General features: G+C 37.7%; 2 protein-coding genes across 2 annotated transcripts in view; one reads left to right on the plus strand and one right to left on the minus strand.

Moving 5' to 3' along the window:
* The first annotated feature begins 530 nt into the window (after positions 1–530).
* On the plus strand, positions 531–89,549 carry pth2ra (parathyroid hormone 2 receptor a). Its single transcript, XM_036139587.1, has 13 exons — positions 531–1,084; positions 15,366–15,471; positions 17,460–17,570; positions 21,867–21,991; positions 25,172–25,269; positions 36,762–36,945; positions 43,505–43,658; positions 50,231–50,291; positions 56,676–56,742; positions 62,513–62,607; positions 73,220–73,358; positions 82,700–82,741; positions 86,260–89,549. The coding sequence occupies exons 1-13, from the start codon at positions 1,025–1,027 to the stop codon at positions 86,644–86,646; spliced, it is 1,629 nt and encodes a 542-aa protein (XP_035995480.1). The 5' UTR covers positions 531–1,024; the 3' UTR covers positions 86,647–89,549.
* Positions 89,550–132,678: 43,129 nt separating this feature from the next.
* The window catches only part of LOC118563560 (polycystic kidney disease protein 1-like 2), a 31,373-nt gene continuing 19,872 nt past the window's right edge, over positions 132,679–144,179 (minus strand). The window contains exons 20-22 of the mRNA XM_036138648.1: positions 144,122–144,179; positions 143,632–143,763; positions 132,679–133,213 (exon numbers count right to left, since the gene is read on the minus strand). The exon at positions 144,122–144,179 is cut by the window's right edge and continues 44 nt beyond it. Of these exons, the coding sequence (XP_035994541.1) occupies positions 133,019–133,213; positions 143,632–143,763; positions 144,122–144,179 (385 nt within the window). The 3' untranslated portion in view covers positions 132,679–133,018. The remainder of the gene's footprint in view (positions 133,214–143,631; positions 143,764–144,121) is intronic.

Below are 144,179 nucleotides of genomic sequence, written 5' to 3' on the forward strand. Positions count from 1 at the left end.
TGAACCAGCAATGCCGCACTGATTCACATTGAGTGTGGTATTTTGTATTTTGTTGCCCCTTGTGTAACGAATGATTGGAAGGGCTCAAACATTTGTGTGCAAGTTGTGTTGTTTGAGGGCAAAATGTGCTTTTGGATCATATGTTAAATGTTTTGGCAGAGTTGGAGCCTTTTGCAAACAAAATGTTTAATTTTGACCATTGGTGCCACTGTTTAGACCTCTGCATTAACTGTTTTGAAAAATGTGGGTTTTGAGTTGACTGCTGTGTCAAAGCAACCAATAAAAACTGTATTACATATACAGTAAATCATCCCTGATGCTATTCCAGAAATAGTTTTGGAAGAGACTGAAAAACATTTTACTACTACAACATGTTGAATAGACTCTATAATAGACTATATTATCCGAGGTTTAAGTTCAGTTTTCCTTTGGGGGCACCAGAGATGCTGCCCCCCCCCACCAGATGCGCGTTTCCTCACCGAGGTGAAACCGAGGGAGAGAGAGGACCCTCCACCACCCATCACATGGTGACTTCTTGCGGGAGCAGTCAGGTTGGATGCAGTGGGCGCTCCGTGGGGAAAACGCCCACACCGTGAAGTGATTCATGCCACACGGAAATGTGCTGGCACCCCAAAGTGGAGCTCATTTCTTCCTGCTCAGGACTGCCTGCGCTCGCTGATCGCCGCATCGGCGGGTTGACGGGGATCTCCGGTGCCAGCGCGCGTCCGCCCGCCGGGGTCTCTTCCCCTGCAGAGGCAGCAGTGACGGGGTCCTGAACGCTCCCCGGGGCGGAGGAGTTATTTCTGGGAGCCCCTCTGCGTGCGGAGGAGTGAAGTGGAGCGGTTTGGGGATTTTAGGATTTGATGAATCCACCTGGGTTTTTGGATCGCTACTTCAGGCAAAACTTTGCAATGATGTGAACATTTTATCCAAGGATGCGCCGACATCACAGAGGATGCAGCTGAACACGCGTTTTAACAGCATTTCTACCTAAATATCAGGGTTGAAAGCAGACCGACGAACTATGAACTTTATTTTATGGATCTTAAACTTTTTAATTCATTGGACTTGGATTGACGCACAGGTAAGAAACTTGTGACCTTTATTTTTCTTGAGCGATACTAAACACTTTGTTATCCAAACTGCTTCATGCAATCGTCTATGTACTAAAACAGGCAGTGAGTCATCGGAAGAAACTAGGGTGCCCTCACAACTGCTTCTCTATGGAGGACTGAATATGTCAAAATACAGAAGAAATGCCTACAGAAATAGATATACAGCAAAATAATATTCCTTATAATAAGAAATGCAACAAAGGGATTTAAATAGACACTGTGGCTCACTTTATTCTAGTAAATATTATGATTTACGTTTGTTTTTAAAAATGTTGAAAGTAATGATTTAACTCAGGGTCAGTATTGTTACCTTTTTGAATTATGAGTTATATGTATGCAATCATTTTCTATCATTTTTTTATTTTTATTTTCAAGAGGTCTTTAAGCTTTTTGCTATTAATTAATAAAATTTTTATGTTACAATTGTTTTAATTATTTTAGTCTGTATCATTTCACAATTGCTTTTTCTCCTTTTTTGAACCTCTGTGTGGACTAAAACCACCTATAACAAAAAAACAAACAAAGATATTAACCCCTATGAAAGAAAATACAATAAAGAAATGTTAACACAGCCAATTATTATTCTGTGAAACATGGCATATTTGTTTTTTCTAATCATCTAATTTCTTTGCATTTCTACTCAATTTTCCCTTTCATTTTCCCTTTAAATTGCATTTATTCAATCTATGCTTCTTTGTATGCTGAATGTAGTTTTTTTTTTCAACTTTGATACTTGTCCTCCGTACATTCCAGAAGCAACATGCTGGACAGTAAAAGCAACATGCTGGACTTTTGACAGCCCTTTTGTATGCAAGTTCAGACACTGAACTGTGACACATCTGTCAATCTTTAAAACATTTTTTCATAGAGCAGCTGGCAAGGTGCAACCAAAGCAATGCCCAGAGATAAATTCAGGATCATATTATTTCCCCTGCCATTTGTGATTTGAACAAATACCTCTGAAAATCCAGCTCCAAATTATCTAAAATTCTGTGAATGCAAGGCAAATAAGCAACATATTCCTGATTTTCCTGTTAAAGGTTCTCCAATTGCTTCCCTGAGGCACTGAGATACAGTAGCAGTAACCGTCAGATCAATTTATTTGAACACTGGTTGTAATGAGCCCCGGAGAAGAAAATGACAGGACATTTGATGAATGAAAATTAAATAAAATGGTGACACATGATGACATGTGAATCACTGGATTTGTTGCCGTATTAGTCACTGACAAGGGAGGAATTGAAGAGGATCAGAGTGTATATTTTAGTTTGCAAATTGGTCGTCACTGTTGTCTCCGTGGTTTTGCATAAGCCTCTTGTTTCAAATCCCCTCATAATGAATGAAAACAATGCTCTTAAATATAACAGCAATGTTTTATTAAGGGACTTCTTAACAGACCAACTGTCAAATTGGTTTTCAAGGATCAAATCAACAATGTCTCCCCCTAAAGTCAGATCCTGCATGGGAATATGATGTAAATAAAGAGTGGAGCCTCTATATTAATCCAGTAGATCTTGGACTATAAATCTATATCTCTTGAGAGCTATAAAAGCTAAAAGGAAAAAAATGACAAAGAGGGGAGTCAGTAAGATAATACTTTATAATGATTCAGACACTAATTACATGGATCAGCTTTAGCAGATTTTAAACCTGCAGTTTCTCTGTATATTCTGACTTCTGATATATTTTCGATTAAGATACACATATAAATTTTTGTTTAACAGAGTCATGCTAATAATTATTTTTATTCATTCCAATTTCACTTTAAGAACTAAAATGAAGATAAAAAAAATTATAAGCATTTTTGTATTTTCCAGATTAGTTTAAAATTTATATTTGCCTTAATAAAGCCAATTTTACACTCTACCCATCTACAGATGGAATAAAATCCAATATATTCAAAAAGTTTGTCTTCAAAATTAATTTTAAACTGTTAAAATTTGCGTTCAACTTAATATTGAGACGACAAATATCCTTTTTGCTTTGTGTATTAAAATCTAAAGTTTATTTATTGGAGCCTTGCAGAAGCCTTAAGATGCTTCTTAATTTTTATTACTGTAAATATTTTTACAGCAGGGGTGACGTCACACAGTGTGAGAGAGAGGAGCTGCAGTTACACAGCTTTGTTGTCAAGATATTTTACTAGACACAACATATCAAAGTACATTTTGAACTGTATTTTGCATCTTATAGTAGTGATAAGTATGGTCAGCATTACTAAACAGATACCTCTTTGTGTATCTCCTACAGAAAACACAGACCCTTACCTGAACTCTGAGATTTCCAAAGGGTTGCCAACATGTCCAAATTCAGCATCTCACAAAACAGATAACGGTTGAACGTTCAGAGTAAAAGCAGAAGTAGTTTGTTGATTTAATTATTGTCCTCTCTTACAGTCTCAATGAACTGCAGACATTTTTAAAAATAAATTTTCCCTTTAAATTGCTTTTTATTAGGACTGCTTGATATCAAGGATATATTTAAGGGAATAACCACAACACATTACAGGACACTTTTCTTAATTTACCATTATATCATGCCCCCTCCCCTCCACTAGCTTAAGCATCTAACACTGAACATAAATGTTCAGTGTTAGCATTAAGGGCAGTTAGAGTCCTAATTGCCAAATATATTACTGAAATGCAGAGCAAGAATGTGTGACACTTGAAATATAATACGCCACCAAATATTACATCCAAGGAGTCCTTAGTGAGTGCAACACTTCCACTCCTGATTTAACGATGCGTGTGATTTAACATTGTGCAGCATTACATTTAACCTCTGAGTCCTCTGACTCAATTTTAAACATCTCACACCTCAAAATAGCAAGCTTTGATTATTCTTCTCTCAACAACATCTTCTGCACTGAAGAGTGTTGTTATTCACACAACCTGCTGCCTTGATAAATCAGGAAAAATAGCAGATTTGAACATGAATCTTAAAGCTGCAGACTGAAACCTGGTCACACAACGAGTAATGAAAAGCATTTAGATGGTAATCAACAACAAAACTCAGTTATAACCCCCTGGCTGCACATCTTTTTCACCTGGTGAAGGTATCAGGTGGCGTGCAAACGATTCAAATTGGTGCATCAGAGCATACTGGCATGCGTTTCAACCAAGTAACTGATTTATCCATAATATATATTTTTGGGCTGTCAAGATAAAACAGTCAATTAATGAACCAGCATTTGGTCTTTGGTAGCTTATAATTCATTTTTTCTCATTGACGTGCTCTGTGGTTAATAAGTTAACATACTAAGATTGCTTTGGCAAATCACCTCTGATCTTGTCTGACTCAAAGTAATTCTCCATTTGAGACGGAAACTCCTCCTTTCGCAGCTTCACCTTCACTTCTACCCTGGTCTTCCTCTGGCTGTTTCCCACAGGATGTGCCCACAGATGTCAAAAGAGAAGAGAAAATGGAGGAAACAATAACTGGATATTAAACTGAAACTTAACAGGGTGAAAAAGGAAACACAAATTGAAACACTACACTGATTCTCCCAGGGGTGAAAAAAAAAAAATAAAAAAAAAAAAATCAAGGCTGTAAATAAAAAATGATCCTCTCTACAGAAAACCATGTTGCAGGTTCAGTCACGCCGTGGGTCTGCTTTGCTGCCGCTCCCCCTGGAAGCACTAAATGCATGAAAGGCATGTTGAAATCAGAGGCTTTTATACAGCACAAAAACAAAAAAAGGTTTATGGTTTTTTCTGGAGGCTTCTTTAAGTTGAGTCAGCTTTATAATCTGATTTAAATCACTGAATGTCACCTCAGGTTTAGACAGTTTTCTCATTGTGAATGCTTGGAACTTTGTTGTTCAGACTTTATGTTTCCAATTAGTCAGATGTAAGTCCCAAAGCATTCAGAGAGACATTATTTATGCCCCTGAAACATTTACAAGTTTGGTCACAATGTAACAACAAACTGTGTGGACTGCATACCCAGTTGTTGAGGTTTGTTAGAGAACATTAGAGAAAAAACAGCATCAGGAAGGCCAAGGAACATATCGGACAGGTCAGGGAGAAGGTTGAGGTAAAAGTCAAAGCTGGGAAAGATTTAAACACAGTATCCCAATCTTTGACTACAAAGTAGTATTAAATAATGGGACGAGTATGGCACAACTAAACATACATATTAGTCATGTACTGTACAAATCATGTTTAAAGTTCCACAAAATGCTAACGTTTAATATGTCTGGCAGATGAGTGAATACTTTTGGACTTATACTGTGTTTTGCTAAGAAAAATAAGATAATCTTAGTCTCTAGACGTCCAAAGCCAGTAGAATAATACTTAAAAAAATTGTAGTTGCAGTAAAGAGTGGTCCTCCAAAAATACTGACTCTGAACAGCTAAATATGAAGACATGCCACCCAATTTCAGATTTTCTGTGAAATTCTTACGCTTCACAATTATGAAGCATTTCGTATTTGTCTAATACAAAAAAATCCTATCATGCAGAGGTTTGGTGTTGTAGAATAACAAAATAAGAAAAAGCCAAAGGGAACTGACTGCTTTTGTAGGGACTAAAACATAAACATCAATCTCAGTTAGTGACGGACCGACCGACCATCTTTCGTGTGAATAGTGAACATCTCAGAAAATTTCAGTCACTCACATCATGCTAATCATAGAGTCCTCTTAATAACCTTTTAAACCCATCTGGCCCAATTTCACACCCAGCAGAGCCACACCTATTTTATCACGCTTTAAAAGTTAGTGAGAAACGGTCAAGTTCTTTTCTTTCCTAAATTCTTTCAAGATGGGCACTTTAATGTTTATAAAACAAGTCTCTAATTTTTTTCAGAAATACTTTATGTTTTACAGCATTTTAACACAAAATGCCATTTAACTGTCAATCAAAGACTGCTGACACTCTCAGAAAAAACTTTGCTGCGCAGATATGCTTAGCTCCACCCCCCAGGTCGGTATCATAAAAACTAGAGACTCTTACCTTTTAAACAAGATAACACTTGTTTCTGTAGCAGCTTTGCTTTTTGAGTAATCCCCATGCGTAACGGAGCTGACAAAACTCTCCCTTGCTGCTGCTGTGTGCACAGTGACAAAATGACATGTTCTCACAAGCTGCAGCTGTGACCGATTAACAATGTAACATTCTTCAGCGCTGTTTTTCTCCTCTATCAACGTCTATCACCATAGCTATGCAGAGGAGTGAACAGATCATTCTAAAAGTTTCCGAAACACATATGAGTCATGATTTCTGGCATTTCTCTTAATTTTATTGAGTTTGCTGTGAAATCAGCACTATTATTTGATCTGCTTCCCTTTTATAAGGTGAAAAACACATTTGGAACAGTTTTGGCACGTTTGGATAAACTGTGCCAAAATTGGAGGTCTGCCTGTCACACTGCCTACTGAAACCTTGGTGAAACAAATATGCTTCAGTTCATTTAGTCCAGATTTGCTGCAGTTATAGTCAACATGTGGCCATACAAAGTCTAAGGCTTCTACTATATTTTCATGTAATTTTGCAGTGTTCATTTTGAAAAATATTTAGGCGAGCCTAAGGAAATTGGATTAAACACTTGGTCTAATCACCTATAAATAAGACATGGAGGAATTTGTAATAGTGGTTCCACTTGAAAAATATTCTTTAATGCCTTAGTGTCACACAAAAACTAAACTTTGCATTTACACTTTATAAATTTGGAACTGTACTTTATTTATACCAGATATGCAATTTTAGGCGGAAATTGCTCCTAAAACCCTCTGGGCTGTAACTCCTGGACAGCTTTTAAAAAATGTCTACAGGTGCTGCAAGCTTTTAAGAACAGCAAGTTATTTAAAGAAAAAAATCATTAAAGAAACTCACAGCCATAATGCATGGTAGAGCTTTATGTGCTTGTTATTTTCATCTCTGTTTGAAGCTGCCATGTTTTTTTTGACTCCTGATGTGTTTTTGTACATTTAACTTTCCACTCAGCCTTGATAGGGACCTTCCCAGCTTGATGGTGTAGAACCACGGTGATCAAACAGTTATTAGGCCGTGTGCAGGGCTCTGGTTCCAATCGAGAGCTTTTGTTGGTGGAACCCCTCTGGAAAAGGAATTAAGTTCCCATAAAGTATGTTTGGCTTCCTGAGGATAGCTCGGAGGGTGAGATTTAGCAGTTTTATAGGTGAACATAACCACGGCAGACAAATATAGGTGTTATTGTTAGATTTGAAGAGAGAGCCCTTTGAAAGCTTTTAACATACATTTGCCATTCAATTTGCATTTAACATTCTGGGGGTATTTATACCAATCGCTGCTTATAAGGTTAAATATGAAGCAATAGTTTCCTTACTTATGATCAATGGCGGATTGGGAGAGAAATAGACATGAATACGACAGGGCTTTGTTTCTGATGGATAGATGGACAGAAAGCTGGAGGGATGAACTGATTGTTTGATTAAAGGATGAATTAATTAATCTGGATGGATGGTAGGATGGGGACAAAAATAAACCACTTAAACGAAGTAATTTTAAATATTTAATTAATCAAAACCTCTAGATGAGTTTCAAGTGTTTAGCTTTCTGATCTTGTGACAACATTTGTGAGACATTTTGATTTAAAATAAATGAGATAATTGGACAGCAGCAACATTCCTAAATGATAATGAGCAGTAACTGTGTTAGATGACTGGGGAAAGTTAACAAGCTCCAAACTGCAAATGAGAAGTCTAAGTATAGGAAACTGCTCAAGATTAATTGATCTATCAAGGTTTATAGAAACATAGTTTGTGTCTGCATGGCAGTCAGGTCTCCATGTGTAAATAAGACTTAACATAGATTTACATTACACCCAGTAACTGTGAAGCAAGCCCCAACAACGATAATGAGATCAACGGGAGTGATTTAATGTGTTTAATTTCAAGAGTTTCAAAGTTATATGAGCTGGAAAAACTTTAGCACATTAATCATTGCTTTAAATCAAATGTTTCAAATGACTTTCTGATACTGTAACATACAGAGGCTTGGAAAAGTATTCACACTCTTTGATTTTTTACTCATTTTGTTACATTCAAACATGTAATTTTGATCTTATTTTATGTGATGGATATGCACAAAAATAGTTTTTGAAGTGAAATGAGAAAAGTAAATCTATAAAAGACCAAAAAGAGAGAGAAAGAAATTAAAATTGACACATGACCTGTCATAAACACACCTTTCCTGAAAGGCCCCAGAGGCTGGAGCACAATGAAGACCAAAGAGCTCTTCAAACAAATCAGGGTCAAAGAGACAAACAAGTCTGGGTGTAGTTATAAAAAGATATCCAAATTTTTGATGTTCTACTGGAGCACCATCAAATCCATCATCTCCAAATGGAAAACACACCCTGTGAAGACAGGGCCATCCCCCAAAACTCACAGACCGAGCCAGGAGGGCGTTAATCAGAAAGGGAAAGAGACCAAAAATGACCCTGAAGGAGTTGTAGGACCAACGGACCACAATAAGCTCTACCTTCTATAGAGCTGGGCTTTATGAAGGTAGGTGAAGATGAAGTTTGCCACAAGGCCAAGATGTATAGAAGTAGGTGTTCTGGTCAGAGGAGACTGAAATAGATGAGGAAAAAGCTTTATTTGGTGAAAACCCAACACATCCCATCACTCCAAGAACACCATCCCCACAGTGAAACATGGTGGTGGCAGCATCATGCTGTGGGGAAATTTTTTTCAGCAGCAGGGACTGGGAAACTGGTCCGAGTTGAGGGACGATGGATGGTGCTAAATACAAGGACATTATTGAGCCAAACCCATAATCTGCAATTCCAAAGCAATTTGCAGCAGGAATTGCGGGAAAAGATAGAAAGTATTGACTTTAGAGGCATGTGTGTGTGTTTCTATTATTATTCCCTATTTGCCCTTTTCTTCACAATAAAGAAAATAATCCATTTTCCAAGTTGCAGGCATGTTCTCTAAATGAATTGGTACAAACGCTCAAAGAATCCATTATAACTCCAGGCTGCGAGGCAAAGAATCATTAAACATTCCAAGGGGGTTAAATTCTTTTGCTGGGCACTGTATTACTGAATCATTATTTCAAACAACCTGGACATTTCATTCCAAGTCTTAAACATGTGCTTCAACGCAATGGCGCAGGGAACTGTCAGAAACGTTAAAGCATGCTTGGTCTACCTAATTTTTCACGCCTCTGTAATCTTGACTTGGCTCAATTATGATGTAACTTTCCAAGACAGCCTGAAAGGTGCCGGAGAGTGAATGGATCAATAATGGCTTTGTTAAGATGTGCAGTGTAAAACTGAATACCTACGCAAAAACAGGTCTGGACAGCTCTAACAATGGACAGGCCTGCATATAAACGCAGAAAGTGAAGACTTGGATAAATTAAAACTTCCTCATCTGTTCATGAGCCGGGTAAGGATTGTTTCACACCTGAGAAGAGGAGAAAGAAGAGAAAGACTTGACATTAAACAGAGGTTTATCAGTGAAGTAAGTGCCACTTCTAGGTTTTAAAGTATAAATGAGATCCTAAAATAATTTAAATATAACCGCAAGTGTACAAAGTCACAATATCATCCATCTGTCCATTGTCTTTGGTCACTTGAAAGTGCTGCTGTTATCATAACCTCTGCTGCTGGGAAACCTGTTGGTCCTCCAGTTTTGTGCAAAGCGAAACCTCTTTTCATTTGCTGGAAAGACTGAGGTGACATTTTTGCAGTGACATTTATGGTCCCTGGGAGGGAATATTAAGCCCTTGCATGCATCCTGTTTCTGAAAATTAGATGTCAATTTGACATTTTGGTGTCATGAGTGAAATATCCCTCTCACTTCGACATAAGAGTCAGGACAACAGTTTCATCAGAACGGACCAGTTTATCTTTTCTTATCATATACAGTATGGTATGATGCTATTTTAGTTTAAATTAGCATCAGGCTCTCCCAAAGCAACATAGAAATATGAAATAAATGGAGAAGACTAATGTGTAAATCATTTAAAATGCTTTGGTTGGGTTTTCAGTCCCCTCGGTCCTTATGAGCAGCCCTGGCAAAGGTGGTTAAAAGCCTTTAAACAAGTTATTTTTCAGCGGTAACATAATCTGATGCTGACAGCTTAGAAAAGTGTAACCTTTGATTTGAGATTGTTTTTTTAAGTTGGAAAAAAAGGAAATCGATGAAAAAAAAAAAAATCATACTCACTTTCATCCCTGCTTATCTATTCATGTATTAGTGGAGTAAAAAACAAAAATCCCAAACAGAAACAGACACACTGTACTCATGATCATAATATTTTAACATATAAATACAAAGAAGCGTTTGATATAAAAAATAAAAACATTCCTACCCACTTCACCACTTCCCAGGACCAATTAACAGCAGTGACTCACAATATATTTATTATCCTTTCAGTTTCTGGGCTAACTGCCTCCAGAGTTTAATATTAGTTCCACTCAACCTTTCTAGCAATTGACATTTCTATCTGAAAATGTGCTTGATTTCCTCCTTTTTAGGTACATGTAAAACATTTTTTAGATACAGCAACATATGTGAGAAGATAAGAAACAACGTCACACCAGATATATTAGGGTTATATAAGGGTGAAACATGGAGACCGATTGTAATGGTTAATGCTGATGAAGCCGATATTTAGCCGGACACAGAGTTACGTTTTTTAACAGGTTTATTGAGAGGACGATGAGTAATGGCAGGCAAGCAGAACCAGACTAGGCAGATGATTAATGGCTGATGGTGCAGGCAGGCAGGGATGTGCAGGAGAAAATGCAGGTAGTGACAAACCAGAACAGGCGATTTGGTCCGGGAAACCACCAGAACGGGCAGAACAAAACTTGTGCAACACGCAGATACAGGTAACTTTAACAGAAGAGTCCATCTAGCTGAGCATATAGGAATTGATAGAGGAAGGGCACATCACAAAAGACAAGATGAGACGAGAAGATTTCTCAGGGATGAGTTGGCTGAAGCAGGTATATGTAAACAGGTGAACAGGTGAGCCGAGTTAACTTGTTAGTGGCAACAGGTGGAGCTGATCTGGAGCAGAGTGGTGGCTGGAGGTAGACTGAGCTGATTGGATGATGGCTTTGAGATGAAGGCAGATTAAGAAAAGTCCAGAAAAGTCCAAAACAAAATGAATAAAAACCTAAATCATGACACCAGAGTCCCGGGACTTTGTTTTTGCTGTGTAATGGATAAAGCATGAGAAAACTAAAGCGTGGATTCTCATTTAAACCAAGGGAGGTTGAAGTATTCTGCTTATAGTTTGAAAAAAGTTAATGTTTTAGTTGTAAAAGGTCTACTGACCAAATATAAGATAATATAAGATAGTCTTTATTGATCTCACATTGGAGAAATTCACTTATCAGCTTAATAGTCAGTCAATAGTCAGGAGAAGGTGCCAAAAGTAGGAAAAGGTGTATCAGTTATATACAGTGTATCTTCCTATATACAGTGGATCAAAAAGAAAATGAAAAAAAAAAAATAAGAATAAAAATACAAAAGAAATCGGGGTAGGCAGATATCCAACATGTTCCATTAGTTGTGAGTGATGTGAGTGCTATTCTGAGGGTAGCTCGCGTTACAAAGCCCCATGTCACACATTTAGGGTTTCACCTGATGATTATTCTGGTAGCTGACTAATCATCAATACTTTTCCTGATTAGTTGACTGATTTCTGTTGCCACACCTTCTCTTCTCAGTATCGACGCACGTTTTACTGCACCTTTTCATGTGTGTAGGCCTCCGTGCCATGATGCACAATCACAGAGTAAATTAAAATAAAGGCTTTGGAAAACAGGAATTTAGAAATATATTTATTTTTTCTTTGATCTGCTCTGATTTAAAGCCTAAACTCGTTAAGTGAAGCGATGTCTGCTTTATTGTTCACTGATTGCAGATTCTTTAAAAAACACATAACACCTATCTTTAAAAAAAGAGAGTGACTATTTCAGGGTTTTATCCGGTATGTAGAACGCCTTAGATCGAGTTAACACGAAAGCTGCAAAAACACTGAAACTAACCTGGAATCATATTACGCTGCACATAGAGTCTTTATGTTTTTACCAGCAGAAAACAGGGTTTCACAATAACAAAAGGTTTTTTAAGAATACAAATCTACAGTAGAGTAGTTTTTGTGTCTTAGATTAGAGCTAACCAGAGATACCTCATGGTTGTTAAAAACTGTGAAAAAGACGTTTATTTATGTGCCAAATCAGATGGCCATGTCAAACTCTGACTTCTTCACTTAATTACTGTTGCTCCTAACACATTAGCAACCTAATCTGGGACCGCTTTGCTAAGTGCTGAGCAGCTGTCACTTATTACACCCTTTTAAAATTGAACAACAACAATTTTGTGCACGCAGTAAGATTTACCCAAAGAGTTGTGAATCGGCCATGGAAGATGAATGTCAAATTAAGCAGCTCTAAATTAACAGCCCACACTAAACATCTTCCTCCTATTTTAGGTATTCTTCATCTAAACACAACAGATTCTAAAAAAAATGAACTCATCCTACACCCAACAGAAGTTAATTTATCTCCTTTTCGTGTTCCAGTAGAGCACAACCATTCAAATCCACCTCAGCGACAGGAATAGATGCCCTTAAATTATGCACCGGTGTGTTTTAACTCAATGAAACTTAATTATCCAGTTGCTGCGCAGAACTCCACGTGCATGTATGGGTGCTCATCCATTGCGGGCCAGAAAAAAACTCACCGTGGAGATCAGAGCAGCGAACAGATGCTGCAGTGAGAAGTTAAAACGCAGATTCTCAGCTAAGCACACGGCGACACTTGGTCCTACAGCAGCTACAGGAGCTTGTCGCCCCCAAGCTGTGATGACCCCCCTGTTTGTTGATGACAACACTCATTCACACCCTGCTTCCACACAAAAGGACTGCCCGGAGCCCCCTTTCCTCCACCTTTTCACCCCCTACCTGCACTAAATATCAGTGAGGAAGATGTCAGCAGTCTCTTTTAGCGTCAAAAGACCAGCATTGTCCCAGTATTTAATGGTATTTTCCCTTTCTGCCTGAAAGCTTGTGCTTACCAACCAGCCCCCATCTTCACTCTGACCTTAGCAGCTATCTGGAGCTGTGTGAGGTTCCATCCAGCTTAAAACGCTCCACCAACATCTTAGTCCCGAAGAAAAACTCCACCACAGAGTTAAATAACTACAGGCCTTTAGCCCTGATGCCTTGATGTTATGAAACCCCTTGAGTGACCGTTGTTGAGGCATCTGAAGGGCATCACAGGTGCCCTGCTGGACCCCCTGCACTTTGTTTAGCGGGCTGACGGGTAAGCAGATGATGCAGTCAACTGGGGAATACTTGCACCACCTTGACTCACAGGGATGTACGCCTGGATCATATTTGTAGACTTCAGCTGAGCCTTCAACATGATCGACCCAGACATCTTCCACCAGAAGCTCACCCAGTGCATGCTCTAATGTGTGGAGAGTAAGACTTAGACAACTTTATTTGTCATTTTGCATGTACAGAGTGCATACAGAACGAAATTTCATTGCATACAGCTTGTGAATTACAGTATAAAGTGCAGCAGTGATTAAAAAGTAAACAATTGAAATGTAAACAGTGCGGGACATGGTGACAATAAAAGATTCTTGATTCTTGAGCTCTGAGTGCCGGCCTCCACCTGTCAGTGGATCACCAGCATCCTGATTGACCGCCATCGACAGGTAAGACTAGGGGAGCATCTTCTTCTGTACAAGAACCATCAGCACCAGCATCCCCCCCATGGACGTGTTTTCTCCTCTGCTGCTTGTACACAAATAACTGCACCTCAGCAGAGCTGTCTGTCAAAGTAAAACAGGAAGACCAGAAGTGGGTCGGAGGCTGTTCAGCAGAAGGTCCAGGAAGAACTGTACTCCCTGCAGGAACTCAAGGAGTACAACCTTCCAGATTAGCTGCCAGTCACCTTCCACACTGCCATCATTCAGTCTATTTTGTATCCGTCCATCACTGTCGTTTGGCTAATCCACAAAACAGGTTGAGTCCAAATTATAACAAACAATCAGGTCTACACAGAGGATCATCTCTGACCTTCCCTCCATCCAGGACTTACAGGTTAAAGATCAGGAAAAGGGCCGCTAACATCTCTGCAGACCCCCCTCACATCCTGCACGCAAACTGTTTAGATTTTTACCTTTAGGTCGGTGCTACACAGTGGTATTTAAAAAAAACAGTTGCCATAGAGAGACAGTTTCTTCTCCCAGGCTGTCTCTGTGAACACCTCACAGCTTGAGTAGTCAGCTACACTCCTGCGAAACAAAATAAATATATTCGCCCTATCAAAAACTCACAAGCTCCCTTTTTTCTTTCCTTACTCATCTCCAAAAGAATAAAACACTGTTTCTATACTTATGGCTAATATCTGCATGCTGTAAATGCTGTAACCAATGTCCTATTCCTCGAGTGCGCACAATCGTGACCAAATAAAGCTGATTCTGACTCTGGATGCACATAATGTAGGTCAGATTTGTGGATTTATTGCTTTGTGTGTTTTGAATACTGAGTAGCAATAGAGTAGCAGTGCTGGATAGGCGGGAGAATTATTGCATTTTCTAGAAATGAAAGTTGTAAACATGTTGTTTTCAGAGTGAAATGCCATGATTTTTGTGAGTTAATGGAGCTATAAGTAAGATATTTACTGTAAAATCAACCTAAATAATTCTCATTTCTCACCTGGGATGATCGGTCCTCTCCATCAACAATGTCTTAGTCATGTTTTTCTCTTTTCAACCCAGAGGTACGGTCTGGAACTACTTCGGTTCAGTGTGTAGTCCGTATTTACTTCCTAATTCCTGAACCAATCATATGAGAGTTCCCAGGGTTCCCAACACAGAGCGCAGAATTTGATATTTTATTTTAGCAGTAGCCTGCTAACTTGGAACCCACTAAGAGAATCAGACCAGAAATAGAACTGAATACAACATCATAGATCTGTCCTGTGAAAGTAAAAATTCACAACAGCAACACACCGTTTATAAACGGCATATTAGATTGTTGCGACAGGCAAGCTGTTGTACCGATTTGGGCCACAAGGTGTCAGTATTACTTACAGCTCCTTTAATACTGCACTACTTTCTGATAATATCTCTGTGGTCTTTTCCCAATTTGCCCTGACTAGCATCTGCCCAAGACAGATGCTCAGCTGTCCCAAATGTCATTAAAATTTCATGCAACGCTTCCAGTTCATTTACATATATTATTGACATGGGGTCAGGGGTCTGATCTTTCTCTATGTGCCTTGCAGATGGGGTTCGGCGGTCCTCTCTCTGCACAGGAGCAGATGTTCATCCTGTATGAAGTCAAAATGCAGTGCTATCAGAACCTGTCCAACATGGAATCAACAAACGCAGGTACAAATACTTCTACATAACGTAAAAAACAGAGCTTAAACCCGCACGGTTGGAATAAGGCAACCTGTTTTCATGCTCATGGTTCATTTTAAGAAGATGTGGATAAAGTGAGCTGTGCATCAAATGAAAAATCAATCAGGTTACCTTTCATGCCCCTTACGTGCCCACACATAATCAAACATTGATTCTAGTTTTTTATTTTAAGCTTGCTTAGGTTTCGTTATTCATTAGCTTTATGGACCTTAGACTTCCTGCAACAGCCATCAGTGCATTTTTATTAGGTCTTCAATGATCTTGTTATCTATGTTATTCCTTTATGTTCTTCTCTCTGAAATATGGTGCTAAGAAAATGATTGACTTTTTATCTTGTAGCCTCGCAGTATGAAATTAAATAACTTTTCATTATAATGTTTCAGTATATCAAAATATACACTGTTGGGTTTGCAGCAAACAATGTTAATCAAATAACGAAAGAGCAAAATTTAAAGCAGAAAGCCTTGAAAATGCAAAACAATTTCCTCTTCAACGTCTCTTTGCTTCAGTCACAGCTGAAACTCTGTTATGGTACATCTTTTTCGATCTCTGGCACTCTGGACCCAAACCGTCTCCTCCTCCAGGATGGCTGAGGCAAATTTTTCAGTAGATTAAATACTTCCAGGTCTCTATGACGGAACATTGGGGTCAGTTGGAGGAAAATAAAAGTGGATGGTTGTTGGTGGAAATTTGCTCATTACCACAAAAAGTCAAAATTGCTTTCAAGAATAAATTCAACATGTTGACAGGCAAAGTCACAATGTTAAAAAGAACTTCTAAATTCAGTTTCAATGATGAAAAATGGAAAAGAATAGGTTAAATACTGATTAAAAAGCGGAAATAATAAGAAGAATTGAAATCCTGAGACTGTCGTTTTCTTCCTAAGTCCATGAGATGTTTTCTGCTAAAACAAAAAGATTTTCTTTACTTAATCCTATCCAAAGTTATCTGTTAATTTGTACAAGGCATGGCTGTAACAACTCACTGTCATTACGACTTTATTGTTGATATATTTTTCTACTTCATCCTTTTGTTCTTAGTTTTAAAACAAGTAAGAAAAAAACTCAAATTTTTTTCCCATCCAAGTGACACAAATACTTTGCTATGGGATTTCTATGAAGTTTAGAAATGTATGGAAATTGATTCAAGAACTTGCCAGTTCTGGCAAAGCATGGACTATTTTTTTTTATCCCATAGTGTGAAAAATAGATAAATCCATCTATGCTTTTACAGATCCCACATTTAACTTTGGACATTTCAGTCTGGAAAAGTTTGGGATTTCCACATGAAAAATGTGCAGGAAATCTACAAGGACGTTGAGATGCCTTTAGATCTGTTGTGGTGTATCATTTTGCTAATTTCCTTTTTCCCCAGAATACATATCCCTGAATAAAATGGGATTTCCAGATTTTCTCCATTTAGCACCATCCATTTAATCCCTTGGTTGTGGCCAATTACTCGGTTTACGTCTGACTTTCCCCACAGCAGGATGCCGCTACAATCAGGATTCACGGTGGGGATGGCGAGCTTGATGTGATGGTTTAGTGCAACATGTGGCTCATACCATGCTGGCCACCAACTCATCAAATTATAATTCACTTAATTTAACACCTTTTCCTTTTATCTGAAAAATGTGATTCCAATCAGAACAGTAATTTCATTTTTATTAAACCTATCACCGTGAACAAAAATTAAATTATTTTAATTGCTACTTGGAGTTGAACCTTTTAACAACAAGCATAAACTGTGGAAATCCGCAGCCTTTTCTCTTTTTCTAAATGTATTTAAAAGAAAAAGATAATTTACTATTATTAATCCCCTGAAATAAACCTTAACTCTATTCAGAAGAACACATTTTAGGCTGCAAGAATAAGTGGGTATGTATATATGGATGGATTTCAACGCTCCTTAATGACCAGATAGACGAAAGTGAGATTTCTTTCTTCTCGCTGCAGATGAGGTTTGCCCTCCGGACTGGGACGGTCTCATCTGTTGGCCCCACGGCTCCCCCGGGCAGATTACCAAGGTTCCCTGCCCGTCTTACATCTATGACTTCAATCACAAAGGTTACCAGTCTTCTTCTTTTCTATCATCACCAGCAGAATGTGAAACGCTGCATGCAAAGATAAATTCAGAACCATTTTTGTATTGATATTTGTGACGTCAGCACATTCAAACCCGACACCTTGTGCCGAAGTGCCTCATAAAGGCGGACTTATAAAAGACCCAGGGGTCTTAGGTGAGAGGAATGTTTTGTTCTTTTCATTATCAAATGGGTTGATCTATAAATGGGAAAGAAAACACTCGACAGAAAAAAAGCAACAAAATTGCATTAAGCTCAGAGAATTAGATTCCACAGAAGTCCTTTGGCGGCACTCGCTCAGCCTTTCTGACATGCTGTGTTTGACAACGCAAAGTGTTGGAATGACAAGAGAAAAACAACCACTGAATAAGTCAATTACCTATAGTTCTATGAAAAAAAAGTATTTGCTCCCTTTCAGATTACTCCTCTTTTTGCAATTTGTCACATTTAAATGTTTCAGATCAGTAAAAAGATTAAATTAGACAATGATACCCTCAGTAAATACATTAAAGAACTAACAAACCTGGCTCTATGGGAAAAACTGATCAGTCTCTAAAGTGTGCAAATTCTCATTTATCCGGGTCATGACAACAACAAAGAGATTTAGATCAGAGGCAGCTGGACTATCACTCAGTATCTCTGACAATGTTTTGACACCTTTCCAGGAGTCTTTGTATATTCTGGTGGCTCACACTGAGCAGCCTGTGGTTGGAGCGCTGCTGTTTTTAAGGACATGGAGACCCATCCTCCTGGGAGCATTCTCAGTCAGATGCAACTACATTCAAGGTCTCAGTCGGATTTAATTTGAGTAGGTCACTCCAAAAACATCATTTTTTTATTAGCCATTCATAGGTGGAGATGCTGGTGTGGTTCGGATCACTGTCATGCACTGCGTAACTAAAGTGCACTTCAGTTTAAGGTCATGAACTCTTCATGTTTTTTCATAAAGAGAAGAATTAATGGTTCCTATATGATATGATTTCCTGTTTTTAAATGCTGTGGTAGTTTTTATGCCAGATCGAGCAGGGTGCACAACTTCCAAAAATCTCCACTTTTGTCTCATTACTCCACAGATAAAATTTTTCCAGAAGTCTGGATGATCATTAAGATATGATTTTGGCAAACCTGAGGCGGCACTTTGTGTTATTTTTGATCAGGAGCTTTCCAATGACTAAATAAATTCCTCCAGTGTCTTTCTTCTTGTTAAATCGTGGACACTGACTTTAATTTGGAAAATTGGGTCTGTAATGTTGTAGATGTTGTAGTTTCATTTGTAAGTTCCTGAATTAATGTTCTTGGAGAATTTTGGTCCACCACGGTTCTGTGTTTTTACAATTTGTGAATCATCAATTCTCTTTGGGTTTACTGTACACATACAGCTTTAGAAATGGCTTTTAAAACTTTTCAAGACTGATAGATGTCCATTCCTTTGTTTCTGTAGGACAACAGGACCTTTGTGACGTGAGGAACATTGCGTTACGCTTGACATTATCACCGCTATGATGATTTTAATTTACCACAGATTACATTAATCAATCTCTGCTTTGCCTGTTGGTACAAAACAACGACTTATCACAAGTTTATGAAAAACATTAAACCTTTTGGAAGTTTAATAAAACGGTTAAACTTTTAAAATTCACAAAAAAACAACTTTTTTTAAAAGCTTATTAGAAGCTTTTAAAGCATATTAGAAAATATTTAGCTGAACTTTTGCATAAAGTTTAATATTGTTCAAGTTAAATTTGTCTGTCTGGCAGGTATTTTTTTGGGTTAGAGTAGAAATGTGTCCATAGATCAGCAGGAGGGTTTGACAGCCGTGCGTTTCTTGTGCGACTCACTTTCACAGTGTTGCTTCACATTGTGCTCCCCGCCGTTTAACTTCACAAAAAAGCTCTCTGATAACCGCCTTTCTCTGGCCTCACCCAGGTACAAACCATTCCCCAGTCTTTGTGGCAGCATTTTCTTTTCCTTGATGTACTTCCTTTAATATTCTGTATGCATCAAAATCCTTTTTTATTTATGAGCATCCTGGCGCGCAGCTGCTCCTCAGGTGGGGCGCTGCTGGTTATTTTGAATGACAGGAGACGCAGCTCCTTCATATTTCAGACAAGTGCAGGAGTGAAAAATGCGTCACAGTCCTGCAGAAATCGGGACATCTGGGCTCCCCTAGTGAGGACCACCTCGGGTCCAGAGAAACTGTGGTTCTGGTTCCTGGAGACAATAAGTGACGTTGGTAAGGATGGGGAGAGGAGGCAGTGTGGAGGTTGTCCATCATCTCCAGTGTCTTGAGCAGATTAAACTCCAGGTGGTTCTGATCCACCTGCTTTCCGTATGCAGACTCGTCGCCATCCTGGTTCAGAAAAAGGACAGCAGCGTCATCCACAAACTTCAGGAGTTTCATAGAGGTGCCGTCATTTGTGTATAGAGAGAAGAGGAGCAGGTAGAGAGCACACCCCTGGGGTGCGTTGGTGCTGATGGTTCTGCCAGAAGATGCTTATCACACTGCAAAAAGGGAACTAAAAGTATGTACAATTTTCTTGAAATTAATGTATTTTTCCTTGTTTTGAGCAGGTAAATAAGACTATTTGCCAATGGAATAAGATTTTTGCACTTAAAATAATAACAATTAATATCCATCATCATATTTCATCTAATAATCTTATTTTATGGGTAAAACTACTCATTCCATTGGCAAATAGTCTAATTTAGCTGCTCAAAACAAGGAAAAAATATACTGATTTCAAGAAAATTTTACTTACTTTTAGTTTCCTTTTTGCAGTGCAGTCTCACCTGCTACTTCCGGTCAGACAGGAAGTTGGTTGGAGATCCACTGACAGATGGATCGCCAACCATGAGGCCCTTTGAACCGTGAGAGCTGCTGGTGGAGGATCTCTGTGTTGACTGCGTTGAAGGATGAGCTAAAGTCCACAAACATGTTTCTGGGCGTTACGGTGGGGTAGGATGGCGTTTGGGCCCTGCTTGACTGCATCATCTGCTGACAGCAAGCTGCAGGGGATCCAGCAGATGTTAGATGTGGTAAAAAGTTTTGAAATGATCGATCAAAGTCACATTTTTTTTTTATAACACAGAAAAATCAGCCTCTTTGACAGGATTTCACACCCTTCTGAGCAATTCAGGTCAAATCATTTGAGTTCCGTTTATTAATATAGCACCAAAATTCAGAACAAATTGCACCTCATGGCGCTTGAGGCAGAGACAGATTCAAAGTCCATTACAAACAGAGTTTGTAAAAGTTTAGTTTATTATTTAACTTTATATTGGTAAAAAGCTTTTCTGTATAAGGAAATTCAACAGATTGCATCGAGCCATTGCAGCATTCACGCCTCCTGGATGAGCGTGCAGCCATAGATGACAGTTCAATTCAATTCAATTTTATTTATATAGCGCCAATTCATGAAACATGTCATCTCGAGGCATTTTACAAAATCAAATTCAATCAGATTATACAGATTGGTCAAAAATGTCCTATATAAGGGAACCCGTTGATTGCATCAAAGTCTTCATCTTTTTTTTCCTTATTACTGTCACAATCCTTAGGTGTTTGGTTATTTGCTAGTGTTTAAGTTCCTTGGACTGTGCATGTTTTCAGTTTTTAGCCACCTTCTAGTTTATCTTCCTAGTTGCCGTCCAGCTGCTTGTATTTCTGTTGATTATCTCACACATGTTTCTTGTCCAGTTTTGATTCTTGCCCAGCGTATTTAAGTTCCTGGTTTTCTGTTCAGTCTTCGCTGGATCCTTAGTTAATAGTCACCCTCTGTTAACCATAGTTATCCTTAGTTGTTCCTAGTGAAGCTTTTTGTAACCTTACCTGAAGTTCCATCATTAAAGTCACTTACCTACTTTCTGATGGCTCTGCGTCGCCTTCGCTGCCCCGTTGGTCCTCAACACCCGCAAATCATGACAATTGCATCCTGAATTGCGGATATTATTGTGGTTCAGATGTGACACATTTTTTTTTAAGATCTTACCTTATTATTTATTGCAAATGTAATTAAAAACTTTAAACTGTGCTTAAAAAGGTCAGTCCAGATGGTAAAAATAAGCCACTGAGTAACGTTTTTTTCTGCTCAATCAGAGCACTACTTTATCTTATTGTTTTGCAACCTGTGGCATATACATATTAAATTTTACTATTACACAGCCATTTTAATCTCTATCTAAATGCTAAACATTTTAATAAGTAAGTATTTTAGTATATGAACGTTGTATATTGGATTTTTGTTGTTGTTGATGCAATAAGTTAAGTCTCCGTTTACAGGACACGCTTACAGGAAGTGTGAAGTCAACGGCTCCTGGGTGTTTGTGGAGCAGTGGAACAAAACGTGGACCAACTACTCAGAGTGTCTACGCTTCCTCCAGCCCCTTAGTGATGAGGAAGCCAGAGTAAGTATTGCTGTGAATTATTAACGACGAGGTTTACATTGTCATTCAAAAACTCATATACATAACGCATGAAACAGAAACATCAATAATTAATTGTTCACCAAAGAACCTTTTCATTGCCTGATTGCAGCTCCTTCTTTGACACAATGCACTTTTTTTGCTTACTTTCTCTGAGTTCAAAGCTTTAAATCCTTTCAATATAGGCTGCACCAATGTTTATAGTTCAGATGGAAGCCTCACATCTCTGTTCTCCTTTATTTGAGAAGAAAAGCACCTGTGCAAATGTTTTCTTTCTTCTCTGTAATTAAGAACCAAGTATCAAAGACACTGAAAAGAAGGGGGAAAAAAAAACTGTTCGGAGAAGCATCACACAGAGGAACATTCAAATACGAAAGCTATGATCTAATCAAAAACTGACGAGGCAAAAATAAATAATCCCAAAGACTGTCAGCTCCTTCACACCAGTAAACAGGCATCATAGCTTGTTTTTTTCATCAGACGTTGATGATCTGTGATGAATTGCGACGAGAGCTTCTGGGAAATCTGAAATACAGCGGCGTGGACTGATATTCTGGGCACTTCCGCTGCTTAACAAGCAGCAAATAACACTCAGCCTTTATAATGCGTTTTACAAAACTTTGACCAAATGTCGTGGCAAACAGTTGCCTATTTATAAACCGGTGTGTGTGTGTGTTTATGGCGATATATTTGTGCCAACAGCCGGAGCGCGCAGTGAGACTGATGTCAGAGCAGATATGTGTGAACAAACAACGATCCGTCGCTGTGGGCTTTCAAATCTAACACATGCTCATTCAGCATGTGTTCTGGGTACATGCTCGCCTCTGTCTCTGCGCTTGAAACTTGACTAAGTGTATGCAGATAAACCACGCCACCAGCCAATCACAAGCCGACACTTTGTTTTGGTCTTTGCTGTAGATGCTGCATGATGGATCATTAGACTGTTGCACTTAAGTTATTCACTGCCGAGTTGTCGTGACTGTGAGTCTTTAACCGATGCAGAAATACTTTCATTTGGTCCCCTAAGACGCTAAGAACACAGTCATCAGAAAGTAACCAGAGTTACTACAAGCCAAGAAATGTAAACAGCTATAATTTTAATGCAAGGGTTTTTTTATGCTAAAAAATTTATTCATTTTAGTTTCACTCCACAACAGAACAGATGTGCTTTTGGAGGAGCAGAGACCCTGCAAGCCTTATGCCAGGGTTACCAACTTAATCACATTCATACTGGACTGGCAGCACTGTAATTTAATATAATATTCTTGGCGGTGTAGCCTCTACATTCAGAGCATCCAATCACTTCTCCTGGCTGCAATCATAAGGATCTAAACAAGCGATCCGCACTCTTCACTGCAATAACGCAGTGGCACGGCCGTTCCACGCCACTGTGGGATATTCCCCTCCAGCGACTGTGGAGAAGCACCAAAAACTCCCAATTTCACTCAGGCTTGCGGGTCAAAATGCAAAATGTAATTTTCAGAGTGTAAAAGAGAAGTCCTGGCAACCAATATAGTGTTGAGGAGGTTGGAAAAGGAGGAGAAAAAAGTGCAAGGAACAGCTCGAAGGTTTGAAAAAATAAAAATTTCACAACTGTTGCAGTGCGACTCAAAATAATTACTTTAGGTTTTAGCACATTAAAATAATGCTAATAATGCAGGATTCTTTGTGATTATACTTTGCACAGAAACCCTTTGTATCTGGATAAATGCAGAATAAAGAAAACAATTGAATTTTTGTGGTGCTTCTTCATCTTTTTTCCTTTTTACTGTCACATTCCTTAGGTGTTTGGTTATTTACTAATGTTTAAGTTCCTTGGATTGTGCATGTTTTCAGTTTTCAGCCCCCTTCTAGTTTCTCTTCCTAAAAGAAACTAGAAGGGGGCTGAAAACTCCCCTGGTATTTGCTCCTCCACAGAAACGCTGGAACTGAGATTGGAGGTGCAGAAACCTCCCGTAGCATTATGAGAGGAAGAACGGAGCCTGTTATGGTTGTTAATTTACAGTTCTGCAAAGTCTGGGCATACTGTAATTAAGCTATTTAGCTGCTTACAGATGAATGTTTATGTGAAGTACCAGAAGGAGTTGTCCTTTCGGTGGTTTTTCTAATCTCTCCAGATGACCATTAAAGCTGTTTTATCTAAAACATCAACTCCTGGAAGTCTAAATTGGGTTTTAATTTTTGATTTTTGATTCATTTTGATTGATTGGAAGGGTACAATCATCTAATCAGAATGTATTTCTAACCCAATAAATCAGGTAAAAGCAAAAACGTTTGTGACATTTCGTGGTCATGTAAGCTTTTATGTAGGTGTTATGCTTTGTGAGTCAGTGAGCAATTTTAAGGTTTTGTGCCTTAAATGTCATCATCCGACGGTGTGACTGGAGGTCTGCGCTCTCATCTGTTCTGTTTCAATCCTGACTTCTCTGCTGATTTAGTTCTTGAACTTCAAATCAAATTCCTTAAGACTGATGAACTCTCAGTTTTGCCGTTTTTGTAAAACTCACCCACTGCCACTTTACTCCGGCCCATCATTTATTTACTTCCTAAAAATATAATTTCCCATAAAGTTAAAACAAATAAGGTTTTCCACCGTTTTATATTCAGTAAGCAGCACCAGCAACAATGGTGAACAGAGTGCAAGAAAATAAATAATCATCCTTTTGGGAGAGAGCTGCACTGCAAAAACGGAACTAGAATTAAGTAAAATATTCTTTAAAATGAGTGTATTTGTCCTTGATTTGAGCAGGTAAATAAGATTCTTTGCACTTAAAATACGAACAATTCATCTCCATCATCTTATTTTAAGTGCAGGATGTCTAATTATCTTATTTTAGGGGTCAAAATACTCATTCAGTTGGCAGATAATCTTATTTACCTGCTCAAATCAAGGATTAAAACACTAACTTTAAGAACATTTTACTTATTTTTAGATCTGTTTTTGCAGTGTGGAGCCTTTCATCTTTCATCTTATTTTAGGTTATTTAAGATGTCAGACATAAAACCCTGAAATTATATCAAATTCAAGCCTTTTTGTGTGAGATCAGGAGTTAATACCCCGACATTTTTCAGCTTCTGAATAATTTTGTTTGTTGATTTCAGTTTAAGACTGTAGACACGGTCCTGTGAGAGTGGACTAAATGTTTCACTGTCTGTTCACAGCAAGACTTCTTTGAGCGGCTGTATGTCATGTACACCACCGGCTACGCCGTTTCCTTCAGCTCTCTGCTAGTGGCCATCATGATCATTGGATACTTCAGGTAAGAGAAGACTTCCTGTGTTTTTTTAGTTATAACGTGCAAAAGACGCTTCTTAATTTCATGACAAGCTGATGCAGGCATCCAACCTCAATTTTAATATCATTAAAAAGTAGTTTGTTACACAAACTTGACAAAAAGTGCCAGTTTGAGGTCATTCAGGACAATAGCATAATTTAATCCCCAACAGTGCTTCACTCAACAAGTCGCCAAGAGTTTTTAAAAGTTTATTGAAAAGTGTTGAAACTGTTGGAAATAAAAGCAGGTGCCTGACATTTGTAACCTTTTGGGATTCAAAACGGGCAGTTCTTTGCTTTTTCACTGTGTGAATCACTCACTCTTAGCACAAGAAATGGACCATAGCCTGGCTCTTTAAAAACTATTGAGAACTCCTCTATCATCATGTAAAATATTCCCCAAAGGGAAAGCATTTGTGCTCGAGGGGTTTTATCCAAAACCTCTGAAACCAGACAGGCGTGGTGATCCATTTACAACAGATCCAATGTTAAAAATATAGACGTTCTGCAGTTTCACATAAAGTGAGTCTTCAAAAGCACCAAGCGAGCTCAAATCAAGTTTCTGTGCGAATAAACTCAAGGAAGCACTAAGCTGTGAAGAAGCACAGGTTTATACCTGGTAGAAAATGAGAATAGCCTTCAAGCACCATTAACTCTGTCTTTGGAAAATGAAAGACATTTTAATAAACACCAAAAACAAATAGAGGAAAAAATATATAATCCAAAAATAATGAAAGATGATGAAAAGGGCAATTAAAATGAGAAGTGAGAATGAGATGAACATGAATAAGTATAGAAAACTCCTTATAAAGTACTTTTTTGATAGTTAGACTCAAAAATTATGAATACTTGTGATGAGGTGGCCAGTTAGGACATTAAACACTGACACAAAATGAAAAGGCTTAGATTGCACCAAAACACACATCAGGAAAAGATATTACACTCAGATTAGGCCATTAAATTTATCAGCCAGTAAGAAATAAAATTATTCAAAGACATTTTATTACAATAATAGAGAGATGGGATTGGACCATCGCAGGGAAAATTATGCAGGATCCCTTTGGGTGTTTTCATGTGCTCCTCATGTGAGAAACCCACGGATCACAGAAGAGAACAGATGGATGGTATTTATTTATTTACACTTCACAAACAGCGGAGAGCAATTGTGTGCACAGTTTATCAGCTAAATATGTTCTTGGGGAAAACAGTGGGACTGACTTGTCAATTCTTGGCAACATGGATCGTTCGTCCAGTTTTCTTGCTGCAGACCTTCCACTAACACAATTTGGGTTCCTGCCTGACTTGAACTGCAAGTACTGTTGAAGTGCATTATGGGATATGAAGTGCAGTTGTCATGCAAACCAGCTGGCAGCCATAGATAGATGAATAAAATTATCTTGAGGGGTTAGAAACGGCCGTGTCCCGGACTGGATGAGGCCTGCAGACCTTGAACTTGATGCTGTGGCTCAGCCACTTCCAAGTGTTAATATTATTTCTAGTCACAGGGCTATTTTGGTAAGACTAAAATATTATTTTAAACCGCCGTGTATGAACAATTTAACGTACATTACAAACCTAGACAACAAATATTTATTACAATTACTTATAAAACCTGTAATTAACTTCTGAATAAATGTCTTTACCTTGTCAAAAGTGATATTCTTATGTTTGTTTTAAGGTTTGGACATGGTTAGAATTCCACTTTTTTAGCTTTTTCACAATTTATACCAAACATGGATAAAGAAAAACTGCTGGCTGTCTGAATTATGTGCATCAATAGGTTTAACAAAAAAAAACAAAAAAACAATCACACTCTAGAGACACCTCCCCCACATCTTGCATGTGTTTGTATGTTTCTTTGACTGTAAATATGGTAAATTATACTATTTATTATTTAAAGGTTCCAGCAACTCTATGATATCCTTTTACTTCAAATATATTGATGTAAATGTTGTAAAAGCAGGAGTACATTAATTTGTATTAATTTATTTGCTTTGTTTTATTGTTGACCACCAGATAAAAATATTACTTCTCAAGCCTTGAATGTATTCAACAAGCTACATAATAAAACAGAAAACAGCATCTTTGAATAAACATATTTAAAGGTAGAAATGTCACTGTCAGAAATAAAAAAAGTAATTGATCATTCAAAGTGTGATGTATGACTTATTCTAATCATTCTGAGATGTTCTAACATGAAAAGTCCTTGAAATATCTTTAACCTTCTATTGTAGATTACCAAAAATGTCCTTATGTCTTTCACATTTATTAGGTACTTCAGATTCCTAACAAATGCATTTCCTTTGAATAGTGAGTGACTTTAAATTATTTTCTCCTCACATCAGTCACAAAGAAAACTAATAAGGCAACAATGGCCTTACCGGGTATGGAAAATGTGTCCTTTTTCATACTCTGTAATCCAGCAATGTATTTTATTTGAATTTGGTGTGACAGACCAACACATAGTTGTTTGCAACTGTGAAATGGATTTTTTTTTTTCCATTCCACATACAGCTCAGTGCAAACAGTATATTTAAAAAAGGTTGGATTAATGAATAGAGTCCCCCTGTGTGTAGTTTAATCTAGTCAGCAATCCAGGTGTTCTTTGAAGGCCTTAAAGGTTTGATTTAGACAAGAAATGGCCAAGAAACCAGCTATGGAGAGTTTATTACAGGGATAACTCAAGAAACTATATTTCTAGTTTATATACTGTTCAGTCCCTCTTCCTTACGGATACAGTGTGACACAGTGGGGAGACATCATGTGTTTAGGCTCTCCACCTAAACTGGGAGGCCAGACAAGCTGAGCCATAATCAGAGAAGCAGGACAGAGGCTGAAGGAACTGCAGAGATTCACATCTCAGGTGTTAGAATCTGTTGTCAAGACAGACGTGCTCTGTAAATCTGGCCTCTATGGAGGAGTGGTGAGGTTGTTAAATTGTTTAGACTCAGACTTAGACAAAGTTTATTGTCATTTTGTATGTACAGAGTGCATATAAAATGAAATTTCATTGCATACAGCTTACGACAATGTAATGAGATTGCAATAGAAATAAAATAATATTACAATATAAAGTAGAGCAGTGATAAGGATGTAACGGTGCGGGAGAAAAACTGTTTTTAAAAAAGTGTGCAGAACAATGTTCCACCATGTTTATAGTGCAAAAATAGTGGTGCTAAAAGGCATTAATTGTAATGATTCGCTAATGTTGAACCCAAATGTGAGCCAGACACGGAGCTGTATTTTGGAAAGGGGTTTATTAACAAAATCCAGGTGGCAAAAAGGCGGACTCAAAAAACTGAAAGGCAAAGAACAGAGCGGGCACGGACTGGCAGACAGGCAGGTTGTACAAAAAAATATTCAGAGGCTGTAAAGAGCTTACCGCAAGCTGGCGAGAGGGATTAACACAAGACGTTAAACAACTAAGGTAGACTTAAATAGGAGGATGGAACAGGTGAGCAGGACGGGACCAATTAACCAAAACAGGTAAAAGCAATTGAAGGAACATACTGACTAATAAAGAGAAAACCTAAGATAGAAAGCAAGACTAAAGGACACGAGCTGAACAATAATAACCAAGACCAGATGACTTAAAACAGACTAAGCACAAATCAAAAACAACACAACACAGAAATAAATCCTAAAACAGAAAAGTTGGCTAACTGAAAATAACCTAAACCACAACAGAACGTTACATTAATATGAAAAGTCCAATGTTGGCAGTGCAAGTTAATAATGGTGCAAAAATGCAGTAAATGTTCAGTAGTGTACTTTTAAATTTAAATTGCATAAAAAAAGTTCAGCAACATTGGCAGTGCAAAATAATGATGCTGAATGGCCATAAAGTTCAGTTTGATTGTTTAATTGAAGGCCGAATAATTTCCCTCTTCAGTTCGTCACAGAGAAAATTTGAGACCTCGGTGTGGTGGACAATAAAACACCCTGAACACCATGAAAAAGACCAGTGGTAGTATCATGCCTGGAGATGTTTTTCTTTAACAGGAACAGGGGAAATGGATAGAGCCATATATAGAGCAGTCCTGTTAGAAAGCCTTGTAAGGACTGCAAACTACAAAAAAACAAAACAACAACAACAAAAACGAACATACTGTCAGAACTACAATAGACTGGTTAAGATTAAGTTCAGTTTGCTTATATAGCACTGATTTACAGAAAATGGTGACTCAAGGCAGAAATTGGTCCAATTGAAGAAGAAATGTGTGGTCAGTTACATCTTAAGACACTGAACAATTCAAAGTGCTTTCAAATTCAATGCTAGTTATAAACAACTACTTCAAAATACATTTATAGAATGAGAAGTCAAGGTTCAGATCTAAATCTAATTAACATTTTTTGGTCCACCTTAAATTGATGTTCACAAACGCTCCCTATCCACTGTGACTCAGCTTCAGTGATGTGCTGCCAGGCTAAACAAGTTATTCACATTAAATATTTGAATAATTTGTAAGTTCAAATCTGTGTTTTTTTTATTTTAAGCGAATCCAGTAAAGGGATGAATGATCTGTCTTTTAATGATGCTGTCAGGAAATCAGCTCCATTTGCACCTCTGCGGCTGCCATGTTTTCGCCTGCATGTATTTTTCTGCTGCAGTCTGCGCAGCACTGCAGTTTGCTTTGTGAACCCAATGGAGCAAACTGCATTATTGCCTAATGTGAAACATATCTTCTGTTAAATGGTCGGTCAGTCAATAACTGAAGAAAGCTTTTTCAAATTACTTAAATATGGAGAGATTGGCCAAATGCTATAAACTTGGGAACACTCTTTTAGTCTCAAAAACTATCACATTTAACAAGAATGCTTTGGAAAAAAGCTTTTATGTGGATGTCAGTCTAATCTGTTCCCCTTGTCAACAAAATTAAGATTTACAAACTGCCTTTAAATATGTGTCTTTAAACATATACTTCTCATGTTTATTTTTTATTTCAGCTAATATACATTTTGTAGTAGGTAATATTATTTTTTTGAAAACTTCAGACAATTTACAAGCTTCTTGCAGGTCCCTGCTCTCTACAGAAAAAAAGCCCAACTTAATTTAAATGACCTTGCTGGAACGCTCAGAGGAAAAGACAGGAAATGAGAAGGACAAAAGTTTTCAAACTATGAGTAATATAATTATTTTTGTATAATGAAATTTTACTGAAACATATCACAAAATATATTAGTATAGAGATATTTTAGCACTTTTTCCACAGAAGGCCACATGTGATATGCAGCCTTAAAATAAACCCCCTCCTGATTTGAATGCAGGATCTTTATGACCGATCTTTGAGTTTTGATTAGAAGAAACTTATTAGAAACTTAAGTCAAAGACACACACACCTCAAAGCAGGAAGAGAAGCAAGGTAATTAGAGGTGCATTCTCTGATAAAGACCGCTGAGCATAAATTCTGCATGATTTGCTGCAACCTTTTCAAAGGGCCATCAAGGCGGCTTTTGACAGAGGTCTCACATCTGCCATCTTAACAACAGCAGCGTACAAAACTTTGATCTTTATCCATCTCTTACAGTATTCATTGTTCTTTGCCTGTGCCCTCTCTCAGGCCTGGTGCACATGACAACAATCCATAAAACATGGGATTATTTTTCCATTTCTGTTAACACGTCTACTTGACATTTAGTTGCGCTACATTTGTAGAAATGTTAAAATCCGTAACTTCCCTAGCACACCACTAGTAGAAGGTATGTTCTTTGAATCTTAATGTGCATTTGTACAAAAACTCCCTGCTTAAAATGGTGGTATGTCATGATTTGGAGGTTCATCTTTTCCTTGTCATTTATTTATGTTCTATAGGTCTTCCCATATTCGGTTATTAGTTTTGCTGTTTTGCTGTTTCGCCATAAGGTTACTTCTTCATGTTTATATTTGTTAATGTGTTTTTCCCTTGTTACTACATTTATTTACTTTTTGCCTTCTAGTTGATACTTGCATACATTTTTACTTGAAGTCTTGTGTTTGTGCTCTCAGTCAGATTGTGTCCTTCTGTATTTCCATTCAGCTCCATTCATGTTTATTATAGTCTATCACTCCCTGCCGTAGCCACAGCCAATTAAACGCATTCAGTCCGCCTGTTGAAGTCTCATCTAATTCATGCCAGTCACCTGTTTCCTCTCTTTAAATATCAGTCATTTCATTCACTCCTCGTGTGTTTCTAATGCTTGCCAGGCCATGTCTGGTTTGTTCAAGCGAAGCCTAACAGTAGTTTGTTTTCACTGCTGTCAGAAGTAAGTGTTTTGCATTCTGTTTTTTCATTAAACTGTTTAACTTACATAGCTGCTTCTGCCTGAACCTGGGTCCAGCCTAAAGGTGCGTTCACATTGAGCACGAATGTGTCAGGCCGAGCGACAGATTTACACGATATCCATATGCTCAGGTGCCACATGGGAGCAATGTGACACAAAGTGACGTTAAGCAAGGCCACAGGGGCAATTCTAGTGACGCAAAACGTGGGATTTTGGCGTTTAAAGCAAAGCTTGAGAGACACGAAACTTGCGATGAATGCGAAGCGACAGTTGTTGGAGTTGAAAAAGCTTAACTTTTGTGTTTTGTAGCGCCACGACATCCAATCAGGAACTGAATGTGGCTGTGATGTAGGGTAAACGACTGGGTTTTGCCATAAGGTGTACAAACTGAAAATAGTTGTCTGTGGTTGGCCTAAGTTGTATGACTCAACCAATTATTACCACTGAGACAAGTACAGAACGGAGCATGACTGCAGAAGAGTGAGTGAGGAGACTGAAGTGAAAGCATCACTAGATAGCACCATTGTACTGTCGTATTTCTGGGTTGTCGCACGCTGTGCAATTACCATCGCTTGCAATGCGAACCGCCGATAATGTCAAGTAAGTGACAACAAGCAAAAGTGGCGACATTGTGGCGCCAATGTTAGCGCACATTAAGAACCGTTCTTGACACGGCACCACTAATTCATACTCCGCATGTGGCAGGTCTGTGTGCACAACAATCGAGACCGGGGTGTTTTTGAATCCTTCCACTCTGGAACCTGTTGTCAAATCCTGCTGTTTAAATATGTGCCATTGTGTTGCACACAAGCAGTAGAAATGCAACAAAACACATCCGTTTTAAACTAAATACGTCGCCCTGCACAGAACTTCAGTGTGAATATTTCCTCATAGCCAATGCAAAGCTTCACTATAATATTAAAGTTGCAGTACAGTATCCTATGCAAACTTTAAGGAGTCAACTATATTCTTTAGGACCACCCTCATTTCAGTATTATGGAGGACATTCCATGCAATATAGAGAAACTGGGAAAAACATAGAATGGACGTGAGTTTTGACAACAAAAAGTTTTGACATTATTAGTCAAAGTAAAACATTTATTTTAGTTGCTCAGATCAGACCAGAATGGGAGTAAACGCTGGTGTAGCTTTCATGCAGAGCCATACCCTTATGGTCAGATGTTTACGTTCTCTCATCATTTGCATGAATGTCAGTAATTTTGGGCTTTCGATGACCTGCTGTTGTTTCTATGGTGGAACGTCTGAATTTATTCAAACATTAAACAATTGCTGATTTCAAGACCATTTTTTTTTTAACTACTGGAGGTAAATATGTGTCATTTAGATGCACAAAAACTTTACAAAGATCTCAAAGAAGACACAACCTGTCCCCCTCAGATGGATGAAATTTGCTTTTGATGTTCAGGAACAACACAGGGATCCATCAAGATTGAAGCCTGCAGTAATCGGGTGCTTCTTGGAACATCAATTTAGCTGTGCTCTGTGAAGTAAGGTTGCCTTTTCCTGGACTGCAAGGGGCTGACAAGGAGACATGGAGAAGACATCCTCCTTTATCATGCATTATGCTTAGTACTGATTCTGTGCCTGCTGTACTGGTACTGTACGTTGCACAGAGTAGTTTGAATAGTGAAGCAGGAGGACTGTCATCAAAAGTTCACTGCAAATAAACAGACTGTTCTATTGCTGAAAGTGGAATTAAAACATCTGCTTATGGCTGGTGGTGGTAGTCTCTTTTCTTTCTTTACCTTTACACAATGCCACACAATGAGGACACAATGAGGTCATTTAGTGAAGTTGGAGCCCATTCAACTGGCGAGCTTGAAAAATTATATCCTACCAAATAGTATAGCCACGCAGTTCTTTACTAAAGTTACACCCCACACACTGATATTGTGATGAGAAAAGCAAATTGATTTGTTCATAAACTGCTGATCTGCTGGGATTTTCTTGCAGAAGCACTTCTGACGTTAACTGAAAAATGTCAGGAACAGAGAAAATATACAGTGAGCGGCAGTTGTTGGAAAGAAAATGTCTTGTTGAAATAAGAACTCAGATGAGAATAGGCAAACCGCTTTGAGATAATAGAAAGGCAGCAGCCAAGGTATGTGGAATATTATCTCTGAATGAACATATGGGACCTTGAAGCACATAGGCTACAGCAACTCAAGTGCACACAGTTTGGTACTCCTGTCAGCTAAGAACTGGAAAAATGGTGCTACAATTTGCACAACACAGCACCACCAACATTGGACACTAACACTGTAGAAAGATTTTCCCTGGTCGGATGCATTTCTATTTTAGCTGTAGAATTCAGGGTCCAAATTAGGCAGAAACAACACGCAGCAACATGCATGGATCCATCTAGTCTTGTACTAAGGGTTTAGGCTGGTGGTGGTCTAATGGTGTGGAGGGGTTTTCTTGGCACATTTTTGGGTGCCTTTGTTAAAAGCTAGAGTCTATGATTTTTCCCTAAGTTTCGCCAAATCCCTTTTTGTTACCTTCTTACCTTGCTCTTCAGGGGGATCTCGTGAAAAAAAATCTCCCAAATTCACTCTGGTCTTATTTCTTTCTACAGAGAAATTCATTTCATTTTCATAAACTTGTACGCAGTTTTGTTCTTGCAAATCTCAGCCATGTTCAAAGTATACGAGAAGAGCAGTGGAGCTACAACGAACGGCTAACACGGAAGCTAACCGCTAACCTAGCCACTAAGCTAACTGGATACATAAACACTAGAAGTGTGCATGTGCAGCCAGCAAGCGGAAACTAATAAGGAACAAGCACGCACATGATTGCGTCAGAATGATTGTCATGTGGGACAACCAACAGATGAGGCGATATCCCTGAAACTTGAGGGACAAAGGGGTGAGAGCAGGAACAAAACTCTGACAAATTCCTGCCCTTTGGACCGAACAGCAAGCATTGGTTACAGTTTTTACAGGTCTGCAGCTCCCAGAGAGTTCAATTTTTAACCTCCTTTTTCTGAATACATAATGTATTAACTACTTTCGGGATGGAAGGACAATTTTACCCAGTATAACAAAAAGTGTTTCTGAACGGGATTACCAACTATAGTTTTAAGTTAAACATGATTTAACTTAAAACTTCCTGAGGAGGATGAGGAGAGCCCACCTGCCCCCGCCCATCCTCAGGACCTTCTACAGAAGCACCATAGAGACCATCCTGACCAGTTGTCTCACTGTGTGGGACATCCAGGTTCTGCAAAAGCTTTTTCCCTGTTCTCATCAGACTGTTGAACTGCTAGAACTGCTGAAGCCACAAAAGGGACTCTGAACTTTCCCCTGCACTGTTTAGTTTTACATTGTTTACATTTCAAGTGTTTACATAAACCGCTGCTGCACCTTTATCCTGAAATTTACTGCAATTTACTGTGATCTTTCAAGCTGTATGCAAACGAAATTTCGTTCTGTACGCACTTTGTGCATACAAACTGACAATAAAGTTGTCTAAGTCTATTTAGAAACCACAGCCCACGTGATTATTGTTGTTGACCATGTCTGTCTCCACCAAAATCCACCACGATGAAACTCGAAATGTCTGCTGATGCTGTCCACCTACCACCTTCATAGACACTGGTTTTACACTACCATACATTCTGGTCATTATTAGGAATTTTGATTGTTTGGATTAGGAAAAAGCTACAATAAATACATCCAATTCTAGTTTTTTTTTATCATTCAGGAAAGCTGTTTGTTGTATAATTATTACACCCAAAAGAAAAAGGTTTTAAATGAATCAATAAAAGCTCAAAATTAATTTGGCAGTCATGTATATGATGGGTTTGTGACCTTCTGATTGCAGCTGTATATTGTTGAACGGTAATTAGCTCATCACTGCTAATTAAGGACTGCAATCGGGTTTAGTCATTCTTATGTGTAAGCCTTCATTGTAAACGTTATCATCTTCAGCCCTGGAAATGATAAGTGGGCCACTCACTGAATTGGAGTTGGCTCTGCTCTTTCATGCTGATTGAGAGCAGCATCAGCAGTACAGGAACTGGTTAGAATGATAAACCTGTCAGTGCCTGATTCTTCACTTCTGCAGTCACCGGCAACCACAAAACAGCCTCCGAATCCCACACCGAGACGGAAGATTCTGCAAGAACAACAATGTGTCAAAGCTAGATCCTATACAAATAATGAATTGGCTTACAAAGTCCCTAACAATTTCTTCACCCTTAGTTTATCGTGCATTGAAAAACAGAGATAAATCCTTGTGTTGTAGCTCTCGTTAAAGGTGATGCTCTGCAGGGCAGGACAGTATTGTGCTGCATTTTGCTTGCTGAGGAGGTTCCCACTGTTAAGAACTTTAGTCTCTAGTGTTTGGCCATACAGCAGCATGCAAAGGTGTAATAATTTAGCCAAAGCCTGATAACGCCTTTTGTATAATCCTCCTGGTTTTCATCCCTCCAGACTTGATATTTTATTTATTACATTCATTTATTCATTCATACTTATTACTAAGCAATAAAAATGGAAACTTGCATCAAACGTCTAACTCAATTTATCTGAAACCCGGAGATACAAATAAAATATTAGATATAGTCAATAAATATAACAAAATCACATCTGACAGCAACTGAATTAATGTGACACTAGTTCAGACTGTCACTGATGTTTTTTCACAAATGAATTGACCTTCATTTCTAGTTTGTCATTCACAAATGGAATATTTTCAAGCAGAACCAAAGCCACTAAAGTAATTCCACTGTACAAGGCTGGAGGTACACACCACTTCAGTAATTACCAGCCTGTATTATTAATTCCTCGTTTCTCTAAAATACTGCGACTAGCTGTTTTTTCTTGGATTTGACTATTTCACGGAAAATAATGTTTTACTCTCGGACAGCCAGTATGTTTTCAGACAAAACAGATGTACATCAATGACATTAATTGAATAAACAGAAGATATCATTACCAGCATCTTAAGCATATATGGGCAATAAATATTGACTTGTACTGTAAATGAATAGGACCTGAAAACGTGTTAATTTGAATGAAATTAATGTGATTTAATGCAAAGAATTTAGAAGGTAGTGGAAAAATAAGTTGGACTTTGGTTTGTGGACAAGTTCTGTTCTATTTATTTGTGCATACTTTTAAAATAAATATATAGAATCAATACATGGGGGGAAAAAAAGTAAAAGTTATTCTGTAACTTCTGTGTTCTTGGCAGGCGTCTTCACTGCACGAGGAACTACATCCACATGCACCTGTTTGTTTCCTTCATGCTACGGGCTGTCAGCATTTTTGTGAAGGACAAAGTTGTCTATTCAAGTGCCGGGTTGCAGGACTTTGACTCGGCGCTGATGGATAACCTGAAAACAGTGAGCATTGCATCACTCGACACGTCACAGTATGTAAGTATCAAGTCATCTTCTATAACATTTTCTCCTAACTGTATGATTTTTATGTGTTTTATCGACAATTCAAATGAGACTGATAATAAATTAAATAGTTTCCATTAGGTTTCATAAAGTTATGGTATTTAAACCTTTGAAATATTCATGCCCTTGTCTTGCTTTAAAGGTATTTTAATTAGCATCGGTGTTTTTTCTGGCATCAGTTGGTGAAAGAAGGTCGTAAACTTTGCTTCGTTTTGAAAATAAGGTCAAAATTTGGCTGTTTAGAAATACTCATGGCCACTTAAATCACAGATAGTACTGGTGTGATAACTAAGGGAGCTCCATTTATACACTCTGTTTGTAGGAAAAGCTCCCCAGCTACTGGTGGCATGTCGGCTAAATAGCTGATATCAGCTTGTTTGACTTGTGCTACTCTATGAAAAGCAGAACATCAACAACTATAATATTCTGTGTGATCACCACCTTCACGTGAAAACTACTTTATACTCATGTAATTTATCTAATTGGATATTTTAATGATAATAAATCACTTTTATAGATCACATTACAACTATATTAGTAATTATATGTGAGCATTTTAGCATTAGGTTTAATTATTGCTTCTGGGTTAAAAAAAATATGAAAATTTGTTTAGCAGTTTTACATTCTTACCAAACACTGTGATATTGCAGTGTTTTAGATTAAACATGTACGTATGTAAGCACTGACACTCGTCTGTATTCGCTTGGAGTCACTGTCCGTTTGGAAGGTCGATTTATGCCCAGCCTTTAACTTCTTGGTTTTTACTCCCTAATGTCTTAGATATTGCTTTAAAGTTTCCACAATGTTATCCCTTCATGTTGCTTTCTATTTTGTGAGTTTGCACCAATCTGTTGTGGTTCCCCCTGTTTCTTCCTAAAGTAAAAATGACCATTTTGACCAAACACTTCAATTTTAATCTCGAGCGACTAGAGATTAGGAGATTGAGCGACTAGACATGTTCTTGTGTATGTAATCTGACTTTTTTTTGTTGTTGTTTTTGGAGAAATATTCTTCAACACTGAGTGGCTTTTCAACCCATGTGGCTACAGGACTCATTTCACTGTGTATAATCAGGGTTCTAGTCAGTGCATCTGTTGTCAAAATTACGCTGAAATTCGACCTAACGGTCCTGTGTGCTAAGCTAACAGTATGTTACAGATGTTTTTTTAGCAACATAGGAAGGCAGTGAAGCTCTTGAACGTGCATCAGCAAAGTTGTAAACCTCCTAGTTAACTCCTAGTTAAGCTGTTATTAGCTTGACTAACAGCCCAGTGATGGGTTTCTGTCAGGGCTCCACTTTGAGCTGCACTACGCTACGCTGCATGAATACGCACTGAAGCAGGGAATCAACAGACCAGCACAAAGTCCCCTTTTAGGCTTAGAAATAACGACTAGCTATACTCACTAGCATGCTGATGACTAGCATATTCACAGGTTTTTAAGGTTTTGTTTTGGACTTGATACGGACATTTTGAACCAAAATTCAACAATCTATTGGAAACAGAACATATCTCCTTCCAGAATTGTATGAACGCTGGACAATCTCATCATGTTTATTATTGTATATAGTTGGTGGGACAGAAAAACACGGTACTTTCTGGGGTCTGCAGGTTCTGCCTAATAGGATAAACTAGGCCTGTTCAGGTCCATAATTCTCTTCAGGATATCTTGGCTGATTCCTTTTGATTTTGCGCATAATGTCACACAAGAAGGTGAGGTGTTTATTAACACAGTTGTGATTCCCCTCATCTCTGGTATGAATTAACCTTACATGCCATCACATCCTGATCTGGCTTTCTGAAATTGTGTAAAGGCATGCAAATATTAGTGTATGTGAAACTGAAGTAAGTAGTAAAAAGAAATCATAAAATTCAATTTACCAGTCTGACACACAGGTAATCCTGACCGTCTGATTATATGTGAAACAGTGAGAAAAACAAGATTACTTGCCTTTTGATACAATATAAATGTAAATATCTGCTTTCAGCTGCATATAACAAAAGCAACTATTTTCCAGCACATTTCAGAAAGTATTTCAAATAAACATACAGAGAAATTAAATCTAAATAACAGAAGACTGCGATACTGTGCAGCTGCAACTGAGTGCAATCAACTCACTGCAACAAGAAAAATTAAGGCTCTTTACAGATGCAATTATGTTAGCAAAGAAGATGAAGCCAAACAAATAAAAAACCCAAATAGAATTCAACTAAAACAAAACAAAAAAAAACAGTTGAAGTAAACAGACAATACACCAACTTGGATACCCTTTTTTTCAATGGCTAGGGATTAAGGAGACGCCCACCTCTTAAGGTACGATAACACCCAACACAAACAAGGCAGATTTTGCGTGTTGATCACCTGCCGTTGGTTGCTTGACATTTCGCCTCTCTCTTGCAACCAATCCAAGCTGACAACTCAGCCAATTTTGCCCCAACTTCACCACCTCATTAATTAAGACGAGCATCTATCTGCTTGCTGGCTCTATTCAGCCATTTCGTACCCTTCGCACCATTCAAAATGTGTTGCTCGCTGCACGGACTATTAATTTGCTCCTGAACGTGAATAGGGATAGTAGGAACTCGCAATCATTGTGAACGCAACTTTAGGGCTGCTGGGAGAATGTTCAATAGTTTAGGGTCATGTACTCCTTAACTTTGCCTGCGAGCTGAATTCTCACGATATTTGTGCGTTCACAGACACATGAGAATCGTTCTTGTCCCCCTCCAGCCTCAACTGTTCGAGAACCGACCAATCACGTTGCAGTATTACGGTTTAAGACGGGACATACAAGCTGTGACGAAAGCAAGGACTACCGAGCCCACAGCCGAACCAATATATACTGTATATATGTATATAAACATATATACCGTATATAAACACTGCCACACAGGAGGACGCACGCATAGCTGCTGCTATCACATCTGTTTTGTCACGAGTCCACGATTTGATCTTTGAAAGAACAGCAAGAAGCGTCTTGTGCATTTTAGGATGGCAAAGATGTTTGTACCTGGTTACGACATTTTTATTTGATATCTTGATTGACTAAAACCAGTGGTCCTGGAGGACCGATGTCCTTCAACTTTTATATTTGTCTCTGCTTTAACACTCCTGAGTCTAATAATCAGGCCATTAGCTGGACTTTGGAGAACTTTGGTGTGTTGGACCAGGGACACATCTAAAAGCTGCAGGACACTGGGCTAAAAACCAACCTGTGGTAGGCGGGCACATGGTATCGATTCGCCCAATCAGCTTTAAGGTTTTGCTGAATGTCCCTCATCTCCCCGAATGCATTTGATGGAAACAGGACCATATTGATAATGTGAAGAACTAAACTGAGAGAGCTTCACATCGGCCTCCCTACTGTGTAGCTCATCCAGGCTAAACAAAATGCATGTTCTGACATTTGTTGATTATCACAAAGTCATGAAACATCCTATTTAGAGTTACTGCTGTGACAAAAGCAACTGATGTCATGTCTCTAACCTCTGTTTCATCCTTTAAGGATGATACTATAAACACTCTAGTGTAAACGTTGAAAACATATCAGCAGAAATCTCAGTTCCATCCGTGCTTAGCTGTAGGACATTCTGACGCATTCATGTCTTTATATCATCCTTACTGTCGAGCAAAGACCTGAAAGACATCTGGAGACAAAGAAAAACACAACTGCATGTGTTCTGCATACTGATACAAGCTAAAGTGTTTCTTCATCCTATCATCAAGAAGGAATGTTTATCTAACAAGACACACACACACACACCCTAGTTTTCTGTTAACATATTAACAGCAAAGTGGAGATGGAGAGTGAGCAGAAAAAAGCACAGCAGGATGAAACAGAGCAATGGGAAACAAGTCAGAACATTTATTTATTCATCCAATGTTGTTTTTCCATCTTTTACAAATGTTGCTAGATCATTACAAGCTGCACAAACTAGTGCACTGCAAGCATTTTACCAAAGCTAATTGTAATTATTGACATTTTCTGGCAATCTGCAATTTAAATGCAATCACTTTATATAAGAGGTGAAATTTTAAAGCACAAAACCATGTTAGCTTTTTGATTTTACTCAGAACATAGGAGCCATTAATGTAAAAATGATAAAAAGCAAGGTAATCAGATTATTCTCTAAAAACATATAAACATGTCTCCTTTGTTTAAAATTGGTTATACATTTGAAGGAAAGGGCAGATATTGGTTCAAGCCATAAAGTAACATTATTTTTATTTTAACCAAATTTAAGATATATTAGTTGCATTTATGTAATGTGATCCATCATTTCACCAATATGCTTGGGAAAAATAAGTGTTGGTATTTTTCATTGTTTGCAAATCTTTTCTCCACTTTCAGCCAATGGATTAAAATAATAAATCAATATCTTCAAACAATAACAAATGGTGATTTATAACTATAATGGTTTTACAAAAAAAAAAAACACAAAAAAACGGACTTATCCAGGGTTGTAGAAGTAGAATAAAATTAAACTTTAAAGTTTTTTTTTCTCATTTTATGCTTTTATAATATTTCATATTTGTATTTCATAGAGAGGAAAATTCAAGTTGTAAGTCAAAAATGCTTTCGATCTTTTTAAGATAAGTTTCAGAACAGCCTTTTTATCAAACAGTGCCCACTCAGCGTTTTCTGCACAGTGATAGTAAATAAAAAGCAAGCAAAACACAGCTTGAAGTTTAGCATTTGAATTTGAGATCTGAGGCCTGCTTTGATAAAAAAAAAAAAAAAGAGACTGAACAGAGACGGCTGGAATTATTTATTAAACTCTGACTGTGTGACTATTGAGATGGAGGAAGATATGCTAGGAGGTATGCCTCTATTCCATTATAAATTGTGATTTAAAAATAAACATGACTTTTTTTCCATGAAGATGCATTTTGATCCACTCAGATAATGTCTCTGGACCACAGATATTTTAATAAAAAGTCAACGTTTGTAGATATCTAGTTTCAACGGTACATAGATAAGTATAGATAAGATTTGGAGCAAATGGATAGACCCTGGTACAGACCCAGAACTCACTGAAGGACACTAAATAGACCTGGGAATGCTTTTAGGTCCCCAAGAATGACGGATGGGTGAGATACTCGACGTCTGACTTGTGCTAAGTGTAAAACGTCTTGCTTTTCCAAGGTGAAGATTAATTTGTGAGTTTTGACAAAGTGCATATTAGTGTGACTGGCATGTAACTAGCAGACAACAATTGTGTCTAACAAGCTGCTAAACCTGCTGTATCACAAGATGCTTGAACTTGAGCCGATATATGAGCCGATGACAAAAGGAAAAAAAGCTAAATCACAAAAGGAGATTAAAGAAGCTAAAAACCTGCACTGGTCACGTCATGATTTATGTGGAAGAACCCACTCACTCAGTATTTGCTGTTGGTGCTACTCAGCTGGCATCAGCTCACAATAAAATACATTTTATTTTTTGCATTTTTGTTTTGGTCAAAATTTATAGCAGTGGTGTCCTAATTTTTTTCCCCACACAGACCAAAGAATAATAAAGTTTAAAGAACTCCTGTGCTGTAAAGTTACAGATGTTCCTAATATTAAAAGCCTTACAAACATTTTTGATGTGAATTTTTTATTTTATTTTACCTGATCAAGAATTAACAAAACATGAAATATTTTATTGAAACATTTTTATATGAAATGGATCATTTATAGACTAGAAATAGAAAAAAAGTCTCATATGTTTATCTCAATAAATGATAGCCATACAGTTTCCTAAATTATTTGGTTTAACTATGTAGTCTCTTTTTTTCTGTCTAGATTTTTTTGTCTATTCTCAGCAACAACATGAAGCTTTTCACCCTAATTTTGAAATCTTGTACTCTTATCAAACATATTTTACAATTGTTTTTAAGTATAACTCACATTTGTTGTCCTATTTGATGCATCATTAAAAAAACAAAAAAAGGCATTGTTAGTAAATGTATATTTTGTTTTCTGCCAGACATTTTCCATTTTCAGAAGAAACGTGTCTGTAAAAATGCCAACCAGATTGAAAAAAAAAGACAAAACACACATGCATGAACAGCGTCAACGGGTGGGCCAAATTTGTGGCATTGTCAAACTGCGGTTGGGGGCCAAACAAAATCATTTCAAGGACCACAAATAGCCAGCTGGGTGCACTTTGGACACGTTTAAATGATTAAATGTGTTGATGCAAAACTTTTAAATATATTCGTCATTGCTTTAGTAGTTTCTATGCACCTCTTCTATATTTCTGCCTGTATTTATAATTTAACTTTGTGTTGACGGTTATGTTTCACAGCATTAATTGGTGATCCATGTTAATTTGTGTGCTTTTCTTCATTGATATGCAAATGTATACAGCAAGGTTTCCCACTCTGCAATCAGGTACTCTGCTCTCTTAGGGTCACCTGTGGAGCAGGAGCTGTTTGCATGAAGTAATGTGGTCAGCTGATGAACGTGTCAGCGCTAAGGCAAACCAATTAGCCGCATGATAATAGGCACAAATCAGATGTGACGCGTATGAATGGTCTGTTACCAGATCGGCTGCAAGCTGACCGTGCTGCTCTTCATCTACTTTCTGGCCACCAATTACTACTGGATCCTGGTGGAAGGCCTCTACCTGCACAGCCTCATCTTCATGGCGTTCCGCTCAGACTCCAAATACCTCTGGGGATTCATACTCATCGGATGGGGTAAGGAGCAAAAGCACTTTCCTCTCCATTCAGCTCTTAAACCTCAAAAACGTCACTTGTAATTTCATTTGCTTCCTCAGCCTTCATGTCGTGCATGCTGAGAAAAAAAAAAAGATTCTTGAAATACATTTGTTGTAACGCAGCAATCCTGTCTTGAAGGTCGTGGCGCTTTGTATAAAACTGATTTTTTCCCCGCAAGTTAGCGTATTTAGGTCTTTTTCATGTAATGGAGCACCTTAAAGTAGTTGGAGTTGTTTCCTAATGAGATAACACGACTCTTACTGAAGAGACAGAGGAAACAGGGCACAGTTTAGATCAAAATCAAAGTAAAGGCAGGCCCTCATGGTACAGCTGTGCCAGGGGACCTCAGCAGCCTACTAATGTCTCCTTTGCTTATCTTAGCGCCTTCTCCTTTGACATTTTCTAAGCTGTTCGCTTGCTCGGTAATTTAATGGAAAAAGTTTATTAAAGGAAGAAGAACTGGGTAACTTAGGCTGTGAATGCCAGTTTCTATAATAGATTATCTCATCCAGTGCTATATAGTTCTCCCCTTACAAGCAGAGTTTTACATTAAATCATCGCCCTTAGCGTATTTTGCTTGTATTGTATTTTAAATTGGTTTTGGTGCAGACTGACTGATTGCGTCCCATTTGCAGAAATAATCTTTGCAGAAGGTTAGGATCTAATCAAGTTGTTTTGATGTATTCGTTTTAACACAGGATTACTTCCAAACTTGACGTTTCTAAATGACTGAAATTTGTGTTCGGTCAATTAAATATTTGCCTGTTTCATTCTTTCTGGCATCTGTGGCTAGAATTTAGCTCAGCATCACCAGGTTGTGAATGTGTGAGTGAATGGGTGAATGACTGAACGTGCTGTAAATAACTTGTGCCCTAATAACTTGATAAAAAGCTCTATACAAATACCATTTTTCACTTAATATTAAGTGTGACTGATAATATTTATTATCATCCTACAAGGTCTTGGGATTATTATTATGATGATGATGATGATGATGATGATTATCATCATCATCATCATCATCATCATCATCATCATCATTATTATTATTATTATTATTATTATTATTATTATTATTATTATTATTATTATTATTATTATTATTTCAATTCAGTTAGGTTTTGGGTAATTATTGTTATTGTTATGTTTCCTATTTTGCATCATTTGTTTTTGTTAGTATTGCGTTTCTCTTGTACTTCAGAAGTGGATACTACACTCTTCTACTACTGTACTGGTACTACTATATGATGACGCATGTTCTACAAATCCTAAAAGAAAAGAGAAAGAAGTGTCATCTTAAAGTCTGTTCACTAATATTTTGTACCACAACCTTCATTAAGATGTTAATTTGTTGAAGAAGAGTTTGCAACTAAGTCATAAGCACCACAGGAAGAGGGGCTAAATGGAGGCCGAATTGCTGACGTGAAAGTACTGTGCTAAAATAAAACTAGAATATTAAGGCCCAAAAATCAACAACAGAACACAATCTTGATTGATGGAGTAAAGCAAAATACAAACATCATGAACAGTGGCATGGAAACTTTGTAATACACAGAAGGATCTGGAAATAAACTGAAGAAACTGAGTACATACGGTTAGAGGGCTGACTACCGGATTGGTACTGATTTAAGAATCGATAAACTATTTTGTGATTATTTAATCATAATGTAATTTGGTGAGACATCAGCTCAGAATTCACTCATAACACACAAAACAAGACATAATATTCAAATAGTTGAATGCACAGACAACACTTCCTGAGAAGCTACGCCACATATTTGAGTAAGAGTTGAATTTAGACAGTCATTGAAAAAGAATCTGTGATCGTGTCCAATCGGTTTTGTGAGAGAGGTGACGCTACGGTCTAATGATGGACTACGAATAAAGCCCCTTCTCACGACTTTTGAAAATGTTGTTCAGAGGGGCCACAGCTGGTGGTTCAAAGGTGTCTCACATTAAGTTCATTCCTCCTTTTTCCTCTCTGAGCTTTTTATTACATTAGGAAAGGTATTTGATTCTAAACGAAGGTCCGAAACATGGAGTTTACCTTTTTAGAGAGAGATAGAGACCCATGAATGGGTTTTTAAGCAGCCATTGATGCTCTGAGCATTTATTCTAGGTTCCCTTTAGAATTCCCTTTTAAGACTGCAGGTTTCGTTTCGTTGGTTAATCATTTATTGAAATGTATTATCGTGATCACTAACAGGTAAATTAATAATTCTGTTTGTGACTAAATCCAATATGAGCATTCACTTTTTATAATATATTCATCAGATTCCCCTCTATGCAGTATGCTATTAGTGCATATTAGATAAGTAATAGAACTACTCCTTGAAATCTGAGTTTAATAAAGCTTCAACACAGAAATATCATTTAATATCCTTAACTGTTTAGTTTACTGATCCTTAGCATATTTTATATATATATATATATATATATATATATATATATATATATATATATATATATATATATATGCCCAGGGTTTGAGGCGCTCCTTGTCAGATTTTTGCTTCTTCATGCATCTTTGTCTGAGTTTTTTTTGTTTGTTTTTGCTACTTTTGTTATTAGTTTGGTTTTTGTCAGATCCACCCTGAGGTTTGGCATTTTTTGTTTCTCAGCCACCTTGCCTCAGCCATGCTTTGTTAACTAAAACATATTAATTTCATCATCCACCTGCCTTTGGAGCCCAACCTGCTGTTAGGGTCCTTCTCATCAGCATCTCGTCAGATGAAACTTCCTCATAGCAAAAATTGCTCAACCCTCCAGAAGCGCCTATATGGATTGGTCCTTATTCTCATATGCAAGTGCCAGAGTCAGGCTAGAATACATTTCTGTTTAAAAAGTGACACTTTAAGCTTTTTTTTTTTTTCTTAGTGGAAGCCCATGGCAAAGATATTGTTTTTTTTCCCCCTAGCACATAGCTTGAGAAGTTCAGCTGTCATGATGAAAGGAGCCCAAGGTGAAGCATATTCTCACTGGGGAAAATATTTTACTAAGAAAATATTTGTGAAAGATTTCCCTACCGGCAGGGAAAACTAAAGCATGAAATTTACTCTAAAAAGAAAGGTAGTGTTTCTCCTCTTAGGTATCATATACAAGAAAAGGTAAGTATCTTTAAAGGATCACCTTTACCTTCACGTGCTATCGAACCTCAAAGGTTTCTGTGTCTAAAAGTAAATGTATGTTAAGAACATCTGCAAGTGTCCATTGAACAGTCAGTAACGCTTTAAGCCTACAGAAACCCTTCAACTGAGGGACAAGCTCATGATGGATAAGATCATGAGCGTGTCCCTCCTTCTTGCTTCTGCGTTCAAAGTGCCATTAAGCCCTGCAGACCTCTGTTTGGTGGAGCTATAGATAAAACACATAATTAGATTCAACTGTCTGCAGCAAGCACAAAGTATACTGAAAAACGGCGGGAGCAGTTATCAGTCTATTAAAACTTCATTAAAAACAATGTGAACAGTAATGATGTGAACGCAGTTTTATTTTTATTTTTTTACGGGGATGGTGGAGGAGGATTCACTAACAGAGAAGTCCGTCTTTGATGAGCCACAGCCTGACTTTTATCTCACCCGCCTACAGGACTTTTGCTTATGCGGCTGAATGTTCAGAGAGCCCAGAAGTGGTTTCAGCCGGATTGTTAGCGTTAGTGCAGACGGTATGGGTGGATAAATGTGTTTGATTTTAATATGAAGCCTGTTTAAATGGTATTTGATCACACTTCACCGCCTCGGCCTCATAGTCGTTTTTATTTCCAATTTAAAAAAAAATTAAAAAAATTCTTCTCTGGTGCATTTGCATCTGTTATTCTAGACTGTAAACAATCCTGTTAACCCTAAAGTCATTTTACTTTGATTTACTTCTTATCCTCCTTACTGGTAATCCAGAATATAAGTACATTAAACTCGCATTGTAAGTATAATCAAATCTATACAAGCAGCGTATATGGTAAAAACAACTAATGTTGCTTTTAGTATTGTGACATTTGGATCGTCTTATTTCATACTTGATTTTTTTGCCATTGGTCTTAGATTTGGGTGATTCTTTTTCCTTGTGTTATTCTGTATAAAGTTGGTAACACTTTCAAGCTCTTATCTCATCATTCACCCAATTAGATATAAATGGTTTTGTTTTATTTTCTGAGGGAAAAGCCGATGAATGGTTCGATGTACAAAAGGACAAAAGTAAAGATGCATCAATTACAGTTATCTGGTCAGATTTGGATTTCCTAAAGCTCCATCCAGCCATTTCTGATTCTTCTCCAACATCTATAATCAACAGTGGAGATGAGTGGTGGTCCGACAATAGGCCCGGCTGTGAGTTCGATTCTAACCCCCCCTCACCAGCCCATGGTGAATGGTGCTAGAGAAAGACATTGAACCCTCATGCCTATTGATCTGTGTATCCGTCTGTGTGAGTGAGAGAGGGAGGGGGTGAATGTGGATGTGCATCATTGATCACTGTATTAAATCACCAGCAGGTGTGCTGAGAGTGAAGCTAGTTGATGAAGACAGGTGTAACACAAGGACCACGGATTTCCCCACACAATAATGTTGCCTAATTCAATGCTTGTTTCCATTTTTTCAATAAAATTATATCTCACGACAACAAATTTTGCTTTTAAAGGACTTCATAGTTCATAAATGGAAATGATCAAATAAGATGATCATTTTAACACCAGATACAGGCGTTCTTGCCAGCTATACACTGGGGGAAAAAAAAGATGTTCAAGCACTGCTATCCTTTAATTTTTCTATTTTCTTCAGGGCATTGATTGGTTGAACAGTGGCACATTCATAGTCTTGATCTCTGGTGTGAAACCCTAACCTGCCCTGCAGCAGCTCAGACATCCAGCAAAACAGAGCGATAGGCCCAGTGTGAACACGCTTCGTGATGCTGAAACGTCACACCAAACCCAAACCCACTCATCCTGCTTTGTGCTAAAGGTCCCACTTTCCATGGCCTTCTTACTTGGAATCTTAAAAAGAGAAAAGATGTTTTGCTGCTTCAGAAGAAATATTGATTTATTTATTTGTGCAAAAATATAAATCCATTTGAAATTAAACTGAGGTGGTACAAAAGTGAGAAAAGATAAACCCAAAAGATCATTAAATAAAAACATGCATATGTATGACGAACATATTAGAAAATGCAAAAAAATAACAAAAATCAAGCTGAAATACAAAACTACCTTCAATACCGAAATTTAGACAACAGATAGAAAGAAAATGACACAAATGGCAATGAAACAAGCGTGGATTGTGGCCGTGTGTTTGAAAGTTTGGGCTTTGAAAAGAGCTCAGACTTTCAAGACAGGATCAAAACAAAGGAAGCTCCTTCGTTCCACAGCTGATTTCCAGGAAGCGAGATTCCCTTCAAGTGTTATCCCTGATGCTTGAAACTACGAGCAGACCTTGGTTTGAGAGTTAAAGTATCTGCCTTTAACTTTAATTCAATTATGCTGGATGGAGCTTGGCGATGCAGTCCGCTGAAAGCTGAAGTCAGATAATAAAATCATTTCTTAAATTAACAGGTAACCAGTTAAGACATTGTATGCTGTTTGGACCATGCAAAGAAGCTGTTTGTAAAATAATCTAGGATGTTGGTTCTCATCCTAAATTGCCTTGAAAGATAAAATAATATCAAGTCTCAATGAGTAAAACTGCTGGACTTAAATTTGTGCAGAATATATGCACGAATTAAAGTGTAAGAACTTTTCCCAGCCTCTCATACTTTTCTACTTTTCAATACAAGGTAATGAAAGCTACATGTACAAAGTGGTTTAATCTTAGTACATCTTCCAGGGTTTGCTTAAATTTTCCAAAAACCTTGAGTTTTTCCTCACTCTCTACAAGTCACACACCTACTACCTGCCATGCTATCTCACTTGCTAATGTGCAGCGACAAACCTCAGAAAAGATGAAAAAAAAAAAGAAAAAAAAAAGAAAGAAGAACCTTTGGGGTGTAGGGTTGTTAAGTCAATGTTTAAATCATCAGAGCCAAAAATACATTCTTGATTCCTGCTATGAGATCGGCACACTCCCAGGAAGAATGAATTATACAAAGAATTCTGGTTCAAACCTAAAAAAAGAAACAGTGCATTTTTGAATTTATTTGGGAAGTTATGCTAATTTTGAATCCCCTATAAGTTGGATGTATTGGAATATTTTACAACAAAAACAGTGACTGGATTTAATATACAGCTGTTAAGCATTAAAACTTCTCAACAGACATTAGGCACATTAAAATCTCCAGCCTTAATATGCCTTGATAGGGAGTGAAAGTGTGGAAATTGCTGCTTCTGTCGAGACGTGACAGGCGTCTGAGCTGCTGGGTAGGAAGTAGGTTTGTCACGTTGCCTGAGTGTATAATTATGTGTCACTATACCATCATTATATATACACCCTTACTGTCTCCGCAGCACTCTAGTACACTCCGTATGTGTTTCTTGTGACACGAAGGAAATGCAATGTGAAATCTGAGCTGGGAGTTGCATCAAGTAAAATAATAAAATCACTGAGTCATACCTTGTTTTGTACTTTCAGGGGTTCCTGCTGTTTTCGTCGCAATCTGGGCGATCGTCAGGGCAACGCTGGCAGATGCAAGGTAAAAATATACTAATCGGACGGGTCTTTTTTTCTATAGACACTACAGTATTTGATTTCTTTTTGTTTTCATCAAAATAGAAAGTATAAAGATTAAAAACTATTTTGTAATCAATGAAACAAGACAACCCATCTACGTGAGCAAGTATGAAAGAGACAAAAGGCGACAGTACAATTAGAGCCTAATTCTGGTGACATTTGATTCACCCGTGAAATCCAATTATACACGCTTAATTTAATATGCAACACAGTTATGAACAAAAGCTGACACACAATGCAACAGGTGAAGGCTTCAGAAATAATTACTGCAGAAAAACAAAGTTAAATCTTAGTACATCTCCCAGGGTTGGTTTTGAGCTACAGTTGATGAAAGAACATCCTTCCTACTGTTGGTTAGAAAGACGGAATTTAAAATCTGATAGACATTTATTTGAAAAAGAAAAAGGGAATACTCTAGCATAGGAACAATCAGAGGAAATACAGAAAAGTACAAAACTGTCACCACAAAAATGGCAAATGTACAAATAAAAAGTGAATAAGGTAACTGCAATCGAAATGTGAAATTTCCTACTTTTTTTTTAAAAAAAAGTATTTTTTTTTCTGTTTGTTGTTTTTCTGATATGTAGTAGCAATTAAAAGTGACAAATCCCTACCCACACACTGACACTCTGGTAAAGATGTGAAAGAAGACTTGTAATAAATACGTTTTACTGCAGCAATATTCAGCAAACCTTAGAGGATCAAAACTTTATTTAAGCATATATGTTTAACATCCTTCTTTAAAGGCTTTATGGAATAAAGTGTCATGTTGGTGTTGTTTAAGACCCCTGAGGAGGCAACGATTACGGACATCAAAGAAAAGTTTGAACAGTTTATTAATACAAGTGACTAAATTAATGGATCTTCCGGGTTCACAGGACGGCACAGAGAAGGAGAGGTAAGTTAAAATTAGAAAAGTAGCATATGGGTTAGATATAATAATAATAATAATAATAATAATAATAATAATAATAATAATAATAATAATAATAATAATAATAATAATAAATAAAATAATAATAAAAATAATAATAATAAATAATAAAAGTTCCTTTTTTCAACACTTAAGGTCACCATACAGAATCAACAATAAAACATTGAAACCAATAAACATTGAATCAACAAAGAGCAGGAATAAACTAAAAAAGAACAGGAGAAAGGATGGGATCCTTACAATCAAATTAAATTGAAAAATTATAAATAGTATGCCTGTCTAAAAAGATACATTTTTAAGTGAGTTTTAAAAGTAGTTATGGATGTGGAGTGTTGAATATAGTGGAGCAGAGATAAGTGAGACTATCAGCTTACTGCTGGAGAGATGGTGGCATTCCAGTGGAAGAAGGTGAGTATATATCCCCAGAGGTTAAAACGGGGAGGTTCTTGTTCTTTCCTCCAGGGTTATGACATGAAATGGAGCGATGAAAGGTTGACAGGCAGGTGAATAATGGTGGACATTGTTGAAGGGTCCTGACCGCATGAACCAGGGGAGCAACCAATGGAGCAGTGAGTAGAGGAGGGAGTCTTGAGGTTTGACCTCCAAAAAACTCTGAGAACAAAGACGAAGAGCACTGGCATCCAGATGCAGAAAAAAACAAAAAGTCCCTGAGGACGTTGTTTAATAGTGCCTGGAAAATGGTGGATGGAATTTAAAGTTGTCAGTGTGGCTTTAAAATACAGTTTTCAGCTCGTCATCTTCTCTGATGCAGACAAGATGGTAAGCGTTATGGAAATCGAGTTTACGGAAAATGGTTCAACTGGTTCAAAGGCGGTGGAGATGAGTAGAAGGAAGATCACGGTATTCAAGTGGAACACTGGAGAAATCAGGGGAAGCTGCTGTTTATGCTTGATCAAGGGGAACTGAAGGAAATGATGATAACAAACTGGAGGATAAACGGTGGGAGCTCAATGATTGTAAGCAAGATTCAGACAAGTTTATGCAAATGTTTTTTTCCTGGACCCAAAGATGACTTCAAACAACTGTGGATTCTTGGGGATGATTAATAATAAACTTTTCCTTTACATACTGACAGGTTTTGGGTTTTTGTTGGTTGGGACAAGGTGAGACATAGTGAACAATACATGCAAAATAAAGCTGATCTTAAACGGTCATCCTCCAATGTCTCTTCAGGAGACAGATGGTTCTAATTTGCATTGGCTGTCACTGTGGAGCGACTACTAAGTCTCTCTTTGGTGCACTAGCTAAGACCATTCTCAATTTGGATGGAGACACTTATTAAATCTTCTAAGGACCACTCTTCATCTCTGCAGGCCAACTCATCTTTTACGTGCTGGATGGTTTGGTAACTAGACGAAGCTGCAAGTATGCAAAAAGTCAATTGGTTGCTCAGCCAGAGATCTATATCCTTGTTTTAATACAAAGTTGTTGGGCTCATTCCTCGTGACTGACCTTTTATGAAAACGTGTGGAGCATAAACCACCAACATTTGTCCCTGATCCCCAGAGAACGGCTCAGGGGTAGAGGGGATGGCATCCTGGAATGCAGAAACTAAGAGAGAACTTAATTAAGTTGTGGATTAAGCAGAAGAGTTTGGGTTAGAGCGGGGACCCTACAGTTTGGTGTTCATTTCAAAAATTTCCAAAGGGAGAGTAGCCAAGGTTTGAGCTACTAAATTTTGTTGTTGGTCCAGGGTATGAAGCATGGAGTCCTGAGTACTTCATGGAGGCAGTCTTGAAGTTTGTTCTCCTCTGAGAACAAAGAGGAAGAACATTGAAATTCAGGTACAGAGTGCAAACTGGAAAACTACTTTCCACTCAGGGAGCAAAACAATCTGGCATCTGCCTCAGGAAATCCTCTCCTCCTGACTGAGCTCAACAAGCTTCAGCTGTGCAATATATGTGCCTCAAACAAAACTTGAATAGTATATTTTACCAAGGGGTTTAGTGTCACTGAGAACCAGCAGGAGGCACTCAAGAGCTGAGCGGCCCATTTTTACCATTTAAGATTTGGTTCACCTAAGTCCTCCTCTATCATATGGAAGGTATAGTAATGATAAACACAGTCTGACCCATCTGTTATTCCAGATGCAATTATTGAACATTGTTTAAATCACTGTAAAAAATAAACAAAAAAACAAATAAAAAAAATATCTGGTGGATTGAGGGACACGGCTTGGAAGACATTTAGGAATTTGAGAGCACATTCATTTTGAGAGTATTTATACATACAATCATAGAAATAGGTGATGTAGACCATCTATTAATTGATTCCATTACTGACTTAACCATTGGTGTGTAGTTTGCATAGACTAGTTTATCTATGTTTGGAGTAGTTTTAATACCCAGGTAAGTAAGGCTGTCTTTTGCCACTTGGAATGTAGTGTGGAATGGTGATTGTTTCTTTCAGATTATTTTAGAAATAGGATTGCAGATTTAGATTAGTTAAAAGGAGATACTGTCAAATTCATGAACTGTTTTTGGTCGCTGCAGGATTGAACTTTTTAATTAGGACAACATTAAAACCCGGGACAATAATTAATTAGGACATCTTATTGTCTATTTTTTTAACCCAAGTTGTAAAATAATTGCCAAAGCCGAATTGTGAAAGCACTTTATAGAGGTGAGTATGCTTCACCCTATCGAATGCTTTTTCTGCATCAGGGGAAAGCAGAGCTGTATCCAGATGTTCATTTTTTGCATAAATTATATATATATATATATTCAATACTCGGCGAATACCTACCCTATAAAGCCATTCTGGTCAGGATCAGAGAGAGAGGGCAGAAAAGTTTCAAGCCTGATCGCTAATAATATTGCTATTACCTCGGCATTGGAATGTATCAGTCTGATTGGTCTGTATGATTCACATTTTGTAGATGACTTCCCATGTTTTGGTATTAGTGACGGAGGTAATTCCTTAATTGTGTAACTTTCCAGTAACATATTGTAAAGGGGTTGTAATAATTTGGTTTAAAAAATATTTTATAAAGGTCTTAAGGTATCCCTTCTAGTCTGGGGGATTTTTCCTGTTTTTAGTTTGTCTATGACATTTGAAAGTTAATTTTTAGGTATTGACGCATCCAATTCAGCCTTGGCTGTTTCCCAAGTGTGGGGGTATTTAAAGAGTAAAAAAAAAACGTCCAACAAATCCATGCTAAACGTTTTCCTGCCCTCTCTCCCTGGTCATAGTAGGTCTGGTTTAGTCTGAATATCCCCGCTGAAGCTTTGTCAGTTGTTAGTTTATCATCTTTTGCTCGCAGGTCTTGTTGTTTTCCTTCAGAATTATTTGAATTTGTCTCAAGATCGGCTTCTTTTATTTGTCCTTCAAGATCAAGAATCTCCATAATAATTTGATTCGATTTGTTGTTGCTTTTTGTATAACTTTTCATCTGGCCCAATAAAAATGCCTTGAAGACTTCCCATCTAATAGATGCTGTAGTCTCTGTTTTATTGAAGTTGAAGTGATCGTCAAGGTTTTTCTCAACATATTTCAGGAATTTGGGTGTTTGCAACCAATGAGGTTTTAAGCGGCAGTTGGGAGTGTGTCTATAAACATTTAAAGATGAAAATTTAAGCATGCATAATGAGTAATCCGAAATCAATATACTTTTATACAACTGTTAATTCTGGGGATCAAAGAATTTGTAATCAGGAAATAATCTATACGGCTGTAGCTATTGTGGGTAGCTGAATGACGGCAATATACCCTCTTTGTTGGATTATTATTTTCCATATATCTTTTAAGTTTAGTTCGGACATGAAATGTTCAATAACTTATATACTTTTTGGGTGGTACAAAGCTGAGTTGGTTAATTGGTCAAGCTTAGGACCTACAGTACAGTTAAAGTCCCCGCCAATGATCACATCACATGGTGAGCAGCAATGGAGAGGAATAGATTATTGTAAATCAGGGCCATCTATATTAGGACCATACAGGTTAACCAATTTATTAAGGTTTTGTTACACAGTGACCTTGAATTATGATGAATCTAATTATGATGAATCTTCCGGCAGGATCTATGGCAGTTTTTATATGTATATAGGTAGGGATTTGTGAAGTATTGCCACTCCCAGCATGTGAAAAAAATGAACTTGACAAATACCTGGCCTGGCCATCTTCTCCTTAGTCTAGTAATTTGATTCATTGGTAAATATGTTTCTTGAATAAAGACCACTTTTGGGTTATATAATACAAGCCTATTCATTACTTTTTTAAGTTTGATTGGTTTTCCAAGGCCTCTCACATTCCAGAAGATCAAGTCAATAACTGAATTATTACTCATTCATTTAGTGCCCAAGTATCAGCCCTGACTGCATTTTTTCCTCATTTGTAGGAACCTGCTTTTTACAACTTGAAGAACACTGCACCTTGAAAACACTGAACACTTATAAAACAAAAGATCCTCTAGAGATTTCCCACTAGTGAAAACCTCATGCTCCTATTCTTCTTATTTATGTACCATGGATTTACTACTGATCCTAATTAAACAGGAGCAGAAAGAACGTCTACTGTGACCTCAAACTATGTTGACTAAGATTTATGCCCCATTGCTAGGAGGAGAGGACTGACGAGGTCCAAAATATGAGAAATTATCTAAGAACTGAGAGTAAGGGCCCGGTGGACGATACAAAACAACAAACAGAAGATGTTTTATTGCTTTGCAGTTTGGATGAGAGAAACTGAGGGTTAAATGTTCAAAAGAACTGTAGTTGTTAATTGACCTGGGACTTATTAGTAAATCAGACTGAAATATGGTTGCTACTCCTCCTCCTCTTCCTGTAGTTCTGGGAATGTGGAAATTTAAATAATTAGAAGGAGTTGACTCATTTATACTAATATAGTCCTCTTGCAGTCAGTCCACGTTGTTATCAGGAAACAATCTAGACAACCAGCGGTTGAATGATGACATGCGGCTAAACATGTCATCACTGGTCAGATCACGCAAGGACCAGAGAAAATTACGGAGTCCGACATTGTTTTTGTACTTTGCGTCACAAATATTGCGGGGAGGGTAATCTACATTGCATTTTGAAAAGAGTTGCAATACTTTTGAGCGTCTGTCTTCATGGTCAGCATGGAAAATCACCCATTCTTCCTCTCCCTCAGTGTCATAATGATGTGTTTAGGTACAGAAGCCTGATACTGTTTTATTTTATGTGAATCTGTACTCGGTAGTACTGATGGGGTTCGGTTGTTACCACTTTTAAGTAGCGAAAACATGGAATATGGCCTGGTAGTTAACTATTTACAATAGTGTAAAGCTACCCCCTTTTGTGCTAAACTTTAGTTGTTGATGAAGCTGTTGTATGTTTTTGTTGTATCTAACCAAAACAAGGTAACGACCTTTACAACAAATAGCATCTTGTTTTCTATTTTCTCCTACATCAGGTGCTGGGAGTTAAGTGCTGGTAACATTAAGTGGATTTACCAGGTACCCATCTTGACAGCAATTGGGGTAAGTGTGTAAAACAAGGATTTTGTGCTGCATAAATTTATTAGAAAGTAACATCTTAACTAAAATTAAAATGTACAAGGATTGTGATCTAGTACTTCTATTTCTTGTAATGACATTATTTGTGTTTAGTTTCTTTCTTATTTCCAAGGTTCTTTACTTTAAACATTTTAGTTTATTCTCTTATGTTAGGCATTTCACTTTTGATTTGTGCATCCTTTTGAGTCTTAGTTCAACTTCCTTTGAATAAATTAGTCTTCCTCTATCAGTCTCCCTGCTCTTATTCTGCCAGAACTCTTCCACATCACCCCTGATTAGCTCACCTATGTCATTCCCCACACCTGCGTCAGCTTTCGAGTTCTTTGTTTTTCATTGTTCCTGGCTGGATATTTCAATTATGTTCCTCTGGGTTCCGTATCCTGCTTTCCTTGTGTTTACCTTTAAGTTGTCCTTGTTTTGGTTACTAATATTCAGCTCTTCACCATCATCGGGCTCTGATTTGGGTTATCCTACAAACTAATTTTTTTACAGTATGCCCAAACAGGGAGCCAGTTATGTAACATCAATATTTAAGACAGCATCAAAAGAGTTATACGGTCAGTATTTTCCTTGAATATTAATAACAGTCCCATCTTGGACAGTATATAATTGCCTTTACTAAATTTGAACTAAAATTATTAAGTTCTAGTAGACACATGCTGTTACCATGGTAAGCAACAAAGAACAGGTGCAGGTCAGCTTCTATATTTCAAATAAAATCTGCCACTCTCTGAAGGTTTTGGCCTTGTAATGAAAAAAGTAGCCCTGAGTGTCCGTCTTCACTTGTATACCCTTCTGAAATTGGTTGTTGAAATTCCTAATGTGTAATCTGTGCTGTGAACCTAGAAATACAAGGTGCCACAGAAGCGTGTATGAGTTTTATTCATCCAAACTCTGCCCCATTCGGCCAAAACCGCAAAGAGGTGTGAAGATCTAAAAGTGTGATTATAAAATTACCCAGGCATTGACTGTAACATCACTTGAGCACAATTAACTCTGAGATAGGAAGGATCCTTACAGTAAGTTGAGCGTAATTTTAGTGGCTGGTGGAGTTTGTAAAAAGACAACAACAAATGAGAAAAACAGCAGTTAGAAAGATGGGGACTTAATTCTTTTTTTGGAGAAATTATTCAAACTTGCTGTTTAAAATAGGACTCATTCCCAAAAAAGATTCATATATTATATATATATATTATATATATATATATATATATATATATATATATATATATATATATATATATATATATATATATATATATATATATATATATATATATACACACACACATGACTTTTGTTGGTAGGCAATTACCCATTGTAAAAGTATGAATTAACATTCAATTAAAACCTGGTCACCCAAAAAGGGTTAAAGGTAGATAGCCATGTTATTTGACTTTATTTGATTTAAAAAAAAAATGTATTTATATAATGTGGCTCATTCTGGTTGCATACAAAGTTTTTCTAAAAGATCATAACATCATGCTGGCATATTAGTTGTTATTTTGGTGTCTTACACATTGGTTTTGCTCAATTTGTCAGTAAATGAAGCCCTTTGTGTATATTTATAATAACGGAGGTAAGAGACTGTGCATGTGAGCAGGAGATAAACAATGAAGCAGCTAACGGCTATTAGCATCTCCCAGTGAAGTGTGGAAACAATGAACAAAGGTCCAAGGGCCAGTGTAAAAAACAAACAAAAAACTGCAAAAAAAAAAAAAAAAAAAAGATTTCAAGGGGAAAAAGAATGGAATAGTCATGGGAACACAGTATGAACTTTAGTGATCACTGACGCGGAAGCTAAAGCTGCCAAGCCTCAGATGTGACTGCAGAGTTGATTGATGTGAATGAACATCCTTATTATTACTGTGATAATGGTGATGGCAATGCTCTTCTTAGCCTCTACAGTCTTAAGTACAAACAACATTATAAATAGATCGACTGATTTATTTGTTCTTACCTTGATGCTGTGTCCCTGTTTCTTGATGTTCTGATATGAGGCTCTTAAAGTTGCTGTAGATTGGTTTATTTAATTAACAACGGTTGGTCTTTGATCACGCCGAGCTGCCGCTTTACCACGAGGCATTTCAGAGGGCCAGGCTCGGTTCTGCATCATTTAGTAGTGATTTATCAGTTGCAATCAGGCTTTCTGATAGTTTTACGGTACTACCGGTAGATGGTGCCAAGTCAGTTTATATCTGCTCATCGTGCCCGATGCTGGGGTTCTATTTAGGCTAAAAAAGGACCATCAAAATACTATCAGGCTGGACGCTTGGTATGTATAACCTTATTTTATTATGATCAAATGGCTTTTTTTATGCATATGCACCTTTAAGCCTATTTTTTTTATTTTGCCTCCAAGTTGGAAACCCAAACAGTCAGAAGAGTCTCTGTGCTTAAAATTGTTCTAAACAGATAAATTAATGAAAGAGATGATTAAGAATCTTTGCTCATTCATTATGTTGCTCTGAGGGACACTTATCCAAAAAAGAGCTGAATTGATAAAAAATTACTTACAAATTACACAGTTGGTGAATGACCACTTCTACTTTGAGTTGTCTCAGCATGCATGTATAATTAAGGTTCTGCAAAACGGCAAGTAGAAAAATATCCTGTTGATTCTAATCAGTAGCTGTGTTGTTGTTGTTGTTGTTTTTTAGACTGGTGTTCTTAATGATTTTAAGATTTATTTTCTTAAGACTCAAAGAATATAAGAATGCTAGACTTGGAAAATATTTGTCTATATGAATCTGGCCCAGAAATTAACTGTATGTTTATTACTACAGAAAATTTGAGTAGTGGCTATAAATCCAAGCCAGATTTTTGCTTTGGATTGAGTCACATTTTTCCTACGTTGTGCATTTTGTCCCCTGTGCTTAAATCTATTTTCTCCCAGCGCTCCAGTTTCCAAAACCGTCCATAAACCTACATGTTGAATTCTCTGGGGATTGTAAATTGGTCATAGCAAGGATGGCTGTTTCTCTTTGATAAATCAGCAGCTGTTATATAACACATTATATATGGTTTACCATTTATCCATTCAAACACACACTCCTTCAGCCCTTCTTCATGTATAGACTTCCATATTCCATATTATCTTTGAGGCTTAGTGTCTTACCCGAAGGACACTTGAATATATGAAACAACTGGGGAGTGAACTGCTGCTCTTCTTTTTTAAGGATATTTTGAGCTGTTGATCCACAGCTGAGACTGCAAGCTGCCAAAAAAAGAAGAAAAGAAACGTGTTTGGCCCTTCATTATCGTCTTATAAGGGATATTACCTACACATTTTAAATAGATGACAAAACATCTTTCAAATGGCAGTTAAACGACCACTGCTGGATTCAGTTCTCTCAGCAAACATGGTTAATTAGGATGGGCCATAGCTTCAAATGGAAAACCTCAATGCAGGCTCTACTAATTAGAGCGCTATGGCCAAACCATTTAATGGCTTAGCAGGGTTTCCTATATAAGGTTGTTCCTGTTTTTTGAACAACAAAAAGCTCCTGAAAGTTAGTTACCTACAACAAGTTCCTCACAGCCAAAACAACATGCCACACAGTTGATTTATTGCTCATCCACCCACCTATTCATCTTCATCTGCTTATCTGAGGCAGGGTCACAAAGGCATTTGTTGCAGCATGACCACTCACAACCCCTTCTTTTTTAAAATTAATCACTGATGAGAAGAGATCTGTTGTTCTTTCAGAAAGTTTTTTGACTAATTTGGGAATGGACTGTAATCCCAGACACTAATACCTTTATCCCACTACTACATGCAGTCTTGCAGATATGTAATTAATTCTATGACGTATGAAGATGTGTGTAAGTAAATATAGCATTATCTCCCTCGACAATTAATGTTGGAGGATGCATAATGAGATCTGCATTTAAATCCCACTACCACATATTTTAGAACATTTCAAAATATCATTGTATGATTGTTGCAACTTAAAAACACAACCTGCATTGTGCATATGTACCACTGTAATATATGTTGAATTACAATTACTCTCAGCAAGGTTAAGGGTTACTCAATTTTGACTTCCCAGCTGACATGGCAAGGGAGTCAGTCTTATCTTCGGGTTTATTCAGCTAATAATTATTTAATAATCAATAATAATCAAATACTTAATAAAGTGATCCATTGATCAAGTAATTACATACACACACATGCTACTCCAGGTACTATTCACAAATCTATTTGCGCATTCGTATGAGCGATGTGACAGTGTGGCTGGTACGTATCTTGAGCAGTCACTGGGTGCAGTCCATCACAAGGCAGCACATCCTGAAAACACACCTATGGGCAAATAAATGAAACATGACACGCATGTTTTTTGAAACTCACACATGGATGGAGAGGACACGCAATGTCTATGTGGAGAGGACCCGGCCGAGATTCAAACCCCAGACCTTCTTGCTGCAAAGCAAAAGTGGCATCAACTGTACCACTGTGCAGCCCAAACTATGAAATAAACAAAGCCTAGCATGTTATCAATAGGGGAATGAATTCAAAACTGGTCAACTGGTTATAGAGCAGTGATTGTTCAGTCTCTGATGGTCAGGTGTTAATTTAAAACGGAAAAATGTGACACCACAGTAAAAAGTATCTCACTCTGGCTTGTGACACAAAGTAAACTTACACCCTTAACCCAAAAACAATTACATATCTGAGGTGCATCATACTGAACACTTCATCGATCATGACAGCACTTCATAATTGACAAAATGCATTTCATTTCTTCATGTTTAGAGCCATATAAAACACATTTTAGATGTCATTAGATGGGGCATTATGAGTAAGGTTTCTGGTCCTTTGTTGCTCAGTTTGGTTAGGTGAAGAACCCCGTTTAGTAAAGTATAGTTATTGTTTTATGACCATGAACATTCCTCATAAACATTCAAACCAGTTAGAAAACAAAATATAAATGTTGTTGGAGATTGAAATATAGTCTGATGGTAACAACTTGATTTTAAAATGACCAAAGTGCAAGAGAAACTAGAAAGTACAAGTACAAGTTGCAAAAATCTCTTATAGTTGTGGACAATATTGTTTTAATCTACACATTTTCATAAAATTCATCATCTCAAAAGATAAAAAAACGAATATTTTCATTTAATGATTAAAAGTAATTAAAAGCGTAAAATTAATACCATTTAGATGTATGATAAGTGACTATAAACATCTGACCAAAGCTGTATTTCCTCCACAATTACAGAATGCTTGTCTGTTTAGTACAGTTAACCTTTCGGTTGTTGCCTATTTGTTGATATTTAATATATAGCAGACCTTTTTAGTTGAGTCATATTGTCAAAACAGCATAGCTTTTATATAAATTGGGTCTAAGCCTGTGGTTGCACAAAGCACAAGAATTAATTTGCATTTTTCATCTTATTTTATTTCAATTTCATTGATCTTAAAATAATTCTGATGATAATGAGCAGTGGCTGAGTAGAAATTACATTTCATCTCTCCGTATGATTAACAGCCTTAAAAATGACAAGGCTTTATTAGCGGTACAGCTCCTTCATGTAGTGCATTAGACGGTCGTTATAGATAGTTATTCTTGTGAATAATCTTCAAAGTGGAGGAGATTTGTTTGACCATCTTTTGATTTACATAATTACACCTTTCTAAGAACATTTCCTAAAAAAAAACTTCTGTAATCAGTGTCTTATTTTTAATGTGCTCTTCATATTTACATCACAATTTCTTTTTCTTCTTTTTCAGCTCAACTTTATTCTGTTTGTGAACATCGTGCGAGTGCTGGCCACAAAGATTCGAGAGACAAACGCAGGCAGATATGACACCAGGAAACAGTACAGGTTTGTGTTAAACTGGCTAAAATCAAGAAAAAATAACTAAAATGTATAGTCTATGACGGCAGTTTGTTGTAACATTGTGTGTTGTAGCTCTCCATCCATTGTATGTACTTCCATATATGTGCTCAGTTTGTAGAAGGGGAATGTGATGCTATCTAAGTCACCACTTCCTTCATAGAAGCATGAAGCTTGAGATGTTACTGTTGTCGCATATATTTGGAAATGTTAACGAACATGCAAAAAATCAAATTTCACAAAAAAAAAAAATAAATAAAAAAAAAAAAAAAAAAAAAAATCGGAATTCAGCATTAAAGGCATACTATGCAACATTTTTCAGTTAATTAATGTGTTCCATACCATTTTGGATGATTAAATGGGTCATTTCAGGTAGAACAAAGGTTTTCTCGGCCGCCCTGGGGGTCTGTGGGGGAAATACCGCACTTGCAATTGCAAGAGCTCACGGCCCGCACACACAGATGTCTCGCTTTACGGTGAGAACTCCATGTATTTTTGCCCTGCCATTCACTATATGCACGCGCGAAAGCAACAACAAAGAGCCGCAAGTTAACGTCAAATAAACATGCAAGCATATCAAGTTTTATTATTATTATTATTATTATTTTATTTATTATTATTTTTTTTTTATGTTGGCGAGACTCTACCGCGGCGGCCGCGGCGAGGCGGCTGTGGCTTGGCGGTAGAGTCTCGCCAACATAAAAAAATAAAATAAAATAAAAATAATAATAATAATAATAATAATAATAATAATAATAAAACTGGCGAGGCGGCGGCGGCCGCGACCGCGGCTTGGCGAGGCGGCGGTGGTCGCGGCTTGGCGAGGCGGTGGCGGTAGCGTCTCGCAAACATAAAAAAAAAAAATAATAATAATAAAACTGGCGAGGCCACGGCGGCCGTGACCACGGCCGCGGCTTGGCGCGGCGGTGGCGGCCGCCGCCGCCTCGCCAAGATAGCGCTGCGGGAAGCTTGATGTTCATACCTTCACTGTGTTAGTCATTGTTTGTACTGCAGTTTTTTCCACTTTTCGTTGCGTTTGCCTGTCTGCTAAGCTCAAAACAACCGCGCCTGGCTTGACGGAGAACCCAGAACAGCTGAGCATCTTTACGACAGTGCACTTTTACTTTCGCCCTCTGGGGGGAGCCTCGCTGGAAAATCAACCCCGGTTGCATAGTATACCTTTAAGGCCAGGCCCGTATTAAGACAATGTCGTGCCACTATACCTCAACCCCCCCCCCCCTTACCCGTGCTGTCCTCTGGTCAAAAACATCAGACATAATCAAGGGGATTTCTGTAATGTAATTTACTATTTACTAACTTACACAACTACATGTAGGCATATGAGCATTGAGCAATATTCAAATATCTCATTTTAAAATGTTGAAATCAAAAAAATCTTGATTTATTTATCATTTATTAGTATTGTGACATCAGTGTTCACAAAACGAATAATCCATGGTCTTTCAACAATTTCAAGTAAATAATATAACAATTTATGAAAAATATATTTTTAAAGCATGTGTCATGTGGTGCCCCCCCCATGGTTGGTGCCCCTGGGCACTGGCCCACTGGCCCTTATGGATAATCCGGCCCTGATTAAGGCCTGCAGTGTGAACGTAGCCTTAGTTCTCGATGCCTAGTCTTGTGAATGAATGTGAGTGAGGCTCACTTTTTGAGAATCTTTAACTGAAATATACTATTTTTACATCATGATACTAAGACGATATCATAAAGACATAATCTGCCTCTTTATGAGTTATTAAAGGTGTAATCTGGAATGTTTTTGAGGGATGAGTAAACATTTGGTACTCAACGCAGAAATTAGCTGCCACATTCTATGGACATGTCCCTCTTTGTGACTGGGAACCTTTGCTAATTATGTTTGCCTCTCTGTTTAAGCTTTACTATAAACACTTTAAATATAATTCTACAAACTGCCAAACTGGACCCCAATCACTGTAACTACAGTGTTACTCTTTGAGATTCCAGAAACAATTTTGGGGTGCAAAGGAACCCGAATTACAGCAAAGACGAGCCGACAAAGTTGCAGCTTAGTGCATTCTGTGCCTTATTTCCCCCTCAGAGCATCATACAAATAATTATACGTGAAATAACCAATTACGTGTTGTGTTCAATTTATATGCATGATAATTTTGTCGGCAGATTTGATAGAGAACGAGGATTTTATTTAAACATAAACACCACCCCTGCAGTGTTGTCAAAGTGGCTGAAGAAAAAAACGTAGTCTGTAGACTCCCTTTCAGTGAAACTTTCACACTGATTAGTTTTGTGCATATCAATATGTGAATGAGGGTAGATGTTTTGGGAATGTGGCCATAATGAAATATAGTTTGTGTGAACAGAGAAGAATTAAACAGATGCAAATAAGCTAGCAAAGGCAGTGCGTGCTGTTGCAGTAGAACGTGCAGCCCATATATCCATATGGCCATTAGTCCTTGATGCACCCCATCTGGGGTTCAATTCCCAACCGTGGGACTCCACTGCATGTTTTCCCCTTATTAAATTAGGAATAATTTCACAAATTGTAAATGAATGTTTATCTTTATCCATTTACAAAATGCAAAAAATGAGAAAACATAAAATCTAAATCACAGCATTTGGTGTTGCCCTAGACTTTCAAACCAGCATCGATTCTTATAGGTAAACAGGAACACTTGTTATGCTCAACAAGCCTAAAGCTCATCAATGTCACATGACATGGTCTTTAACTAAAACAGAAACAGCTGTGGAGGAGGCCTAAAACTAGGTGAAAAACAGTCAACCACTGCTGCCAAGATGAGGTTGTGAAAGATAGTTTCAGGTCACAGGTCATACATTGTGGGAAAACTGAGCACAGCAAGAAGAGACAAGGTACAGTAGTAATACTGCATCAGCAAGGTCTCACCCAGACAAATATTTCAAAGCCGACATTGACTGTTTCACGATGTGTTAATCAATCTCTTTTGAAGAAACACAAAGAAATGTGCAACATTGAAAATCACAGATACAGCGACGGGCCAAGGACACTTAGTACAGCAGAAGAAAACACATCATGCTTATTTTCCTCTCTAATGAGAGGATGTCCAGCGGTGCCATCATCTCATAACTGGCAGAAATCAGTGACACACAGGTACCTCCATCTGAGATCTGGAGAAGTCTGGCTAGAAGTCGTCTTAATGGAAGAGTTGGAGCCAAAAAGAAAGATGACTTGGAAACAACGTCAAGCAACTCAATAGTGCACAAAAACATTAGAACTGTGGTGCAGAAAAATGGCAGCAGGTGCTCTGGGCTGATGAATCAAACCTTTTAATCTTTTGCTGTAGCAGAAGGCAGTTTGTTCAGCGAAGGGCTGAACAGTTCAGTAATAATTGTCTGCAGGCAACAGTAAAGCATGGTGGAGGTTCCTTGGTAGTATGGAGCTGTATTTCTGCAAAATTAGTCAGGATTAACGGTGTCCTTAATGCTGAAAAATACAGGCAGAATACTAATCCTTCATTGAAAACCATCAGGAAGGTGTATAACTTTCCTCAAATGTATGTTGCAGCAGGACAACAACCCCGACCATACCAGCCAAGTTAATTGAAAACTATCTTTAGCTTAAAAAAGAACACGAAGTGACGGATCGGCCCCCACAGAGCCCTGATCTCAACATCTACGAGTGGTTCTGGGATTACATGAAGAGACTGTAGGATTTAAGGAAGCATATATATATATATATATATATATATATATATATATATATATATATATATATATATATATATATATACACACAGAGCCATTAGCTGAAATGTTAAGCTAATGCTGTCCCGTTTCCTCTGCGTTTCAGTTTCTCTGTTCCACTTTGCATATGATTTATAATGCTGGAATACCCTCAAATTTTTAGGGGAAACATGACCTCTACACTAAAATAGGCAGTGATTTCTAACCATACGGGCGTGTAGCTTATCTGAAATGACAGAAAATGCACCAACAGGCACGAGGAGTTAAGCTTTGTCAGTGAAATCAACATTTAACAATGCCTCAATTGTTACCATATTCTGATACTTGTGATTGGACATTCTCAGTTGTTTTCTGTATGTTTTCTAAGGGGGAAAAAGTGCATCCCTCCCAGGCTATTTATTTAAAACCTCTCACATTTGTTCTCAGACCACAAATTTTCTCAGTAATGAGGAAAGCGCGGCCAATCAAAGTATGACTCACACTATCTATTACTAAAATTATAAACCCAACTGTAAACTAAAATATTTCAAAAATCTTTAGTTGAGTCTTATGCGGAGCTGATGCAAAAGAAAGCAAATCCTTAGATTCTCAGCGTGGACAGGAAAAACCTGTTTAATGTTTCATACATTAAGCTTTTTAACATTGAATGGTATGATAATATTTTTCAATAGGCACTGTGTGGAAGAAGACATCCATGTATCATGCTCAGTCATGGGGAACAGTTAAATAATGACACGGTAGACATGAATGACTTTCCTTCATGAATATTTAAAGCCAGATTTTCCAGTAATATTTTTTTTTGCGTAAGTTTTCTAACTGCACTCATTCATAGAAACCTTTCTGCAATACTAGGTATTTTAACCCAATTTCATCAAATATTTTTATCCCAGACACTGTTTAATACAAAACACCTAAAGTTTAGGAAGTTAGAGAGTGAAAATCTGAATTATTAGAAGTGCAAATTTATCTAATATAGTATTTCTTGGCTGTACATGTTAACACTGTTTCCTTGCAGCATGGTCCTTAGTTGAATTACAATTAGACCTTTCTTGCAGAGGTTCTGTCTGGATACTTCGTCTTTTTTCATTGTCCAAAAATATACAGGTTAGGCAAGTGGGAGTTTCTGAATTGTCTGGGTACAAGTATGAGTGCATGTCAAATGCGTCTCTCTGTGTTTTCCTATGATGGCTGGCGATCCATCAAGAGGTACACCCCAGCCAATGAACCCTGGGTATAAGCACCAGACCCTGCATATGGATATTTGAGATTTACTGTCGGTGTTAAAACTATAACCTCTATCTCCAAAAGGAGATATAAAACATTTTAACTCTTGTTATGTTAATTGTATTGCGTGTGGAGGCGTTGAGATGGACAAGACAGGCCAGTGTTGTACTCAGCGGAACTAATCATTTTTCTATGCATTAATTATTGATCTACAGCCAAATGCGATGGATTACTAAATTTCCAGCACAGGCTGTTATTCTCTTTATTTCTTTACTCCTTTATTCTGACACCATGTCATATTTATATATTACATTTTGGAGGCATACAGATGGTAGAGACAGGCCAGTGTTATTCTTAGCTGAATGACATCTTTACTCGGATTTCCTTTTTTGGTCCATTACAGTATAGTAAAATACCAGGTAACTCAATACTCTCTCTAGAGGTCAGGAGTACATGCATCAAAACTACTACTGGTCTTCAGCAGGTTAGTAGGAACAGATACTTCCAATGTAGAAGATTTGGAGCTTCATTCCCAGTGAAGACTTTTTTTTTGACTAGCCATTTTAAGTTAACAAAATCTAGGCTTAAAAAACATCTTTGGGGTGGAAGCTTGATTTTGACAAACAGATCCTTTTTTTACACCTAACTAATCCTTGAGGGCTCCTGGGATGGTGCTTGTCACCAGAAGTCAATGGATGAGGAATTGTGTGCACCCTGGATAGGTCACTAGACACAAAGCACAGCATAAAGCTTTTGGAGTGGCCAATTAACCTAACTAACAATGCATGTTTCTAGGGTGTGGGAAGAAGCCACAGAACCTGGGGACAACTCAGATAAGCTCATAAAGAACATGTAAACAACACTTCAGCTGGAATTGAAACCAATGACCTTCTTGCTGTGAGACAGCAATGCTAACGGCTGCCTACATGAGTTAACATCTCATCTAAAGCAGAGGTTTACAGCACTGGCTCTGCTACAGACTGACGTCTGAATAATGTGATGGTTAAGAATTGTTCTGTACTTCAGTATTTTATATGCTTTTATATTTTGCTCTGAGCAGCAATCTTTGGTTACATTTGATAGATCTTAGTTCCTGACTTGGCTGTTGGCTCACAGTATGTGGTAATTAAGTGTCTGCGTACTCCAAGGTTTGTTTCTCTGCTAGTGTTTACTTCTGTTTACCCGAGTTCCCACTTCTAACCAGTAACTTCCTACGGTGCCTCAGCTACCTGCACTGCCCAGCTGTCTCCCATCTGCTAATGAACTCACCTCTCAAGCACTCCAGAAATAAAGCTACCCAGCATAAATGTTTTTTGGTTTCTGTAATTCAGGCCTAGTTAATACATAGCCGGATATCTAAGAAAACACATTTTTATGTGGCTGGGCATTTAATCCACACGTTAACTCCCTTTTACATCTTTAAAAACAAATAATTCTGAAAACCGCCCAAAGTGGAGATTTCTATAACCTCAGTTTTTGAGCCTGCCTGTGTACATGACAAGACAGACTTTTGTGCGGTCAGAGAGGTGCTGTTTTCTACATTGGTGTTGTGATTGACTGTTTACAATATTTAAGCTGGACAAATACACTGCTTAAGCAGAATCATGTATGTTCTGACCCAAGTATTGCTTAATTTGAGATCTATTTTTTTCAGGTTGCCCAAAAACTCGCTGAGGTAACTTGAGCGGGTCGGCTCTGTTGCTGAATGTAACGTCTGAGCTCAGACTGCCATAACAACAAAAGAGCTATGACACTTACCTGATCAGACATGTTTTAATCTAGAGGGGTGAATTTGGCCCTGTCTTTATAAGTAACTCCATGACTTCTCAATCTGCTGATCCAACCTGATCTGCTATCAGATTCCAAAACACGGAGGGAGACTGTTTGATTTCGCAACAGTGCAGTGTTTTCAGTGGCCTTCGGGGGCGCTAAACCTGGAAGTTAGAGGTCTAGCGCCCCTAGTGGCTAAAAGTTCCACGGTGCTGCTTTAATTAGGACACTGAGAAATTCAAGTAACATGACTAATCAGTAAAAACTAAAATACACCTTTTAAAATTCGATGCAAGAGTAAATTAAAAACTTACAATTTAAGAAATAAATGAAGACATTCTCACTTATTTTCATTTGGAGGTCTTGTCTGAACTTCAGACATCTCCTTTGATGTGTTCCAGACTGTTGGAGTGAGAGTGAACGTCATGTTGTCAGGTCCTGGCCCTGGCCAGCTATCACTGAAGCCACCATGAATTCTACCCTTTATCAGATGGTGCCTGGGGAAAATCTGTGCCATCTGCCATCTGTGAAAAAATAACTAAATAATGCAAAACATCAGCTTGATAACAATCCAAAAAATACCAGTAAATCCAACAAGGACTGGCTGGAAATTAGGAAATAGAAATTTCTGGCCTGAGACAAAGTCCAGATGTTGAACTCATTAAGATGCTGCGGAGTGACTTGAAAGGAGCTGTACATGCGAGACAGCTCAAACTTCTCACAGCTGAAGGTGGAGAGTGGGTCAATCTTTTCTCAGAACAATACCAGAGACTGCTAGATGTCTACAAGAAAAGGACTGTATCTTAATGAAGTTATTTCAGGTTAAGACTAGCTTGAGGAGAGGGTGTCTCAACAAGAGTGAAAATGGACATTTTTGTTGATACTGTCTAATTTAACACCTGAAATTAGATGATTTCCTTTGTGTTTACCTGTAATCAAATCAATTTCTTTCCAAAGATAAATAAAAAAAAATGTTTGGACGACAGCACGAGTATATTTCTCTTGAAAAAGCAGATTTTTTTATGGGGTGTCTTTACTTTTTCACATAGATGTAGTCGAGCTTCAGAGTTTACTGGGCCTGATTGTTTTGATTAAACACAAGGTGTGATCCCTGTGTTTCATGTCACTGTTCCTTACTTTACAAAAGAAAACGGAAATACTGTAAGTTTTACGATTTTACTCCTGACTTAGTAGTTGAAAGTTAAATCTAGCTCTCATTACGTTAGCCATACAGCTACACACACACACAGATACATTCACACCTCTGCAATTATCTGTGTTTTCCTTCCCTGCTGGTGCTGGCGTCAGCATGTCAGATAGAAACATAATAATTACAGTGTATTATCCATGAAGAGTCATGCTTTGAATGCTGCAGACGAGGACATTTTATGTAGATGAGATGACGATTTATCAGAAAAGATGATAGTGATCAGGTGTGATTATCCGGTGACCGTATAAACTTGCCAAATGCAATAGTTGTTGTTAATTCTAAACATGTACCTGACTTTGACGCAGCAGAGGAAGAAGTAAAGCGATGAAAGCAAAAGTAAATGATAATTAAACCTACCCAGCAAGCAAATAGGAAAGTGCTTCCAAATCTTGCAAATCAAACCCACAACGTGAGATGGAGAATATAATAGAAATAACCTGTATTGTCCCTCAGTGGAAAAATTCAGGCGTACCAGCAGCAAAGTGAAATGCAAATGGTAGAATGCAGAAACACAAAGGTAAAAATACAAAAAAAACAAGAATAAAAGACTGTACAGTAATCAGGAATCAGGAACATTTTTTTATTTAGTAAGGGCAGAGATCTGACGTAACAAAAATATTGGTTATTGAAAAAACATTCATATTAGAAAAAAATTGCATAAATACATTTGTAGAAATTAGAAAAATCTACAAAACCTGCATGTGTATTTATGCATAAAAAAACTATTTAGAAGAATGAAAAACTGCAAAAACAGCAGGGATGTAAACAGCTTGTTGAGTTTGTTGGGTGGTTATGAAGTTTTCAACATTGTTCTCTATTATAATTTTAAAGTTAAAAAATTAAATATGACTGTAGACGGATTCGTGAGGAAGGGAAATTTTGTGGCAGTGTGGCATCTCAAGAAATCAGCCAGAATGTTAACGCATGGCCACATTTCGGTGTTCCACATTGGCAACAACCCTCAGCATGCTGCCAGATTGATTACAAAATAGCTAAAGGACAACTAAATCACTGTTTTAAAGTACCCACCCCAATGCCTTCTGTGCAATAGGTTTTTAGACATAAATATTCCAATCATGTCTTTTTTACTCATGTACAGAAATCCATCTCAATTATGTTTTTGGAGCAGCTTTATAATCATTGTCACTCTTGGAAAAAATCTCCTACTCAATGCATGAAGCTGTTGCAGAAATTGAGAGCTCCTCGAGTGACAGACTGGCGCCTCCTCCGAGCACAAAGGAGCCTTATCACAAATCCCAGCAGCTGTAAACTTTATAACCATCACTGCTCCCAACTAACTCAAAAAGTTGTTTAAATCCTTGCTGGTTTTGCAGTTTTTACAAGTTTTGTAAATAATCTGTTGTTTTTCATGCATAAATATACATGTTTTGTAGATAAAAACATCAACCATACCCATTTGCAATTTTTTTTAATATTCGCTATATTTAATAACTGCACGCTTATATTTTCCATCCATTTCTCCTTTTATGGTCTTCCGCTCATACAACATTGGGTTAAGGGAGCAACAAGTAGTGGCTCACCCTCACCCTAGATCCTCATCCTATCTCTAAGGCTGAGCCCTGCCACCCTCTGGAGGAAGCTAATTTCAGTCACTTTTATCTGGGTTGTCTTTTTTTGTTTGTTTGTTCCTAATTCCTACCTCATGACCATCGGTGAGGGTTGGAACGTAGACAGACCGGTAAACTGGGAGCTTTGCTCTTTGCCTTTCTTCTCACCACAACAGAAGAGTGCAGCACCTACATCATTGCAGACGAAACCCCAATCCATCTGTCCATCTCTAGTTCCATCCATCATTTGTGAAGAAGACACCAGGACACTTAAACTGCTCCTCGTCAGGCCTGACTTTCAGTGCCTTTGTGATTTAAAATAAAGCAATGAATGGCCAACTTAAACACTGTTAATAAAAGATTTATATCCACTGTTTGAAGAGCTATGTGAGCTAAAATACTGTTTTGCATTGTAACAGGCAAATGGTAGTTAAAAATGCACCTCAATTTCCTAGCTTGGGGGTAATAGGTAATATTTCTATTCTATTCTATTTTGAAAAAAAGCATGCAGTAGTGATCCAGATGAAATATCATCTATGCACGTGGTCGCTGTACTGCCATCCTGGGCTTCACATGTAATGCTATGCGGCAGCTGTGTTACCACTTTGTTCATAAAATTACACTGATGGCTTGTGGGTGCGCGCATATATATATTTCATTTGAGTAATTTACCTGCCGAAGGAAAACTAGATAAAAATTAACTATGGGCTACAAACATTAAATTTCTTCATTAACATGCATTGTCCCTGGTTTATATAAACAAATAAATCGGAATTTGAAATCGGTCTGATTGTGTATGCAAGCAAGGTGGTCAGAAAGCCTGACTTGGTTACACCAGTTCTGTTTGGAGAAATGTGCCAAAGTTACTATTTGGAAAATGATATCCAACACAATTGACTGTTGTTATATAGTTTAAATGCAATATTATGCAAAGTAGTTGTATGTAAACTCCTGACTTTGGAGAAAGTCTCGTGATTTTTGAATTTAAAAAATAGAGATAGCTTTGTTTATACTCACTAGCCAACAACAGGAACATTTGAAAAACATAGGTGAATGTAAATATCTGGTTTAAACTGTAAATATATTTATATTTTTTTTCTTACAGAAAATTGGCAAAGTCCACCCTTGTGCTGGTACTAGTGTTTGGCATCCACTACATTATCTTCGTTGGAATGCCTCATACATTCGAAGGACCGAGCTGGGAGATCCGCATGTATTTTGAACTATTCTTCAACTCCTTTCAGGTATTTTCCACTTACTTTTCAGTTATGTAACATAAGAAAAAATAAAAAGTTAAAAACAAAAAACTCCAGGAATGCATTTCTTTACAAAAACAGGGCACAGAATGAAACAGTGCACCAACAGAGCTTCCTGCGCTGATTTTTTATTTTTTTTTAACCTACATCAGTTTAAGTCTCTGGACTTAATTCACTTTACATGTTAAATTTTTCACTTACTGCATCCTTTAGTTTTGTTATTTTCTAAATTATTCTTGGTTGCATCTTTGGACCTCCTAAGCTGTCTTTTACCCTGACCCTTAAAAATAAATTTGTGACTCACTCTTTCTTAATGCTGTCTCACTTACAGGTTAGTCTCTGCTGTAGGTTCTTTATAGCCTAAGCAAAGAGTCTATATATATATATATATATATATATATATATATATATATATATATATATATATATATATATATATATATATATATATATATATATATATACACACTGTATGTACTGTGTAGCCAATTATTATACACAGAACAGAGCTGAGGATTCAATGCTGCAGGCTGCCTGTTGTGCCACAGGACTCTGATTATGTCAAGCACTTCTCCATTTGTTTAATTATTCCTCTGTTTGTGCTGTTAATCAACAGGTGTCCTAGATGTTGCCAGTTAAAAAAAACAACAATTTGCACAATTAAAATGGCCCTGAAATGAAATGTTGCCAGCCGCTCCAACCTTTTAATGTTTCTGTCATAATAGGGGAAGTAACACAGTGCCTTTCAAAAGTATCCCCCCTTGCTTTTTACCTATTTAATTACATTTCAGCCTGCAATTTAAATATTTATTCATTTTATGTGATGGATCTGCACAAAATATTCTAAAGTGGTGAAGTAAAATGAGAAACGTATGGATAGATAGATAGATAGATAGATAGATAGATAGATAGATAGATAGATAGATAGATAGATAGATAGATAGATAGATAGATAGATAGATGACTTAAAAAGAAAAACACCTAGAATTGGCATGTGCACATGCATCCACCCCATTTGCTACAAAGTTCTGATGCAACCATTTACCAAAGTTGTTAAGAAGTTCAGGATGGGATTTGAAAGGAAACCCATTTCCCTGGAGCACAATCAGAGCGCTGATTTTTTATTTTTTTTTAACCTACATCAGTTTAAGTCTCTGGACTTAATTCACTTTACATGTTAAATTTTTCACTTACTGCATCCTTTAGTTTTGTTATTTTCTAAATTATTCTTGGTTGCATCTTTGGACCTCCTAAGCTGTCTTTTACCCTGACCCTTAAAAATAAATTTGTGACTCACTCTTTCTTAATGCTGTCTCACTTACAGGTTAGTCTCTGCTGTAGGTTCTTTATAGCCTAAGCAAAGAGTCTATATATATATATATATATATATATATATATATATCTGAAATATCTGCAAAACATGGCTCTACAAAGTACTGACTTTAGGAGGGGTGAACAGTGATGCACGCTGAATCTTTCTGATATTATTTCCTATATATTGTTTGCTTCAAAATAAAAAAAATATATATACATCTTCAAAACCTTAGGCATGTTCTTTAAATTAAATGGTGCAAACTCTCAAGCAAACCATTTTAAGTCTGCATTTTGAGGCAACAAAACATGAAAAATGCCAAGGTGGGTGAATCCTTTTGCAAAGGCACTGTCGAGGTGAAAAATCTTATTTCTGTTCATTAACGACTCACACCAGCATCAGATTTATTTTCTAATGCCACAAAAACAAGTCATTGCATTCTAAAGATTAAACATGATGGAAACAGTTTTGATTTCCAATTTTACCTTGCAGATAGTAATCAAAAGCAGACGAGTTTGGATAAATAGGATTGCAAATAAAACCTAGGAATTTCCGACAGAAAACCGGAGAGTTGCTTTCTTTCAGCTGGGCCAAAGTAAATCTGAGAGTGATACCATCATAATAAAAATAGTTTGTTGATATGAATTTAGCCACAAACCATGCAGGTGACAAAGAAATATGGGGAAGAATGTGCTCTGCTTGGAAGACAGAAAAAAAATCAACTTTTGGACCTGCATTTGGTCAAAAGGTTAAAATACAATTCCCTCTTACCATACAGTCTCCACAGTGAAGTATGGTGGCGGCAGCATCATGCTGGTTTGCTTTTCTTCAGTAGGAACAAGAAAGCTGGTCAGAGTCAATGGTTATATGGCGCTAAATATAAGGTAATTCTGGAAGGCAACATGTTAGAGACATTAAAAAACTTGAGACTAGAGTTTAGGTTAACCTTGACTGGAACAAGAACCCTAAACATACGGCTAGAGTCACAAGGAAATGGTTTGGATCAAAGCATGTTCATTTGTTGGAACGGTCTAGTCAAAGTCTAAGCGTAAATCCAATTGAATGTGTAACAAAACCTTTTAAAACTGATGTTAAGATGCTCTCTATCCAACGTCACTCAGCTGAACACCGATGCTTGAAGTTCTGAAACCAACTTTATTTACAGGCCAGTAAGTTTTGGGTTAAGGTTTCCATTAAGGTCCGGTTGTGCACTGCTCACAGAAGTCTGGAAGCTGTAACTGCAGTGAAAGGGGTTTCTATAAAAACATTCAGTCAGGCAAGCTGAATTCAAATACATCCCACACGTTGCAGATTTTTCTTTGTGCAAATTATTAATAATCCCTTTATTTTTTTAATGATGCCTGACTGTGTTGTAGTTCATAGCTAAATTTAGGGGCACTGACTTTCCCTAACCTAGTTATAATAATAATAATAATAATACCTCTCAGGCAACAAAGTCCTGCAAATAGACACTATTATCTGCATTGCAGATGGACTTGCAGACCTTGGCTATAAAATCCCCTGTAAAAATAGAGATGCTGCATTAGGTGGCTGTGTCATCTCTCACAGGGGAGACTCTTTAAAGTCTTCGTCGAGGGATCGCTTCATAATAATCATTGAATCCCTCCTGGCTTGTTAAGCCAACACGAAGTATTGCTCTGTCAGAAAAGAGCAAAGGAAGAATTGTTCGATTATTGTTAACTGTTGGCAAAATTACACAAAAAGAGATATTGAATCTTTCTGAAAGGAGCTGGAGAGAAACAGCCAAAGGTCACATACAGAGATTTGTGTTGCTCCTGGTTTTTAGGAACCTTTGCATTTTCATTTCATGCCGGTTCCAAAATTATCTCCTATGAATTACTCTTGGGTGACTGCCAGTGTCAGAGTTATTACTGCGCTTTAATACGCAGGGAAGAAGCGTGATAATGAGGTTGATTCACTTTTATAATCGAGCTTACCCTAAGTGGAATGATCCATTCTGTGTTCGAATCAGAGCAGCCTTTATTTTAAGCTATGTAATCAATTTCTTTTGAGCAGTAAAAACTTAATTAAGACGTGGAGACAAAACATTTTGGACTAAAATGTGTTATTATTGCTGAAACTCTAGGTCTACTTGATGGAGTAACCTATAATGAGAAGCTCTCCATTGTAGTTCTTTAGAAGTTGATCATTTCAACAGTATGAATCAAAGTTAAACCTTGAGCTGGACAGAGGATCAGAAGTAATTGAAACAGGCTTCTTAGACCAAACACGTTTGGTAGACACAATATCACTTCTACATCACATTTGTGATCTAGTAACATATACCCTGTAAGATGACACTGGAAGATGTGGACAGAGTCATGTTTTATAATTTTTGACTGCTCAAAGTTGATCAAAGTTTAATGAATTGAAAACAGTTACACTTTTCCCTCAGCAGATTTAAATCGTGCACCTTCACACTACCCAACAATATAACTTGGTATCTTCCCCCTCTCACAATAAAACCACAACTTCACCCAGCCAAATTCGACATGGAGCTCCTTCTCGTTTGACGCGGTTTAGGGGGAATCGGAGCCGCTGTGACTCAGGAGCTTGTGGTGATAGCGAAATGCTCTCACTGCAGAGAATTCACAAAAGCCCCATCTGCAACAAAAGCCCTTTTAGCTTCAAACGGGATAGTAAAAATGCTTCGTGAATTCAGTTCATTCACTGCTGCAGGTCAGAAATGACATCTACACACCAGCATTTATTTCGGTTATCTGACTGATATTTCATGTATTTCTTCAGAAGAATGACTATTATGTGAACTCCTGACCAGTAACCCATTTTTTGACACCTTTAAAATTTTACAGTAACATTATATATGCTGGGTGTGTCATCGAATCAATTTTATGATGATTGATTAAAAATGTTTCAGACAGGATGTGAATAAACTAGTTGCCTTGGAAACATTCAACAGTATGTTGCTGATATTGGATTCAGACTCAGATCTATATAAATATATTTAAGCAGCTGCTGCTCCTTCTGAACTTTATGACTGTTACTGTGCCGTGGTGAAGTATGGCCCCTCTTACAGATTTTCTTCTGTTTTTGCTTTGTTGTCAAACTTGTTTTAGATCATCAAACAAAGAAAACCTCAGTAAATAACCTGTTTTTTAAGTAATGATTTATTCTATTAAGGGGGAAAAAAGCTATCCAAACAAACTTGACTCTATGAGAAAAAGCAATTGCCATTGTTGTTATCATACCCTTATCTGAAGAAGTTTAAGGGGAGATAAGAAACAAAGTTGCTAACATCTATCTGTCTGGAAAGGGTAACAAAGCCATTTCTACAGATTTTGAACTCCAGCAATCCACAGCGAGAGCCATTTTCCACAGATAGAAGAAACATAAACATGTGGGGAACCTTTCAATTAAATTCAATTCAGTTTTATTTATATAACGCTAATTCATGATACATGTCATCTCAAGGCACTTTACAAAGAGTCAAATTCAGTGAAATCATGCAGATTGCTCAAAAAGTTTCCTCTCTAAGGAAACCCAGCAGATTGCATCAAGTCTCTCCAAGCAGCATTCACTCCTCCTGAAAGAGCGTAGAGCCACAGTGGACAGTCGTCTGCATTGCTGATAGCTTTGCAGCAATCCCTCATACTGAGCATGCATGAAGCGACAGTGGAGAGGAAAACTCCCCTTTAACAGGGAGGAGAACCTCCAGCAGAACCAGAACCAGGCTCAGTGTGAACGCTCATCTGCCTCAACCGACTGGGGGTTAGAGAAGACAGAGCAGAGACACAGAAAGCACAGAAGCTCACATTGATCCAGGAATCCTTTCTATGTTATATGGTAATAGAGGATGATCTGCCTCCCCTGATGATGTCACAGCTAACAGAACGCCAGACCAGGTGTAACTTCTATGAAGACAGAACAAAAAGTTAAAAGCTGAAATAACAACAAACAATGCAAAATTTGCATTTACATTAGTCACCAGCCTAAAAAAAAGTTCATGGGTCAACAACTACAAAGAATTTTTAAATCCACCTTTATGATTACCAACAATTTAAGTAAACAATTTTGTGGACAGATGAGACAAAAGTGGAACGTTTTAGAACGCGTGTCCCTTTACTTCGGGCTTAAAGCTAACAACCAACCAGAGAAAGAACATCATACCAACTGCTTGACACTTCAGGACCTGGACAACTTGCCATAAATTTATCGAACCGCAAATTTCACTCTTTTCCAGGAATTTCTTAAGGAGAATATCCGGCAATCAGTTTTAACACCTTAAGCGCAAACATACTGGGGTGATGCAGCAGGTCAATCACCCCAGAGCAAACCACCAAGTCCATTTCCAAATGCCTGAAGAACAAACTGAATGTTTCGGAGTGGCCTAGTCAAAGCTCAGACAAAAATCCAGATTGAGATGCCGTGACGAGACCTCGAACAGGCTCAAAACCTGTGACTGAATTAAAAATAAATCTGCAAAGAAGAGTGGGTAAAAAGAATATACAGCAGTGTGAAAGACTCACTCCCAGACCTCACAAAAAATTGATGGTTGTCGTCACCAAGGGTGGCACAGCTAGTTTTAAGGTTTAGGGGGAATTTCTTAAAATCATGCCATCATATGTTGTCTTTTGAGACCTTTTAGTCTACTTTATGTTGTCTGACAAGTTTAGTTTTCTATGTAGACAATGGGTCAGCAGTATAGAGGCCTGGGTGTGGCTACTTAAACAGAACTCAACTGTACAAAAAATGTATGGTTAAACAAAGGTAATTTATATGATTACAATGGGGGAAGGGACCTTTTCACATAAGGCCAGGTGGATTAGGACACTTTTTTCTCATAATAAATTAAATCATTATTTGAAAACCCAAGATTTACATTTTTGGTGATCTGAAACATGCAAGTAGGACAAAAATGGAAAACACAAAGTTAATTTATAATCAATTAATTTGCAGCAGAAGCATGCTGGGCCCATAACCCAGTGGTCGATGGATCGAAACCATCCTCTGCCAGGTTCTGGGTGGAACAATGGTTAGGACCTTTGCCATCCAGCAAGAAGGTCCGTCTTGTTTGGAGTTTGCATATTCTCCCCGTGTCTGCGTAGGTTTTCTCCGGGTACTCCAGTTTCCCCTACCACTAAAGACACGCTGGTCAGGTTCGGCCATTAATGGCAGTGGCTCACACTAACCCCTCCATCTGATCTACAAAATTTTCTTTGTTTGTATAATGACAAATAAAAGCATCTTAAAAGATCTTATCTTAACTGTACCACAGCCACTAATGTGGCTGGTGATGAACACAGCAGACGGCAGTTATTCAAAGATTTGTTTGATTTAAAAAATGTGTTTTGTCATCTTTAATTGGTTTCACACTTCATTAGAGTGAGCAAAGCAAGGAAGAATCTGGGTCCAGACCAAGATAAAGTCAGACAGATGCAAAACTGAACAAACAGCTTTGTTCTGCAGCAGGGGATAAAAATGGTATTCGATATTGATGAGGCATGAAACTGAAAATAAAGCACAGTGACAGGAATCATGACTCATGCAGGGGGCATATTTAGTGCGTAGGTGGATTTATTTTAAACATAAAACAAGTAAAAAAAAAAGGGGGATTTTCTTTTATTCTATTCCTTTATACAAAAGGTTACCTTCTTGGTACATTTACTTGAAATGCATAAATCATGAATAATCACTCCGCAAATTATGTAACAGATGGAGAGCAGAGCGGTCTTACTAACAGTTACAGAAATTAAATAAATTGAGAGGTCTGGAACCTTTTTACTCCCTGCAGCCATTAAATCACATCAGTGAAGGTTGATGAGATTTCTGCTTTTGTGACACTGCCAGCTGCATTTGACATGGACTCCATTTCTGCATAATGTGATGGTATCCAGAGACATAAACACAATTTTGTTTTATAATAAAGATCAAAATTAATCTGCCAGAAGATGAGACAAATGACACTGATCTGCAGCACTTATAAAGGATGAACACTGTTTTTTTTTTAATTAGCAAAAATATTTGTAAATCTAAATGACAATAGAGGGACAGGGACTGTCCTTTTAACAATTATTGTATAAAAGTCAAACTTATAACAAATTTGACAATTACAGACTTTGAACTAAGGGGTTAGAATATTGTAAGGCTCTCTATCTGTGATCTATAGCTGCTTATTTACTTGTCATGGTTGCAAGGAGTATTGAGTAACTGCACAGAACCAACCCCTGCAAAGACCCACAGTTACAACCACCACAAAGTGCAGTAACAATATATTTTTCAAATTAAAATGTGATAAGTGCATATTTATTCTTCCTGCCAAAAACACCTTTCACAACAATAACAGCTCCAACAGAGCTCTCAAAGTTCAGACCTATATCCAAAAGATAATCTGTGGTATCGACTTAAAAGTTAAAAAGTTCACAGATTTTCTCAGTCCACTCTTACTGAGACTGAGCTATTTTACAAAGAAGAATAGACGCAGATTTCTGTCTATAGGTCTACAAGGCTGGTAGAGAGATACCTTGACAACACGCCATGCACCATTTATCATTTATTATATTTACTAAGGTTAGTGAACTGCCTTTGTGGTTGTAACATGGTAAAATGTTAAAACAAAGTTTAAGCTGTAAGTATCCTGAGCTATTTAGTGCAAAACATAGCCCATTAAAACCATGCATATAAAGAATTTAGCCATTATGGACAGATTTTTAAATCAGATTTGTGGCTATAACATCACACATTGTGAAAAGTTTCATGGGGTGTGAATACCTTTGCTTAATTGACACAGTACTTAACAGTGGAGTCAGCTTGTATAAAACACAATATTACTAAATTCTGTAGCTTTTACACTAGAGAAGAGGTTAGATTGTAAAAGCCTTTTCCAAAGACTGGACTTAATGATAAATGTTGTTCTCCTTACTACATAAAATTATTTAGATTTTTACCTTGTATGTTCCACCTATTTTCTTAAAATTAGATTATATGTCCCATGAGGTAAGTCGTATGTTTCATGATTTTAAAACAGATTCAAGTCCTCACATCATGAAGTATGAGCCACAGACCTAGAGACATCTTTACAGCTTCTTTTCATCTTCCACTTTCACTAAGATCATAAGTTTAATTCCCTCCTGTCATGGTGTGGAAGCAGGAACACACTGTGAAGCAGGTCAGAAAAGACACAAAGCTCGTTTCCTTCTATTAAAAACCATCCCATGCCCTGTTTTATATATCACTTTGGTCAACCATGTGTTGTTGATGTTAAAGTGCTGTAAAACAGGTAAAACACAAGACAGCAATAAAAACTGTTGAAATCTTAAAAACACTAACATAGCACAATAAAATATGAAATAACGTTAAAGAGAGATGCAGTAATACAATCGGGAGGTTATAAAAGCATTACTGATTCCAAGTCAAGCCTACAAACGAGAGGATTAAAATGTCTGAGATTATATAAAGGATTATTTTAACACAGCATTAACGTGGTTATCAAACCTAAAGGCAACATCTATTTTAACACCTAAGTTGGTAACGACAGACTTCAAAATGCACTGCAAAAACGGAACTTAAAATAAGTAAAATGTTCTTAAAATGAGTGTATTTGTCCTTGAATTGAGCAGGTAAATAAGATTATTTGCCAATGGAATAAGATTTTTGCACTTAAAATAGGAACAACTCATCTCCATCACCTTATTTCAAGTGCAGGATGTCTAATTATCTTATTTTGGGGGTCAAAATACTCATCCCATTGGCAAATAATATTTTTTACCTGCTCAAATCAAGGACAAATACACTAACTTTAAGAACATTTTACTTATTTTTAGACCCGTTTTTGCAGTGGGGGTCAGGGTGGAGAGATCAGCACAAACTAAATTAGTTTTTTACGAGAAGCAAATGGACGGTAGCTTTTAATCTTATGCCTTCTTGACATCTTTGATTTGGAAAAGATTAAGTTACTTGCTCACGCAGTAAGAGAGAAATACTTGATTATAATTACATAGCACAGTCCATTTTGCTAAGATGTATTTCTTTTTTGCAGGGCTTCTTTGTGTCCATTATCTATTGCTATTGCAACGGAGAGGTAAGTAGACATTTTATTTATAGAAACACATCTATTAGAGGAAAAAAGAATGAAAGCAAGCAGGAGTTTAGTATTATAGAATTAAAATTGCTAAAACATCTGCTAAATTGTCTTAATTGCCCAAATAATAAATACAAGCAAAATGCTACATTTCTCAAAGTTTTCTCTGCACTGGATGATTTGTCACTATTTGAAAACTTTCCTCAATCTGCATGAATAAAGTGGCAGATAAAAAATTTTGACAAAATTACCTGAAAAACCCTTTCAAGACAATGTTAAATTTATGTTGTTCCCCTGTAAAATCAATGTTCCATATGTAGAGAGAAAAAAACAACGTAACTCTGCTTATTTTTGTTTAATGGACCCCCTAATCTCTTATAAAATAAAACTAACCCCACTTGGGTTTGAGTGTTTGGTTTCTGAAATATTTGGCAATGTTAAGAATGATAATCATGCTAGAAAAGATAAGTGCAGTAGCTTCATTCTTCATTTCTCAGACTGATGAACTCAAAGCACCACACACAAACTTTTGTTTAATTTGTCTGAAAGGAACAGCCTCAGTTTAAAAATATTTCAATATAGAAAAGTGGACATATACAAAACAAAATGTAAAATTTTATTTCAGAATAAACTTAGTCACCATCTCATTTCTAACAAAAAATGTTAGAATGTTGTGATATGGATGTAATTTGGTCCTCCTGCAGACCAGACACCTGAATGTAAGTGTTTTCTTTGGCAAGAAGCTGACATATCTAGAACATCCACCTGGAGGCTTAGGCAGCGCCACTGCAGGAGCAGCAGTGTGTTACAGGCAGTTGCTGGAGAATCTGACAGACAGTCAAAAGTGCTGTGCAACTGCTTGGCATGTGGGTGTGTGCTCTTCATGAGTGAGGGGGGCCCTTACCATCCAGCGTCAGGCAACTGTGACATCTGCATGTTGACATAACTGGACGATTTAACATTTGTACACTTCTGTAAATATCTCTTCTGTTTGGATTTATCCACCTTTAAAGTCTATGTATTAATTTCCAATACTTGTACACTGTGCAAACCTTTGTGTGCTAAACCTGGACCAATAAGCTGATTTTAGGTCCGATAACACACTTAATTTTAACTATAGTATACTTATTAACTTACAAATAATGTTTTGGATGCTGTGCCCTTTCCTGTATAGTTTTTTTTTTTTTGTTTCTTGACACAACGCCTCAGATGTTTCTGGAGAACAGCCGTAATATACCTTTCCAAAGCAGGGTTAGATAGGTTAAGAACCCTGCTTTAATGTTCTAAGAATCCATCTAAAATGCATATAGCTTCATAATGGGTTTCTAAACACATCTGAGTTAATAGCTATAGTACTCGGTACAATCACGTCTTTGTCTGGCTAATCATGTTTTCATCTCATTACCAAATCGTTAGGCCACCATTAGAATGGTTACCCTCCTTTTTGTTACAAATCCTTGATAATTCAGCTTTTACTAGAATTCATTGCAGTTATATTTAACTGTGTGGACAACACACACACAGAGAGAAAAAAGCTTGTTCTGCTTAATATATTCTTTGCCCTACAAGTTAGTATTTTTATATAGTGTTTATATAATAACTAAGCACATTGCGAAGCATGTGACGTGACACAGATAGCCTCGACAAACAACAGAGGCTCTCTTTCACTGTTACCGCTAAAGTGAGGCTGCAGGGAAAGTCCTATAATACGGGTAAAGAGACAACCTCAGAAATCTCTGATCCCAGCCATTTCCTCTCCAGCGCCAGGTTCGCAGTGAATAAGAGCCACAAGCTGAGGCTACAGATCAAAGCCAGCAAGCGTTTTTGAGACAGCTGTGTTCATAACAGAGACCTGGCTACAACCGTACTTACTAGACTTGGCTGTAAAGCTGGATGACAGCACAGTCCACCACTGCTACAGGAATAACTAGTCAGAGGAGGGGGGGTTGTGCACCTATGCCAACGACAGCTGATGCAGAAAAGCAGAGAGTGGAGACAGACATTGTTCCCTGGACTTGAAATCTATGACTGTGAGATGCAGACCAGTCTATCTGCGGGTCTAAAGAAAGCAGTTAGCAGCCAGCAGAGCTCTCATCTCGATGCAGTGCACACGATAGCATGAGGAGACTTTGACCAACTGATTGTCATACTCCCCAAATTCAATCAGTGTGTTAAATGTGCATCAAGGCCTGTAAACATGCTGGACAAAATCTATAGCAATATGCAAAAAGGCTACAGGGAAAGACCACATGTCAGATCACATGTCCATGCTTTTGATTCTTGCGTACACCTCCCTCAGGAAGAGCTCTCCCCCAACTACCAGGACTTTAAAAACCTGGCCAGAGGGTACGCTACACCAGACGAAGCACTGTTTTGGGAGCACAGATTTGAGTGTTTGATTGCGCTGGGTCCTGGAGGAATGAGCCACATTTGTGCTCTCCTACATCGATTTCTGCATCAACAACGTCCCTGTTGACAAACATCCGAGTCCAATACATGTGTTGGGAGTTCAGATTAGTCCGCATTGATCAGATGTCAGAAGGGGATCCTGTAACACCTTGTTGATATAACCATTTATGCCTTCTAGAGGCCTTTGTAGACATACCATCTCATTGTTCCAAAAAAAACCCCCAACAAAATCAAAACAACTGGACTTTTTTCCAAAGTTTGAAAACGTTTCTCTTCCCATCCAGAAAGCTTTCTCAATTCAAATATCTGGAGTAATGTGGAGTTCCAAGCTTTATATTATTGCCCAAAAAGGCCTTGTTATGGCTTAGATAATGTGCAAATTAAACCAAAACTAGTTCACACCTTGCAATGGGGAGTCGTTAGGCTCATCGTTGGCCTGGCTTACAGGAGAGACGTGATCACCTGCATGGAGGTGAGGATTGAGGTGAAAATTGGAAGGAATCAAACCTGTAGCTGTGTTGTAAGTTTTTCAAAGTTGAAACCTGAGTCCACCTCTGTTTAAAGTTGGTTTCTCTCTCTTAATGTAGATGGCTTCCTTCACCCCACTTTCGAACCATCTGTCTTCTTTGTCCAAAATGTGAAAATTTTTGTCCTCTAAAGAGTGTCCTTTGCCCTTAAGGTGTAGGTGGACAGCAGAGTCTTGTCCTGAGGAGGTAGCTCTCCTGTGTTGAGCCATGCATATGTGGAGAGGTTGTTTGGTTTCTACAATATAAAGATCAGAACATTCCTCACCGCACTGAACTGCAGTGAGGAATGTTCTGATGTGCAGTGAACTGTGGAATGATCATGACCTGGATGACTGAGAATCTTCACCAGCATACCACCTCATTGGGAACTAAATCATTTCCCATCTCTAGAGTCTGCCAGGGTACAAAGATTTTTTTCCCCACATTGGATCCTTTCTAGGTGATCAACTTTGTCTTGACATTTTTGTTTATCAGTGAGAGTGTATTTTAAATAGATAAACGTGAAATAAACATGATAATAAAGAGTAATTATCCTAAAATGTAATGTTTTTTTAAATCATATTTGTTGTGACTTTCTTGCAGGTTCAGACAGAAATAAAGAAAACGTGGACGCGCTGGAACCTGGCCTTCGAGTGGGAGGGCCCAGTGGTTTGCGGCCGCTACCGTTACGGCTCTGTGGTTGTAGGTTTCAACAACAACAGCACCAGCAGTCAGTCTCACCTGGCCGGCGGAGGCCTTTCCACACGCTCCACCACACTCGCTTCGAGTCGGGCCTATCGAAGCACCGGCGCCCCCTCGATCAACGTGCACGCCACCCTCCCTGGCTATGTGATGACGAACTCAGACCCTTCCATACCCGAAGAGCTTGAGGACAGCGGCCCCAAAAGAGTGGACGACATCTCACTGAAGGAAAACCTGCCTGTGCTGAATACAAGTGCAACAGCTGAAGATGAAGAGGAAACGTTGTAGCAAGCAAACAATGTAAAGCGACTGATTAAAATGCCTGCAGTTGGAGCCGTGCAAACCGTTACTGTCTTGTTTAATTTAAATTCTAATGAGGGTAGCTAACACAAATCAAAACTAAAATGGAAGAAGTGTTGTGAACTCCATACGGATGAGTCAATATGGAAGAAGATTAACACTTATTCATGGCACTGATCATGAAAAACCTTTTATATGGCTAAAAGGAGAGAGGAAACCTTTCTTTTTTTATTCCTGGCTCAACAAGACACTCAAAAAAATATCATTGGACCCAAGCTGTGACCCCGGTGCAGGTATCAACACCAAGCATATGTATTTATGTATTTTGTACATGTTTCACTTTGTTTTAGTTAATATCCACATGTAACAGCTCATGTTGTACTGGTATTAAGGGCTTTTGGGGCTGTTTTAGGCAGATGGTGTGTGAAGACAGTTTCTAGAAGGATACCGGCATCTATTGTGTTGGCATGTAGTAAAAATAATACAAATCAGAGGCTTCAGATAACAAAAGAGCCCTTTTTTTTCCTCATGAGCTTAACTCCATTTATTCAACTGCCTCTGGAGGCCACTCACTAGATGTGTCTATAACAAAAGCAAGCTGTTGCATACAAGTACTGAATTTAGGAACATTTATATTAAAGGGTTTGTAAGTTCCTTCTTTTTCTTGCTGCTAACTGGTGTGCACCCTTAGTTAGAACCACATCGGAGACTAAAGCGAAGCTCCAATCAAAAGAAGCACACAGAATATTGTTTACATAAAAAAGGGTGTTTTGTGACAACACTAGTAGCATTACAGATGTAAAAGCAAGCTATTGTGTGGAATGTTGTGTTGATTAAACTTTGTTTTTTGCACAGAACTGTCCGTAATTCTAAAAATGTCCCAAGATTCAGTCTATGCTGATCCATAATCTCAATTCAATTCAGAATGAGTTTCATTTTTTCATGAGTATTTTGTGTAAAGCGCTGACCTGGTGTTTTCTGAGGCATTATTTTACAGCTGGGTTCTGAGAAGCCTCTACATACAGCATCTTATATGTATGTTGTGTTTTTCCTGTTTCATTATAGGACCTAGTTTCATCTCTGTCAAATTCATGTGAAAGAAGCTTGAGCTTTAACAATAATATGTCCATAAGAAAAGATAAGTTTTGCTCGGTTACAGCATATTTCAGCAGACAAATGTCATATCAGCAAGTTGAAGAAATTGAATCTACATTGATTTTTGGATGTGCTGCATCAATGCACTATAAAATAAAACAAACACAGCAACTCCTAAGCTGGTTGCACTGTTTCCTACCATTTCCAATATCAAATGGCGTACTGTTTTGCAGGTCCACCTCTTGAGGAAATCAAAGGGGGGATTGTAAAAGTCCTACCACATCTTTGAGGTATGTGTATGAACGTTGATATACTCATGTTCTAAACGGTAAACGTGTGTTGGGATCAGGATTATAGAATTCAGTGTTCTGCTGCATAAGGGTGGGGATGTCATGTTTGCCGGGATTTATTTTTAAGTTCACATTTAGGGTTAAACTGACATAAGAAAATCCAATGCTCCTCAAGTCCCCCAAAGTGATAATTATAAGCCTAATGTATCAGAAGATAGGTCCAGGTCAGTTTCACTTTTAGTTTCAAGCATGCTGCATGCTGAGGTGAGTGAATTGGTGAAGACAGCAGAGTGTAATGAAGTAATATAATTACTGGGTCATTGCTTGGATATTTGAGTTACAATTGGATTGAGTCTGTAGCAGTGTTAATACATGGCACATGGCATGTGGAGCACATGCAGCTGAAGCTTTTTGACATATATAATTAGTCTGTTGTAGTCTGGTTTATCTTTTAGTCAGATCGTATGTTGTAAGCAGTTAAGGAGCTTTAAAAGAGTGATAATTTCCCATGGAACTGTGTTTCCCTATGCCATTCAAAGAAAAGGCAGATCTGAAGTTGCATGATAGGTGTTGGGTTAGGGTTTGGGTTACAATTTTTAAATTGTAATTAAGGATTAATTGTAATTAATGTAAAATCGTGTTATGGCTTTGTAAGTTTTTGGAAGAAATGGCCCAGACCAAAGACAAAAAAATAATTATTCAAACAATCAAAGTAGAGCAGTTGTTGTATGAGGTATTATCCTTGGTTTATTGTTGTATGTTTATAATCATTTTCAAAAAGATGAGTTTGATTGATAGTCTCCATAGTGTTGAACATAGTGTAAACATGGACACTCGCACCAAAGTCATTGTTAAATGTACCAGTACAGCCGACTTGAGTCTCAGAATGCGTTTTAAAGTCACATTTTATTGCAAAATCTTTTTTTGAACAAAAACTGTTCAACTGACCATGAAACATTAAACAACAAAAGATGATGATTCATCACTGGTCCTTTAGCTACTATAGCCACAGTTGTGAAATCAATTACAATGACAATTACACTGTTCTACGTATATAAACAGCACTGAAAAATCAGGTGTTATGAATGCTGAAAAGTAGTAGGTGTACAACAGATTAAATGTTGTAAAAATAATAGAGACACGCTAAAAACAGTCAAAAAACTAAAGTTTTACTCAATTTTGCTGTGAGTAGCAGCCACTGTGAATGCAGAAGTCAGCTTATGATCCTGTTGCACCGACGTTTCAACTTGTAATCCCGACATTAATGCCCATTCCAGTTGAAATTCCGACTACAAATGGAACGCAGCATAAAGGCTCCCACATGTTCAGGCGAACTGTGCGCATCCTGTGAGCTGCATGAACTCTGCGCTGACTCTCCACAGATGTTCCACCCTTCATAGTCAAGAGTACTGTTGCCTACATTTCTTGTGGCAAATTCCCACAATTCCCAAACTTTCTGCCAGCGGGATACAGTGACAGAACAGATGGTAAAATGTGTGATTAGCTAGCTGAGCACCTAGAGCCGTTTAGTTTCCAGAGATGGACTGTGATGCTGCGTCCTTGTGACCACCTGCTTGGAGCAGCTCAGTGTATCAAGCTCGGTGTCACATATAAAACATTTCGATGTAAAGACTTCTTGCCGCCAAGCAGTTTATAGTGTGACACTGCGTATATACCGGTAGTTAGAAAAATTGAGCTCTGCACTTGCCTGTCCCCCCACATACTTGCGCGGACTCTGTGCAAACTCTGTGCAACTCTACACTACAACTAGCTGCTACAAGAAGTTAGAATTAACTCTGTAGCTTTGCTTATTCATGGCGTAATGATGTTCTTTGCACTTCCGTACCATAATGGCATAAGTGGCGCTCACTTGAACATTCAAATGCTGTAACTGCTGCTGTCAGTTTCTTTCGTTGTTGACTTCTGAAGTGGATTTTTATGTCAATGGCCCCATCAGAAATACTTAAATTAAGAAAAATGTTGATAGTTTTATACTTGATTTCCCCACTGGAATTATTGTAGAGAGAGTGTTGTGCTATTTTTAGCATTGGTTTTACTGTAATCTTGGCGAACACTAGCTACCATGACAAAGGTTTGGCCAGCAATCAATATACTATGGTTGAGCTCCCTTATTCCAACCTTTTCAGAATGTGTTTAAGACTTAAAATGGAGGTTTTCGTAAAAATGAAAAACTCAAATTAATGTAAAACAACAAATATCTGAGGTTTGTGTCATCTGCAATTAGATCACACAATTTCAATACATACGTTGTAGCTACAGTACAGAATGCAGAAACTCCCTCATTGTCATTTGTGCCTGATTATTCCTAGCACCTGTGATCACAAACAACTTAAGCATATGCAAGAAATTGTGTCCAAGTGATTGTTTTTTCACTTTGTAAGTTTGTCTTTATAAAGGCATTTGCATCGATTTCACATCATACTGTAGCATCTGTTTCAGTGAATTACAGCTTTCTGTTTATCACACAAGAAGAGATTTATTCCAACTAAAAAATAACTACCTACGGTGTTGCATTTCAACATGAAAATCTGAAATCGGCTACTGTAGTGCTAGATTTCACCTTGATAATCAACTTTGACTTCAAAATCCAACGTAAGTGCCTCATGCTTAAAGAATGATCAAAGCTTGATGATTTTGCTGTTTTTTTTTTTGTTAGTTTTTTTTTTTTTTTTTTTACAAAACTTGCCTTTTTGCCCATTTAATGTTTGAAAAAAAAAAAACAGTTACTTTCATCTTACACTGTTCAACCATTATCTGTATTTTTATGTACTAAATATCGGCTTTAAATTCACTGATTTTTTTTCTGACTTTTAGTGTGAGAGGAATACACCATGACACTGAGGAATAAAATGTGAATCAAAGCCACATGTGAATAGTTTATATAGTGTATTTTGAAAAGAAAAGTGTACAATTAAACAAAATATGTCTTTGTTTCCTTTAGTTCACCTGATTTGTTGAAGGTTTGACATAAATTTCTATTAAATTTATTTTTTGTGCACATATTATGGATTCTCTATCTATAAGGCTTGTAAATGATTTGAACTGTGCGAAACTAAATCTGCGTAAAGTTGTTTTGTTGTCTTACACTCAGTTAATGGGCTGACTGTGAAGCAGTGGCGAACATCCAATTACTACTTGGTTGTGTCTGTTTTTTTTTGTTTTTTTTTGCATGCATGTTTGTCAGTGCCTCTCTGGCTGCAGCAGAAGCTTTAAAAACCTGACTTGAAAAGGATTATTTTTAATCTCGTCTTTTCATGTGCCGAGAGCATTCAGCTGTTTTTCACTGTGATTATGGTCTGTGTCTTACTTTCTGTGGTTTTTAAAATGTCCCTCTAATGATTCTCTCTCTCTTTGCCTGCCATTTTGCTGCTAATAAATGTTTAATGTTTGCATAAACTACCTGATAACCTGCCCTTTGATGTCACTTTTGTGAATGTACAGTAAATGCTTAGCAATCTTGATTGTTTTTATTTAACTAAAATGATGTATGCTGCTTACATTTTAGAACAATTATTTGAAAATACAAGGCATTAAAAAACAAATTTCGGTACATTGCCTACATTAATCTTATCTTGCCAAGGAGAAGAAGAAAGCTAACACAAACTTATACAAGGCATTTAAAGAAGACATTTTCCATTAAGAACAGTTTACAAAAGACTGGTACGGATCACGTCTGCTAATGTCTCGTGTTGCTGAACACAGAAATATTTTCCTGAAGCTAAGCTGCTTAACTTTGATCTATAAAGCATTCAGACATAAAAAAGCTCCAAAACCAGTAATGTCTCTTCACAAAACAGAGCACTCAGCAAAGAATCAATTTCAAATTTGATCCTTAGACACTTGTTGCCAGTAGTCTGTTACAAAGACACAATCTGTTCCTGGATCTGTACCTGAGTCTCTGGAAAATACCCAAGACAGAAGTTTGACAGACATATTCTTTATTTTCTTCTGCATCAACAGGGCAATTTCCCAAAACTATGCTGTACTTTTGTTAATTACAATGAGATAAGAAAATCACAGCAGCTCATCCCAGCATAGGTTGACTTGGTTCTAATTTAAGTTTGGGGTCATGGTATATGCTGTGGCCTATAAAATGATATTCCCATGTAAAATAAACTGCGACATGAAACATATTCAACATGGGCCATAAAAAGTTAGAGTAACTAATTGATGGATAAATAATGCAAAGTCATCACTTACTAATGCTGCTGATAAACTGATTAACAGTAATGCATAATGATGTTAGCTAGGATGAAACAAAGGATGGAGGTGCTTAAATGTTGTTTATGCACAGGGGGGTATTCATATACATAGATAAGTAACACAGGTCATAAGATAACATCCTAGTGCAGGTGTGATACCCTGGGCGACGCCAGAGGGTTAATTTTAATTTTATTTGATGTTTGGATGACTGAGAACCTTCACCAGTACATTTGGTGTTATTTGTCTAGGTACTAAATTGCATCTCGCATGTGTGGGCACTTCCACCAGTTGCACAGTTTATTTGAACGTGAAGCAATCTTTGGATCATTAAACTTTTTCTGAACAATTTCTTTATGTATAATTTTTCTAAACTGTAATACGTCGCATGTCAAAGTGGAAATAATAATTGAAACAGCAAATTGCTAAAGTTATCCCACTGCCCCTTTCACAATTGGGCAGCGATAAACTGTTCACTGATCCCACGCTATACTGTCAGTTTTAGGTAGTTTTCTTTAGTGCATTTAGGGTGAAGTGGTCTGTGTAAATAATCCAAGTTAGAGACATTCAAAAGGGATCCTGTATTGTTTTTTTTTTTTTACATAAAATTATGAATTCTAAAACAAGTAGTAATATTTAATTTTTATAGTGTAAGACAGCTATGTATGTCAATATGGGTCTCTGGAAACTCTTAACTACTACACATAATAAAAAGGTTGCAGTGTTAAATAAGCCAGAAAAACATGTAGAAAAGCACTTGAACTACCAATTACTACAGACATAAAAATGATAAACAGCTATAGGTAATAGTAGCAGTATTGTTGATGGAAATAACCATAATAACTTTTAAAAGGGAGCAGGACGGATTAAGATAAAAGGTTTTGTAACCTTCCTGCTCTGAAATGTTCTTCCTTGAAAACTTTTTGTTCCTGGCAGTTCGCTGAGTTTACGGATCCTTCAGGCCTCCGCGGCACTAATGCGTTCCCACCTGCTGACAGAGAGACAGTACTGTGTTATTACACCCCTGGTATTTTGCTGTACACAGAACACTGAGCCTGAGCGCCTGATTCTCCCTAATGAAGAGGAATCTTTGCTTCCAGCATTGCTTTCTGTTCCTGTTATACAACCTGGATCCAGACTGGATTATCAGAATTGATGCTAAAATTCAAATATGATGACATAATTCTGGTTTTTAAGCTAATCTAAAACTTGTTGGCGGGGTTGATGTCAGGCTCGTCTTAGCTGAAGTTATCCTGCTTTATTTTTTATATTTATATTTAATATGTCTTCAATGAGAGCAAATAGGAAGCAAAGTCAAATTCTTTATTTGAACAGAAACCAAATCAAAATTGGATTTAGAATAGGATGATATCAAGCTTATGGAATATCCTCATCTTGATCCTATTGATTATTTCTGAACTACACTTAAATCGAGGCCTGTGCCAGAAGCTAGACTATTTACATAGATAATTTAAAATAAAATTGGATTGACATCCAGGAGTTTTTCGGCAGGAGCTTGTTGGTCACTACCAAACGTTTCGGGTTTCTCTGCAGCTTGCTAATAAATATAAGTGGGGCTTATATGTCTATATTTGTGTCTGTACGTTCCTATCCAATAAATTAGAAAATGTGTCCTGATGAGGCTCAGATTAAAAGTAGGCCTACCTTTTGAGGATAAGCATTAAACACACTTTTCACTAAGCCAACATTTCTGTATTAAAACATCTTTTTTATTGGTCGGACGTAATGACCTATTGTGTCATGTTTTCCTTATCAGTACGCAGAAAATCACCATAATTAACAGAAATAAAGGTTTGAAAACACCAGTCTGACTGACTGTACAATGTAAATGTAATGTAACATGTTTACACTGTGCAAATCAGATAAAATCCACCATAAATTTGAAGTTGTGCACACAATAAAAAAAAAAAAAAACTGAATCTACATGTTGTATAATCATTTGACGTTGTTAAAAGAAGAGTGAAAGCTCTGCATGTCCGTAGGGGATGGATGTAAACTACTGAATGGAACTGTACATGTACACAGAAGTCAGAGTAAAGTTTTAAAAATACTTTCTGCATCTAAATCATCTTGTTGGAGCTTTCACCATGTCCAGTACTCCCTTGCCTCACTGTATTTACTCAGGATGAACAATACTTCTTAATGTGCTCAGCTTTTTACTTATTCCTTTCTTTGATTGCATGATGAACATAACAGAGGAACATAATTTATAAAACAAATTCATTCCCATCTTTCTTCGAAGAACCTTGATTTAAATGCGTTCGGTTATTCTCAGCCAGAGACATGCACTTACCAATCAAGGATTTCTTAATGCTAATCACCATGATGCTGGTAACCTGTCTTGCCTTCAAATGTTGAACAAAGATTCTACCCATCATGTGCAAGTTATAATTAGTCCTTATATTCAGCTCCGGGGGGACAGCATCTATTTTGCCGTGCACTTAAACCGCAGTGAATCAACCTTTATGAGACACACACAAAACGAAGTGCATTAGCTCAGCAGTAACAGTTCTGTTCCCAGTAAACTCAACATTAATAATATATTATATACCACTGAATTTCAGGATAAAATGAAGGCTGCCTGAGTAAAACAGAAACTGTGAGAGCAATAATTTACCTCTGTTTTGTGTCCTGTACGGATCATGTCTAATTAAAAGTGCGGATGATTTTATATGCATCCCCGCTGGAAGCAAACAAAGGAACCGAGCGATTTAAAAGCCGGCTGTATGTGCTGGGAGTAATCGGAAACGTAAACACGCTCCGTTTATACATTCTCCACGCCGCTTTGTTTCCCACTTGATTTTCAAAGACACGCGCCTCCTCCATTGTGGTTTGTCATACAGTCTCGCTTAATTGCAGCCACAGCCAAGCAGGCCAGCCACTAGAGAGCGAGCACACAAAAGCCATACAGACAGGATATCAGGCATTCACCCAAAAGGAACAAAAATAAAATAAATAAATAAGATCAGTGCACTGAGCAGCCAAGAGCAGCAAATAATCTAAGGCTTGTTAGCTATCCCCATGTTTTTTATTCAAAAGGGAGTAAAGCAAATGTTCCCCTCTGCTAATTTAGCGGACATGGAGAGAGTGTGGACGGCTACTTTCCTACACATGACAGAAAGTAAAAAAAAAAACGGCTGCTATGCTGCAGTGTTTAACCTTTTTCACCATAATATCAAGTTTCATATCAATATAAGAAGTGAAAACATAAACTAACCTTCTGTTTACCAGGGAATAAATAGTTGAATTCATGGATTATTTTGGTCCTAGCTTCAGATCTCAGCAGAATCTGACCGCCAAGTCGGAATGAAAGCACACATTGAACATGCGGGTTTGATTTGTGGGAGCGTAGGATTGTTTGGAAAATGCAACGTTTTGTCAGATCTCCCTTCACTGTCGCATGCATCGGCAGGAGAATCTGGGCTCCTGTTGGAGGGGTACGTCTGATGCAGGTGATCGTTTGAACGGGATGTGTCTTCGCAACATGTTACCAGATCAAGCTGCTGTCTTCCAGTCAGCTGTGCCTCAGATATCACTGAAGCTTATTATCAGTGGTGTTCTGCACAGGCTAGTTAATGATGGGAGAGAGATTACATCATTATAAAAGTTCAAACCCAGGAGAGAGGTACAGTACATGCGTCACAGTTATCCTCTGTACTGTACGAAAGAAGAAAAACATGTTCCTATATGTGTTTTTTTTCATTAGTTTGCAATAATGCACAGCTGATGTGCATTATGATTTTTTATGTTAGCACTCATCCTAGAAACTGACCCTTTATTTTCTGCAACATCCACAATAAGTTTACTGGGCTAGGACTATGTGCTGGCTTACATCTTCCCAATGTTGATGCACTAATTTATTTTAATCATATTTCAAATAGATGCATGCTGTACCAATCCGTTGTGGTGAAGAGAGAGCTGAGCCAAAAGGCGAAGCTCTCGATTTACCGGTCGATCTACGTTCCTACCCTCATCTATGGTCACGAGCTTTGGGTCGTGACCGAAAGAACGAGATCCCGGATACAAGCGGCTGAAATGAGTTTTCTCCGTAGTGTGTCTGGGCTCTCCCTTAGAGATAGGGTGAGGAGCTCAGTCATCCGGGGAGGACTCAGAGTAGAGCCGCTGCTCCTCCACGTCGAGAGGAGCCAGTTGAGGTGGCTCGGGCATCTGGTCAGGATGCCTCCTGGACGCCTCCCTGGAGAGGTGTTCCGGGCACGTCCCACCAGGAGGAGACCCAGGGGAAGACCCAGGACACGCTGGAGGGACTATGTCTCCCGGCTGGCCTGGGAACGCCTTGGGATTCCTCCTGAGGAGCTGGCCCAAGTGGCTGGGGAGAGGGACGTCTGGGCCTCCCTACTGAAGCTACTACCCCCGCGACCCGACCCCGGATAAGCGGAAGACAACGGACGGACGGACGGCATGATTAAATTAAGGTATTTCTCCGATAAAACACGTTGATGAAAACCTTCTATTTTTCAGGACATGAGCAAAGTCAGCTACTCTATGGGAAAGAAAGAATTCAAAAAATGTGTCCACCAAACCATTTACTTCATGTAACTACATTTCTGGTTTGTTACAATTATATTAGGCAATCAATGTGGCTTAGGTCACATTTAGTGTGCTATTTATAGAACTTTAAATGCCTATTTTTGTTTATTTACAGTTAAAACAGGTAAATAAAGATATTTTCATGCTCTCTCCTTACCTTATTTGGACGTTCTAGCAACCGAAAAGTCAGTCAGCTCAGATGGTAAAAGAAAAAAAAAATACATCTTTAAATATGACTTCTTGATCTGATATGTATCACTTCTGAGAAAGATAATTCCAGATTACATCAGAAAAAAATCCATTACATAAATCGCTGTATTATCCATCCCTAATCACAACCACCCATCCTAACTCAGTCCATTGGTGTGGTATCAGAATAAGTGACACAGCAGCACTTTCAGTATTTTTCCTGTACTCCATGAATCAGGGCATGCTTCATTCAGTGCCTCCCCATCAGAGAGGGGACTTCTCTGCAGCCAGTCACAGGGCGCTGCCATATTTCACATCAATGCCGGTCCTGACAGAAATCCACACCGGAGGTTTTGGGGTTTTTCTTTATGTGTGATGCATTACTCATTGGAAAAAGGAAAAAAAAAATATCCTGTATGCTTTACCCTCAATTTCATTGCTCTTTGTGTTGCTCTATGTGTCTGTTGAGAGAACGGGGACTGGTGGCGACAGGCGTGTGTGTGTTTTCATGTGGTTTGACTCGTGTTTGGCTGTTAGCTTGCAGAAACAGATACCATTCCCAGTTGCATCAGAGCGTATCTCCTACAAGAGAAAACGGTAAATTGAATCACTCATGCCATTCAGTGCATTGTTCAGATTCACAAGTAGGACAGAACGCTGAAGTTTCAGCTCTGACCGGGACGTGTGCTGGTCTTCTCCTCAACTGAACTAAGAAATGAATTAATCAGTTAATAAAGTTTACTCGAATGTTTCATTCTTTTGAACGAATCAGACACAAAACATCATTAGGGGAATCCCTATCATTCCCAGACAAGACAGGATGTCCCACCTCCAAAGAGAAGCACCCAGGGGGCATCTTGAGCAGATATCTAAACAGAATCCATTTAATTCTTTCTTTTTAGTTTGCTTTTTGTTATTGCTCCTCTTCTGTTTACCTGTCTTTGTTTTCTGAACAGTTCCACTTGAACAATTGGCAGTTGTCCAGCAACGTTTGGTTGGTTGTTTGCCATTAGCTGTGCTGCAGCCCACCAGGAATTTTTTGACACTACTGAGATATTCCTCTTGGCTCTGATTGGTTGTTTCTGATGGGGAGTGGTGTGTTTCTGCCAATGGCAGTAGGACTACGGCGAGGAGATGGAGGAGCATGATTTTTTAATAGATTATCTTTCATATTCAACTGTCAGGACATAGTGACAGTTTTAACAAATATGTTTAAAAATGTATTTTTAAAATATTTACCTACTGCAACTTTAATATCCATCCGTCCTTTTTCTTACTCGCTTTATCCCTCATGGGGTCGTGAGGGGTGCTGGTGCCTATCTCCAGCATTTCAATGGGCAAGAGGCGGGGTACACCCTGAACAGGTCGCCAACTATTCACGCACACACCTAAGGAAAGTTTAGATTGACAAATTAACCTAATAGTCATGTTTTTGGACTGTGGGAGGAAGCTGGAGTACCCGGAGAGAACCCACATATGCACAAGGAGAACACGCAAACTCCATGCAGAATGACCCAGGGTTGGACTTGAGTGCTACCCACTGCGTCACTATGCTGCTCAATAACAAAATGCTGAATAATTGTAAAATAAATTTAATTCTGATTTCCCAAAACTGAAGCCTGGTAAAAGCAACACTTTTGTCAATGTAAAAACCTTTAACCATGACTATACTATCAAATCCCCAAATTGCTCAGAAACAGCTGCTGTGTCTGCTTCTCTTTCAGTTTCAGTTTGCTTAAGATTTGCCACGTCTCTTCCTGTCTGAAGAAGTTTAAAAGCCAAGCAGCTAATCGTTTTGGAAACTTACCCAGCTCTGTCACAGTTCTTCTGGAGGAAAATCACAGCCAGGAGACTTGAGTCCCCCCAAAGTTATTCTAAAACTTCACCTAAAATGACTCACTTGTTCCTCTGTTTGTTTCTTTGTTTTATCTCTAACATTTTTGTGACGTGACTTTCATTGCAACTGAAAAAAAAGTATTGTACTTTGCCGCAGAGCGTCCCACAAAAGTTAAGCTATTAAAGAAAGTGCCACTACCTATTGGATAAATTAACAATGAAAAACTGTCAAGTTTCAGTACAAAAGCAGATGATGCTTCAAGGGCACATTTTAAAGAGTCCATTAGGAAATAAAAACCTTAAAAAAACAACCAGGTATACCAATACTGGCTACTCACGGCACAATGTAGAAAAAATTGGATGAGATATTTCCAAAAATATATTTCTTTGAAAAGCCCTTGCACAAAAGGAACAAGAAAAACACAATTAGCAATTCTTTGTAAAGCATAGTTAGAAATGGAAAATGAGGCCCTGAGTAATTATTTATTTCCCAATAAAATGAAGATACATTAACAGATGAAGAACTGGAGGACAGAGGAAACTGAAATTAAAAGATTAAAATTAAAAACAGACAATAACCTGAAATACATATTAGTTTGAATATGTAAACTAAAACATTCAAAATTATCTTGGCTAAGGTAGCATGCTCTCTCCATGTAGAGATACTACAGCGTTGCTCAGAGGAACATACCTCCCTCATAAAGCAAAAAGTCTGTCAAGCTACAAAGAAGAGAAGGAGGAGCGGGAGGTCTCACTGCCACATCAAAGACACCGTCTTACAAATAGAACCTCACAACCTACAGGCATGTAGACAAAAGTGCCATACTGTCACCATGTGTTTTCCAAGCACGCTGGAACACTGTGTAGGATGCCTTTTGTGTAAATATCAAAACATCACATTAAACTGCGGACACATTTGCACATGAGTTGTGGAAAATAATAATTGCTTCCAAAAAGGTACTTAAATACTCATCAATGAATTGAAAAAAAGTTATACGAATCATTTTAAATCAATGTAATGCATAAATACATGTTTATGTATTGAAAAACTAAGCTCACAAAGGATCCTCTCAAAAATGTGTGTAAACTCAACTTTCCCTCCCTGTATACAGCGAATGGAATGACGTGAGAATAAAGGCATCTGTAATATATTTCAGGACATCACAAACATATATGAATGTGTAAAATCAGAAAAACAAGCAAAAATCCTAATGGTTAAACATAGTCATGTTAAACAAAACTGTAAACAAAAATACTGAATATAGAATACAGACCTATATCTAATCTTCTTTTCTTATCTAAAATTCTTAAGAAAGTAGTTGCTAATTAACTATGTGAACATTTACAAAGTAATAACCTACTTGAGGAGTTTCAGTCAGGCTTCAGAGCTCATCATAGCACTGAAACAGCTCTGGTGAAGGTCACTAATGATATTTTTTTTCTTTCTTCAGATAATGGACTTGTGTCTGTACTTGTCCTGTTAGATCTCAGTGCTGCATTTGATACAGCTGATCACAATATTCTCCTAGAAAGACTTGAGCATACTGTAGAGATTAAGGGGAAAGCATTAGGCTGGTTTAAATCTAATCCTTAGGACAGAAATATATATATATATATATATATATATATATATATATATATATATATATATATATATATATATATATATATATATATATAAAATTATCTAAAGGCACTATTTTTATCCATAAATCCTGATGAATCTATTCAATTACTTTGGCCACAGTCATATCTTGATGACATTAAAAGCTGAATGACTTTAAAGTGCATTCAAATTCTGACACGACAGAAGTTGTAATCTTTGGTCCTCAAAAAATAAACTTCTTAATTAATCACCTAATCTGGATGGCATTAACTTGGCATCTGGTAATAAAGTAAAAAATCTTGGTGTTATTTTTTACCAAGACATGTAATTTAAATCCCATATTAAACAGGTTTCCAGAGTTTCCTTTTTTCACCTCCGGAATATCGCCAAAATTAGAAACATTCTGTCTAGGATTGATGCTGAAAAACTATTCCATGCATTTGTTACTTCAAGGCTGGACTATTGTAATTCTTTACTATCAGGAAGTCCACAAAATGCAGTTCGAAGTCTTCAGCTGGTCTAAACTGCTGCAGCAAGAGTTCTGATGAAAATCAACAAGCGGGATCATATTTCTCCAATTTTAGCTTCCCTTCATTGGCTTCCTGTTAAATCAAGAATATAATTTTAAATGATTGACCAATCTGTCTGATTTGACTGAATTTGACTCTGTAAAGGGCCTTGAGATGACCTGTGTTGTGAATTGTCGCTATACAAACAAAATTTTATTGAACTGAATAAAATAAAATAAAAATAAAAATAATCTGAAGTTGTTCAATAATTGCTTTGCTAAAGTAAAAGGATCTGGTTTACCTTCCTGTTTTGTTTGTCTTTAATACTGCTATACTGACTGAGGGATCCCAGGTAAAACCTGAAGACCCAGTCTAGCTAATTATACATTTCTCTAATATCTTTACTCTGCAATGTTTAATTTGATCTGAGTCGTGTTCTTTTTTTATATAAACATACAACATCTGTAAAAGTATTTCCCTCCTTCCTGACTTCTGTTTTTTGTCACTGTTCAATGATTCTGATCACCTAATAATTTTAATGTCAGACTAAAATATCTTAAGTGAATTCAAACTGCAGTTTTAATAACTAGCTGTGTCACCCTTGACAGAAGTAACCGCCAAAAAGCGTATGCGATAACTGGTAATTAATCTTTTACATCACTGTGAATGAATTTTGCCCCTCCATTCTCTGCAGTGATATTTAATTTCACATTAGTTTGTTTTCAAGCACCAATGGCCTGTTTAATGTCAGGCTCCAGCGTCTCAATTGAATTTAAGTTCCAGCACAGAGCCTTTAAAATGTGTTCACTTTCCCATGTTTTTCTTTTTACATTTTGCTGCATTTCAATGCAATTTAATTCAATATAATTCAGGATTTGAGGAGGCTGAACTACACAAAATAGTCAGTACTACAAATTAGTCTAAACTTAAACTGAAATACAGAAATGTAAATTTTCTAATTAAGATTGAAATTAAATTCTAACAAGTTATGTGGGCAAACACATCTACTTAGCCTTAATGAGGACCCAAAGCTGCTAATTATAATCTCAAATTACATCCGTTTAGTGAAGTTCTATGTAAGTGATCTCTGTTCGAAATGTTGTCAACATTCACATTTATTCTCCTGTGGTGGGATAGAGCAAAGAAAACAATAACTAAAATAAAGAAAGCTGAGGGTTTCTGTCTGAAAATTATACAGTCTCCATAGAATAACAGTAAAGTTTTTATATACAACAGAAAACAATATCTGCAACAACCCAAACCGAGTAAAGAAACAACAGACAACCAACGACATCTGAGATACTCCTCAAAAATGTGAAGAGAGCTGATTGACTCTGAAGAGGGCCACAAGCTGAAACGCGTTGGTCTTTTAATAAAGTCTGCTCCTTATCCTTCAAGTGTTGCTGAAGTTTTCATCTACCAAAAGAGGAGATTTTTAAATGTTAGTTTTGTTACATCCTTAGAGTAGTGTGGTGGTGTGTGTATACATGTCTCTTTGACCGACTCTCACAGACTCGGTCATTTGTGCGTTTTTTCTCTCAAATAGAAGCCATTCTAGTTGATGTGCTTTAATTGCCACCAGCTTTGTAACGCTGTGCCATGACAGCCTGTCCTCCTCCATCGACCGTCAGATATATTGATCAAGTCCATTCAAAAGGCGTACATTTCTTAAAACCAGATGAGCCAGACAGGAAGTCACACCGGAAGTCAGACATGGGAAGACTAAAGCGGATCCGGAACATTTCAAAATAAGAGTGGAAGCTGTGGATACATGAACGAATCCTACACGTGTCGAGTCTGGATTGCCACACGGCACATTTTGCGATGGATGATGGAGCGGACATGGAATGTAGTCTGTGTGAAGCCGACTTAACTCTTCCTTTGCAGGGTGTGGATGACAGGTGACCTCCCCACAGCTGCAGCTCATCCAGACCAATCAGGAGCCGTGAACCAGACGCCTGCTCTCCTCTTTCAATTAGGCCTTCTTTCTCTTGTGCCCTTTCCGTCCTCGCATTCTGAACCAAGTCCCCACTGTTCTCCCTCTTACTGGAACCAGTCACACTTTCATGCTCAGTTCCTACAGTCCAATGCTCTGTGACCTCATTCCCTTCGATTGTAGGAGAAGATTCCCTCTATGAATCTCCTCGCTGCTCTTCTGGCCGCCTCCTGATCTCAGCTGATAAGATCACTCCAGTAACGTACAGCTTGCTCACCAGAAAACAAAGGAAAACATTCCCAAGCCGCCTTTCACCACCGCCTGTCGACCTCACACTCTGTCAGTATACCCACACTTCATCATAATTCTAGATTTCCTACTTCGAACAATAAATCGACTTACCTCTTCTCCTCAGTGCCTAATCAGAACCCTGCCGAAAACCCAGAAGAACCACCAAGCTGTACATTAATTTCAATAAACCTTTCAAGCCTTAATGTAGCGTCCTTAATGGTTCCCAGAGCTGGTGTCTGTTTTCAAACCACCATGACAGATTTGTGTGACACTATTCCATCCCTTCTGATTTGTGTCAGGGGAGAGAAAATAGGCTGCTCTCTTGCATGACTATCTGGACCCCATCAGTCAGACCTTGCAGCACCGATGGGAATAAAATAAAGAATATCCAATATGGACTCTAGTGGCGCCTCAATCAACATCTGGACTCAACATCTTCCTGGTGCCCTTGTGGAGCACAAATACATGAAAGCAATTACAATTACAAGTGAGCTAATTCAAAAAAAGTTGATAGAAAATAAAGTCTTAAAGTGTTTCAATTCATTGATAAATTGTAAAAGGCTTCTTTTGCAAAGGTGTTTGTTTACATCAGCTTACATCGAAGGTTATCCATTAAAATGTAAATTCCTTAAAGTATTATTATTTAATAATTCCTTTTAAATTCTATAAATTTATTATTACCTTTAATCTTTTATTATTATTAATAGAGGATGCTACAAATCTTTCCCTAAAACAGCTTTTTGAAGGATTACAGAGTGTAATTTGACTATAGTGGCTCAATTAAATGTCTAGGGGTAAACAGACTTTAGGTGATTGAAACCTGCGATGCACCAGAGTAAAAACCGAGAATATCAAACACAGTTAGAGAAGAGATAAAGCTTACTGAAGAAAGGGTCAGTAGGGTCAGTAGTTGTTACAGGTGGTGAATTAAATTAGTCTCTACCTCTCGAGCTGCTTGATAAAAACAAAGGAACATTGAGAGCGTAGCAAATATACTGAACATCACGGGAAAAGGTGCCCTGAAGCCGGTGTGGCTTGACTGCAAATGTTCAGAGGATTTCCCTCCTTTTCTGCTTCAGCAGGGCAGCCACGGACCCGATGAAGCGAGGAGGAAGCTGGACCTCACACAACACACGCTCTTAACAGATGTTGTCCAATGAAGCACTGCCTTGGAGACACACTACCAGCATCTCAAACATGGATCTGCCATCTGGTCTATCTTCTATCGGCCAAATTAAATGTATATTCATCTTGTGTCCATGTTTTTTGTGTCTATAATTAATGAAAAAGTTGTGAATTATTCAGCTAAAATATCAACTCTCGGCATCTCATCAGAGGTATGCCCAGCTGTATTCTGGTAGTGAAGCTTGAGTGTTTTCAGAATGGAAGTCACGGTAATGTCTTGATCAATACTCTGTATTAGCAGGCTCAAGAGAAACTGCACGGCCAAACTGTTTCTTGCAGTAAAGACAGCGTGGAGGAGTCCTACGGTAACCTAGATTCAGAATGTTGTGAGGATTTATTCAGACATTTGGCAGGGAGTGATGAGGAAACACGCCCCAAGCCACCTGCTGGAATGCCGAAGTTTTTCTGCAGCAATACCTCCTTTGTTTTTGGTCCCAGACGCATGCATAACGCAGCGTTCTTATGGATAGAAGTTGGACAACGGGGTAGGTTCTGCAGCGAAAATGTAATTTCTTTTTCTGACTCCATGTGCACACATACTGCTGCCTGCTTTGAGACAGAACCAGAGAGGGTGCTGTGGTTAAACAAAGCTCAATAAAGACAACAGAAAAACAGTTTTTGGTTCCATCTAAAGGTGTCTTAGGTACTTCTTAAACTGTGATTCAAAATAAACCTTTGGAGAGAAAATTAACACTTCCTCCCAGGCCATGCACACACTTTGCACAGGAAAGCATGGTGGCAGTATCATCTGCATGCCTTTGTTTATTTTAAACCAGGTTACTTTTGCTCAAATATATACAAATGATCATTTCTAAAATCTTAATTATAGTCTATGATGTTGCAGATTTTGCAGGTGCTTTTATCAGTAAAAATCACAACTCATTAGCAGCTTTATTTGCCAGGTTTGTGTATGCATACGAGGAATTTAACTATGGATTGTACAATGCTCACGATTTGCTTACTTATACAAGAATAAAAATCAAACATAGTCTGCACTGTAGAAAATACATAAACTTAACGGACAAATTGAGACAATAATGCAATGGTGCAGTGCGCAGATTGCAAAGAATGCATGACTAAATATTATTTCCACTGCTATTAGTATGTACATGTCAGAGGTAGAAGTGATATACAAGTGCACATACACATACAAACATACATGTTCAAAGTGAGAAGAGCGCTGGATTAAATATTATACACAGTGTCATATACATGAGGTAGTTAGATTTGGCTTGTGATATGAACAGGAAAAATTAACAGGACTGAAATAGAGAATAATGGATAAATAATTAGTAAATGAGGCAGAGTTGCTGGGTCATTGCACAGGAGCTTTTCTTTTAATATTTATTTTGTTTGTCAAGGTCAGCTGTTCATCAGTGATGGCTCTTTGGAAGAAACTGTTCCACAGCAGTCAGTGTGAGTCCCGGCTAAATGCTACTCAGACCACGTATGTACACACAATGTCCACAGTTCAGCTCAACTGCATGTGTCAGGATCCCCAGGGGTGTGATTACTTAGGTTAGCTCCCCTGGGATCCTGCAGTCTGTTTATGTTACCCTGTTTATTGTTCACCCTGTAGATCCTGTTTAGCTCTCTGTTAGTAGTTAAGTTTAATATACTGTAGTTTAGCTGTTCTAGTAGATCCTTATTTTAAGTTTGTCTTCCTTTATTTACTTTCTGTTAACATTAGGTTTTAGACACTTATTAGATTCAGCTCCTGTTTTTAGTTACCTCTGTTATCAGAATGTGTTCCTAGATCCTCATCGATGTTTTCTGTTTAGTTATTTGTTTAGGTTTATCAGATTCTTGTATCTGTTAGATCTGGTTATTGTTATGTCTTATTATGTAGATCTGTTATATCTATACCTTAGTTTGGTTAGATTCCTTCCCCGTGTTTGGTCCATTATCTACCTCCTTTTGGTTCTGTTAATTCCCTGCACCTGCCAGTTTATTACCCCTCCTTTCCTTCAGCTTGATTGTATCCCTCCGTTCACCTGTGGCTAATTACCACCCCGTGTCTTCCTCTTTAAGTTCAGTTCAGGTTGTCGGACACGTCAAGTCCTCCGTCTTCCCTCCATGATCATGCGCTGTTCCGTCTTCATTCGTGCCGTGCTCCTGGTTCCCTGTCTCTTTGTAAGCCATGTCTATTGATTAAATTCATTCTTCACTCAACATGTGGCTTCTCCACTCTTGTCTGTGCTTTGGTCCGGGTCTCAACAACACACCCATGACAGTACGTCAGCTACTTAACACGCATTACTTTAAATGATTAAAAAAAAGGAGCTTAGCTTATGAGGAAACTTTCTAAACATATGAAATTACCCTTTGGTGAATTAAATGTACATTTGTTGTTGTGTGCAGTGCCTGTGGATCAGCAGCTCCTCGTGAAGTATATCCTCTGTCGGACCTTCTTAAAGATGGTGACAGTGTTGGGTTTCCACTTTAGGTCCTGGGATATTATGGATCCTAGAACCCAGAAACTCTGATTTTAACTTGAACTGTAAATGAACTGCATAACTCTTAGCCTTTTATGTGGATTAACAGTGAATCTTCTTTTAAGTTTTTCTTTTAATGTATACATAGAGAATGGATAAATCTGCCCCACAATGAATAAGTTTGATGGTAATTAAAGGACCATCACCCTGCAACATATTCCTTTTTTTTTAAATTGCAATCGTCAATTATTTGAAGATAACTGGAATAGCTAAATTAAAAATATTCCTATCTTTGTCCCAGAGGGGAAAGTTTCTTTTCAAACTCTTGAACTGAAAATTCTACAAAGATCTACACTGTTATTTAAATAATTGACTATATGTGTTAAAGATGATTGTTGAAGTCTAGTGCTGGGCTGAAATAAAAGAGCTCTTTCCTTCTTTCAAAGTAGCTTATTTAAAAGACTGGGCTTTGTAATGTAGTATATAGTATTTTTGCCTTAAGACAAAAGCTATGTTCAAAATCATCACTTCAAAGTATACACTTTAAACTGCGTTAGCGTCATTGATTTGCCTTTTAAACACTTGTAGAGCTCTGTAATGCTTCATTATTGAACTAGTACTACCAATAACAAATGACAGAAATAAAGACTTCAATACACTGGAAGGTTTGAGGACTCAAATCTGAAAGTATTTATTTCAGTTTTATTATTTATTTATTAGTATTAACTTACAAGCATAGACTACAGCTTTAACTAAATCACAAACATTCACTATCTGAAAAATACGCATGAAAATCTTATATCAACCAACTGCTTTTGGAGTTTACGTGGAATTAAGCCCTTATTTAAAACACAGCTTGCTTTAAATTTAAAAAATCACATGTTTTACATATTTACTGTCTGACAATGATGGCTTTAAATAACCATATTTGCTCTGTAAAATGACTGAACTCAGACCTTTGAGGAGAGGAGCTTACATGCAGTTTAGAGCCTGAGGGAATTACGGATCAAAGAATTTATGTGTGAACTGGTGCCTGGACAGATTAGCACCGCTTCTAATTACTCCTCTGTATTTGCACAATTTGCATAATTTTGAGAATTTTTTATTTTTTTAAATGCACTCATTCTGTTGTTTTTATTTAATCAAAATTTCTTGACTTTACTTTTTTTCCACGTTGTTGCTTCAGCGGGATGGAAAAAAAATCACTCCACTGCACTTTTAGTACAGGTACCGGATTTTTCTTGCTCCTTTCATGGTTATCCTGTCAATAATACACCCACCGTTATCATATCTGCTCTGCTTCTTCACAATCAGCAGATTTTCTACGCACATATAGGAAGTTATTCAGCTGTCAGTGTTTGCCTGCTGGGGAAGAGGAAGCTACATAAGAAATGGTTCCAGTTTACCAGTAGTGGAAAATGAAACGCATGTTTTACAGAGAGGTGCACTTTGCTTAGTTTGCTATTTTTTTTTCTGCAATAATTTCATCTTGGCACAACTCTGCACACACACAAGACTTAGACTTAGACTACTTTGTTTGTCATTTTGTATGCACAGAGTGCGTACACAACAAAATTTTGTTTGCATACACCTTGAAATTTAGATTACATGATGAGATAAAGTTACAGGGTAAAGTCGACAGTGCAACAATTGAAATGTAAAACAATGCAGGACAAAGAGACAGTGTGCGATCCCAGTGTACAGGTGAGTATTTCTTAAAAACCATTTGTATGTGCAGAAATGATTTGTGCAAGAATGCATTTTAGAGACTGAGAGTTCGGCAGCATCTGTAATGCAGCATCTGTAAGTCCTTGTTTTTACCAGAAGCAAGATGCATGACAGCTGGTCACCCTGATTTGTTCATCCAGCAGACCATCACCACCTAAATATTTGTTTTAGTTTTGTTCTGTTTTTTTTTAAGGCCTTGTAACCTTTATCTTGTTCAACACATGCATTGCATTCTGTTTACAACTGCCTACACTTCCGCCAATGTGGCAACAGACTTGGGAGGCATTGTGCATAGCAAGGGACATCAGGGTAGCTTGAGCTCTTGTCCTTTGGCATATTGAGCTTTTATGGAAATTACAGCTGTGGTGCAAACATAAGCAAGCTAACATTAACGTCAGCATACCGTGTACATCACTGCATCACAAGGCTAATATTTACCAAACTATGTTGTGAAAGAGAAAGTACAAATGGGATTTTGAACACAAATGCAACATTTCTATCTAACTGACAAGAGATTCAGTTCAAACACAAATAATGTAAATTATGGCTGCTGCATAAAAAGAGGTTTATTAGTACTTAGCCTAGTATGTGTTTCATTTTAACAGCCAATCATCTTTAACCTGACCAGCCAGCTAATGTGTAGCACTCTATGTTCTGCATAGAAAAAAATCGAATGACTGCAATGCCACTTTGAGATAAGGCCGATGACCTCATGTCCAATGCAGAAATTTGGCAAACTGGAGGTAGATCAACTTCTGTAGGATGCAAATTGTTAAACAAACCCTTATATCAAAAAACAGCCAAAAAAACATAACATTTATACAAAAAAGGGGAAAGACTCAACAAGCCACCCAAAGAAAAATTCAATCCAGCATTGAGTTGCTCTGATTCACTGTAGTTTGAAAGACAGTGATGAGAGATGAATATAGCTTCAGACACCCATTTGGTTTTAAGTTATCAGGTTATACAGTACTAGTAATCAAAATATTTTTACAGGGGACCAAGTATGAAGAGCCAATAATTAATCGATAGAATCTAAACCCCTTTATGTTGACCTGTTATTGTGTTTTCTCATTTTTTCCACTTGCATCAAATTCTCTTCAGAACAGAGACTATTTTAAATTCCATTAATCAATTAAAAGTTTTGTTTTTAATTTACCAATTTAAAATATTTTAATAAACAATTTTAATGGCCTGGTCTTTTTGTTTACCTGTATTAATATTTTAAAAAGAAAACTTAAATGCTTGGGTTCGAGAGTGAAATTTGAACTTTCTCCTGTAAACTTTACTTTATAAGCCAACCAACATTTCAAATATATTAAAGGGAGCCAACCACATACCTCTTCTTTATCCAGAAGTTTAAAAACTTGGAGGGGATTAAAGGTTTCCACCTATGTGGATTTTTTTTAATCTAAAAGAACCGTCATGATCAAGGGCTTTATTGATGTCAGTATGTGTTTTTTTTTTCTCTCCTCCAGTTGAGTTTGAACTTGTTCATACAGAAGTTGTTGAATCCAAGAGCTACACTTTCAAATGTGCTGTCCAGGTATGTTTTTTTTTCTTACATTGAAATTTACTTGGCAATAAAATGATTGCATAGAGATTTCAGTTGAAGGTTAATTTTTAATTCTGGCATACATCTTGCAGAAGGAAGTTTACATTTTAATTAAGATGTTTTAAAGGGGTTCAAGACATTAAGGCTAAGAAAAACAGCTTCAGGTTGAGACAATTTGCTTAAAATTTGACACAGGTGACTGCCTGGCACTTTAGGAGAGTTGTGATGAGTGTTGTAAAACTGTCCATGCCTGGCAAACGTTGCCTTCAAGCCGTATTCTTGCGGTATTTGTGCATTCTCTAACAAAGGAGAATCCATCTTGTCCCAATCCCGCCACAACGGTTTGTGGCCAAACCAAAATGCTGTCGAGCCAATCACGTTGCACTATTATGATTTAAGGCGGTATATATAGCTGTGATGAAAGCAAGTTGTGCCGAGCCCAAACTGTGAAAAAGTAGGTTTTTTTATTAGCAAAGACACACCAGTTTCTCGAGAAAGACTAAATGCTGTTGGATGAGTGAAATTCGGTGTGCAGCCAACTATAAAGGATCTCAAACAGAAGTCCAAGAAACAATTGCCAAAGTCAACATATTAGTAGCATTATTTTGGGTATAAATAATTTTAAAGAACTAACAAGGGAATGACAGATGGGTTTAACCAAAAAAAAATATTGTGACAATATTGCACACACACTGCTGTTTTCTGATGTTTGAAGGCTGTCACAGAGTCTGTGCAGCAGCAGATGTCATTAAGGAGCAATGAATGAAGAATGGATTAATGAACCTTTAGGCAAAGCAGTGGACTGCAAAGCTTCATTAGGTTCATTTGGCCATCACCATACACAAGCACTAGTAGCAAAGGGCAGGGTGCGGACTGGTCCCAGGTATAACAGGTAAGCATGCAGGCAGGGAAACAAAACATTCAGGCAGAGAGTGAGGCAGGTATATGTAGGGAGAGCGACAGGTGATCTGGGTGAGACTGATTAGTGGTGGCAGCAGGTGGAACCAATTAAGGTGACTGGTGGCGGGGAGGAGTGAAGCATAGTGGATGGTGAATGAGCAGGTTAAAATGACTTAAGAGAATCTAGTCCAATAAATCCCCACAAAAAAAACAAAAACAAAAAAAAAACTAAATCATGACAGTTACTGACACTTCAGCTCAAAGAAAACCCCTTGTCTTACCCACATAACTTTTCCAGAGAGGGAGTTAGCACTGACTCTAGACCTTCAATATTATGTGGTAACTTTTTCTTTCTCTTGTGCATTAGTACAGTGTCAGTGGCAATCACGAAGCTCTAGCCACCCCCGTATACGTGGCTGAAAAGCCTATTAGAAAAAGAGACATGAACAAAAGACGAGACCAGCATATTGATTGTCTCACCGGACAGCTTTTTGAAAGGTTAGCTTGAATGAAAATCCTTTCTTTTTTTTTTTTTTTTTTAACCAGAGGAGATGCCTGCGGTGGCCCAATCTGAAATAACACAGTAGGAAAAATGCACTGATGGACAAATAAAGATGACATTTCACTCTCATGACCTAACTCATGGAATTCAGCTAAAAAAAAAAAATCATCAACAGAGATGGAGGTTCACAAACATCAATGCATGAAAACTCAAATACAATGGGACTTCTGGCTCGTGTTAATGTAAAGGACGACAAATATGTTTATAAATGTACCGTCCTTTAGGCACTTCCTTGTTTACTTATGCAAATAGGGGCCACACTTCAACTAGAGATCCATGAGAAGGAAAGAGAAGAAATGTCGGTTAAATGCAAGTAAACAAGTTAATGTAAATGACAAACAGACCTCAATATAAATAAAGGCATGATATGTGACAACTAGTATTATGGCATCATGGGAAGATGCAGGACGCGCCAACAAGGGTGTTGTAGAGAAAACCCATTGGGTCTTTATTTCAGGCAGACACAGGGGTCCCATTTGCTTCCATTATGTCAGGCACTGACTTACAGCTGATAATGAGATAACTAAAAACATAGAGCTGTGAAACAGTATCTTACTTACACCTTTGTTTTTGCTTTTTAGGCACACTTGTATGTTTCAGATAACTTTTTAGTGTGATAAAACTGTGAAAACTGTGTATATATGAATTGCATTTTTGAAGTAATGATTACATTTGTACTCTGACAGTGCAAAATCTCTCCTGATGTCTCCTCTGATGTCCACACAGTCGTTTGTAATTCAATAACCGTTCTCTTCAAATGGCAAATCGGCATTTAAATGTTCACCCTAGTACCTCAAAGTTATGCTAGAGACTTAAATGCCAATACTTTTGTCTTGGGTATTCATTGCGCTATGCATTGATTACCAAGTCTGGCACTCCAAACCCCACCTCATTAAGCCGGGCATACGCTGTACGATTTTTCTCCCTTTTTGGGCCGATTCTTTAGTCATGCGAGAATTTTTTGGATTGGGCCGAGTTTCAGCTTCCTGTGTTGTGTAGTGTACAGGGGGTAACGAAAAAATAAAAATATACAGGGGGTAAGGAGTGATTAGCCTCTCACGACCACCTCCCAATGAGGAATCGTATGATCCGATAAAAATCAAACAGGGTTTAAATTCAGTCGGCCCTGGTCAGTGATCGTGAGCGCCTCCTGCTGTTGAAGCAGAACTACGAGCGTCTATGAGCCGATTTCCCCTAACCCCCCACACTGCACATGTGCAAACAAGGAAATTCTTCTTCTTCTATGATGAAAACATAGGAGTGGAGAGAAGCATGGCGGTGGGACGTGTGACATGGAGTCAAATTATGGAGGAGTAACTCGTAGAATTGCCAAGGCAGCTCGTTTTTGTCTTGCAAGCCTCATATTTAACATAGACATTATATACGTAGACGCCTCGTTGGGCAGGCTCTGCATATGCTGCGGATGAGTCAGAACGTCCGCCATGTTGAAGGTGGCAAATCTGCAGTTAGACTCAGACACTTAAACAGTATCAGAGGGACTTTAACCTCAGAATATACTTTATATTCATAATATTTTTATTTTTGTAATATTACGAGTTTATTTTCGTATCCCTTTGGCTTCATTCTCCTGACTTTATTCTCATAAAGAATAAAAAATAATTCAAAGAATCTAACCTGGCCCTGTTACTCCAGGACTAAAATAATTCTGCAAGCTGTGACTATTCTGGTAATGTTCCCTTTAAGTCTCATAATATGACGTTTTTCTCATAATATTACCACTTTTGTCCTTTTTTTTTTTTTTTTTTTTTTACTTTATTCTCCTATGACTTTTTTCTCATATTAGTAATTTTATCTCTTTGATACTCCCCCAAAAAGTTTGTTGCTAACCTGTGACTATACCAGATCTTAAAAGGTTTAACGAACTGATTTTTATATTCGCAACACATACTCCTCTCTCTCTCTCTCTCTCTCTCTCTCTCTCTCTCTCTCTCTCTCTCTCTCTCTCTCTCTCTCTCTCTCTCTCTCTATCTATCTATCTATATATATATATATATATATATATATATATATATATATATATATATATATATATGGCATATGTTTATATTTAAACACACACCTATTTATTTATAATACTTCAGAATCTATATATGCACATCTATATCTACTGTATATATGTCTGTGATATTTAACATTGAGCATTGACACGTTTTTTCTTCTTCTACTGTTAACATTTAGCTTCTGGGTAGAAGAGTCCGACAAGCGCCATCTCTCTATGGGGCTGAGTCTGATGTGTGGTTTTTAGACGTACAAAATATCGTACAGTGTATGCCCGGCTTTACTCAACTTCAACTTTAAGCAGGCTGGGTGGCTTGTGTGTGCCTCTTTTTTTAATTCTCTTTACGTCTTGATTTTGGGAAGAAATGTAATATAACTGTTGAGAGCTACAAGCTTAATAAAATCAGTAAAATAAAGTTAAAAACACAAAAGAAAAAATGTTGAATGCAAACTGATACATTTGCCTTGGAGATGAAGAGGATTGATCCTCAGTTCCTCATGGTGAAGATTTTTTTTATGTTGAAATGTCTGGGCAAAGGTGTGCAGAGGTGGGATAAGAGCCTCTGAAGGAGATTACAGTTTTCAGTCTGTTAGGAAAGGTTAATAGCAAAGAGTAAGAGAGAAAAGGCATGTCTGGCTGATTTATGCACCGCTGGGTTCCAAGTTTTTTTCAGTTCTTTGCCACAGTACAGTTTTCAGTTCAGCTCAGTAGGCTTCAAATTGCATCTTTGCCTGTTGCAGAGGATGTAATTCTGTTGATTCTATTGAGCTCAAACATATAGCATGCTCTGGTGGAGTTGGCAGCCAAGTGTGAAACAGGCAGAGCAAAAATTAGCTCCTCCAAGTCTGAGGTCCCCAGCTGGAACAGGTGTGAACTGCCAAATCCAAAGCTGGGTATGAGCTGCTGCTAAAAGTGGAAAAAAAAATTGGGTTTTAGGGGAATTTAGCTCTTACATGGATTGATTGAAAGTCAGTCAAATAGTTTTTTTTACCCTGAAGGGATTGCAGAAGGAAAAAGACTGCTGTACGAAATTTGCTCTTTCCAAATTATAATTGCCTCAAGTTAAAAAGCCTTTTTTACATTTTTTTTACAACATCACTCAGTTTTTAGATCTGTTGCTTTGCAGCAATAAATTAAATTCTTTCTGCCTGGAGATTGCATGTTCTCCATGTGCATATGTGGGTTCTCTCTGGGTACTCCATCTTGGCCATTTTAAGTTGCCCTAAGGCATGAATTTGTTCATGGATGGGTGTTTGATCTATTTGTCTCTGTGTTGACTTATAAGAGACTGGCAACCTGTTTTGGGTGTACCCTGCTGCTTCTTTCCCACTGACCACTGGTGATAGTCACCAGCCCTTTATGAATCAAGCAGATTAAATACATTTTAGTATTATCTTTTAAATTCAGTGTTTATGGGAGGAGGCGGAGGATGCTTGGAGAGTATACTCTTCCACTGCAGCTCCTGCTAAATCTTTTAGGAAAACTCATCTTTTGTGGACCTCAAACTACTTAAAACTCTGATATTGTGTGCAATGAGTGTAAACTATACATAAAAATGTCAAGTAAAACCGTTAAAGATACTTCCAAAGACAGTAGAGAACGCTGGACCAACTTGAGAAGCGCTGTTAACTCGGAAGATGCTAGCACTAAATCCATGGAGGCGCTAGGAAAGGCGGTGGGCACTATTTAAGCGTCTGTTGAATGCTTTCATGAGGAAACCCGGGCATCTGCAGCCTCTTTACATTTTTCACCCAGTGTGCCAAACAGGCTAGGACCACCCCTGCATACTGCCATTATCTTTTTTACTTTCTTTTTTACTTTCTCTCACATAGAAAGTACTCCTGGATCGGTGGTCTGCGTTCCTTTTGGATGTACGCACATTCTTCTCTAACACCCAGCTGGTCAAGGCAGATGGCCGTTCACTCTGAGCCTTATTCTGTTGGAGGTTTCTTCCAGCTAAAGTGTTATTTTCATTTCCACTGTTGCTAGGTCAATGCTCGGTATGAGGGATTGCTGCAAAGTCAACGACACATTGAAAGTGGCTGTCCACTGTCGCTCCATGCTCATCCAGGAGAGAAAGATACAAGTTATTGATTTCATGCAATGTACAGGGTTTCCTCAGGTAGAGAACCTTTGAACAGGTCTGTTTTGATAATTTGATAGAATTGACTTTGTGAGTGCCTTAACATGAGATCGGGTTTGAATTGTCGCTGCATAAATAAATGAAATTCAATTTAAATAAAAGCAATACCAGTTTAGCGAACAGGGGACTGGAACAGGGAGAGAGGGGATAACGCTCTACACTGCACTGTTCATAAAAATAAAAACAAATGATAAGCTAAACAGCTCCTTTTATAAATATCTCCAAATTAATGTAGAAACATTCCCTTTGTTAGTTTCTTTCCATTAAAATTTAGTATAAAACAAACAAAAAATCTGAACCAGTGAAGTACAATGGTTTCATGCAAAAAAGGCAACACAATTAGATTCTATACATCATAAAAAGCCAGTCATAATGGGTCAAAGTAAACTAGCAGATGGCATCAAAGTTTCCCTTTGATGGAAGACCTCATCCAGACAAAGCACAGAGCGGCAGAGAGGAACATTTCTCTTTTAAGAGTAAGCAGCCTCTAACAGAAGCACGCCATCACTAGCTACGTTTACATGGATGAAAGTAATCGGAATAAAGGGCCAATCACGTAAACAAACCAAATGAGACGGGCGGTTTATGCCTATTAATAATCCGATCAACGTGAATTTAAATGCTTGTCGTGACGTATTTTTGCATTGGCAAGTGGTGGAAATATGTCGAGAAGCAAAACTATCAGGGCTCCTGATACAACCTTTCTGTTCGAAAAAATAAAAGAGCTAAAAATTGTTGCTTAGTAATGTTTCAACCATAATTAGAACCTGGTGCAAATCCATTCTGGGTGAACACAAGACAAATTAACTCGTAAAATACTGCTTTGTTTGCTATTTTTTTGTTGTTTAATAAGCATGGAAGTTCTTATTCTGTGTTTTTTTAGGGTAATTTCATAACTGCGTTTGTCAGAGTGGTTCTATTCTGAATAAATCCAGGTGCATAAACACGCACGTTATGATCGGATTAATTGATTGTGTGCCCATATAAACGGTACAATCCGATTATTTAATCAGAATACATTTTAACCTGATTGTGAAATTTTGTGCATGTAAACATTGCTAGTGAGCATTCACCTTTTTCGGATCCTCTTTACATTGAATGATATCACAGCTCCATGACCTCCAGGACTTTTTGAATGTGACTGCATTGAGCCAGATTTGGAAATCTTAATTTTTGTCTGAAAGCAATTATGACACTGCTGTGCTCTTAGACCCTGTTAGTTAAGTTTTCCACGTCTGCTTTCCTGGCAATCATACTGCACTGCTAATGTTGGCCTTACCAAATCTGCTCTAGAATTTAAAAGTTAAAGGATATAGGGTTTTGTATTGTATTCATATTCAAGTTGCAGGGTAGCTGATTGTCAATGTTTTAGGTTGAAAATGTTTAGCTATATAATTTTTTGCCATTCACTTATTTTTGAACTGTGATATAAATGTTTTATTTCACATAAAAGCTGTACAGCTGGCTCACGTGAGCTGGTTGAAGCAGTAGCATAATTTTTCCTTCTGTGATTGTAATATTCTAGTAGTGGATACATTTAAAGTGTGTACAGATTGTATGTGTTTTTTATTCAGCTACCGACCTTAAAGATTTCTAGTCAAGTTCAGCATCTGCTGCAAATGTGCTTCTGCACCAAAGAACATTTTATGCATAAATTTGACATTTTCTTTTCAGTTAATTTTTCCTTGTATAACAATGTTTTTGGACTTTCTATTGCTCATATCTGCGTCATAAATGAACAAAGCTCAGTTCAGAGCTCATGTCACTTGTTTACCAAAACTTGTCAAATTAATTCAAGCTAAAAGCTTTTCTTTTTTTTTTTTTTACATCATGTGTCAGCATCAGCTCTGGTGCAGAGCAATCAGCTTTATAACCTTCAGGTTCTCCACTGTTGTTGGTGCTTGGACCAAACATTGTACTCTATGATCATTCCACAGAGAAGGCAATCAGAATGAAAAGTTAGAAAAATCAAAAGTCTGTTTTTTAATTGGTTGCTCTAATCCAAACAACACAAGGGTCTGAAATGTGAAGTTTTTTTTTTCATGACTCATACTGCAACTAAAGCAAAATTATACTGCTAAGAGCTGATCACGCTTATCCCTCTCCTCTGCTTCCCTGCGCACCACTATAAAATGCCGGGGCTTTTCTGACACAGGCTAATTCTTTTTAAATAATTGCTGCTCATAGGAGACTGAAAAACTCCCAGCAGCTAGAAAACCCAAGTCTTTGTGCACTTCCAAGGTGTGAGGCCTGCTCCCAAACTGGGAGCTGTAATCCACGAGCTGCTCTAAGCAGTTCATAATGTCCTGTTGCTTTGCTTTCCTTCTACAGCACAATTGTCAATCATACACTGACAGACATAACCTTTTTGATTGTATCCACCTAGAAAATGTAACTTTTTTTTACACTTTTGCAAAATGTTCAAAGGCTTTATTTAAAAAAAATGGCATTGTTTTAATAAATCAGTTTAATATCAGCAGCTTGACAAAAAATATTTTGCTGCATTGCAGATGTTCACAGTAATTTTTCCCCCCCTCTGTGAAATATTTGCATTCCTAATCCCTCATTCTTATTTTCTATCTTTTAATGCCTTGTTAGTTTATGCTGATTTTATGTAACATGGTGTTATGACTAATGGTACAAATAATGTAATTTAAGATTAACTATGATGAGGTCCGGGTAGAAAAACGTCTAAAGAACAGATATCTCTGTTTTCTTTGCAAAAATGTTGCTCTGCTAATGGCTGAACTCTGTAAAAGCTCACATAAACAACCCACCATTAAAGCATTAAGATGACTGCATAGTTATTTGGGTAATTTTTCCCCCCCAGAAAAATGTTCCAGCAAATCATGAAGAGGATTTACATAGATGTGAAAACATGGAGCAGAAATTTGCTGTCAGAACTCCAAAGTAGTTGGTAATTTGTGTCTTTTTTCAGTGGACCTAATTAAATAACCATAATTCTCTGGAATAACTCGATCTGTGAGTTATCTTGGCTATCTAATTAAAATATCTTATCATGCTTTGTGTTAAATGTCCTACTCTAAATCAACAAATCTAAAACTAAAGGAAACAAAATTAAAAACAGAGAGATATCAGTGTGTTTTAAATCAGTCTGATCTCAATGAGCTCAATCACTTAATAATATTTAATTATTGTGATACCTGACATAAGAATTTTAAACAGCAAAGTAAATATAACGCTTCACATCAAAAACCATTTATTTTGAATCCATTATATTTCTGACTGTATATCTTAAAATCTTAAATATCTTAAAATTTAAAATTGTGAGATGATGATTAGGACATACAATTAAGCTCAAAATTATGTAACCCCCTGGGCCATTTAGATTTAAAATGATTTTGAATTCAACTAAGAAATTTCCTTCTCATTGAAATGAGAAAAGATAACACAATCTATATGGACTTTAAATTTTGAAAAAATAAATCAGTATTTATTTACACCTGAATAAAAATGGCAAGTCAAAAATGATTTATATCTGTCTGCACTCCAAACCTGTACACGGTTGAAACAGTCTAGCCGTGTCACATGGACAGCATTGTCAATCCTACTTAAATATTTTCTGACAACAAAGCCACGCAGGTATAAGAAGGGGTAAGCTGCTGCCAAAATCACACTCATCCAAGCTGTATGCAAATTTCGTTTGCATACAGCTTGGAAAATCATGGTAAAATGCAGTAAATATCTATTTAAAATATCATATCTATTAACGAACATGCCTGCAACCTAATTAATAATCATGGCCAATGTGCTGAAATTGAGTAACTTCTTGGAACACTCTGCACCCCAGAAAACCTAATTAAAACCCAGTAAAACCCTCAACAATATCCCTGATTGACATCAACGTTACTGTTTTCCAAGGTAATCTTTACCCTTGTGTTAGATTTACTTTACCATTGTCATCAAAAGCTATGTCAAAAGAGAAATTAATGGATTTCCCTTACCAATTAAACAAACTCTTCACTTTAATTTATTTATTAAAATATGTATTGACCCCAACTTAAACCCATTAATCTAAGAAATATTTCTGTACACCACATTGAAATTAATAAGTTATTGGAGTTTTCTTTGCGATAACCTCTGCTTCAGTAAATAATGTGGTTTCATTTGTGGTGCTTACAGATAACTTGACAGGTTCATTAAGGGTCTAGTGATAACAGTTTTTATGCACAGCAGAGGCTTAGTTTTTAATTAATGACTAACTACTACCTTAGTTATCTTACTCGTTATCTTTCTATTACTGGTACCAGCCTGTTCTTTGTCCACGCTATATCCCTGGCATGTAGATTCTGATATATGCTTTTTTTATCTGGCCCTGCTGATATTCCTCCTAATTAATTTCTTTATATGGATCGTTTCTTTTTTTATTCTTTTTTTATCAGTCATTTTGCTCTATCTCCGTATGTAAGTCAGTTAATATCTCGCCTCCTCCAAAAAAATCCTTCCCAGAAACCTAAGCTTCACTTCAGAGTAATATCCAGTTCCCCTTGTTTGTCTGTCTTTTATAAAAGAAAGAGATCAACAGTTTCTTCAACTTTCTCAAGTTTTTTTTTTTTGTTTTATCCATTTAAGCACCGACTTTACTCTCTTTAGCCAAGACTGGGTAACGGCTAGGAACAGTGTGAGCAGAGATCTTCAGACAGTGAGAGTGTGTCGCCCCTGCTTTTTCCCCTCCAGCCTATCCTCTCCAAAAGTGACAGAGAAAGAAACATTAAAGGGTGTGAATGTTGTCACGAACGGGGACAGAAGGACCCAGTATTCAGGCCGGACAAGCAGATGATATTTAAAGGAAATTTATTAACGAAAAAACGATCAGACAGAACTTAAATGGGCATCTAGCCAAAACATGAACAACATAGCTCAAAAACCAAAATAGTCCAAAACTGATAAATGGCAAGACTAAATCAAAAACAGGTGAATCGGGGTCAGGCTGGCTCAGAACTCCAAAGGCTAATTGGGTCAGGTCTACAGGCAAACAGAGTACGGGGAATGCTGGCCAAGACTCACCAATAGGCATGGAAAACAATGATCTGGCCGAGTGCAGGAGACAGAGGCAGGTATAAGTAGGGGAGTGAGCAGGTGAATTGAGTAGAAACTAATTACAGGAAAACAGGTGGAACTAATCAGAGGCAGGGAAGTGACTGACAGAACCGAACCGATAGGTTGGTGACTGCTGACAGGGGGGTGACAAACTGATTGGGTGAAAACAGGGAGGTGAACAGAACTGAACTAAAAGCTTGCAGTACCCTGACTGATAATATAAAATAAAGAACAAAAGCAAACCACAACAAAACTCAAACTATTCCATAAACCAAAACTAAAACAGAACCTAAACCTAAGATAGAATCGGTAAAATAGAAAGAAGTACAAAATAAACCAATAACAAAACCCCAAATCATGACAAATGTACCGTAATCCTCTACCGTATCCTGAGGTTAATCCTTGGTCCGGTCCCAGATAGACACATTCACAACACCCTGCAAGCTGTCAGAAGGAAATTCTGAATAGATGAACAAATTTCCTTGCATCTTATTGCAAATTGCAATGTCCACTCCCCAGATGAAGGACCTCCTAGCAGAGAAAATAATGGAATAGTGTGATGATCCTGGGGCTGATCTTAATCGCAATCAACTCCACTGGTTTCACCTGGTTTCACCTGCATAAAAGCCCCGCCCAAGTCAGCTTCCAGTGCCAGATCGTCTCGAGCCAACCCGGTGAGAACTTTCCAGCACTCTTTTTGAAAAAACCTGCCTGCCTGCCTGCCTGTTGCCTGATCTGTTTCTGTCCTGCTCTGTCAGCCTCTGGATCCCGGATTGCCTACCTGTGTTTCTGACCCTGCCTGCCTGTGAGTACTGGAACCTGCCTGTCCCCTTTAACTCTCTGTGTGTTGGATATTGGACCTTGAACTGGACCCGGACCCCTCTTCTGGATTTCCCCTTTGTACCTCTGCTGGATCATTGGACTCCCCGTTATCGGACCCGGACTGCCCCTGGACAGACACCCCTGGAAAGCCCCGCACTGTCTGCTTGCCTGCCGGCCGCTCAACAGCCTGTCCCCGCTAGCCTGCGTACGGCTCCTGTCCCCTAACCCTCCTGCCTGTCCCAGACTGACTCTCTGCGCTCTGGTTCCCCTCACTATCAGGTTAGTTTCTCAGTCTGCTCCACATTGCTTTACCTGCCACTGCAGCCTCTAACCTGTCCCTCTGCCTCCAGGGAGTTCCAGCCCGTTAGCGAGAGCTGCGCGCCCAGAGAGCTGCACGCCTGTTTACTCTGCTTATCAATAAACTGTTTAAAAACGTTACTGACCTGTCGTGGTTGAATCTTGGGTCAGAATCTGGTACCTTACCAATAGACTCTTCAGTTCCCGTGGGCCCTTACTTTAAAACGTTTAAAACGTTTAAACAGCAGGTTTTGTGGTGGATAAAAGGAGACACTATTCAATCTTAAATATTTTTCCACATATGTCCACAGTTTTTACTTCATGGCGTTTGCTGGCTTTGAAACAAGTAATCACTTCCAAAAATTCACTTAGCTATGAAGTCATTCATGTTTATTAAGTGGTTGAACCCAAAGATTGTGTGGCATGGTTTGAAGCAGCTTTGCACGTTTTTATCAGACCTTCTAAATCTCTAATATGTTGAATGAAAAGTATTTTTCTGCTTTTAAAATTCTAATAGTGTTTGCCTGGTTTTTAATAAGTGTTTGCATACATGTAAAAGTGTCTATATGGCACAGAAGGATTGTTTGTCCAGTGTGCTTCACTCTGAAAGGGTTATATTACCAGAAACATGAACTGGGTTCTTTTGCTGCATGACTGAAATGATGACTAGCATTACACACTTTATTTTTACAATTCTTTACAATGTGACTCACCCCACCTCCATTTCTGTGTGTCTACAAGAACCATTCATTACCTAGGTGTTGTTTCTTTGTTCTAGGTTACATAATATCTCATTACCATTGCAGGGAAAAGTCTAGGGTGTTATATTAATATTTTGTGTTATCAAATTCTAATCGAAATTCAAGGAAGAGTTATAACTTGCAGTTACTGATGTTTCTTCAGCTTTTGTCTTTTTAATTAACTTAAACTTCCAAATAAGGGCATGTAGGAGGCATTTCCAGATATACTGGAAGCTCTAGGAGCTGAATCATTTTCAATGAAGAGAATGAAAATTTTGCTGACAATTTTAGATACAGTTGTTACGTAAGACAATTTTCCAGGTTCAAATATTAAATGCAATAAATTCAGCATTATTTAATGAATCTAATTTTAAACCCAATTCCATAAGTGTTGGAAAACCATACTATTTACCTGCATCTGAACAAATGGGATTCAAAATATTGTCATGCCTGAGAAGAAGAGTGCAAATAGTCATGGGATTCATGTTTTTAATTGTTTTCAGTTAATGAAATTGATGTTTGTTATGAGATGAAAACACATCTTTTTCATTTTTTTCCTGGTTTGTATAAGGGTGATGATGGGTGTTGCCAGTGCTGCAGCATCACGGCTGAGATTGCTGTTACGACATGTTGCAGTGCTCTACATCGTGCTGTAAACTGGCTGCTATCTGTCTTTTTGACTTGAACATCAATTAAATTGAACATGTACATTTTTGCCAATGACTATGTGCACACTCTTGAACTTCTCCAGGACTGTTTGTATGATACATTCATGCACATGCAGTGTTTGACATCTCTCTGTAAGGTGACAACTAGCTGTCTCTTTTGGGCTTGAACACCAATTAACTTGAACATATAATTTTTTGCCAATGACTATGTGCACACTCTGGAACTTCTCCAGGACTGTTTGTATGATACATTCATGCACTTGCAGTGTTTGACATCTCTCTGTAAAGTGACTGCTAGCTGTCTCTTTTGGGCTTGATGACAGCTCTTTAGCTTTTCAGGTGTGTCGGTACATTGCACTTGATCATAATGTGTTGATAAGTGTCTGGGTGTTATGTGTGAATTCTGAGCCGTTTTTTTCAACAAAGGTTCATTATGGTTACATAATGACAATAAAGACTCTTGATTCTTGAATTAATTACTTTGTTCAATGTTAGAAGTTTGTACACTCATCTGCGCTCACACAGACACTCAGAGGTGTTTGCATTCAGGTGTTTGCAGATATACTACATAGAGCTGTGGTTGCCACCAAATTCAATTCAATTCAATTTTATTTATATAGCGCCAAATCATGAAACATGTCATCTCAAGGCACTTTACAAAGTCAAGTTCAATCATATTATACAGATTGGGTCAGATTATACAGATTGGTCAAAAATGTCCTATATAAGGAAACCAGTTGATTGCATCAAAGTCCCGACAAGCAGCATTCACTCCTGGGGAACCGTAGAGCCACAGGAAGAGTCATCTGCATTGTACATGGCTTTGCTGCAATCCCTCATACTGAGCAAGCATGAAGCGACAGTGGGAAGAAAAACCACCCATTAACGGGAAAAAAAAACCTCCGGCAGAACCGGGCTCAGTATGAACGGTCATCTGCCTCGACCGACTGGGGTTACAGAAGACAGAACAGAGACACAACAAGAGAAACAAAAAAGCACAGAAGCACACATTGATCTAGTAATCTGTTCTACATTAGATGGTAGTAGCGGGTGAGCCGTCTTCTCTGGATGATGTCACAGTTAACAGAACGCCAGACCAGGTGTACCTACTATGAAGAGAAAAGAGAGAGAACAGAAAGTTAAAGCAGAAATGACAACACATAATGCATAATTGAAGAACAGTAGAACTCAATATAGTGAGAAAATTAGATCCTGATATACTCCAGTAACCTAAGCCTATAGCAGTAAAACTATAAAGGTAGCTGAAAGTAACATGAGTCACTAGTTATAATTTTTGTCAAAAAGAAAAGTTTTAAGCCTAGTCTTAAAAGTAGACAGGGTGTCTGCCTCACGGACCAAAACTGGGAGTTGGTTCCACAGAAGAGGAGCCTGATAGCTAAAGGATCTGCCTCCCATTCTACTTTTAGAGACTCTAGGAACCACCAGCAGACCTGCGGTCTGAGAGCGAAGTGCTCTGTTAGGAACATACGGGGTAATCAGAGCTCTGATATATGACAAATGCGACTTGTATTAATTTGCACCATGTGCCTTTCAGTAATTCTGTTGTTATATTTCTATTTGTTGTTTGTCACTCTGGTTTCTCTTTTTGTTTCCCTCTGTTTGCAGGTGTACAAGCAGACTTCAAGTGTGGTTCAGTTTTCCTTCTATATATCCTGTATTCTCTTTCTCTGTCTCTCCCTTTTAACCCGTAACCCCATCTCTCTTCCTTGCTTTCTCCTCTTTTTCCCTGTCGTTTCTCCCTCTGTGTCCATTACATTTGAATAAATCTCAAAGGAAACTCATTTTTTTTACACACACACACACACACACATATATATATATATATATATATATATATATATATATATATATATATATATATATATATATATATCAAGCAGAGCAGTAATACTGAGGGTGAGGGGTGTATTGAACACTGTCTCTCTCCTGGGTTATTAATCTCATCATAACTGTCAGAGTATTTTTAGCGCAAATGGGGTCTGAGTCCTAATCAAGACTCATAAGGATTCGTATTGGTTCTATGATGAAACTTATCTTACAACCCTTTGTGTTTTTGTTCTGTTTGTGGTTTAGTCGTTTGTTTCCCCAAAAGATAAATGCAGCCTTGATTTGCATTGCTAATTTAGAAAAAAATCCCTATTTATCTTTGCAAACCTGTATTGCCATGCTCATTGTTGTGTTGATCTAAGGAATCTAGATTGTCTTTAACGTTGTTAGTAAAAGGCAGACTGCTTATATAAGGTGTTACATCACCTTTTCTGCACATTTTGCTTTTCATGAAGAGCTCTGAACTGACCTGAAACACTTAAAACACAAGATGTTTACAACATTAACGGTAACACATTTTTGAAAACATTATCGAGGAGGAAAAACAACATTTTTATTAAGATGTGTATTAACATGGGCAAATGACAACGGCACTGAAAAAATGTCACAAGCTGAATTAACAAATGAAAACATTTTCACAGCTACCACGACACCGAATTAAATCCAATACTTTGACTGGCTTTTAGGTACTAATAACACCATAAAGTATGCAGCAATTTACAGCCACACAGAGGCAAAATAACTCTCTCGCTCTCTTGGCAGGCCTGTAACATGCAGGCTTCCTGGATTTCCTCAGTGAGAGTGTGCAGTTTAATTTAGCATTAAGTTAACGACAGCCACCTGTCATTTACTTCTTGGCTGTCTTGGTTTCTGCCAGCTGAGTCGCCACAACAAACATGAAGAAGTTTTCTAATTACTTGCTTCTTTTGTCTTAATTGGTGACAGACGTGGCCTTTGACTTGTGCTTACTCCTCAACAACATAAGAACATTACTATTACTGAAAGGATAATTCTCTACAATTAGAGTAGAAAAAAAAGATGCCAGTAATTACCATGATTTTTTATACTCTCATATGTATAGATTTTTTTGTGTGGGACTTATTAAATTGTGGGTTTAGCTCAATATTAACAAGGGGGAACACCATGTGGTTCTCCTCCATCTACATTAGAGCTCCTTAGGCCCGGGGGCCATTTGTGGCCCCAGTACTGATTGTGGGTGCCCCCCCCCCCCCCCACCCCCAACTGCCTTTCAAGAAAGATTTGGTCCACCGGCACAGGTGAACGCTTTTAGTTTTTAATTGGGGCAAAATTACTACAGAAAACATAAACTTTTACAACTGAAAATGTTAAGTACAACACAAAGTATTCATCTTTTAATAAACACACTTCTGACATTCTCTTTAATTTCATAGTAAATTGGACCACAGCTATCCAATGACATTTGATTATTCAAATGCAGACTTTGGTGCATTAAAATCTGCTTTGAATGCAGTCATTAAAGTTTGCTACTTACAGCAAGTGTTTTAAATTGACCCAAATACTGTTCTTATATTGCTAGACCAAAAAGAGTTCAGTTTATTATTGTTAAAGGGTGAAATTAAATTATTCAAAATATGTTGCAAACTCGATGACCATCTTTTAACACAATAAATTAACAAAACTTTTTTTTTTTTTTTTACTTTTAGATCTACCGTAATTTACACATTCATTTCCTACAGAAAGTCAGACTAATTTATTTAATAAGATCAGATTTTTTAGAGCAGGTAAAAAATTATCATACACTTTTATGTTAAAAATAACTGTGTTAATTTTCAGCCCTAGAGTTCCTTTGAGTTGACAATTTTGGCTCATGTACCGAAGAGTTTGGACACCCCTGCCTTGGGGCTTTGAGGTTGGGGAGACTCTGCTGTCAGTAAGCAGCGGGGCCTCAAACATCCCAGCCTCAGCCCCAATTTTAATCAATTTAGACACTTCCCCAATTCTACGCTTCACAGTAACACAGATACACAAGAAGCACCATGGGTGTGTGAATCTGGGGCAGGGACAGGGTTTTTGGGAGTGCTGCCACTCTTGGTGGTGGTGTTTGTGTGTGCACTCAGGCCACCTTCCAGAGTGGTGGCTTCCCGCCTGGTGGCATAAGGCTCCTGGGGGTGTGTCGGGCTGGTTGTGAGGGCTGCGCTGCGCTCTGGTGGTTGTTCTTCCCTCTTGACCTGTCTGGGGGTTAGCTCATCAAGGGAATGGTGACATCTTGGACCTTCCGGGTTCTGCGGATTGGCTGCGGACCCTGGGCTGCCAGGGTGTTACTTCTTAACACTTAATTCATCATGTAAGAAAAGTTGCTGTTTTATCTGCAATAACTGTTCTCTCTAAATGTTCCTCTTGCGTGTTTACCTAGAATAATAATTTTTTTCACAGTGTCTGAGCCGAACCAATAGCAGATCGTATATTAGTATTATAACTTCCTTTCAAACCTCTGTAGTAAAAGCATGAAGTGACTTTTTTGGTCACTGGAGAAAACTACCTGAAGATGGAGTTTTAGTTGAAATGACGGACGGTGGGTTTAGAATAGGATTTTAACAGTTGTATCAGAGTAGAGTAGGTTAATCTTTATGGAGAAAACATTTCCTTATTCCTGAGAGATGCAATGACTCATGTTTTTTTATTTCTTTTATGTTTTCATCATAAGCAGTCATTTGCCCTGTGGCAAATGACATGTTGACTTGGCTCTCCACAGGAAGCATCTAAATCCCTGGGTAATGTCCCGTTGATTGATACAATACATCCTGCTGCTACATGTACGTGCACTATTCATATTGTCTCACACATAACATTTCTGTATATATAAAATGTATTGTTTTTTTGTTTAACAGCTACATTCCTGACAAATAACAAATACTTATAATAATAATATTTCTCTTTTGTCTTGTGTTTTACTCAGAGCCTTGCAACCTGATTTTGCTCAAATGTACAATGTAAATGTCCAGTTAATTGACAATAAACTCTGTTTAAGTCTATATCTAGTGTCCATTAGGTCTACAAGCTACTGCTCTGACGCTCTATTTCTTCTGATTTTGATTTTGAAATGTTGCACTAAAAAAAGAGCTGTATTTTCTATTCAGTTTTGTTGATTTTATTTGGTATATAGATTATTTACACACCATGTAGTGCCAAAAGCAGCAGGTGTGGTAACCATGTCTTCAGGTAGAGCCAGAGGTTTAATCAGTGTAAGCCAGACAGCTGTATGCTTTTGTTTTGCTTTGGTTTGTTTGCTCAGTGTTTGGCAACCTCAGACATGATTGTAGGATATTTGTTTACTGAAGAATTTAGGGCAATTTTTATTTATGTGCTGAATTGTTTGCATTAATTTTGTCATACAACAGTGGATGCACAGCCATTTTTTTTTTACATTAGAAGCAATAAAAAGCTTGCACATATAAAATTGTGAATTATTGGAAAGCAAGGATTTAAATGACTGATGTAACCAAAAATAGGTGGCTTGCACCTCTCCAAGTTGTCTGTGTGTGTGTGTGTGTGTAGGGAGGGGGGGACTCACGCTTTCCACTTGTCAGTCATTAATCCACACCCTGATGGTGGTGAGCTACATTTTAGCCACAGCTGCCCTGGAGCAGACTGACCAAAGCGAGGCTATACAGAACCACATGCTTGTACTAAATCTCATTGCACAAAATGCAAACAATTGAATTGCAATAAAATTTGAACTCTGACAGATGTACATGTCTCTCAGTTCTTCCATAGCAGGTCCCCTACTCTGACGTGAAACCTACAGCTCATTAAATGAAAAAATCCAAGATTTTAGTCTTTTTCTTGTAATTGGTTTAAATCAGTTGTATCTAAACTAAGTAATCTAAAAGAAATTATTGCTTTGGTGTGATTATTTCTGTAAGCCATGTAACTTGTTATAATCTCAGGTTTTGGACAGGTGTAATACTGGTGTAGCCTCAGTGTGCATGTGTGATGTCGCTCACAGAACTTCAGTGAATGCTCAGACACATGAAAAATTGGGGGGAGCATGATCAAAGGAACAAGATCCTGGATACAAGCAGCTGAAATATGCTTCCTCTACAGGGTGGCTGGGCTCAGCCTCAAGGCCGCTACATACTTCAAGAGAACAGAGACAATGTGTCTCGTTCCCGCAGCGAATGACGTCATTTTGTTCTCTCAGCCCTGTCTTAGCAGGTCTCACTCCAATGTCTGGGTGGAGCTTTTTTCTCAAGCGGCCTCCAACTACTTTACTGCGATTGGGCAGGATTTAGATGGCCGTGTTTAGGTTGGAGAAGCAGAAATGGCTCACATCTGTGAGACTGCAGTCGTGCAGTCGTGCAGTTTAACTTGGGTCGGTAAGCGGTCGCAAATGTAAATTCTGCTTACTTGCAGCGTTCACTCTATAAAATATCCTAGCGGCGCAGCATTGCATGTCCCAGGTGTTTGCAGTATTTAAATTTATGTGTCTGCCAGCTCTCTGCGGGCTCTGTCCCCCTCCGCCGCCCGATCTTCAGGTGATGTGGGGCTGACTTCTGCAGCTGAGCGTCTTGTGCAGAATGAAAAGACATACATGGGTCAGTGAACTGTGGCAGATAGTCCTCGCAGCCAAAAGTCACTGATAGTGATGCAAAGTTATCAGGCAGTTCAGTAGCGCTCTGTTCCCGGTCGCAGATGTCACAGAGAATCTTTTTATATAACATCCAGGATAAATTAAGATTGTCTGCCTTTCGAGGCCGACACGGGGAGGCCAGATTCTGATAATAGTGTTTGTTTTAGAGCAAGCAAACTTGTTTTTCTATCTGCCTTAGAGTCTTACTGGATCTTATCAATAGCAATTCCAAACAGCTAAATTTTGACTTCCAACTTCTCCAAGATCTACTCCGTCTTGCCAGTAAGTTCAGAAACCACAGCTGGCCTGAAGTTTTGCTTACACAGCATTTTAGACTGAGTGTTGCTAGCAGACATATCCCTCACATAGTTCAGGCAACCTTGACATGGGCCGAAACAGCTGCTGACATCTTCACAATTTCTCAATACTCTAGGTGACCGCCAGCTCCAAAAAGCAGAAATCCTGTTATCATAAATCCAATTTTTGCACATTTTCAACATCCTCAACCAGCAAAATGGACAGATACCATCCTCCTCCCAGCAGTCCACCGTGTGTCCAGCTGCAAATATCCCGCCGGGGCACTAGGGCTCTCCTTCGTCCAGTCTTTTCATTAAGAAAATTAGATCAATTGCGTTGAGAGTCCAGCTAACCAGATCCATAATTTACAATCTGGAGGTTATGTAAAAAGAGGCTCCAAAAAGATTAATAGAAGCAGAATCAGGAAGATACGGGGGAGGGGAAAGGAGAAATGACGAGAGAGGAAAGAAAAGCATCCACCTTCACTGAGAGCAGGCAGAGAAAGGAGAAAACTTGACTAAGAGATTGTTGATGGACAGGACTGACTGTTTAGAGAGAATCTTACTTCCATCCTGGGTGAGAAGCGAGAAGGATTTTGGTTAATTTTGCAGTAGATTTTGTAAATGTTAATAACATATTTAAAACGTACCTTATTGTATGATGCTGTCTGTTTTTTGTGCTTTAATACAGCAACCCCATGTGCTTTAAGAAGAAAAGGTCCGTATAGAAATGATTTCCACTCTTTGCTTCAGAGGGACGTGACCGGACTGCACAGAGAACCCAAGCTGAACCCTGTCCAACGCGGCTGATGTGAATGTATAAACTGCCCTCTGTGACTGACCCCACCTCACTAATGCTTTCATGGCACACAGAAACAAATCCTCTCAGCCAGGTTATAAAAGCAGCAAATTAATACCTTTGCTTTTTGGAATGGAATCGCTTCCTATTGTCAAGTGATTACTGCGCCTCTTTCATCGTCTCTCTTGACAGAACCAGACCTGCACAGTAAATATATGGATGGACAGAGAGTTATTTCCCAGTAAACATTACTTTCCGTCACAGAATGTACTTAATTTTAAAGCTGTGTCACAGGAACATAAAAAACATAAACACAGCCAACCATGCTTAATGTTCATATGTCAAAAAGATCTATATTTTGTGTCAATTTACCACAGCCTCAGCACTTAAAGGTTCTAACGTTCAATGTTTTCTTTGAAATTTAGACACCTTTTTTAATATGGTATACACTCTTATATCTCATGCTTTGCTCCCCACTAAAGTATGACAGGTTTTGGCATTTAACTGTTAATATTCTGCAGCCGTGAAGAACATACAAAATGTTTATTTTTTTTCTGCATTTACTGTTGACAGTCTTGATAAAGATTTGTGAATGGTCTTCAAGTAAATTCAGAGTTAGTTTCAAAGCCTTAAAAACCTACCCTAAAATGTAAGTATATTTAAGTAGGTGTCTGTTGTAGAAAGACCACAAAGAGATGCATTTTGGAGGCACCAACTACATCAGGGGTCAGCAACCTTTTCAATTCAAAAAGCCACTATTGACCCTGCTGCTACAAAATAAAATATGTCATTAGCCACTAAAAACATAGATTTTATAGGAAAAACGTTTTATTTTAAAATCTGAGTAAATTGAACAAAAATGCGTTCCTATGTTCAGATTTTACACCAAAAGTAAACATTTAACTTCAATAAAACGATGCCGGGTAAGTGAACGTTTTCAGTAAATACGGAAAATGGAGAATGATAAATCCCACTTAAAAAGATAAAGCACCAAGTTTGAAGCAAAACAACATTAATTACTTTTAAAAGCCTTGAACTATTGGTGCCCCTCTGTTGTACATTTTCTATTCAGGTATTGAAATAAAATATACAGACATTCTAAAGTCACTCTTTATTATTGCCACTATAACTTATAAAACATGTATTATTTGGTTTTATTATAGCCACACAGGGCTCTGGAGCCACAGGTTGCTGTCCACCGTCTACATGCCAATCTAAATCTAAAAGCCTTTTATTGACAAAGTTTAATTGAATAGGTGCCAATAAGTTTTTCTGTTGTGTTTAAATTAAACATTTCTTCAATGTTTAAATTAATGATATTCAAAATGTTTCAGAGGGAGATCATGCCACTGAACAAGACGTACATTTACTTTAAAGCATTTTACACATTTCTTACCTGGGCTTTTAATATGAAAAATGTTGAGGAACATACATATGTAGATAATAAATAACTTTAGACTCTAACTCTACACCATCATTTTATTATTTTGATTATTATTTTGATTATTATTTTGAGTTGTATAGAAAAAAGTAAGAAACACACCACAACGCTTGATTTAATTATTGAGCTCTCGAGTTTTCTTTAAAGTAAACTAATACTGTCATTGCTATGAAAATAAAGAAAGCTAGCAAACAAATCTGCTGGGAAATACTCTGAATTCTGCACAGTGGATGGAAAACGGACAAAGATAAGGTGATTCAAATCCTGCACAAAGCAGCTGCTGCACTGTTTATCACTGAAGGTTTAAAGAGTGAGATGTCATTTTAAATGCTTTCAGGCTTCGGTGTTGGCAAAAAATGACAGCAGTATTGTTGATAAGCTTTATTGAACCCCTCATTGATTAGAATATTCAGTTTCTGCCGCTTTATACTAAAATCCAATGGATCTCATGAAACGATACAATAGTAAAGGAAAGGAGAATAAGCAGCTATTAGATGTAATGTAAAAGACAACTTGCACATATGATAGATTAGAGTTTGCCTAATTTACATAGAAATTTATCAAAGCACTGATTAAATGCAAGTTTGGAAGCAAAACATTGAAATATTTTATGCAAGCAAAATGTAAAAACAGAACAGGAGGGACCAAATTAGCATGATGATATTATTGCGTAATGTCTTTACATTGAAAACTGTTAAGTGTTTATTTAGTAGTCAGACTTTTGATAAATGTTGGCATCAGCTGAGGAGTTAGCAAGAAGAGCCTTGCTGTTATTAAGGGTCAAGTTGCTGCTGCCCTCCTCATCAGGCTCCACGGGGCCTTTTTCACGCTTATATCTGATGCCAAACAGGTTGCAGAGTTTGGTCAGCAGGAGGTCAACGATCTCTTCTTCTTCAGAGGGCTGGGACAGACAAGACAAAAAAAAAAAAAAAAATCAAAATCACTTTCAAAGGAATGAAAAGACACTGGAAAGACGCTTTTGACACAACAGACCTTCAAGCATGAACCATCTGAAGAGCACTTTGGACCAATATCTTTGATTTGTACTCATTGATCTTGAGTTAGACTGTATGGAAACACTAGCACTGGAGACTGTGACGCGGATGTTTAAAATCTGAGTTAAGTTTTGAATTTAAACAGTATAAGTCAATAAAAAGTTATTAAATTCTAGGTTGAGAAGATAACCTTTAGTTGTGCCTCCTACACACACGCGTGCAAAAGCCTCAGAGCTGAGCTGTGATATGATCTAGATTGTCTAATTGAAGAGCGGATCAGTTGCAATTGAACATATTTGAATTTATGATTTTGGCACATTCCTAAGTGGGACATTTGTGTAAATGCTTTTAATATAGTTAAAATTCTGCTTATTGACAAATGTTGACATATTATTGTTTGAAAATAGCGTAAAATCTAATTGGAAAGTATGACAATAGTGAGCCCTGGGATTTACCAGTGTGTTATAAATTAGGTAAATTAGGCAACATTGAATCCCTAAAGTCTGATCTACACCTCTAAAAATGAGCTATGTGCTATAATTTCTTTAAATAGAAGCAACAACAGAGACAGTTTCATAAAGCCTGACTAAAAGTTTACCAGAAAAAAACAGCTAGGGTTATATAACTTGACACATTTCAGAGCGTTTGCCACTGCTTGACTTCAGCATGATGTTTGGGACTTTTGACTGGTAATAATTATGCTGATTTTCTTGTGAACTCTGCCTTCAGGATTAGGTTATGTGCATGAAGGCAGACTGTCCAGAGAGCTGCAATTAAAATCCGCATTACACAACAAAGATTTTAATATGCGATAGTGCTGCACCACCAGCAACAACCTAAGACTGGCATTCAATGGATCTCATCATAAACATGAAAGAGAGCTCTTTGTGGCTCAGAAGCATTTTGCTAATATAAATTATCCAGAATAGAGTTTAACATAAAAAGTGAAGATGTTCTTGCTTGAAGATTTTTGAGTTTAGAAATCTAGCAAAAGTAGAAATGTGGGAACAAATACCAATTAAACAAAAAGCTTTGCAAAAAGGGAGTAAATTGTAATTAATATTTCCTGTTTGTTCATATTTTATTATTTTGTATTTTTTGTTTGCATTCATCAACAACTGGATGGAGTTTTAATCTAAAGTGTATTGCAACGTTTTACCAACATACAATTTAACTAAAAAAACAAAACAAAAATTCATCAAAAAATAAAACTGTTGCAGAGTTCTGGTAGAATAAGTGTGCACACTCTTAAGCTCCATTTTAATTCAATTTCAGCATTCAATCTTCCTCGGTTGAGTCTATTAGCATCCCACATCTTGACTTGGTATCTCTATCATCTACTGGGCATCTCTGCCCAGTAGATGTTCTCACGCTATGAAATTTTGAGGACATGTCGTGTCTACATCCCTCTTTAGGTGATCTACATGTATGCTAGATGTACACGCACTCACACCTATGGGCAATTTGGAGAGATCAACTAACCTAAAACACATTTTTGATCTGTGGGAGGAACCCAGAGTACCTGGAGAGAACCCAAACACGCATGGGTGGAACATACACACAACTTGGTTTGGCCTCCTATAGTTGCAAGGTAACAGTGTTGACCGATATGGAAACTCCTTGGACTTCTTGTGATGCTGAAAACAAAATCCATCTTCAGCTTTCTAGCCGACGCTTGAATGTTTTTGAGCAGCTGTGGCTCAGTGGGAAGAGTAGGTGTCTCGCAATCTGAAAGTTGTTGGTTTGAATTCAGCATCCCCCTGCCACATGTCGATGTGCCCCTGGGCCTAACCGCAGGATCCCTACAGATCTGCATATCCCTGGACAAATATGTTGCTACGGTGTTAAGCGCTTTGAGTGGTTAGTATGACTAGAAAAGTGTTACTTTAATTCAGTCCATTTACTTTTTGGGTCAAAGCTGATTAGTGTTTAGAACTTTTTAAATTTGAATCCACCTTGATAAATAAAAATCTTGTGAAATCTGAAGAGAAGTAACTCCAGAGCATGGTACTGCCGCCAACATATTGCACTGCTGGTACAGAGTTCTGCTGCTGAATCTAGTTTTTTGCGCCAAACATACAAATCAGGGGCCACTCAACCTGTCACAGTTTGGGTTTAGTTTAGTTTTGGACTTTTCTTCATTTAGCCTGTCACTCCTCTGTCACCAGCCATTAACCAATCAGTTCAGTCTACTTCCAGTCACCAACCTCCTCTAGATCAGTTCCACATGTGCAGTTAATTAGTTATTAACTCCGGTTACCTGTTCATCCCCTTACTTATACCCACATCAACCTTCTCTTCTTTGCCAGATTATTTCGAGCCATTCAGTGAGTCTAGTCCAGCATTTTCTGTTTGCCTGCCTACCTGTGATCTGACACGATTTTGCCTCCAGATTACCTGAGCCAGCCTGATCCCTGTAGTACCTGATTACCTGCCTGTTACCTGACCTGTTTTCTGTCCCTGGATTCTCTGAGCCTGCCTTGGCCCTGTCGGTCCTGTTTTTGCCTGCCTGTTACCGGACCTCAATCTTTGCCCTGACTCTGCTCCCGGATTCTGCTCTGGACGATTCTTGCAATTCTGATTGCCTGGTTTGACTTTGGACTGTTTTTTGAAAACGGACTCAGTCATCCCGGTTCCGACCCATTGCCTGTCTTTTTAACAAATTGCCTCGTCATCTACTGTGTCTGGCTGACATCTGGGTCCTCTGTCTCTGTTCCTGACACAACATGCTCCTCCAGTGTTGCTTTTGCCTACTTTACCTTTACTTCCAGAGCATTTTGCTGTCTTTTCATCAGTTCTGGATAAATGTCTAGTCTTTGTAATGTTTGGTTGACCAGTATTTTATCCAGCTATTACAGTATGTATTATGACCCTCTTCAGTGTGCCATTAGAATATGCATTCTGATGAGCCGTGTTGGACAGATTGAAACAACATTTTGAAAATAACCTCTAAGAAGGTATCAAACATGCTTTTAATTAAAGCCATTTTTCTGTTTTTGTAATGTGCTTATTAGCTGTAAGTGGGAAATTATCCTACGTAACAGAAATAAAGACTTGAAAACATCAGCCTGTGTGTAATTAATCCACATAATTGATTTCACTTAGGAGACGATTACAGGGAATGAACCACATTATTTACAGTCATATTAAAAAAAATAATAGAATATTATTGAAAAGTAATTTTTTTTACACACCTTTTTAGTCCTAAAATCTTAGTAATGCAAACTAAGGTTTTGGTTAAAGGATGCATGTATTATAAACCTTTTCTGAATAATCTGATTAAGCAGAAATCATGGCAAGTAATATGTCATAAAGTCTAAATGGTGAAATTGAATCAAAATGTGTTTAATTGCAACATTAGTCCAATGGTTTAAGTTGGCTGATAAAGCATTGTTGTTTTTATATTTCCAATGTATATTTTAGTTTGGCAAGTTTTTCTCATGGTCTAATTTTTTCAAATCACAAAAACCTTGCAATTTAAGAGTTGTTTGTGGACTTTTGTTATCAACAATTTTACCTTAAAAAATCATTTGTTGGTTCAAATAGATGTGTTTCCAATGTTAGAACACCAAGGTTTCCATTTGGGGACAACTGCAGTTTATCCTGTTATCCCACAACCTCCCAGCCAGTAGTGCATCAATAATGCAGGTCAGGTTGTGAACCTGTGTGCTTATTACACATTTCATTGTGAAGTTTGGCAGAAATCAGACTTCGAACTTGCTGTTTCTCCAAGGTGGTGTTTATTGACTTTGCTGTTCTCTTGTGTGCATTACTAATGAACCCCAATACTTGTTATTAAAGATAAATGCAGTGACAGCAAAGTGCTGTTGGGACCACAATAATTGTTTCTGTTGGTCGTTCTGCTGGTTTGATTTGAACAAAAGTTATTACTTTATCCACTCTTGAGTGTGATGTGAAAAACAAATTGCCTATATTTATTTTTCTACTTACTTGTACTCGCCAAAAGAACCTTTCAGGAAATGCTATGTTTTCTTCTTCAACTATTCCACCTAACAATATTCTGGGCTTGCTTAAAAGTGAATCTTGTGGAATAATGTCACGTTTTCTTAACATATAAATGCATACACACACACACACACACACACACACACACACATACATACATATATATATATATATATATATATATATATATATATATATATATATATATATATATATATATATATATATATATATATATAGCCTACATGTCTTTCTTGTCTAGAGTAGTAATATAAATATGAATGGGAAAGCACTTGAAATTCTTAATTGAATCAGGGGCTGTGGCTCCAGTATTCACACAATAACTCTGTCTCTGCTGAAATTAAAACTATCTGATTTGACTTTTTGTGTGAAAACATCTAACATAAAAAAATGTTTTATTGTGAGTCTTCTTTATTAAAGCAGTCATGTATTTAAAATAATTTCTAAAGATTTACATAAAAAAAACTTTCTGAATCAATTATCAGTGACCTCTTTAAATGTTAGGTCCCTTTTCATCATTAACCCATTTTAATCCACTATCATTTTTCAATGTTTTCCATTTTCTTTAAACAAGTTTTATATTTATCGAACAATTGTAGCTATAATGATTTTTAAAAAATAATTATTTATGACCTCTCAAGAAAAGAACGGCAAATCACAAAGCATTAAGCTTTCCAGCACAGCAACACAACCTTTTCGGTAAAAAAAAGGCAAGGAAAGGTTGATGGAAAACAGAAGATCTAAGAGTCATGTGTTCACAGAAAATACAGAAATTTATAAATACAGAAATTCTCTTTGCGAAAGAGAAATATTTTGGATGAAAAATGTACTTTGGGCAACTGAAGCAATTCTTTAAATGGCATAATGTGGTGGAGAAATAATAACCAGGAGTTTATTTGTGAGCATGCATTCCTTAAATTCTTTCAAGATTTAAGTAGTTCTGTAATTTTCCATATTCATGATTAGTAGCTGGTTCACACTGGTGAGTTTCACCATAATGACCTGCTGCCAAAATGCCCGGCTTTTCTTCCACAAAACAGGGGTTGTCTGGTACCAGGACAATGGTAATGGGGCCCGGTTCAGCTCTGTTCTTTGAGTTCCCCCCTGCACTGTTTTTTTGCTTTTTAAATTTTAGTGCACTTTCATGCTTGTCTGTTGAGGTGGGAAGCGCTTCAATCAATTTATTTCACAGTCTGTAAATGTATCATTCCTAACTTCTTACAGGTTGGACTAACAATTACTAATCAGTTAAACTTCCTGTTTGCGGTAAGGCGTATTGTGTCACTTCCTGTTGTTGCTGTGTGAACGACGGAGCTTTGCTCCAGGCTCTCTCGCTTTTTATCTTTAAATCTCTTTGCTGTAACATCTGTTTCCAAACATAAGCACTTTTAAAACATTGTCTGTGGCTGCTCATCACGTTTGGGAACTCCTCGTGTTTCACACGGTTTGTTCTTTGGCGTGATAATAGGGCGTTAGCCTAGCTTTAGCCTAGCGTTAGCCTAGCGCTAGCCAAGCCTTAGCCTCATAATGGCTTCTCCGTCCCTGACTAAGTCTCCTATCTGCTGCTCTCTGTGTCAGATGTTCAGTTATTCCTCTGCCTCCTTTAGTGATGATGGTACATGTAATAAATGTAGTGTTTTTGTAGCTTTGGAGGCGAGGGTGTCAGAATTGGAGACCCGGCTCCGTGCTGTTGAAAAACCAGCTGATAGCCGCTCTTTTGCTAGCGCGGAGCCGCATAGAGTAACTTCACGTAGCGAACCTAAAGCAGTAGCACCCGAGCAGCCTGGTAACCAGGCTGGCTGGGTGACAGTTCGTAGGAAGCATAGCTCTAGATTACAGACCCCAGATCACCACCAACCCATCTGCGTTTCTAATAAATTTTCCCCTCTGAGCGACAATCTCGCCGAGGAGCCGACCTTAATTATTGGCAGCTCCATAATAAGAAATGTGGCACTAAAGAAACCAGGGACCATAGTTAAATGCCTACCAGGGGCCAGAACAGGCGACATAGAATCCTACCTAAAACTACTGGCTAAGGATAAGCGTAAATACCGCAAAATTGTTATTCACGCTGGCGGTAATGACACCCGGTCACGCCGATCAGAGGTCACCAAAGTTGGTGTTGCTTCGGTTTGTGAGTTTGCTAAAACTATGTCGGACTCTGTAATTTTCTCTGGTCCCCTGCCTGATCTGACCAGTGATGACATGTTTAGCCGCATGTCATCATTCAACCGCTGGTTGTCTAGGTGGTGTCCAGAAAACGACGTGGGCTACATTGATAACTGGAGAACTTTCTGGGGAAAACCTGGTCTGATCCGGAGAGACGGCATCCATCCTACTTTGGATGGTGCAGCTCTTCTTTCTAGGAATCTGGCCGGATTTATTAGTTCTCCTAAATGCTGACAATCCAGGGTCCAGACCAGGAAGCAGAGCCGTAGTTTAACACACCTCTCTGCAGCTTCTGTACTGTTACCCATCCATTATCCTATTGAGACGGTGTCTTTCCCACGGCCAAAACTTAACAGATCAAAAACTGATCTAAAAGGAACAAATCATAAAAACCTAATAAAAATCAATATGGTTCACCTTGAACCTAAAAATAAAATAATAAAATGTGGTCTATTAAATATAAGGTCTCTCCCTCCAAAGACTTTGTTAGTTAACGAATTGATTTCTGATAAACAGATCGATTTGTTTTGTCTCACAGAAACCTGGCTACAAGAGGACTACGTTAGTATAAATGAGTCTACCCCCTCCAGTTATTCAAATTTCCACATTCCCAGATCTGTGGGAAGAGGAGGAGGAGTGGCAACTATCTTTCAGTCTGATTTATTAATTAGTCCTAGGCCAATTAATAACTACAGTTCTTTTGAACATTTAACCCTCAGTTTCCCTCATCCAAACTGCAAAGCAATAAAACCTCTTCTGTTTGTTGTTTTGTATCGTCCACCAGGCCCTTACACTCAGTTTTTGGATGAGTTGTCAGATTTCTTATCTGATTTGGTGTTAAATACTGATAAGGTTATTATAGTGGGTGATTTTAACATCCATGTTGACACTGAATGTGATAACCTTAGTGTAGCCTTTAAAACTATCCTAGATTCAATTGGTTTTGCTCAAAATGTGCATGAACCGACGCACTCTCGGCTCCATACTTTACACCTTGTGCTGACATATGGCATTGATTGTGAAGAATTAACAGTATTTCCTCACAACCCTGTCCTGTCTGATAATTTTTTAATAACATTTGAGTTTAATCTAACTGAGTTCTCCACCCCCAAAAGAGGGTTCCATTATAGTAGATTTTTATCGGATAATGCTGTATCAAAACTTAAAGAGTCTGTCCCCTTTTTAATATCCTCAGTATTGCAGAAATGCCCTGTAGATGGCAGCATTGCTGTTTCTTCCCATTTACAAATCGATACCTTTGCTAACAATGTGACTTCCTCATTGCGTTCTGCATTAGACAATGTAGCTCCCTTGAAAAAGAAGGTGATTATTCACAGGAAGCTGGCTCCTTGGTTTAATTCAGAGCTGCGTTCCTTGAAGCACAATGTTAGGAAATTGGAGAGAAAATGGCGCTCTACACACCAAGAGGAATCCTACTTAATCTGGAGGGACAGACTATTGTTGTATAACAAGACCCTCCGCAGAGTTAGAGCAGCATATTTTTCATCATTAATTGAAGAGAATAAAAATAATCCTAGATTTCTCTTTAGTACAGTTGCCAAACTTACCCAGAGCCACAGCTCTGTTGATCCATCCATTCCCTTAGCTCTCAGTAGTAATGATTTTATGGGATTCTTCATAAATAAAATTGATGCCATTAAAAATAAAATAACTGGCATCCTCCCAAACATGATTACCTCGTCCTCAGTAAGTGAGGCAGCATTGGAGGAATCTTTAGAATCTGCGCAGTGTTTGAACTGTTTAGAAGCAGTAGAGCTTTCTGAGCTATCTAAAATTTTAGCTTCATCTAAACCTTCTACCTGTATGTTAGACCCAATCCCAACCAAGTTGTTTAAGGACATATTCCCTTTGATCAGTGGCACTATTTTAGACATGATTAATCTATCCTTAGTAAATGGATATGTACCACAGGTTTTGAAAGTAGCTGTTATTAAACCTTTACTTAAGAAACCTTCTCTTGATCAAGATGAGTTAGTAAATTACAGACCTATATCTAATCTTCTTTTCTTATCTAAAATTCTTGAGAAAGTAGTTGCTAATCAACTTTGTGAACATTTACAAAGTAATGACCTACTTGAGGAGTTTCAGTCAGGCTTCAGAGCTCATCATAGCACTGAAACAGCTCTGGTGAAGGTCACTAATGATATTCTCATGGCCTCAGATAATGGACTTGTGTCTATACTTGTCCTGTTGGATCTCAGTGCTGCGTTTGATACAGTTGATCACAATATTCTCCTACAAAGACTTGAACATACTGTAGGGATTAAGGGGAAAGCATTAGGCTGGTTTAAATCTTATCTGTCAGACAGATTCCAATTTGTTCATGTTAATAATAAATCTTCCTCAAACTCTAGGGTCACCTGTGGAGTACCACAGGGTTCAGTCCTTGGACCAATTCTCTTTACTATATATATGCTTCCGATAGGCAAAATTATCAGACAGCATGGGATTAATTTCCACTGTTATGCTGATGATACTCAGCTATATTTATCCATAAATCCTGATGAATCCAATCAATTACTTCGACTGCAGTCATGTCTTGATGACATCAAAAGCTGGATGACTTTAAATTTCCTGCATCTAAATTCTGACAAGACCGAAGTTTTAATCTTTGGGCCAGAGTCCTCAAAAAATAAACTTCTTAACCAATCACTTAATCTGGGTGGCATTAACCTGGCCTCTGGTAATAAAGTAAAAAATCTTGGTGTTATTTTTGACCAAGACATGTCATTTAAATCCCATATTAAACAGGTTTCCAGAGTTTCCTTTTTTCACCTCCGGAATATCGCCAAAATTAGAAACATTCTGTCCAGGAGTGATGCTGAAAAACTGGTCCATGCATTTGTTACTTCAAGGCTGGACTATTGTAATTCTTTACTATCAGGAATTCCACAAAATGCAGTTCAAAGCCTTCAGCTGATCCAAAATGCTGCAGCAAGAGTTCTGATGAAAATCAACAAAAGGGATCATATTTCTCCAATTTTAGCTTCCCTTCATTGGCTTCCTGTTAAATCAAGAATAGAATTTAAAATTCTTCTTCTAACGTATAAAGCCCTTCATAATCAAACTCCATCATATATCAGAGCTCTGATTACCCCGTATGTTCCTAACAGAGCACTTCGCTCTCAGACCGCAGGTCTGCTGGTGGTTCCTAGAGTCTCTAAAAGTAGAATGGGAGGCAGATCCTTTAGCTATCAGGCTCCTCTCCTGTGGAACCAACTCCCAGTTTTGGTCCGTGAGGCAGACACCCCGTCTACTTTTAAGACTAGGCTTAAAACTTTTCTTTTTGACAAAAATTATAACTAGTGACTCATGTTACTCTCAGCTACCTTTATAGTTTTACTGCTATAGGCTTAGGTTACTGGAGTATATCAGGATCTAATTTTCTCACTATATTGAGTTCTACTGTTCTTCAATTATGCATTATGTGTTGTCATTTCTGCTTTAACTTTCTGTTCTCTCTCTTTTCTCTTCATAGTAGGTACACCTGGTCTGGCGTTCTGTTAACTGTGACATCATCCAGAGAAGACGGCTCACCTGCTACTACCATCTAATGTAGAACAGATTACTAGATCAATGTGTGCTTCTGTGCTTTTTTGTTTCTCTTGTTGTGTCTCTGTTCTGTCTTCTGTAACCCCAGTCGGTCGAGGCAGATGACCATTCATACTGAGCCCGGTTCTGCCAGAGGTTTTTTTTCCCGTTAATGGGTGGTTTTTCTTCCCACTGTCGCTTCATGCTTGCTCAGTATGAGGGATTGCAGCAAAGCCATGTACAATGCAGATGACTCTCCCTGTGGCTCTACGGTTCCCCAGGAGTGAATGCTGCTTGTCGGGACTTTGATGCAATCAACTGGTTTCCTTATATAGGACATTTTTGACCAATCTTTATAATCTGACCCAATCTGTATAATATGATTGAACTTGATTTTGTAAAGTGCCTTGAGATGACATGTTTCATGATTTGGCGCTATATAAATAAAATTGAATTGAATTGAATTGAATTGAATTATACAGTGCTACAATAAAAGGTGTTGTTTAGTGACAAGATGATTTACTTTTACAATATTAAAACTTAGACATAGTTATTTCAAAACTAGACATGATTGTTAAAAAAGTAAAGAATAAAAAATAAATAAAAGTATTGTTACCTTGTGGTACATTTGCTCCATGTTTAGCGACACCAGAATCACGGATATGAAGAGATTTAGAACCACAAACGTCATGAAGACAATACAGGAGCCAAACAGCAATCCACCAAGCACAGGGTGACTGTCCAACACCTGGAAAATAATATATTCAGGAAGGAATCTGAATTAATTCTGCCTACTTCTCAAAAGGAGTGAGCAAACATGATTTTATATTTTAGAAAAATTATGTTTGGTCTGAATTGTTACTAGTAAAAAACATACTGATCATGTATAAAATAAAATAAATCAATATTTCTTTTTATAGTCCCGAAGAGGGAAATTTGTCAGGGTGGGAACAATGTGTACAATGATATACTTACTATAATAATTGCTATAATTTTAGTCTAACCCTGAACCCGAAGAATGATTAAGGATGAATAAAAAAAATACAGCTAATAAATGTAATATGTCTGAATAAGTAAAAAAATAAATAATAAATCTCATCATTTACCTCATCATAGTTAAAAATACCCATCTGCAGACTGATGATGGTTAAAAGAGAATCTATA

The sequence above is a fragment of the Fundulus heteroclitus genome, chromosome 7 (genome assembly GCF_011125445.2).
Source record: "Fundulus heteroclitus isolate FHET01 chromosome 7, MU-UCD_Fhet_4.1, whole genome shotgun sequence".
Classification (NCBI taxonomy): Eukaryota; Metazoa; Chordata; class Actinopteri; order Cyprinodontiformes; family Fundulidae; genus Fundulus; species Fundulus heteroclitus.

What these genes read in the sequence shown, in the direction of transcription:
- pth2ra (XM_036139587.1), top strand. Translation starts at nt 1,025, where the DNA reads ATGAACTTTATTTTATGGATCTTAAACTTTTTAATTCATTGGACTTGG. An exon ending in CATGGAATCAACAAACGCAG is followed by an intron (nt 15,472 to 17,459) that starts GTACAAATACTT and finishes TTCTCGCTGCAG; the next exon opens with ATGAGGTTTGCCCTCCGGAC. An exon ending in GCAACGCTGGCAGATGCAAG is followed by an intron (nt 50,292 to 56,675) that starts GTAAAAATATAC and finishes CTCCTACATCAG; the next exon opens with GTGCTGGGAGTTAAGTGCTG.